At 37.6% G+C, this 144,179-nt stretch overlaps 1 protein-coding gene and 1 long non-coding RNA gene across 2 annotated transcripts; both read left to right on the forward strand.

Moving 5' to 3' along the window:
* The first annotated feature begins 26,239 nt into the window (after window positions 1–26,239).
* Window positions 26,240–32,386, forward strand: LOC148865400 (uncharacterized). The gene is made up of 3 exons (XR_016109751.1): window positions 26,240–26,365; window positions 26,943–27,014; window positions 32,258–32,386. It is a non-coding gene; the product is annotated as an uncharacterized LOC148865400 (long non-coding RNA).
* Window positions 32,387–53,886: 21,500 nt separating this feature from the next.
* On the forward strand, window positions 53,887–102,426 carry LOC148865401 (uncharacterized). Its single transcript, XM_088975390.1, has 11 exons — window positions 53,887–54,340; window positions 70,307–70,362; window positions 77,472–77,596; window positions 78,108–78,202; window positions 86,891–87,096; window positions 88,793–88,981; window positions 89,126–89,326; window positions 93,825–93,978; window positions 94,096–94,159; window positions 102,041–102,106; window positions 102,188–102,426. Exons 1-11 carry the CDS (start codon window positions 54,221–54,223, stop codon window positions 102,262–102,264), a joined length of 1,353 nt encoding a protein of 450 aa, XP_088831516.1. The 5' UTR covers window positions 53,887–54,220; the 3' UTR covers window positions 102,265–102,426.
* The last annotated feature ends 41,753 nt before the right edge of the window (window positions 102,427–144,179 follow it).

A 144,179-nucleotide genomic window follows, 5' to 3' on the forward strand; every position in this document is an offset into this window, starting at 1 on the left:
TGCATGTCACTTCTGCAAGAAGACCGGCCACTGGAAACGGAATCCAAGAAAGGTAATTTCGAAACTTGTGTTATAGAAACCAATTTATTGGTAGCTTCTATGTCCTGGTGTATTGACTCTGGGGCTTCAACTCATGCGTGTAACTCACTGCAAGGGTTCAAGGTAAGCAGAAGGCTGAGTGAAGGAGAAGTCACTCTCTACTTGGGGACTACTGCAACTGTTGCAGTTGCAGCAATAGGAACCATGGAGTTAATTTTTAGAGAATGAAAAAGTGTACTCAAAGATTGTCTTTATGTACAAAACTTAAGAAGAAATTTGATTTCTGTTTCAAAACTGTGTGCAGATGGTTATTCTGTCTTCTTTAGTAATATGATTACTATTAAAAGAAATAATAGATTCATCGCATACGGGGAACTAGAGAATGGTCTCTATGTTCTACATCCTTCTCTAGAAACTAACATAACCAAAACTACGTCAGCTGAAATCCCCAAGAAGAGAGCTCGTGATACAGTTAATCCCATGTGTCTATGGCACTACCGACTTGACCACATCGGTGTTGACCGAATCACAAGGTTGGTAAAGGATGGTCCTTTGGATTTTCTAACTATAGAAGATCTTCCCACCTATGAGCCTTGCCTACAAGGCAAGATGACAAAACAGTCATTTGACGGTAAGCCTGAAAGATGTACAGGCACACTTGACCTAATACATATTGATGTATGTGGTCCCCTAAGTGTTAGGACACGGAATCAACACGTGTATTTCATCACCTTCACAGATGATTTCTCATGATATGGTTACGTGTACCTAATGAGACACAAGTCTGAATCCTTTGAAAAGTTCAAAGAGTTTAGACAAGAGGTCGAGAAACAGTTGGGGAGAGAAATTAAAGCCCTTCGATCTGATCGAGGTGGCGAGTATCTCTCTGACGAGTTCAATGACTACTTAAAGGACAATGGGATAGTATCACAATTAGCTCCTCCTGCTACATCACAACTTAACGGTGTTTCAGAGAGGAGGAATAGTACCTTATTGGATATGGTCCAGTCACTTCTCATACACTCAGAGTTACCCACATCCTTTTGGGATTACGCATTAGAGACTGTGATATACGTGCTGAATCGGGTTCCATCCAAATCGGTTCCGAACACTCTATATGAACTTTGGACCAGAAAGAAATCAAGTGTCAGACACTTGAAGATTTGGGGTTGTCCAGCACAGTTAAAAGAACGAGTGTGGACAAGATGGAATCCAAGACTAGTCATTGCCTATTTGTAGGCTACCCAAAAGGCTCTGTAGGTTACCTTTTCTATGACCCAAGTGAGCAGAAAGTGTTCTACAGTCGAAATGCCCAGTTCTTGGAGACCAATTATATCCTGGACACCCATCGTCAGGAAATTATTCTTGATGAGGAGAGGTCAGGTGCAGTGGGAGATGTCCCACAAGTTCCAGGTAGTGACCAACCTAGAAGATCCACTCGGGTATCCAGGCCACCAGTCCGTTATGGTTATGACCAGGATAGTTACCTGGTGGAAACCTTGACTAGTAAGGAGGATCCCATGACTTACACGGAAGCTATGTTGGACATAGATTCCCAGAAGTGGGTGGAGGCCATGAGAGCAAAGATGGACTCAATGGAGACCAATGGAGTTTGGACTCTAGTAGATCCACCCTCCGGGGTAAAAGCAATTGGTTGCAAATGGATTTACAAGAGGAAGAAGGGCCCCAATGGTAGGGTTGAGACCTTCAAAGCTCGTCTGGTGGCGGCAAGAGGAGGAGATCTCAGCACCATGGGCGAATTCAAGAGTTCTTTCTTTCCCTTTGTTTGCTTTAATTCTTCTATTATGAACTGATTTGTTTTTTGCTAGGGCTATGAAAAGCCTAACCATGTTAATGAATATATTTTTATCTTCTTGATTTATCCAAGATTGTGATTTTCATATAATCTATGAATTATTGTGCTTAATGCAATTAAGAGCTTTGGCACCTCTTACTTGATGTGAGTTATGTGAATAAATTGAGAGGGGAATTCACATAATTGACAGAATAATTCATATTGTGAATTGAATGGTTCATCTGAATTTAATGGTTTTCTGGGACCTAATGCACTTCCATCTTGAGAGCTCTACTCGAGAGATCGAAGGGTTACCTGATGGGCATAGGTTTAGCATATCTCGAGTGAAAATATTAAATAAATTTGGGAAAATCTCAGCTTATAGGAATGATAATTAGTCTTGGATAATCAGACTCATCAATATTCATTACATTGGTTAGGTGGAGCAAAAGTCCTACCGATTTCATCATTTGCATATTCGATTAGTGATCACCCTTGTTTTTATTTTCTTTATTCCAGTTTTATTTTCAGTAGTTCTTGTTCAATCCTAAATTTTGATTGTCCAAATAATTAGGGAAAACTGTGATTCTAATACTTATTTTGTTAAATCCCCATGGGAACGATATTATTATACTACTTGATAACAAGTGCACTTGCTAGGGTTATATATTTATAGCTATCATTAAACATAATCATTTTCCCTATACACCAATAAAGCACACAAATCAATTAAGTAAAAGCCAATTAATTATTTTCTATAGTGACATGGTATTTCTATATGATTGTTCTTCTAGCTCTCACTCTTTATAAGCTAGTGTAATAGCTTATTGCTATATGATAGTGTAATCTAATTTATTTCTCTTGGGATTATTTCTTTACCATTGTGTTAATAAGCTAGAGTGTCAGCCATATGCTACAGGTGTACATGTAAGCAAAGTTTTTAGGAAATATCTGTTAGACAGTGTATGCCCTTATCTTCAATAAGCATGATGTACATTATGACATTTATTATAAATGAATGAAGCACATATTTGATTCATGTTGATTCATGTTATTGTGGTGTGTTTCTATGTAATACCCTTAAATTGGACACTTATGAGACTCGTGTTAGTTTATAATCTTTATAGCCGTTGGATGGATCTGGGAGATTTATCTTGTCAAGGCTAACACTGATGTGCCGCCAAATTGGTTAGGGTGGCTTGTCTCAGCTGCCAGGGTGAAACCTGAGGTACATGTAGTGTGGATTTTCTTAAAACCCTGAACTGGACTAAAATTCACTACAAAAAAAAATTATTTTTAGCGACAGTTTTAAAGCAACCGTGGGGGATTGCCACTAGAAATATATTGTTTTTAGTGGTAGTTGATTAAAACTGTCACTAAAGACTCACCAACTATCACTAGGAAAAAGCAAAAAGGCTTGGGTTTTCCTACCCCACCCACTCTCTCTCTCTCTCTCCCCCCGAGATCTCTATTAGTTGCTCTCTCGCTCGCTCTCTATCTCAATCTCTCTCAGTCCTCTCTCTCGCTCTCTCTTTCTCTCTCGTACTCTCTCTTTCTCACGCTCTCTCTCTATCGCAATCTATTCTCTCTCTCTCTCTCAGTTGTTCTCACGCTCTCCTTGCTCTCTATCTCAGTCACACATTGGCGGCATCTGATTCAGGTAAAAATCCCTTTCTCTGTTTTTTAGGTTTTTTATTTAAAAAAAAATCAATAGTCGAGCAGCTCACCAAAGAGCAGATCTTAGAGTTCAATGAGGCTTTCAGTCTCTTCGATAAGTAAAGTCATTGAACTCTGAGTTCTACTCTTTTGAATTTGAATTCAATTTGATCGTATTTTTTCGGATTCATATATATTTCTATCAGATTTTTGAATTGTATCTGATAAAAAATTAGGTTCTATTTTAAAATCAGAAAGAATTTGATATATATTGATTTTTTAAAATAAAAATGGTTGAAAAAAATGCTTATGTTTTTCTGCATCTTTTTCTTTGTATAAACTGATTTATCTTTTTCTATTAATATTTAGTTAAATTTTATAAATGGCATTTGTATCTGAAGAAGGTTTCTGGGTTTGGCTACACCACAGGACTTGTCTTGCAATAATTTGCGTGGCCTTATTCCCAAGTTTCCTGCACCAACATTCAAGTAAGTTGCTGCTAAGTTTGAGTGGCCTTACAATAAACTGTTTTATTCTCATTATATTCTGATCCCAAAGCTAGCATATATATAGAAAAGCTCTCCTAGAATGCTTTCATGTCTAAACATATATTACACACCTTTTCTTCCATCTTTAACTGTATTTGGTTTCTAAAATGTTATCTCTTTGATTATTATATTACATTGATAAGTTATTGTTTTCTTACTTCTTGTTGCAGAATTAATATAATACACTATTTATTCTCTCCCTCTCTCTCTCTGATATACTCATTTAGTAATCACAAGGATTTTCCAATTAATTATTGTTGTTGACATCAACAAATTGAAATAGAGGTAAGTTTATAACACAAATTTGTAGTGATTGCATAAGGTTAATTTCATCCTGCCATGAATCAAGTGATAACAAATTCGTTTAAAAAACTAGGCAATTAATTCCATCATCAAGGATGCCACTATAGACATGTCCAAATCCACCTTCCCCCAATATTCTTGAATCATCAAAGTTATTAGTAGCTCTCTCTATTTCACCTGCACTGAAAGTTGTAGCAGTTCCTGTATATGTTGCAAAGCTACATCCAAAGCATAGTGATGCAGAACTAGCTCCACTTCCAAACATCATAGATCCAGCAGCCCGTAGATGGTCTTACACTTATCCTCTCAGCCATAATGATTAAACACTGCCCGCCAAGAGAGGACCTCTCCCTTGGCTGCAAGGAACAATGTTGCACCCTCTGCTTATATGGATCCCGGGAATTAAAATATTTTGCAAACATTTCGAAACCATAACATATATATACTTTTATATCTTATATAAAATATATTTTGCAAAAACAAATCTCAACGATTGAAATCGGCTGCCGGCAGTCTTGGTTTCCATCAGTGAGAGTGCATCCCCGATCATTACCTTTGTTCGACAAAGGGGCTGATCCTGTCACTATGATCACCCACTCAGATGAATTCTCAGACTATCTCAACATACCCAGGTGAGCCCCGCTAAGGATCACACTAATTGGTAAATCAAAGACAGCCCAATCTGACACCTAGTGTAGTATCATAGTCGAGTCTAGGGGTCGGGCGCAACTTTCTAGTTTTTCCCATTAATCTTTAAGGTCCAGGGCAATACTGGAAATCTGGTCCGGTTCAATGATTCAATTAATCCTACACTGCATGTGCCTTGGGTCTCACCCTGACGGTTGAGATAGGCCACCCCAACTGACTTGGTGGCACATCAGTGTCAGCCTTATCAAGATAGGTCTCCCCAGATCGACCCACTGGCTGTGAAGATTCTAAACTAACACGAGTCTCATTAAGTGTCCAGTTTAAGGGTATTACACAGAAACACACCAAAAATCCCTCCACACTTAAACCTTGCCCGTCCTCGGGCAAGACAAAATTCAAACAAAAATATAACAAGAACAATCTAACTATCCTACCGATTTTTAAACTCAACTCTCCTTCATCTTTCTCCACAAATATTCTAGGTTAACTATTGCAAACCATTAAATCAACACAGACAAGCGATACACAACTCGTCCTTCAGTCAATCCAATTTTTTTTGCTACTACAATCCAAGTAGTAAATCAAGGGATAACCTCTTTCTCTTCTCTCTCTTTATATATATATATATATATATATTTATTTATTTATTTATTTATTTATTTATTTATTTTCTTTTTCTCTCCACTAAAGAAGTGAGTGCATTTTATGCTCCATCTCACTTTTGGATTACTTGGTCAGTAGGTGCATTTTATGCTCCATCCTATTGTTTGAGTTACTAGCTAGTAGGTGCATTTTATGCTCCGTCCTACTATCAGATGATTTGGCTGGTAGGTGCATTTTATGCTCCACCCTACCATCGGATTACTTGACTGGTAGGTGCATTTTATGCTCCATCCTACCATCAGATTATTGTGTTGGTAGATGCATTTTATGCTCCATCCTACCAATTGTAGCAATGGTAAAGTATTTACCCTACTTACTTAAACCTGAATTTAGGACTAGCTTAACTGGAAATGGCTTCAGATAAGTCATGTACTCCTTGATCATACCTCATTATTAGGTTCACAAAAATTCCCCTAGAACATTGTTTCAATTGATTTCAAAAGAATTGAGGTTATTTTTTTTTCAAATGCAGAAAAAACATGATCTAAATCAAATTTTAAAACGCAGCCTAAATCTCCCTCCCTCACACTTAAAATTTACATTGTCCCCAATGTAAGGTTAAATGCAAAGAAAGGGCAGAAAAAACTAAAGTAGGAATGTAAAAACAAAAAGAAAAAAAGGAAAAACAAACTTCCCTATTTTTAATAATCATGGATTGGATCCTCTAATTCTTGTGGATGCAGCTTTCGGTGTGCTCCCCTTCTATCCATCATGGGTGGGTTCAAATCTGAAATAGGGGCCTTTGTATCCAATTGTGCACTCGATTCTAGCTCCCCATTTATATTTTTTTTTTAATTTCCTGCACAGTTGGATCAATAGTGTCAACCGAATAGATCGAATGGTCTTCAATTGGGTACTTCATAGCTTCAAAAATATTAAATTTAACAGTCTCCCCATCAAATTCGATGGAGAGGGTACCCTCATCCACATCTATTTTGGTCTTAGCTATTTTCATGAATGGCCTGCCTAATAGAAGTGGGGCAGAATTTGTGATCGTGTCCTCCATCTTTAGAGTGTAAAAATCAGCTGGAAAAATTAAATTGTTAACCTACACCAATACATTCTCAACAATCTCTTCTAGGTAGGCATTAGATCGATCAACTAATTGGATAACAACTATAGTTTCCTTTAAAGGACCTAATCTCAAAGCATAGTAAATCGAGTATGGCATGACATTGATAGATGCACCTAAGTCTAGCATGGCATGCTTGATTCACTTATTGCCAATCACACAAGGTAGGATGAACATACTTGGATCAGCATATTTTTCTGGTACGGTCCTCGTGATCACGACTGAAACGTTCTCTCCAACTCTTACCTTAATGGGGCTCTTGTTTGAGTCCTATACCTCCTCTTCTTCCTGTCCTTTATCCGCCTTCCTTGGTGAGGTAGGTTCTACCTGCAGTTCCTTCCCGCTTCTCAGCACCACTACACTTACATTCTCCTTGGGGTTGACTACTGTTTGTGATTGTAGTTTCTCGGAGCTCCGTGCCTCCAACTTGCTAATGGAAGTGGCAAGTTGGCTGATTTGGTTCCCCAAATTCTGAATACTAGCTCTTGTTTCCTGTTCAAATTGTTGAGTGTTAGTAGTAAGAGCCTTAACGATTTTCTCTATTGACATACCTGAACTTGAGGGTTGACTTTGCGCTGTGATAGGTGCTGAATATTGGGGCTGTCGATTGAAATATTGGGGCTGATATCTCTGCTGTCCTACTTTGTTCCCGTAGCTTAGATTTGGATGATCCCTCCACCCCGGACTGTAGTAATTGGAGTAGGGGCCATAATTTCATTGGGGCTGCCCCGGGAATCCTCCTACGGCATTGACTTGCTACATCGAACCATCTTGCAATGATGGGCACATGTTCGTAGGACGCCCGGGAATCGAACAGACACCAAATACCCTAGCTATTTGTAATTGTCCTGCAGCTAGTTGCCTAACCAAGGTAGTTAAGTCAGAAATCTGATTTTCTAAATTTACATGGCTTACCTCATTTGCATGCCTAATGGGACCATCTGTCCTTGCACCGAACTGCTGTGAATTTTCAGCCATGTTGGAAATTAATTCCCTGAGATTTGGATGATCCCTCCACCCCGGACTGTAGTAATTGGAGTAGGGGCCATAATTTCATTGGGGCTGCCCCGGGAATCCTCCTACGGCATTGACTTGCTACATCGAACCATCTTGCAATGATGGGCACATGTTCGTAGGACGCCCGGGAATCGAACAGACACCAAATACCCTAGCTATTTGTAATTGTCCTGCAGCTAGTTGCCTAACCAAGGTAGTTAAGTCAGAAATCTGATTTTCTAAATTTACATGGCTTACCTCATTTGCATGCCTAATGGGACCATCTGTCCTTGCACCGAACTGCTGTGAATTTTCAGCCATGTTGGAAATTAATTCCCTGGCCGCTTCGGGTGTCTTGTTCACTAAAGCTCCTCCACTGGCAGCATCTACCATACTTCTATCCATGGGCTGGAGCCCTTCATAGAAGTATTGGATTAACAGTTGTTTGGGTATTTGGTGGTGTGGACAGCTAGCAACAAGTTGTTTAAACCTTTCCCAATATTCATATAGCATCTCACCACCAAACTGCCGAACTCCACATATTTCTTTTATTATATTTGCAGCCCAGGATGCAGAAAAATATTTATCTTAAAATATCCTATTCATCTCATCCCACGTACGTATTGAACCGGGAGGAATAATATACAACCAATCCTTTGCTTTATCTCTTAAAGCAAATGGAAAGGCTATGAGTTTTACCTGGTCCTCGGTCATACCTTGGGGCTTCATGCTCGAACAGACAACATGGAATTCCTTTAGATGCTTATGAGGGTCCTCACCTGGAAAACCATGAAATATAGGCAATAGTTGAATCAAACCATATTTCAATTCAAAAGCTACCTCTAGAGTAGGATATGTTATACATAAGGGTTGTTGGTTCATAATCGGTGCAACCAACTCCCTCAATGTCCTTTCTCTGTTAGCCATTCTCTCTTCTTCTTCGAAGATGGGTAGATCACAAGTGGGTAAATCGCAATCTGAATTCACCATTTTAGGTGAATGATCCTTCTTTTTCTTTGCCTTCTTCTTTAAACGACGAGTGGTCCTCTCAATTTTAGGGTTGTACTTGAGTTCACCTCATTGAGAAGCACGAGTCATAAAAAAGAAGGTTAACAAAAAGAAGGTAATAGCTAAGAAATTAAAGTTGCTGCCTAGCAATGGCACCAAAATTTTGGCGGGTTGTTGAAACCCTCAAAATTAGTAAGTCCCACGATCAAATAATTGCAGTAAAAAGTGGTACTAGGTCGAATCCCACAGGGAGCAAACAGTAATCTCTTAGCCGAATGGATAAAGTATTTGAGTGGGAAAATAACTAAAATTTAAAAGAATAAGAATGCAATAACAAACTAAACAAACAAGAGAAAATCAGTCTTACCGAATTCTGGTTCAAGGGTTCAGGTTGAATCAATTGGCCATCGATCCTAGGTAAATTTCAGCATTCTTGCCATTCAAGCATTTAACCTTAGATTTATTAGGATAGCCATAATAAACCTTGTGTTTTCCTAATTCAATTGACCAAACCCAGCATTCGATCAACACTTATTACCACTCAACTGAGTATGATAGCGCTCCATGTTAAACAATGATAGCATTAAGATTTGTGAAAACAGTTAAACCAAAATAACAATAATTGAGATAGCTGCAATTACTGAATCTTGTTTTATCGATTCCTTTAAGTTGAACCATGTTAAAACATTGGTCAAAGGCTGTCACAAACAATTGACCCAAAAAGATATCAACCTAATTGCTACTTGTACCATTATTCATGACAATTACGGATCACCGAAATCATGAATAGCAGTAGGAAAATCAACATTAATTCAGTTTGTCAAACTCTAATTAACATCAAAATCCAATAAAAATATGCACAATAATCAATGAATACTTGAATTAAAAAGCAAGAAAATAAATTAACTACAAAACCTCACAATGACACAATTGAACCTCCCCCCTTGAACCAGAAAAAGAAGCTTAGCTGCTCATGGTTTGTGCAATCTCCATGCTTTTCTTCTCCATAGCCGAACTGCTTTCTTGAGCTTCTTGGTCTTCTTGATGATCTCTTGGATTTGGGAGTGAGTGATGCTAGAGCTAGTCCCCCCCTTTATACAGCAAAGGGAGATGACTGTTTTCCAACTCTTTTTAGGATAGTAACTTCAAATTAGAAAGTCCTAATCTGTTTTTGAACTAATCATATTCTATCTCTTATCTAGTGATCTAATCCAATCTTCTTATCTTGATAGGATTACATTCAATACTTTAGATCTGATAAGATTCTCTCTCAAGAGGTTACATTCGAAATTAGGACTCTTGGCTCTTGATTTCGAATTGGTCTGCTTGGTTAACTTGGATTGTTTCAAGGTACTTCTGCGAGTTGGGCTTCAGTTGTGAAATGGGCTTGGCTGCGAACTTGCTCCGACTTTGGGCTCGTTTTTGTACATGATGCGGGCCGAATCTGTCAAAACCCAAAACATAAAAGTTGTGGTCCATCCTTTCTTCTTTCTAATTCTTCTTGAATTGTCCAATTCTAAGTCCGGAATTGAGAGTTATGCCCAGATTACTGACTGTCGCTGAAACTGTACAAAATCACCCGATTTGCCTTGTTTTCTTCCAATTGCCTTCTTTTTTGCCCTGAATCAAAATACAAGAGTAATGAATCCATTTAAGTGCTAAAGTGATGTAAAAAGGTGAATATTAGGGGATAAAAATATGGTTCTTTTTTGTCTCATCACACACCAAAGGAACATGAATCAAATATGTACTTTATTCATTTACAATAAACTCATAATATATATCATTCTGATTTGAGCTAAGGGCATACAACTGTCTAACAGCTCCCACTTGCACTTAGGTCCAATTTGGTACAAACCGGAGTCTCATACTTTCCACATGTTTCTCAAACACTTTCTGCGTCAATGGCTTAGTCAATGGGTCTACCACATTCTCCACTGATGCTACCTCTCAACATCAACCTCCCGTAGGTCCAGTGTTGTCACACAACAGTGGAATGGATGATGTACTGAATTCCAAATTCAGGATTGAACACCTTCATTCATAAGGCAGCCTCACTTATGGCAATGTGTTCAGCTTGGGTTGTGGACTGTTAATTTGCTACTTAGGACCCCTGTTTGCTGACATTCAGGAAACAACACACGATCCTATCGTGAAAACATACCCAGATATAGACTTTCTATCATCTGGATCCAATTGGAAATTGATATCAGTATACCCCTGGATCTGTAGTGAACTACCATCAAATACCAGACAAAACTCTTTTGTCCCTCGCAGGTATTTAAGTATGTTTTTCACAGTAGTCCAGTGCTTCTGTCCTAGGTTGGCCTAAAATCTACTTACCACACTCACTACCTAAGCAATGTCAGGACGAGTGCACAGCATAGCATACATGATGCTCCCAACGGCTGAGGCATAGGGAACGTCCTTCATGCCATCAATCTCCCCAAAAGTTTTGGGAGACATTTTCTTGGAGATAGTGACTCTGTGCTGAAAGGAACATTTCCCTTCTTGGAGTTCTCCATGCTATATTTCTTGACAATTTTGTCAATGTAAATAGATTGGGATAAACCTATTATCTATTTTGATCTATCTACTACCTAGTATATAGGAGGCTTATCCAAGATCTTTCATGGAGAATTGCTGGAAAATCCACACTTTCACCGTATTTAACATTCCTACATCATTCCCAATGAGTAGAATGTCGTCTAGATATAGAACCAAGAATGTAACCTTGTCCCCACTGGTCTTCCTGTAAGCACAGGGCTCATCCGAATTCTGCTTAAAGTCAAACATTTTTGACAATAGAGTCAAATCGGATGTTCCAACTCCTAGAAGCTTGTTTAAGTCCATAAATGGATCTATTAAGTTTACATACCATGTGTTCCTGACCAGCAGCAATGAAGCCTTGCGGCTACTACATATAGATATCTTCAGTAAAATCTCCATTCAGGAATGCAGTTTTGACATCCATTTGCCAAATCTCATAATCATGGTATGCTGCTATAGATAACAGGATCCTAATAGATTTAAGCATGGTCACAGGCGAAAAGGTTTCCTCATAATCGATGCCCTCTTTCTGAGTGTACCCTTTCACTATCAGATGAGCTTTGAAGGTCTCAACCCTACCATCGGGGCTCTTCTTCCTCTTGTAAAATCCATTTGCAATCAATTACTTTTACCCCGAAGGGCGGATCTACTAGAGTCCAAACTCCATTGGTCTCCATTAAGTCCATCTCAGCTCTCATGGCCTCCACCCACTTTTGGGAATCTATGTCCAACATAACTTCTGCATAAGTCATGGGATCCTCCTCACTAGTCAAGGTTTCCACCAGGTAACTATCCTAGTCATAACCATAACGGATTGGTAGCCTGGATACCCGAGTGGATCTTCTAGGTTGGTCACTACTTGGAACTTGTGGGACATCTCCCACTACTCCTGAGCTCTCTTCATCAAGAACTACTTCCTAACGATGGGTGTCCAGGATGTAATCGGATTCCAAGAATTGTGCATTTCAGCTGCAGAACACCTTCTGCTCACTTAGGTCATAGAATAGGTAAACTACAGAGCCTTTTGAGTAGCCTACAAATAAGCAACGACTAGTCTTGGATTCCAACTTGTCTGCACTTGTTCTCTTAACGTGTGTTGGACAACCCCAAATCTTCAAATGTCTAACACTTGGCTTCTTTCCGGTCCAAAGTTCATATAAAATGTTCAGAACCAATTTGGTTGGAACCTGATTCAGCACGTAAATTGCAGTCTCTAATGCGTAACCCCAAAAGGATGTGGGTAACTCTGAGTGTATGAGAAGTGACCGGACCATATCCAATGAGGCCCTATTCCTCCTCTCTGAAACACCATTAAGTTGTAGTGTAGCAGGAGGAATACACTGTTATGGACATTGTATGGCGTGGAACCCAAACATTGATCTATGCATCAGCCACATGGGTTCAGCCCAGCCTTTGTTACAAGGCCTGGCCGAATACACTGTTATGGACAGTGCACCCCCTAAAACCCATCACATGGGCTCTATGGGCCCAATACTTACCCTAAGGGGTCCCTGGGCCAAGTCACCTTGTAACACCTAGGGATTGTGGGGAAATGCAAGATTAGCCCATCAGGTATTACCCTCTATGGTCTTACACTTAACCTCTCAGCCATAATGATTAAACACTGCCCGCCAAGAGAGGACCTCTCCCTTGGCTGCAAGGAACAGTGTTGCACCCTCTGCTTATATGGATCCCGGGAATTAAAACATTTTGCAAACATTTCAAAACCATAACATATATATACTTTTATATCTTATATAAAATATATTTTGCAAAAACAAATCTCAACGATTGAAATCAGCTGCCAGTAGTCTTGGTTTCCATCAGTGAGAGTGCATCCCCGATCATTACATTTGTCCGACAAAGGGGCTGATCCTGTCACTATGATCACCCACTCAGATGAATTCTTAGACTATCTCAACATACCCAGGTTTTGAGCCCCGCTAAGGATCTCACTGATTGGTAAATCAAAGACAACCCAACCCGACACTTAGTGTAGTATCATAATCGAGTGTAGGGGTCGGGCGTAACTTTCTAGTTTTGCCCATTAACCTTTAAGGTCCAGGGCAATACTGGAAATCTGGTCCGGTTCAATGATTCAATTAATCCTACACTGCATGTGCCTTGGGTCTCACCCTGACGGTTGAGACAGGCCACCCCAACTGACTTGGTGGCACATTAGTGTCAGCCTTATCAAGACAGGTCTCCCCAGACTGACCCACTGGCTATGAACATTCTAAACTAACACGAGTCTCATTAAGTGTCCAGTTTAAGGATATTACACAGAAACACACCAAAGGAACATGAATCAAATATGTACTTTATTCATTTACAATAAACTCATAATGTACACCATTCTGATTGGAGCTAAGGGCATACAACTGTCTAACATTATATTCATTTCAATGCTTGATTTATTTATACCCACAAATTTTATTATTTAAAATTTCATTCTCTCTATTTATGTACCATGTAAAGCTGAAATCCTATGTCCGCAGCAAAGCATATCTAGAAGGCTCTATAGCAAAAGGTTGCTTGGCAGATGAATGCCTAACTTTTTCTCATGGTACCTACATAGTATAAAGACCAGGTTTAATAGACCAATAAGAAATAATGATGAGGCAAATAATGGAATGCAAGGATTATCAATGTTTCAGATGCCAGGTTGTCATTTAGGAAATGTTGATTATATCCAATTAGATGACATCTCATGGGCCCAATCATATCGATATGTGTTATTCAATTGTGACAAAGTCATTCCCTATATTGAGTAAGTTTTTGCTTGAATATGACTTTTTAGATTGATACATAAACTATAATCTTAAAAATTTTAAGAATACTAACCTTTGGTTCATGCAACAACATGCTACAATTATCAAGCGTCAACATCGATGTACCCGTCTAAGAGAAAGAGAGATACAACAAATTCACTATACAAAATTTCATGAATGGTTTAAGTCACATTTAAGAAACTTCTTGCAATATGCAACTTCATACACCTTGTTTGTAAACACAAATTCATTTCAAACATTTGTTTTTGTGTGTTCGTTAGGTTGCAAACCTTGAATCAGAAAATAATCATCAAATTTCAGAGATTAGATGGTCGGCTAAAGGTCCATTGCATGAAGTGCGGAGGTTCAAGGGGTTTATTATAAATGGTTTTAGATTTCACACCAAGGATCGTGAACGACGACGAAAGTTCCAAAATAGTGGGGTGGTTATCACGGCAAAGACATCAAGTTTTGTCAGTTCAAGAGATAGAAATCCAATTTTTGGGGATGTCACTTATTATGGAACATTAACCGACATCTTCGAGTTAAATTATTATGAGAATCTTAGGGTTGTATTATTTCGATGTGATTGGGTGATGTAACACAAGGCAGAGGAATAAAACAGGATGAGTATGGCTATACACTAGTTAACCTCTTGCATTTGATGCGTAGTTCACAGTTAGAGGATGAGCCATTCATTTTAGCCTCCCAAGCCCAACAAGTTTTTTATGTAAAAAACCCTAATGAAGATAATTGGAATGTTGTTATGAAGACAATCCCAAGAGATTTATTTGATATGTGGACCGAAGAGGTTGATGGAGATGATGATTTGGAAGTTGAGCCACCTAGAACACATGTAATGGAAGACACTCTTGATGATAACATTGATTGGGTTCGTGAAGATGTTGATGGAACAATTGTTGAGGCAACCATTTCCAATGATGAAGATGATGATGTACATGAACCCACATATGAGGAAGAGTTAGAGGATGATACCCTTTATGACTATATCTGATGTTGATCAATTTGCTTGAATTAAAATGTGGTTCCTTAAACTTATTTGAACTTTTAAGAGAAATCACACATCGTGTCTCTCTTTGTGATGTTGTAACTTTGCTTACATTTTGGTAATAAAGTAAATTTTTCAATATTCAAAAAAAGATGTATGTGATAATAGATATGTTATTCTAATATGCTTGTGCAATTTAAATTATTATGCTTGTATTATTCTTTTATTGGTATACATGCGATCTGAAGTTAATTGAGAATGTTTGTTTTCTTTCTCATAGGAAATTCTGGCTGAAGATACTATTGGTTCAACTGGTATTATTTTATGAATAACTCTTTATTTAGGCCTTATTTTTTATTTTTATCATATTCACTTTGAATATCTTAACTTCTTGTGTACTATGAAATAGATGCCTGATGAGACCAAAACGAACCCTAATTTTATCCCCTAATATTCACTCTTTTACATTTATTTAGCACTTAAATGGATTCATTACTCTTGTATTTCGATTCAGGGCAATAAACAAGGCAATTGGAAGAAAACAGGGCAAATCGGGTGATTTTGCACAGTTTTGGCGACAGTTAGTAATCTGGGATTAACTCTCAATTCCGGACACTGAATTAGACAATTCAAGAAGCATTAGAAAGATGAAAGGAAGGCCCACAACTTTTATGTTTTGGGTTTTGACAGAATTGGCTCGTATCGAGTAAGCCCAAAGTCGGAACAAGTTCACAGTCAGGCCCATTTCACAACTTAAGCCCAACTCGCAGAAGTACCTTGAAGCAGCCCAACTCGAATTCAAGAGTTAAGAGTCCGAATTTCGAATGTAATCTCCAAGGAGAGAGTTTTATCAGATCTAAAGTCTTGAATGTAATCCTAGAGAGATAAGAAGATTGAGATTAGAGCATTAGATAAGAGATAGGATAGGATTAGTTCAAGATAAGATCAAAACTCCCTAAGGATAAGATGATCTCCTAGAAGGAGTTGGAAAACAGCCCTCTCCTTTGGCTATATAAAGAGGGGGGCGAACCAGCTCTAGCAATCACTCAATCATCCAGCAATCAATCATCAAGCAACTTAAGAATATCAGTTCGGCCATGGAGAAGCAAAGCATGGAGATTGCGTAGATCATGAGCAGTTAAGCTTCTTTTTATCTGGTTCAAGGGGGAGATTCGATTGTGTCATTGTGAGGTTCTGTAGTTACTTTATTTTTTTTCTTTTTAATTCAAGTATTCATTGGTTCTTGTGCACATTTTTATTGGATGTTAATGTTAATTAGTCTGACAAACTGAATTAATGTTAATTTTCCTACTGCTATCCATGATTTCGGTGATCCGTAATTGTCACGAATAATGGTACAAATAGCAATTAGGTTGATATCTTTTTTTGTCAATTGTTCGTGACAGCCTTTGACCAATGTTTTAACATGGTTCAACCTAAAAGAATCGATGGAACAAAATTCAGTAATTGCAGCTATCTCAATTATTGTTATTATGGTTTAACTGTTTTCACAAATCTTAATGCTATCATTGTTTAACATGGAACGCTATCGTACCCAGTTGAGTGGTGATAAGTGTTGATCGAATGCTGGGTTTGGTCAACTGAATTAGGAAAACACAAGGTTTATTATGGATATCCTAGTAAATCTAAGGTTAAATGCTTGAATTGCAAGAATGCTGAATTGTACCTAGGATCGATGGCCAATCGATTCAACCCGAACCCTTGAACCAGAATTTGGTAAGACTGATTTTCTCTTGTTTGTTTAGTTTGTTATTCTTTTAATTTTAGTTATTTAATTTTCCCACACAATTACTTTATCCATTTGGCTAAGAAATTACTGATTTGCTCCCTGTGGGATTCGACCTAGAACCACTTTTACTACAAATATTTTATTGTGGGACTAGTACTAATTTTGAGGGCTTCGACAAACCCGTCAAAATTTTGGCGCCATTGCCGGGGAGCAACTTTAATTTCTTAGCTATTACCTTCCTCTTGTTAACCTCTTTTATTTTATGACTCGTGCTTCTCAACGAGGTGAACTCAAGTACAATCCCAAAATTGAGAGGACCACCCGTCGTTTAAGAAAGGAGGCGAAGCAAAGGAAGGATCGTTCACCAAAGAAGGTGAATTCAGATTGTGATCTTCCCATCTTCGAAGAAGTAGAAAGAATGGCTGACAGAGAGAAGACATTAAGGGAGTTGGCTGCACCAATTATGAACCAACAACCTTTATGCATCACGTACCCCACTCTTGAGGTAGCCTTTGAACTCATATCTGGTTTGATTCAATTATTACCTCTGTTTCATGGTTTCCCATGTGAGGACCCTCATAAACATCTAAAGGAATTTCATGTCATCTGTTCAAGCATGAAACCCCACGGTATGACCGAGGACCAGGTAAAACTCATAGGCTTTCCATTTACTTTAAGAGATAAAGCAAAGGATTGGTTGTATATTCTCCCTCCCGGTTCAGTACGCACATGGGATGAAATGAATAGGATATTTTTAGATAAATATTTTCCTACATCCCAGGCTGCAAATATAAGAAAAGAAATATGTGGAGTTCGGCAGTTTGGTGGTGAGACATTATATGAATATTGGGAAAGGTTTAAGCAACTTGTTGCTAGTTGTCCCCACCACCAAATTCCTGAACAATTGTTAATCCAATACTTCTATGAAGGGCTTCAGCCCATGGATAGAAGTATGGTCGATGCAGCCAGTGGAGGAGCTCTAGTGAACAAGACACCTGAAGCGGCCAGGGAATTAATCTCCAATATGGCCAAAAATTCTCAGCAATTTGGTACAAGGACAGAAGGTACCATTCGAAGGGTTAACGAGGTAAGCCATGCAAATTTAGAAAACCAGATTTCTGATTTAACTGCCTTGGTTAAGCAGCTCGCAGCAAGACAGTTACAAACTGCCAGGGTGTGTGGTATCTGTTCGATCCCTAGACATCCTACGGACATGTGTCCATCATTACAAGATGGCCCGATGCAGCAAGTCAATGCCGTGGGAGGATTCCCGGGCCAGCCCCAACGAAAGTATGATCCTTACTCCAATCATTACAATCCAGGGTGGAGAGATCATCCAAACTTAAGCTACGTGACCCAAGGAGGACAGAAGAAATATCAGCCCCAATTTCTCAATCGACAGCCCCAGTTTTTAACACCCATCACAGCGCAAGGCCAACCCCCGAATTCAGGTATGTCTTTGGATGAAATAGTTAAGGCTCTAGCTACTAATACTCAGCAATTTCAGCAGGAAACGAGAGCTAGCATTCAGAATTTGGGGAACCAAATTAGCCAACTTGCCACTTCCATCAGCAAGTTGGAGGCGCAAAACTCTGGGAAACTACCCTCACAAATGGTAGTTAATCCGAAAGAGAATGCAAGTGCGGTGGTGTTGAGAAGCGGAAGAGAGTTGCAGTCCCAACCAAGTTCACCATCGAAGCCAGCCAAGGAAGAGGAAGGACAAGGGTCAAATGATAGCCCCATTGAGGTAAAATCGGACCCCCCTCTCCCTAAGGTTACTAATGTTGTACCACCTTTTCCTAGCAGGTTGGCAAATTCAAAGAAAGAGGAATATGAACAAGAAGTGTTAGAAACCTTCAGGAAGGTGGAGATCAACATTCCCTTGCTAGATGCAATAAAACAAATCCCTAAATATGCAAAATTTTTGAAAGAGTTATGCACTAACAAGAGGAGGCTGCGAATTGATGAAAAGGTAAGAGTAGGAGAGAACGTTTCAGCCGTGATCAAGAGGACCCTGCCAGAAAAGCGTGCTGATCCAGGTATGTTTACCCTACCCTGTGTGATTGGCAATAAACGAATCGAGCGTGCCATGCTGGACTTAGGTGCATCTATTAATGTCATGCCATACTCGATTTACTGTGCATTGAGACTAGGTCCTTTAAAAGAGACTAGAATTGTTATTCAATTGGCTAATCGTTCTAATGCATACCCAGAAGGAATTGTTGAGGATGTATTAGTGCAGGTTAACGATTTGATCTTTCCAGCTGATTTTTACATCCTGAAGATGGAAGAAGACACAGCCACGAGTTCAGCCCCACTTCTATTAGGTCGTCCATTCATGAGAACGGCCAAGACCAAAATAGATGTGGACGAGGGTACCCTCTCCGTCGAGTTTGATGGAGAGATTGTAAAATTTAATATTTTTTATGCAATGAAATATCCTAGTGAGTGTCATTCGATCTGCTCTATTGATACTATCGATTCGATTGTGCAGGAAGTCTTTGGAGAGGAGGACATGGATGATGAGCTAGAATATAAGGCACAATCGGACAGGGAGGAGGAGATCGATGCATCCTATGATACTCTGGAACCTGAACAGGAGGTAAGGATTTCTGATGTTCAATCAAAGGTTTCTCACGCAAGGCTGCTGCCCTCTGTTTTGCAGGCTCCAGAGCTGGAACTAAAGACCCTACCTGATCACCTAAAATATGCCTACTTGGGTGAAAAAGAGACACTGCCTGTGATCATTGCAAAAGGGTTGACTGAGGAGCAAGAGGAGAGGCTCATCAATGTCCTAAAGGGGTCAGCCCCTCGATTTGCATGCATAGGATCCTTTTGGAAGATGATGCTAAACCGGTTAGAGAACCACAAAGAAAACTCAACCCGGTGATGAAAGAGGTAGTAATGAAAGAGGTGCTTAAACTGTTAGATGAAGGGATAATTTATCCAATTTCATATAGCAAATGGGTAAGTCCTATTCATGTTGTGCCTAAGAAAACTGGGATGACTTTAGTAAAAAGTAAAAATAATGAACTAATTCCCATGAGGGTACAAGGTGGCAGGCGAATGGTAATAGATTTTTGAAAACTCAACTTGGCCACTCGAAAGGACCATTTTCCCCTACCCTTCATTGATCAGATGCTAGAGAGACTGGCAGGTAAGGCTTTCTTCTGTTTTCTTGATGGATTCTCCGGGTATTATCAGATTGTTATTGCGCAGGAGGACCAAGAGAAAACGACATTCACTTGTCCATTCGGCACCTTCGCCTACAGACGAATGCCCTTTGGTTTGTGTAACGCTCCGGGCACTTTTCAAAGATGCATGATGAGCATATTTTCTTATTTTATTGAAAAATGCATTAAAGTGTTCATGGATGATTTTACTGTTTATGGTGATTCATTTGATGATTGTTTGAATAGTTTAAGTAAAATTCTGAATAGGTGTGTGGAAACAAATCTTGTCTTAAACTATGAAAAATGTCATTTTATGGTGAAGGAGGGTATTGTGTTGGGACATGTAGTTTCAGCCAGAGGAATAGAAGTCGACAAGGCAATAATTGATTTGATTGTGAGTTTACCTTACCCTACAAATGTTAGGGAGGTTCATTCTTTTCTTGGACATACAGGCTTTTATCGCAGGTTCATCAAAGATTTTTCAAAAATTGCTCTGCCATTGTCCAGCTTGCAGCAAAAAGATGTGTCTTTCGATTTTGATGATGAGTGCAAGGAAGCTTTTAACAAGCTTAAAAATTTATTAACCATTGCACCCATCATTCAACCACCCGATTGGAACTTGCCCTTTGAGATCATGACAGATGCAAGTAATTATGCAGTAGGGGCTGTTCTAGGGCAGCGAATAAATGGGAAGAGCCATGTTATTCACTACGCTTCCAAAATGTTGAATGCCGCACAGAGCAATTACACAACCACTAAAAAAGAGTTATTAGCTATTGTGTTTGCTTTAGACAAATTTAGGTCATATTTGCTTGGCTCTAAAGTGATTGTTTTTTCTGACCATGCAGCTTTGAGATACCTACTAGCAAAGAAGGAGTCAAAACCGAGGCTGATAAGGTGGATGCTCTTGCTCCAAGAGTTCGATCTAGAAATCAAGGATCGAAGGGGAGCTGAAAATTCAGTGGCTGATCACCTAAGTAGGTTGGTGAAAGACGAGGACTCATCTCCCATTTGTGAGTTGTTTCCTGATGAGCAGTTGTTTCACATGAAAGGTATGACTCCATGGTATGCTGACATTGTGAATTACTTGGTCACGGGAATTTTGCCTAATAACCTTAGCTGATCCATAAAGAATAAAATCAAGTATGAGGCGAAATATTATGTATGGGACGAACCCTACCTATGGAAATTTTGTTCTGACCAAATGATTAGGAGATGTGTCCCTGAGGAGGAGCAGATGTCAATTCTAAAGTTTTGTCATAATTATGCTTGTGGGGGCCATTTTGGGCCAAAGAGGACTGCTCGAAAGGTCTTGGATAGTGGGCTGTATTGGGCCACCCTATTTAGAGATGCCTAGTTGTTTTGTAAAAACTATGAAAGATGTCAACAAACAGGTACACTATCTCGCAGGAATGAGATGCCCCAAACCCCCATTCTTATATGTGAAATATTTGATGTTTGGGGCATTGATTTCATGGGACCCTTTCCCCCCTCTTGTGGTTTTTCTTACATACTTTTGGCAGTCGATTATGTCTCAAAATGGGTGGAAGCCAAAGCCACCAAAACTGATGATTCTAAATGTGTTGTAAGGTTTATAAAGTCTAACATTTTCAGTAGGTTTGGCATTCCTCGAGCCATCATAAGCAATCAAGGGACCCATTTTTGCAATAGAACAGTTGAAGCCTTGTTGAGAAGATATGGGGTGCATCACCGAATTGCCACTACTTATCATCCCCAGACTAACGGGCAAGCTGAAATTTCCAATAGAGAGGTAAAGTCCATCTTGGAAAAGATCGTGAATCCAGGAAGGAAGGATTGAAACCTACGTCTAGATGATGCTCTCTGGGCATATCGGACAGCTTACAAGACCCCAATAGGTATGTCCCCTTACAGGTTAATTTTTGGCAAATCTTGCCACTTGCCGGTGGAAATTGAACATAGGGCCTATTGGGCAATCAAGCAATGCAACATGAATATGGAAGAAGCAGGGAAGGAAAGGAAGCTCCAGTTGCAAGAGCTGGAAGACTTGAGGTTAGAGGCATACGAGAATTCAAGAATCTACAAAGAAAAGACCAAATCGTTCCATGACAATGCACTCTTAAAAAAACAATTTAAAATTGGACAAAAAGTCTTATTGTATAATTCTCGACTTCAGCTCATGCCAGGTAAGCTACGTTCCAGGTGGATGGGACTATTTACTATGACTAATGTTTTTCCCTATGGTGCAGTAGAGATCAAAAGTCTCGACACAGGTAAGATCTTCAAGGTGAATGGACATCGATTGAAGATGTTCATGAGGATGCAAATGTCCCCTCTACGGTAGACATCTCGTTGGACATTCCACGGTATTTATTGGATTAAAGGAGAAAAAAAGAGGACGTCGAGCATAACGACGTTAAACAATTGCGCTTGTGGGAGGCAACCCATTGTGTTTAGTTAATTTTGTTATTTTGTTTGGTTTTGATTTTTGTGTTTAGCAGGAATCCAACAAGACAAACAGGGAAGTACCCCCAAATCCTTCTACTTTATGCATAATCACATACATTGGGGACAATGTATAACTTAAGTGTGTGGGGATTAGGAAAATCTGATGGAAATTTGGGATACCTTACCTTCTTCAAATTTCTGCTCCTGAAAAGTTATCCTTGAATGATTTCAACTTATCAGGAATCATATGCTTAGGCTGAATAGATAAGATAGGATGCAAGCATGACTAACTGAATCTTTCTTGGCTGCATATGGTACGTCATGATTTTAATCGATCAATAGGCAAGATGCATAAGGGTTTGATTGATTTTTACATAATTATCTGTCAAACATGATTGATTATTCTAGAACTTGTTGTGTTAGGCATATAGAGACCATGATCAATGAATTCATGGATCAGGCGGTGAAACCCTGTGATTCTTGTGAAAAAAAAAAAAAAAAGAGGGAGTTTGAAACTAAAATCATGACTAATGTGAGATGGAGCATAAAATGCACTCACATCTAGAAACAAAAAAACAAGTGTGAGACGGAGCATAATATGCACTCACATCTAGAAATGAAATCAAGTGTGAGATGGAGCATAAAATGCACTCACATCTTGAAAAGAAGGCAAGGGTGAGATGGAGCATAAAATGCACTCACCCTAGAACCCCAACCCCATTCTCACCTTCAGATCCTAGGAATTCACACTAAGTGGTGAAGATGTGATACATAGCAAGCTTATGGCAATAAGCACACCTTGTTTTGATTCAAAGGAAAGTAATTGCATCTGGCTGAATTGGTTTGTTAAAAGCAATGAGCACCCGTGCAGTCCAAGGAGTTTCAGCCCTGGAAGGCTTGTCTCCTTGACTATCGATTTAACTTGGGATCATGAGGAATGGTGATTTGCGATCACTCTTGGACAAGAAATAGGAGAGAAAGAAATGAAAAGGGAAAGGTTACCAAGTCTGAACTAAATAATGAAATGAACCAGGCCTCATGTAGAGAAAAATAAAGATTGAAAATCAATAGTTAGTCTCTCTTGTGTTACTTGAGTTTTTGCCTTGCCCGAGGACGGGCAAAGTTTAAGTGTGGGAGGATTTGATGAGACCAAAACGAACCCTAATTTTATCCCTAATATTCATTCTTTTACATTTATTTAGCACTTAAATGGATTCATTACTCTTGTATTTCGATTCAAGGCAATAAACAAGGCAATTGGAAGAAAACAGGGCAAATCGGGTGATTTTGCACAGTTTCAGCGACAGTTAGTAATCTGGGCCTAACTCTCAATTCCGGACACCGAATTAGACAATTCAAGAAGCATTAGAAAGATGAAAGGAATGCCTACAACTTTTATGTTTTGGGTTTTGATAGATTCGGCCCGAATCGAGTACGAAAACGAGCCCAAAGTCGGAGCAAGTTCATAGTCAGGCCCATTTCACAACTTAAGCCCAACTCGCAGAAGTACCTTGAAGCAGCCCAACTTGAATTCAAGAGTTAAGAGTCCGAATTTCGAATGTAATCTCCAAGGAGAGAGTTTTATCAGATCTAAAGTCTTGAATGTAATCCTAGAGAGATAAGAAGATTGAGATTAGAGCATTAGATAAAAGATAGGATAGGATTAGTTCAAGATAAGATCAAAACTCCCTAAGGATAAGATGATCTCCTAGAAGGAGTTGAAAAACAGCCATCTCCTTTGACTATATAAAGAGGGGGGCGAACCAGCTATAGCAATCACTCAATCATCCAGCAATCAAGCATCAAGCAACTCAAGAATATCAGTTCGGCCATGGAGAAGCAAAGCATGGAGATTGCGTAGATCATGAGCAGTTAAGCTTCTTTTTTTCTGGTTCAAGGGGGAGATTCGATTGTGTCATTGTGAGGTTCTGTAGTTACTTTATTTTTTTTCTTTTTAATTCAAGTATTCATTGGTTCTTGTGCACATTTTTATTGGATGTTAATGTTAATTAGTCTGATAAACTGAATTAATGTTGATTTTCCTACTGCTATCCATGATTTCGATGATCCGTAATTGTCACGAATAATGGTACAAATAGCAATTAGGTTGATATCTTTTTTGGTCAATTGTTCGTGACAGCCTTTGACCAATGTTTTAACATGGTTCAACCTAAAAGAATCGATGGAACAAAATTCAGTAATTGCAGCTATCTCAATTATTGTTATTATGGTTTAACTGTTTTTACAAATCTTAATGCTATCATTGTTTAACATGGAACGCTATCGTACCCAGTTGAGTGGTGATAAGTGTTGATCGAATGCTGGGTTTGGTCAACTGAATTAGGAAAACACAAAGTTTATTATGGCTATCCTAGTAAATCTAAGGTTAAATGCTTGAATTGCAAGAATGCTGAATTGTACCTAGGATCGATGGCCAATCGATTCAACCTGAACCCTTGAACCAGAATTCGGTAAGACTGATTTTCTCTTGTTTGTTTAGTTTGTTATTCTTTTAATTTTAGTTATTTAATTTTCCCACACAATTACTTTATCCATTCGGCTAAGAAATTACTGATTTGCTCCCTGTGGGATTCGACCTAGAACCACTTTTACTGCAAATATTTTATTGTGGGACTAGTACTAATTTTGAGGGCTTCGACAAACCCGTCAATGCCTCAGTGCAAAGGAGGGGCAGGGGCCCCATAAAGAGCTGTTGACATTTGGAACTTGCCAACAAGAGAAAAAATCCCCATAACATTAAATGAATTAGGCCAAGGAATTGGAGAAAATTCAAAGAAATTAGTTAAGTTTATGGGGACAATTGCAAGGAACAGGGATCTCTGTCCTCTGGGTTTCAAGCATTGGACTTCATTTCCAACTCCACGTAAGGAGGACATTTGGAACCTTGTACTGGTATGATTTTTTTTTAATTTAGGTTTGCTTATTTGTTTGAATTCATACATTAATCGCTAATGCATTGGCTTAAATATGTTCTTTGTAGGGTAAATTTGAGATAGACAATAAAGGTAGAAAGTGGGTATTACAAGTCAGATTTGAAAGCCATGTACTATGATCCAGTTACCCCTGATGAGGCAATGCGGAATTGCCCAAATAGGGTTCCTAGCAATTAATGGCAGATTCTTGTCGCTTTTTGGAACTCTGATGAGGGCAAGGTATTATCTCTTAATTATATTGATTAACCTATATTGTTTGAGTGTCACAATATACATGGCCTTACACTTGTAGTTTCTATAAAATTATAGAAACGGAGTGCTATAGCTAGAGGAAATCGATCCCAACAAAAATATGCACACTCTGGGGGGACCAAGAGTAATGATGATAATGTCTAATGCTTAGTATGGATATAGATGCAGGAAATTGGTGATGGGGCACAACCAAATAAGGGAGTTGTGGGGATTAAAACACATAGAAGGAAAGATGGGGCGCCTGTAGATGCAGAATTAGGAAGGGCAATGGTTGTTTATTGAACTAGTGAACACACACACACACGTATCTAATGTTAATTATATGTTTTAGTATAAAAATCCCATATTAGCCTCACAACAATTATGTTGTCTTTTGTAGGAACAATTAGAGAACCTAGCATCACAATGGGCTACGACTTCTGGTGGGTCCTCAGTCCCTAATGACAATGACTTTGATCAAATATTTGGAATGGAACGACATGGGTACGTGTGAACATATGGATTAGGCGTTACTTCTTCCACTCTGAGCATGAATTGTAAAAATAGAGGATCAGAGTCTACATCAACAAGAGGAGGTTGTGGGCATGAGGACAGAGATGAACGACTTAGGCGAATAGAAGATAACCTTGAAAGGGTAACTAGAGCATGTAGTGATGTACAATACCGGGTGGGAAGGGTAATATCCGTACTTCCTCAAAATCTTCAAGACATGCTAAACAATGATCGGGATTTACTTTTAAGAGGTGTAGAGGTAATGTGTCTCAACGTACAATTCCAAGATTGGCATTCTAGATGTGTTTACTTATATGCTTTCTTGTTTGCTATTATTGTTAGGTTCCTAATTGATCATCAACATGACTGTAGAGATTTCTTCCTCCTCTGTCTCTTCCTCATCTTCTTCATTGATGTTGTCTATGGAATTGGGTCCAACTCATTGATGTTGTCAGACCATTCAACAAAACTGAGCTATAACCTCCTCTGTTAAGTGGATTTCCATGTAGTGCCTGATAATTAGAAATCTCTTATCCGTGTCTTGGAGAACTTCCATTCTACATTGATGCAGTAGAAAAGAATACTGTAGATACTCCTAAAAAGTCTCAGCAAGTTAATTCTATAACTATCTTCTCTAGAAGACCCGCGATCCTTGCAGATGGGACCAACGCAACCTAGAGTGTTGCCTCAAAAATTGCTATCTCTCCTCCTTCCATTGTTTTAGGGTCCAGCGGCTTCTAGTTTCATATTTCAGGGTTCTTTCATGGATTAATTTTGATATATGTATATAAGATTGTGACGTTAGCAAGATAACATCCATTATCTTTTTTTTTCAGGATTTTGGCTCCAACAACACACTCATAGAGCTCTACAACAAAAATGTCTACTTCCTCATGGAGCTCATTCAGGTCTCTCTCTCTCTCTCTCTCTCTCTCTCTCTCTCTCTCTAAAGAATCACTGCAAAAGTTTAAGACCTTGGATTATTTTAATCTTTTTATGTTGGTGCTATATGATTATGATTTGATGATTCTTATTTTTCCATCCTAAAGATTCAATCAAACTCAAACAAGTGGTATAGTGGGTTAATATTCAATCAAACCAAGCATCTAGAAATTTGTTGGGTTCTTAATTTCTTATAAATATTTTTTTCTCTTTCTCTAATCATTTTGCAGAATGCTGAAGACAATGAATACTTGCCGGATGTGGATCCCTCTCTAGAATTTGTAATTACATACAAGGAACTAGGTAAACAAATGGAACATGGAACTAGGTTGCAGGAAGATGTTTTTATTGTCCAATTCCATTCAAATGGCACTCAGAAAGCTTCCTAGAAGAGATGCTCTTATTTCATGGCTGCACCATATTGCAAGAATACAATAAATCACTTTGTTTGATTTTGCTCGACCTATTTTCACTTATCTCTTTGTAAGAAATTTATTACTAAACTGGAGACTTTCAAATTTGTTTGTCCATTCCTATTGTCAATTCATTTGGGGATGTAATAAGGATTAACGAATAGCAAGCAGATCCTTGTCCCAGCACAAGGTAGTAAATGGGTGAACCTTTTGGGCTCGAATCCATGGCCAGGAAGTTATGATGAATTGGGGGAGCAATATGGACAAAGTGCTAACTTTGCTGGTGAACATACATCAATGGAGATGCTTTATGACTTTGTTAAATCATATATCAAAGCTACTGATATTCCTAAATTCCTAGGTGATGCTATTCTGTGATTTGAATTTTTCAACTTGAAAAAGGAATTAGTTTCCTTGCTTTTGGATTGGATCAGATATTTGAGGACTAAATCTGTTGCATTGCCAAAGTTGTTCGATGAAAGCACAAAAGCAAGGAGATGGTTGAAAACTTGCTCAGGCTATAAGTCGCATAGTTAGTGTTTCCTATCCAATGGAGAAGAGAAGTCTATTTTTGTTGGAATGCATGATTTTCACGTGAAGTTTCCTATTCTTGACGAAAGCTTTTATGATAACAGGCTACGTTTATACATGAGTGATCTAAAGTGCATTGGTGTTTGGTCAGGATTAGCAGAAGCATGCCAACTTATCATTGAATACCTTATATCTTTGTCGAATTTACTAGTTTAACTAAGGAAGCTGCAATTCCATTGTTGAAATTTATCAGGTACTTGAATGAGAGGGATGTGCTTTTTGGTGACATCACAGGGAAACTTAAACAAAAAGTAACATTGAAGACTTCCCAAGGTTACAAATCTGCTGATCAATCTATTTTTATGTTACATGTTCCGGCAAGAGATATCCTTGCATTAATGTATGTGAAATACTATGGGCAGGATGTTGTCAGTTACCGCATGGAGCTCATGTTACTCGGAGTGGAAGTGCATTTACAAAAGATATACATATTGCTGGTCAGCAACTTTAATGTACCTCTAGATGCCGAAGTAACCACATTAAGCAGAGATGGGGCTGCTTCATATTCAATTCTTTGGGATTCTGAATGGGAAACTCTCTCAGATTTCTGGTCTTCCTTTAATTGATAATTCTTACTATGGGAAGAGCATATATTCCCTAAAGAATGAATTGAAAGAATGGGTGTTGTGATTGATTTGGATGAGTGGTTTGATTTTGTAACATAAGTTTTTAAAAGTTCCCAAGGGACCTAGGAAGGTAACACCAAATTATGCATTTTTGTTGCTCAAGTATATAAGGAGGATACACACAGTCCAGGACACAGGTGGGTCTGCTTCCAGATTTATAGAAAAGAATTACTTAGCTGACAAGAACCGGTTGAAAGCCAGTCATGGATACAAATCTGCAAAAGGCTCAATTCAATTTGACTCAAAATGGGGTTCACTATCCCAAATTTCTTATCTTCCTCTCATTGATGATGCTTTTTAGTTGCAACTACCACTAAAAAGACTTTTAATGGTAGTCACACCAGTATTAGAGGTAGTTTTACATTTATACCGGCAGATATAAAAACTGACGCTAGAAATTTATAGCAGACACATTTTTTAGTAGCACTTTGCCAACTCCGATAAAGTTTCTAGTGGCAATCAAAACTGTCGCTAAAAGTCATTTTTCTTGTAGTGATTCTAGTGTTGTTCTGGACTTTGGAAATAGATTGGCAAAATTGGAATGTTACACCTGACCCCTAGATTCGATTATGATATTGCACTAGGTGTCGGATTAGGTTGTCTTTGATGTGCCAATCAGTGAGATCCTTAGAGGGGGTCAAAACCTGGGTATGTTGGAATAATCTGAGAATTCATCTGAGTAGTGATCATAGTGACAAAATCAGCCCCTTTGTCGGACAAAGTGAATGATCGAGAAAATGCATTCTCTCTGATGGAAACCTAAACTGTCGGTAGTGGATTTCAAATGTGTTTGAAATTTGGTTTTGCAAAATATATTTATATAAAGATATACTTATATATTATAGTTTCAAATTGTTTGCAAAAAGTTTTAATTCTTGGGATCCATGTGAGCAGAAAGTGCAGCACTATACCTTGCAGTCGAGGGAGAGGTCCTCTCTTGTCGAGCAGTGTTTGATCATTAAGGGTTGAGAGGTTAAGTGTAAGACCATTGAGGGTTATACCTGATGGGGCTAATCTTGCATCTGCCCACAGTCCTTGGGCCTTCATAAGATGACTAGACCCAAGGACCATTTAGCGTAAATCTTGGGCCCATTAAGAGCCCATGGTGATAGACTCAGGGGTTCACTGTATTCAGTAATGAATTTGGTCAAGCCTTGTAACAGAGGCTAAGCTGAACTCATGTGACTGATGTGTAGATCAATGTTAGGGTCTCACTCCATACAAAGAGAACCAAGCTAACCAGCATTAAAAGAAAGTGAGCCTGAAAGCTTAATGGGCTTAAAAGCCCATTTCGAACTGGGTTAATTGAATTAATTAAATACGGGCGGATTTGGGTTTGGACTAGTAGATAAGGATAAGAGAATAAGTCTTATCCACTTAAAGAGTCCAAATCCAAATAAAGATTTGGATCAGAAACTCTTAATTTGATTAGGAATAAGCTGATCTTTAACTGTAGATAAGATAAGGGATTATACTTATCACTTAAAGAGTTCAAATCCAAATAAAGATTTGGATCAGAAGACTCCTAATCAGATTAGAAGGTTGTCTCTTTAAGGTTATAAAATAGAGAGCAGGGCGAACATGAAAAAGACACCAGACACAACACAGAGAGAAGACAACTCAGTTAGACTAATCTTGCCTTCAATTCTTTTTCTTCTTGCTCTTGTTGCCCTACCCTGTTCGATCTCCAGTTCTTGGATCTGATCAAGATTTGATTTTGATATTGTTTCTTGCTAGAAGAAACAATTTGAACCTGTGCTCACTACCGCATTCGATTCTTGCTGAAGAATCACAAGTTGGTGAAGAACTACCTGTTGATCCTATTTCATCCTAAGCTGTGTCATTTTCAGTGGAAGGAGGATTTGGTACACTCTTTGGGCGTAAACACCTACATTGGGGGACTTTTTTGCGTGGATTCCGTATCAGGTATACCCCTCCCTAATCTTGGTTTCAGATTTGATCCGGTTTGGTTACAAGAACAAACCTTGAAAATGCAATTTTTTAAATTGGGAATAGAATTCCCAAATGGGAGTAAAAACATTTTTGAAATTTTACCCAACTTTCTTGCAGATGAAATAAGATTCCCATCCCCTTCAATATCCTACACCTATACCTGTTGTTGATAGGTATTCATTATATAAATCTTTAACTTGGATTATTTACTTTATCTGTAGAGGTGTTCTTTCTTAATCTTATTGGGGTTTTAATTGTGTATTTTCCTTTTGACTTGTAATGTGAATGTCTTTCCTATTCAGGAAAAAAAATGGTATATGCATTGGTTAGGTCTCCCTGGTGTCAGAACTATGAAGTTCCAGTAGAACAGATGGCTGAGAATTGCAATTGCTCTTGTGGTTGCTCTACTGTTCAAGATACATATAATCAGTCTTAATCATTGATGAAATTTGATAAAATATAATATCACAAGCTTTCATTGAAGTCGAATGTTTTGTCATGTAAATATATTTCTTTGTTTCCATTTTCCAAGTTCATGTGATAATACTATAAATTTTCCAAGGTATGATGCATTTTTTAAGATTGGTTGTCGCATTAAAGAAAAGATAAGTCAAATTCTAAGGCACCAATACTATAACTCAAAATACCGAAGCCTTTTTGATGTTTTAGATTAGTTGCTTGTACTGGTTCTCTAGTTTCCTTTAGTTGGGCTCATAGTTGGGAGAAATTTGTTATTCTGATTTCTGAACATTTAAGGAAACTCTCTAGATATTATGATTGATCCAAAAATAAATAATTAAATAAAACATCATGATATCCATCTTATGTGATATATATGTCATTTCTATTATGTACCTACTAATGTTTTATTTTCCTTGTTTAGTAGGTTAAAATATCATTTCAAATGCGTACATTAAATTTTAGCAACAACATTTATTTCATGGAGAATACGATTGTTTTTAATGGCAACTTAAAGGGGAGAAGGGGCAAATTATGGACTTCTATACTTGAACTTAGTTTTGTCGTAAAACATAGAAGCAAAAGTATCATTTCATGTTGTTTTAATATGAAATCAAAAATCTTTGAAATCAGAACTTTTACGAGGTTAATCTTAAGGAGAAATCCATTGCCTCATATTTAAGAATAAAAATATATGATTTATTGGTGGAAAAGAAAAGAGAACTACTAAAAATCTTGAGTTCTCCACCATTAATGTTTGACCTCCCTGAAGATTGATTTTGGGTCCAAAACTTCCTTTAATTGGCCTACCTAACAGCTTGATGATCATGATTCTGTTATAATGGATTCTTTTCTGTATGATCTCTTTATATTTGGAAATTGGAAGTGGACCATATGTAATTGCTGAATTACCTTAATTTTGTAATGATGAGATCAGGAATTTGGTCCATTATTATTGATATTTGGGTTTGTGTCATCCTAAATTATGGTGTAGATGCTATTGTCCTATGGCATTACAAGCTCTAAGTGTTGTTGAATATCCTTCCAAATTAGGATATAGATGTCTTATTCTTCAAATGGAGAAACTTTGAATGAGCTAGTTTCTATGCTCATCAATTTCAACCTCTAGAAGAATTTAATTACTAATTACTATTTTGAATGTTGCAGGTGGAGAAATTCATCTTCAGATAAGTGTAAGGTAAAGGTGAGGAGGAAGCTTAGAGAACCAAGATTTTGTTTTCAAACAAAAAGCGATGTGGATGTATGGATATAAACAGAGGAAGTATGGACAGAAAGTTGTCAAAATGGCCTGCAGCCTAGGTAATCTTCTTATTGTGCTTTCTAAAATAATGAGTAGATATAGATATGTGAAACTACGAAAGATAAAGGCTTTACTGTATAGCTGAATATATATAATCAGTTACCAATTGATTATATAGATAAAGAAGTAGAACATGGATTGTTTTTGTCCCTTAAGACTTGTCTATTTTTCACATACCATAACAACAGCCCCCCTTTGGTAATGGATGGCATCTAGGGTTGACATTGCTTGACCTGACCCACCATCCCAACCAGGTTTCTGAGTTTGGGTTGGTGGGTCCAGTCCTAGTTCAAATGGTTGGATTCAGGTTGTGTTGGTCCACCATCAAACCAAGTCAGACCCATTTTTGATACGATGCAAACTAATTCTACCCAAGTGGGTCACAAACCACTCAACCTGATTCTACCCAAGTTTTTGTCCAGTGACATCACGAGAGGGGGGAGGTCCAAATCTATTTTGAAAAGAGAGGGGAAGTCTTAGTGTTTAATACAAGGGTATAAGACTATACCCTAAGTTTTCATAAATTGACTTAAACATACCCTGAAATGTAAACATACCACATGAACATTTTTTAACAAAAAAAAAAAACAAAAAACTTTCTTTTATAATTCACCAGAACTTGGAATCATTTCATCAACTCTGCATCTCGGGTGGTTGATGGTGGGGATTTTATCCATAATAAGGGTAGCCCAGTGCATGAGGCTCCCACCAATGTGAGGTCTGGAGAGGGACCGATGTATGCAGCCTTACCCCTACACATACAAAGAGGCTGTCTCCAAGATTTGAACCCTAGTCACCTAAGTTGCAATGGAGCAACCTAACTATTGCGCCAAGGCCCACCCTTAGGATTTTATCCATAATAGTGTGCAAATAAAGAAAATAGTTTTGGATGGACCATAGATTTCCATGCCCATTTCCATGCTATTGAAAAGTTGTTTGATTCATTCAAGTTTTTGAAAAAATACCTGAGAATGAGCCAGATTTGGATGCAGTCTGAAAGGATGAGAAATTCATCCCATGGACGCCCAAAGATTGCGGAATAAGGGGCGAATTTCAAAAATTTTTCCTCTCCCTTCAACTGGGAATCACATTCCCTATTTAGAAAATCATATTTTCAAGGATAAATCTTGAACCTTAAACTGAACCAGATCTGAACCAAAAAGAATGGGAGAAAATAATACCTTATACGGAGAAGTTATATCTCCCAACGAAGGTTTTCATGCCCAAGGAAGGATCCAAAGACTGCTCCCACTGAAAATGGCGCAGTGCAAGATGGAGCAGAATCAGCAGTGTTCTTCCCAAGAACTCTGTCTTTCACAAGAATCAGTATGATAGAATGTGAGCACAGCTTCCTTTTCAATCCTTTCTCAAAAAACTAATGTCAAGATCCAATCTTGACTTCTCCCACAGCTGGAGATCGAACTGGCAAACAGGGTGACAAGAGCAGGGAGACGGCAAAAGAGTATTCGCAGGGTGCAGAATTCTCTCTTCTTGATTTCAGCACTAAAGAGGATCTGATGTGTTTCTTGGTCTCTCTTCTTCTCTAGGCTGCCGCCCCCTCCTTCTTTTTGTTAAAATAAAAGATCAGCTCCTAATCCCATTAGGAGGTGCTTATCCAAATCATATTTGGATCAACCTTCTCTTCTAGTGATAAGGATAAACCCTTATCTTATCTGCAGATTAGATTAGATTTATCCTAATCCCATTAGGAGGTTTCTAGATCTGAATCACATTCAGATCTGGACTCTCTGAGTGGATAGGATTAAGACCCTACTAATCCATCTCAGAATTCGCCCCTTTAATTAACTAAATAAATAGCCCAGTTCGAAATGGGCTTTAGACCCATCAAGCTTATGTGCTCACTTAACCTTCCTAACTGTTATACAGTTTGGCTTCCTTGTATGGCGTGGGACCCAAGCATTGATCTACACATCAGCCACATGGGTTCGGCCCAACCTTTGTTACAAGGCTTGGTCGAATACACTGTTAAAGACAGTGCACCCTCTGAAACCCATTGAATGGACTCTATGGGCCCAACACTTACCCTAACTGATCCCTGGGCCAAACCACCTTGTAACACCCAGGGACTGTGGGCAGATGCAAGATTATCCCATCAGGTATTATCCTCAATGGTCTTACATTTAACCTCTCAGCCCATAATGATCATACACTGCCCGACAAGAGAGGACCTCTCCCTCGGCTGCAAAGAACAGTGTTCCACTCTCCACTTATATGGACCCCGGAAATTAAAACATTTTGCAAACATTTTAGAAACCATAATATATATACTTTTGTATCTCATATAAAATATACTTTGCAAAACAAATCTCAATGGTTGAAATCGACTGCCGGCAGTCTTGGTTTCCAACAGTGAGAGCGCATCCCCAATCATTACCTTTGTCTGACAAAGGGGCTGATCCTGTCACTATGATCACCCACTCAGATGAATTCTCGGATTGTCCCAACATACCCAGGTTTTGACCCCCGCTAAGGATCTCACTGATTGGTACATCAAAAACACCCCGATCCGACACCTAGTGCAGTATCATAATCGAGTCTAGGGGTCGGGTGTAACATTCCAGTTTTGCCCATCAATCTCCAAGGTCCAGGGCAATATTGAAAATCTGGTCCAGTTCAAAGATTCAATTAATCCCACACTGTATGTGCCTAGGGTCTCACCCCGGTAGCTGAGACAAGCCACCCCAACCGACTTGGTGGCACCACAGTGTTAGCCTTGTCAGGATAGGTCTCCCCAGACCGACCCACTGGCTGTGAACATTCTAAACTAACACAAGTCTCAATAAGTGTTCAGTTTAAGGGTATTACATAGAAACATACCAAGGGAACATGAATCAAATATGCACTTTTATTCATTTACAATAAACTCATAAAGTACATCAATTTTGATTGAAGCTAAGGGCATACAAAACTGTCTAACAGCTCCCACTTGCACTTAGGTCCAATCAGGTACTAGCCGGAGTCCCATGCTTTCCACGTGTTTCTCAAACACTTTTTGTGATAGTGGCTTTGTCAATGAGTCTGCTACATTTTCCGCTGACGCTACCTTCTGAATCAAGATATCCCCTCTACCAACAATCTCCCGCAGTACGAGGTACTTCCTCTCGATGTGCTTCGACTTCGAGTGGGCTCGTGGCTCCTTACCCTGAGCAATGACTCCATTGTTGTCACACAACAATGGGATGGGTGATGTGTCAGACGGAACTACTCCCAACTCATGAATGAACTTCTTCATCCACACAGCTTCTTTGGCAGCCTCACTTGCAACAATGTACTCGGCCTCGGTCGTGGAGTCTGCAGTGGACCCCTGTTTGCTGCTTTCCAGCAAACAGCACACGATCCTATCGTGAAAACATATCCAAATGTAGACTTTCTATCATCTGGGTCTGATTGGAAATCGGCATCTGTATACCGTTGGATCTGTAGTGAGCTACCGTAGAATACTAGACAAAACTCTTTTGTCCTTCGAAGGTACTTAAGTATGTTTCTCACAGCAGTCCAATGCTCCTGTCCTAGGTTGGCCTGAAATCTGCTTACTACACTCACTGCCTGAGCAATGTCAAGACGAGTGCACAGCATGGCATACATGATGCTCCCCACGGCAGAGGCATAGGGAACGTCTTTCATGCCATCAATCTCCTTAGAAGTCTTGGGAGACATCTTCTTGGAGAGAGTGACTCCGTGCCTGAAAGGAACATTTCCTTTCTTGGAGTTATCCATGTTGTATCTCTTGACTATTTTGTCAATATAAGCAGATTGGGATAATCCTATTATCCGCTTTGATCTATCTCTATAGAGTCGAAGACCCAGTATATAGGAGGCTTCTCCAAAATCTTTCATGGAGAATTGCTGTGACATTCATACTTTCACCGTAGTTAACATACCTACATCATTCCCAATGAGTAGAATGTCATCTACATACAGAACCAAGAAGGTAACCTTATCTCCACTGTACTTCCTGTAAACACAGGGTTCATCCGGATTCAGCTCGAAGTCAAACGATTTGACGATAGAGTCAAAACGGATGTTCCAACTTCTAGAAGCTTGCTTAAGTCCATAAAAGGATCTATTAAGTTTACATACCATGTTTTTCTAACCTGCAGCAATGAAGCCTTGTGGCTGCTGCATATAGATATCTTCAGTAAGATCTCCATTCAGGAATGCAGTTTTGACATCCATTTGCCAAATCTCATAATCATGGTATGCTGCTACAACTAGCAGGATCCTAATGGATTTAAGCATGGCCACAGGCGAAAAGGTTTCCTCATAATCGATGCCCTCTTTCTGAGTGTACCCTTTCACCACCAAACGAGCCTTGAATGTCTCAACCTTACCATCGGGGCCCTTCTTCCTCTTGTAAATCCATTTGCAACCGATTGCTTTTACCCCGGAGGGCGGATCTACTAGAGTCCAGACTCCGTTGGTCTCCATTGAGTCCATCTCAGCTCTCATGGCCTCCACCCACTTCTGGGAATTTATGTCCAACATAGCTTCCGTGTAAGTCACGGGATCCTCCTCACTACTCAAGGTTTCCACCAGGTAACTATCCTGGTCATAACCATAACGGATTGGTGGCCTGGATACCCGAGTGGATCTTCTAGGTTGATCACTACCTGGAACTTGTGGGACATCTCCCACTGCTCCTGAGCTCTCCTCATCAAGAACAACTTCCTGACGATGGGTGTCCAGGATATAGTCGGTTTCCAAGAATTGCGCGTTACGACTGCAGAACACTTTCTGCTCACTTGGGTCATAAAATAGGTAACCTATAGAGCCTTTTGGGTAGCCTACAAATAGACAACGGTTGGTCTTGGATTCCAACTTGTCTGCACTCGTTCTTTTAACGTGTGCTGGACAACCCCAAATCTTCAAATGTTTGACACTTGGTTTCTTTCCGGTCCAAAGTTCATATGGAGTATTCAAGATCAATTTGGTTGGAACCCGATTCAGCACATAAATCGCAGTCTCTAATGCGTAACCCCAAAAGGATGTGGGTAACTTTGAGTGTATGAGAAGCGATCGGACCATATCCAATAAGGTCCTATTCCTCCTCTCCGAAACACCGTTAAGTTGTGGTGTAGCAGGAGGAGCTAATTGTGATATTATCTCATTGTTCTTTAAATAGTCACTGAATTCGTTAGAGAGATACTCGCCACCTCGATCTGATCGAAGGGCCTTAATTTCTCTCCCTAACTGTTTCTCGACCTCTTGTCTAAACTCTTTGAACTTTTCAAAGGATTCAGACTTGTGTCTCATTAGGTACACGTAACCGTATCGTGAAAAATCATCTGTGAAGGTGATGAAATACACGTGTTGATTTCGTGTCCTAACACTTAGGGGACCACATACATCAGTATGTATTAGGTCAAGTGTGCCCATACATCTTTCAGGCTTACCGTTAAATGGTCGTTTTGTCATCTTGCCTTGTAGGCAAGGCTCACAAGTGGGAAGATCTTCTATAGTTAGAAAATCCAAAGGACCATCCTTTACCAACCTTGTGATTCGGTCAACACCGATGTGGCCAAGTCGATAATGCCACAGACATGTGGGATTAACTGTATAACGAGCTCTCTTCTTAGGGATTTTAGCCGACGTAGTTTCGGTTATGTTAGTTTCTAGAGAAGGATGTAGAACATAGAGACCGTTCTCCAGTTTCCCTTATGCAATGAATCTGTTGTTTCTTTTAATAGTAATTGTATTACTAAAGAAGACAGAATAACCATCTGCACACAGTTTTGAGACAGAAATCAAATTTCTCCTTAAATTTTGCACATAAAGACAGTCTTTCAGTACAATTGTTCCTTCTCTAAAAATTAATTCCATGGTTCCTATGGTCGCAGCTGCAACAGTTGCACATAAAGACAGTCTTTCAGTACAATTGTTCCTTCTACTTACCTTGAACCCCTGCAGTGAGTTACAAGCATGAGTTGAAGCCTCGGAGTCAATACACCAGGATGCAGAAGCTACCAACAAATTGGTTTCTATAACACAAGTTTCGAAGTTACTTTTCTTGGATTCCAGGTAGGCAGGACAGTTCCTTTTCCAGTGGTCGGTCTTCTTGCAGAAGTGACAGGCATCCGATGCTTTGTCTTTCTTCTGCTTCTTGCTCTTAGCAGCTTTCTTCTGTGGCTTCTTTGCCTTCCTCTTTCCCTTGCCTGTCTTGCCAGCTTCAACAAGCATGGCTACAGGCTCATCCTTTCTAATCAGTTCTTCAGCTCTTTGCAACATATTGCTGAGCTCTTGTAAGCTGACATTCAGCTTGTTCATTTATAGTTCATGATGAACGGATTAAAGGAAGGAGACAAAGAGTTAAGGATAGCATCTATCTGGGTTGCAAGGTCCAGCCCGGATCCAAGAGCCTCCAGTTCGTTGATGTATCCCATCATCCGAAGACAATGGTCGTGAACTTGTTGACCCTTGGACATTTGTGCGGTCATGAACTGTTTCAAGACCTTTTGTCGAGTAGAACGATTCTGCTCTTCATACGTTGTCCTGAGACTGTCCAATATGTCTTTGGCAAGTTCGATCTGATCGAACTGCCTCTGTATCGGGTTGTCCAAGGAGGCAATGATGTAACACCGGGCAAGGGAGTTTTTCTCCTCCCATTCTTGATAGTCTCTCCGTCGGGCCTCAGAAGCCCTATCACCCGGACGCTTCACGGCAGGATTCTTTGCCACTTTGTCCAGCTTTTCAGAAGCTAGGACCAGCATAAGGTTCCTATACCAGTCAACATAGTTTGGGCCCTTCAACTTCTTGTCATCAAGCAGTTTTGCAAAAGATCTGTTTGCCATTTTCTGATAAAAGAGCAAACATCAGTCCACAACCTAATTTGATTCATGTTCATTTCATAGACATGGATTTTAATCTACAATCCATTTCCATTTATTCGTCTCTGAGATTTCCCTCCTTTCTCAGTGACGGAGACTACGGGTTGTCTCTGGAAATGTGGGAAATCACATAGGGTGCATGGAGCCAACTGTTTCAGCTGCATAACCCCACCACCTTTCTGTGAAGGATCATATCCACTCATCATATGAGTTTTCCCTTTGGCCTCTGTCAGACAAGGTTCAGAGCCGTTTTCAGGTAAACCTTTCTGTCCAGTGAGTGCTTACCCATCATATTCGTGAACTCCAAGGTACCGTGAGAGAGTTCCCATTTTCTGGTGAAGCCCCTCCCACATCGGTCTATGACGCCCCTATCATCTTATGAAACACTTAGACAAACCCAATAGCAAATGGATAGCCCATTTTCTGGTGTGTTTCCTCATTACTGAAGGACCCATCCTCATGCTAATGATGGAAGGCCTTTAGAGAGTTCATCATATGAATCTCCCTGTCACATGCACTCATATTAGTTGGAGGGAACAAAATTATGCCCTAGTTTGATTTAGGTCAAACCAAAGTGACTCCCACTAACTTTCATAAAGTCAGATTTCGGTGGGCCTTGAATCGGCTAGGGTTCCACATGTAACCTCTTGATGAGGTGTGGGGCCCACCACTGAGGGAAGTCATCTAATGACCAAAAGGGACACCATGGCAATGATGTGCATTCAGCCATGGTGTGCGCAAGAGCCACTGTCGAATGAGCATGGGCCAAGTACTTATGGCCATGTACGCAGCACATCACACATCCATACATCACATGCAGGGATAAATTGATCCAAACAATTAATTATCTGTAAGGCCCGTTGGAAGCCCATTAAAAATCCATAATATTAACCATTAACATTATCTAGGTATATGGGCTGAATTAGGGTTACCCAGTTCAGCCCATATAGCTTTATCCTTTAAAATGGGCTTTTGCAGTTTTAACTATTTAAAACTGGGCCTTTACGGGCTGGGCCGAATTAACCATTTAATTAAATATCAATCCTCAGGCCCATTAGTGGGAAATTAGGGCTGACTTTCAGCCTTGATTAAACCCTAGAATTGGTCCAAACAGTTTTGAACCAATCTTAGTTCGAATGGGTCTAGGGTTTGCTTTTTAATTAAATCCTTAATTCAAGAAAATAATCTGAAATTAAATACTGATAAAAGGAAAAACAAGAATCAGTCAATCAAGGCTATTCGCATAATCCTTCCTGCAAAAGAGAGGTTAGATCACAGAATGCAGTTTCACAAACTGCAAATCGCAGATAGCATTTCTCTCATCTGTGAAATCTCCTCTGCGAAATCTCCTTTTCTGCGCCGCCAACTTCGATCCAAAATAAAGTAAATAGAAATCCTATTTCTATTAATAATTACATCAGATCGAATACCTATACATTGAGTCTAGAAAATAAAAAAAAATATTTACAGACCCAAAATAAATCAAGAACTGCAAAATCGCAAGTTCCCTGCGCAAACCAAGAATTCGATCTCCTCTTGTACGAACAACCCATCAATTAAGAAAATTATAAAGAAAAATTCTAAATAATAATCAGATTTATTTAAAATTAATTTTAGATTATTTTCCCATCTATTTTGGGAACAAATTTCCCAAAAACCAAATCTGCGCAAATTGGGTAGAACGCCTTCTCCCTAATTGCGCAGGTTCATATTTGAAATAGAATGGTTCAAGATTTGAACCTAAGGCTCTGATACCACTGCAAGGATGAGAGATCCATCCCATGGACGCCCAAAGATTGCGGAATAAGGGGCGAATTTCAAAAATTTTTCCTCTCCCTTCAACTGGGAATCACATTCCCTATTTAGAAAATCATATTTTCAAGGATAAATCTTGAACCTTAAACTGAACCAGATCTGAACCAAAAGGAATGGGAGAGAATAATACCTTATACGGAGAAGTTATATCTCCCAACGAAGGTTTTCACGCCCAAGGAAGGATCCAAAGACTGCTCCCACTGAAGATGGCGCAGTGCAGGATGGAGCAGAATCAGCAGTGTTCTTCCCCAAGAACTCTGTCCTTCGCAAGAATCAGTAGAATGGTACGTGAGCACATCTTCCTTTTCAATCCTTTCTCAAATAACTGATGTCAAGATCCAATCTTGACTTCTCCCACAACTGGAGATCGAACTGGCAAATAGGGCGACAAGAGCAGGGAGGCGGCAAAAGAATATTCGCAGGGTGCAGAATTCTCTCTTCTTGATTTCAGCACTAAAGAGGATCTGATGTGTTTCTTGGTCTCTCTTCTTCTCTAGGCTGCCACCCCCTCCTTCTTTTTGTTAAAATAAAAGATCAGCTCCTAATCCCATTAGGAGGTGCTTATCCAAATCATATTTGGATCAACCTTCTCTTCTAGTGATAAGGATAAACCCTTATCTTATCTGCAGATTAGATTAGATTTATCATAATCCCATTAGGAGGTTTCTAGATCTGAATCACATTCAGATTTGGACTCTCTGAGTGGATAGGATTAAGACCCTATCCTATCTGCTAATCCATCTCAGAATTTGCCCCTTTAATTAACTAAATAAATAGCCCAGTTCGAAATGGAATTTAGGCCCATCAAGCTTATGTGCTCACTTAACCTTCCTAACTGCTGCCCAGTTGGGCTTCCTTGTATGGCGTGGGACCCAAGCATTGATCTACACATCAGCCACATGGGTTCGGCCCGGCCTTTGTTACAAGGCCTGGTCGAATACACTGTTAAAGACAGTGCACCCCCTGAAACCCATCGAATGGGCTCTATGGGCCCAACACTTACCCTAAGTGATCCCTGGGCCAAGCCACCTTGTAACACCCAAGGACTGTGGGCAGATGCAAGATTAGCCCATCAGGTATTATCCTCAATGGTCTTATACTTAACCTCTCAGCCCATAATGATCATACACTGCCCGACAAGAGAGGACCTCTCCCTTGGCTGCAAGAAACAGTGTTGCACTCTCTACTTATATGGATCCCGGGAATTAAAACCTTTTGCAAGCATTTTAGAAACCATAATATATATACTTTTATATCTCATATAAAATATACTTTGCAAAACAAATCTCAACGGTTGAAATCGGCTGCCGACAGTCTTGGTTTCCAACAGTGAGAGCGCATCCCTGATCATTACCTTTGTCCGACAAAGGGGCTGATCCTATCTCTATGATCACCCACTCAGATGAATTCTCGGATTGTCCCAACATACCCAGGTTTTGACCCCCGCTAAGGATCTCACTGATTGGTACATCAAAGACACCCCTATCCAACACCTAGTGCAGTATCATAATCGAGTCTAGGGGTCGGGTGTAACTTTCTAGTTTTGTCCATCAATCTCCAAGGTCCAAGGCAATACTGGAAATCTGGTCCAGTTCAAAGATTCAATTAATCCCACACTGTATGTGCCTAGGGTCTCACCTCGGTAGCTGAGACAAGCCACCCCAACCAACTTGGTGGCACCACAGTGTCAGCCTTGTCAGGATAGGTCTCCCCAGACCGACCCACTGGCTGTGAACATTCTAAACTAACACAAGTCTCAATAAGTGTCCAGTTTAAGGGTATTACACAGAAACATACAAAGGGAACATGAATCAAATATACATTTTTATTCATTTACAATAAAATCATAAAGTACATCAATTTTGATTGAATCTAAGGGCATACAAAACTGTCTAACACAGTCCATCACACCCGATCCTCAGATCCAAGCTAGACTTTTTTTAGGAAAATGTGTCCTACATTAAACCAAAAAGGGGGAAGGGATGTGCATGTGGAGATGTAAAAACCGATGGAGCAAAAAGACAAACATAACAGCCCTATCAAAAAGATGGAAGGCTATTTTTACTATACAAACACTCCTTGCCCACATCAGATTTTGCCAAAATATCAGTTGTTTGTTTAATTCCCTAGGAATCCATCTGTAGTTGCAAAGTAGGGAAGAAGACAGTTCATAGGATCAAAGCTGTATTTGGATTTGATTAATTTCATCGAACAGAATTAACAACTCATAACCTTCCAGTTCTAAGACTATCTTTGCAAAATTGGGGCCCAAACCACTTCCCCAGCAATAATTTCATAGCAGTTTCAAATTTGGGCTTCCTTGTTTAGGGCCATATTAAAGATGTGGGGATAAGCCTAACAAAGGAGTCTTAATCCACACCCGGTGTCTTTCCAGAATGATATGCGCCTACCATTTCCTGGTTTAAAAGCAATGAACTTAGAGAATTCCTCTTACTTTCCTAGTGGAGTTTTGTTCATAAGACTTGAGGACAATAACTATTTTCCTAATAGAGTTTTGTTCATAAGACAAAGATTTGATGTTGACCCCCCCTTTATTCTTAAATTCAGACTTGAGGACAAGCAATAAAATGGAACTTCTCTTCATCATTGATCCCAAATCCCGTCTTTCTTTCTTTAGATAACTTGTCACCACGGCTAGAAGAGTAACTTGCTTTATATTTCCTTTTAGTCATCCATTTGTGAATCATTTAGTACATGTTTAAGGATAAAAGACTTAAGCATACCCCAAGTTTTCATAATTTGACTTGATCATGTTAACCTTATTGTTTTCATTCAAAGGTAATTTATCTTTTTCTTGATAAAAAAAGCAACATCAAAGAATGGCAATTTAGGGTTTTAAAAATTCTAAATGGGTCAATGATATCACATCTTAACAGTTCTTAATGTTTTATTGATGGAGGGCATGTTTAAATCCAGTGGGGTCAACCTACAAGGTGTGTTTTTCCATAGCCTTTGGACTAAGTACTTGTTCTAATATTTTCTGTGTTTTCTTTGCAGGGTGATATTACATGCCACACAAGGAACAATATTGAGTTGATGGATGACTTTTTTGATTAGTTTTTTATTCTTTTTGTTCTGTATGAATTAGAACAATTCATTCAACATTCATATAGTTTCTTGTGTAAATATGATTTTAAAATATAAATGTATGAATTTTATTTGAAATGCATATATATTTTGAATTTTATTAAAAAAATAATTACAATTTTAATTTTAGTGGAAATGAACAGTACATATAGGTAAATAAAAAAACACATAATTATAATATTGGATTTGATAGTTGAACATGTTGGATTATCTATAGTGGCGTTTAGAAGCATTGTCATAGTTTCAATTAAATAAAGCTATTGCAGCATATATAAATGTCGCTATATATTCAATTTGTTAGCAACTCTTGTGGCGTTTATAAATGATTTTGTTTGGCGTTTATGTAGCATTGTAGTGCCACTATAGGTGTTATATTTATACCTACGTTTATATTTGTGGCAAAATACATGTAAATTAATATTTTTAAACTTATATTGGCTTATCTATATGCTGCTATTGACTAATTAAAAGCCGCTATTTAATTATATGCCGCTAAAGCCTATACCCACGTTGTTTTTAGTGGCGTAAGATGATACGTCGCAAAAACGCCGACATAAATATATAGTGGCAAAAATAAACGCCGCTATAGGTGCTTTTTGTTGTAATAAAGTGGAGATATAATAAAGAAATCATGCCATTATTATGTATTTTCTACAAGAAAAAAAAAAAAACCTAGGCTACTAGAAAGACATAATACTGGAAGAGCTTAATTTGACCGATCAAAACCCCCATCCCCAATGAAGCCGCTAGCTATGAGAACCCTAAGAGGAGATGGAGGATGACAATGGAGTCACCACGTAAGCTTTAGAAGAAGGAGCTTAGGAAAACCTAAAATTTTAAACAAATATTGGTGACTCACCCAATGTTGACCACAAATTTGGGATTAAGGAGTAAAAGTATGTGGTGGGAAGGTGTTAGCATCTGGCACACACAGTTAAATTGACTTTTGCTTTGCTAGATTTTTAATTTAAATTTCTACTAATTTATAGTTGTGAACTATACTAATTACAACAAACATATAATAGAAAATAAAAGCTAAATTATCATAAGCAAAAGACTCTATCAAGCAAATAAAGGAGTGAATTATTAAAACTTTTCTAAACAGAATTTTCAAATTAAAACAAAATAAGAAACTAAATTGAAGATAAATGATCTGAAATAAAGTTAGTTATTGTTAACTACAAGTAATCCAAATCAGCATGCTAAAATCGATTGCAAATAAGGAGAAAACAATAAGGCAACATAAGCTAGAGGTTATAGATTTAGAGAATAAACTAATAAACAAGTGTGAAACAAATTTTCAAAAGAGAAAAACAACAATTAAAGAAAAAGAATAAATGTAAGAAAACTATGAATGGATTCTAATTTTAGTAAACTTTCTGATAAAAAGAGAAGAAACACAATAAATTTTACGGTAAAGATGTGAAAGAAAAAAAAAATGTAATGAAGAGAAAAGGAAAACTATCTAGGGCGATTAAGGAGGTGTTCCGAAAGTTTTTTTGTGTGGTCTTTCGGGCTTTTCAAAGCTTGGAAGACCAAATTTTGGTCTTTCTCTATTTGGCAATAAAAGATAGGAAGTCATAAAGACTTATGCCCTAAAAAGCTCATGGTAACCCAAAATGGCAAAAAAAAAAATTAGAAACTTCAAACAAAGCTTCCTGTCTTTTTACATCTAAAATCTTTTATTTAACAGCTCTGTAGATCATGATAGATTAGGACACTTAAACAGTCTAGATCTTTAATGACAAGACCTCAAAAGCTTAATACATCATTTGGCCATCCAGGTTGTCAGAAGATCTTTTTCTAAAAATACTTGCCAAACAACACTTAAAGTGTTAGTGTAAAATCTTGATGCAAAGTATGCAACCAACCTTTATTGTGATTAAAACATGCATTCCATTTCAATATGCAAAACCTAATGAGGTGAATGAGGTGCAAATTTTGATGGAAAATTAATGAAAAAAAAAATACACTAGCAAAAAGAAGGGAAAATGGAAATTTGTTGGAAATTATTAGAAGGGAAAACTCTCGATTAATACTTTAGTCTTAGTATCACTTTGGCCCTTGACCTTTCAAAATGTGTTAATTGCCGTTAACCAACCATTAAGTGACATGCAAAAAGATATAAATACCCTTAAAATGTCATCTAGTTTTCTTTATCAACCATCCAAATGCCCTAACTTGAGGATGGACAATGATTTCCCTTGAATGTTGAAAATACTAAAATGTAATGAGAGATGAAATAATTTGTTAAATTCTTTCCTACCATTACGATGAATGAACCAAAGACATTTCTCCTACTGTCCCAAGCCAATTGGCGGGCAGCCCATGAGCCAAGCATATTTAGTTCCTTCTTCAAAACCCGTTGTTAAAAATGTAACAAAACCAAACCCACCTCTTCTCTCTCTCTCCCTCTCTCTCTCTCTCTCTCTCTCTCAGTAGCCTTCTCTCTTGTCTCAAGAGACAAACAACTCTCTGTCATCGTCTTCCTCAAGAAAATGATAGCAAGAAATTGGTAAACCTTCTCCCCCTCCCCCAACCCAATGGGGTTGAAGTATAGAAGAAATGAAAAATAAAGAAACAGAAACTAATCCAAATAAAATAGGATGAAAATCGAGTTTACCAAAGTAAGATTTGGCATGGCTTTAGTCGATGTGCCAAAGGGGGTTCAATGGACCTTTCACCTCAAGTTGTTTGCCTTCACACAGAGATGGAATCCACAGATGACGATTTGGAAATTGGTTAGAGTAGAAAAAAAAGCTTCTGGATCGAGTTTCTCTAGTCGATGATGTAACCTCAAATCGTCGCTATAGTAACTTATTCGGTTCGAACAATAGAGTTCATAGGAGGTAGGGGTTCGACTGATGATTAGGATAATAGAGAAGGAAATGAGGAAAAATAAAACAGGATGAGAAAATGGGACCAAAATTGACTGGTTTTTCGCTGGATTTTAGCAGGGATAGGCGTTCAGCCAATGAAACTCCCCTGTTCTCGTCGATAAGGATGATGAACAGTTGGGGAAACCGAAGAAAACAATGGAAAAGAAAGGGGAAGAGAGAGAAATTTGGTCGGAAGGGAGGAGGGTTTACTGCCGCTACTGATTCTTTGGTCATCAAGAGGATGATGAATAGTGATTTCTTCGGTCATCGTCACAAGGCTCCATGATGAACAATATTTCATTTTTTAAGGGTAATTTTGACATTTTCAAAAGTTTGAAGTTATCATACACAATACTTATAGTTCATTAATGGTAGGTATTGGATTGACACATTTTGAAAGTTTGGATACCAAATTGTCATATTTTAAAGTTCAGGGACCAAAGTGACACTAAACCCAAAGTAAAGGGTATTAATTGGGAATTTTTCCTTAATGGAAATACCATGCACGGCCTAAGCATGATAAAAATACTAAAAAGCAATGCTAGTAACATAAATTCTAATAATAATAAGAATTCAATTGCTAAGAAAATAAAGAAAAACATAACAACTAGCTATGATGAGTCTAGGGTGCAATCTAATTGTTATGTATGCAAAACATAGAATACAAAGAAAGAATTATGATTATCCAAGCTAGTGCAAGACCTAACATTGATGTGAAAACTAAAATGTAAATTAAGTTAATAGAATGCAAAGTTCTTCAGGCTACAACCCCACTATTCAGACATGTGGGTTTCTCATTTTTCTAGAAATCTGGAGACATGGCATTTTCTGAGAAGTTGTTATTAAAGTTCACAACCCACTACCACCATTCAAACAAGTGGCCTTCTCATTTTTTGGAAAGCTAGACACGGGACAATTTTTTAAAAAGTTGCTACTAAAGCTAAAAACTCACAACCACCATTCAGACACGTGGCATCCTATTAATTCAAGAAATAGTATTCAAAAAGTGGATAGTTTCACTCCTAAACAATGATGAAAAATTTTCCCATCCCCAATGAGGACCCGACTTCCCTAACCCCATGGGTATTGTTTTGGAAGGGCAGGGACGGGGACGGGAATTAATAGGAATCCCCGATCAGGGTCGGGGTCAAGGATGGGGATTGAGGTCCCCACCCCACTCCGACCCCGACCCCGATTATGTATATATATATATTAAATATGTATTATTATATTATTTATATTATATATATATATATATCAAAATATATTTAAAACATTAATTATAATTTTAAAAGTTTATTTATTTTAAGTAAATATACTTTTCAAAAAAATATTATTTCTAAAAAAAATCGGGGATTCAGGTCCCTGCGGGGAACCCATCCCCGTTGGGGATTGGGGATGGAGGATAAATTTTATCCCCAACGGGGATCAGGGATGGGGATGGGGGTTAATTTTAGAATCGGGGTCAGGGACAGTGAATATGATCCCCACCCCCGTTGCCATTTCTACTCCTAAACATTCTCTATAGATAGTTATTTATTAGCTTAACACATATTTATCCATAGTCTATTAAATACAAATGGTGGGACCCATCCTATTAAAAGATTACCATAAACCCACGTTTGTTTTTAAATGATTTTTTCAAAAAGAAAATACTTTATTAATTACAAACTTGATTTAACTTTTAGGGAGCAACTTAATTTAACTTTTAAAAATAAATAACTCAAAATAGATTTATTAAATAAATAGTAAATACCAAATAAAGTGGGTTATTGTTCACCAATAAGATCTCATTTAATATCTTAATCAAATTAAAAAAACATAAATTAATAGTGGGTTTCAAATAAAATAGGTCAGAATAGATTGTTAATTACAAAGATGCAAGATCCATATTAATTTTTTTTATTCAATTTTTGATAACTAAATAGTAAACTTCAAACTAAATTATTCACACATTTGGTTACCCCATACTTAGTATGGGGATCATTCTCTAGTTATGAATAAAAAAAGAAGAAAATGAAGAAGAAAGAACTAATTAAGAATACAAATAGTAACCCATATATACTAGTAAGGAAAATCGGCATGCATTGAATGGATGGAATCGCTATCTACTCAACCTTTGGTATGTATTATATATATACAATAATTTTGGAGTTGGGCTGGGCCAGTTGGGAGGCTTGCTTGGGCTGGGCCAGTTGGGAGGCTTGCTTGGCCTGGGCCTAGTCCACATTGTGTGTGGACTTGATGCAAGTCCGAGCTTGGTTGGACTTGACCAAAGCTGCAAATATGCTTGTCAATGATACCCTAAAATCCAAGGTTTGATCCGATTATCTTGGATCAAGATGATGCATTTATGTAATTGAATCGAACTTGGATTTTACAATCTACATCAGATTAAAAACCAGATTAGATTCGGATTTGACCCCATCCAATCCGGTTAAAATTTGAAGACAATTATATTATAATATTTATTAGTTTTACCATATAAATTTTATATTATTATATTTAAAATTATACAAAATATATTTTATAAATTATATTATGTATGTATTTATATATATAATAAATTCAATATGTTATACTTACATTAATTTATTATATATATAAAAGTAGTAAAGCAATTAAGTTTTTTTGGGTATTTTTAAAAAATTAAAGCGGAGTTGATTTAAATCCAAATCCATCAGGATTTGAATTCAAATCCGAGGTCTTCAAATCAGATTGGATTCAGATGCAAGCTTTCAGATTTCAGGGCAAAAAAGGTATTATGGCTTGTAAAATTGATATGGAGAAAGCTTATGATAGACTAGAGTGAGATTTTATAGAAAAAGTTTTGAAAAAATTTGGATTCCATGATAAATGGATTTGATGGGTCATGGAATGCATCAAAACTGTGTCCTTTCAAATTCTTATTAATAAAACACCTGCCGGAGAATTTAAACCATCCAAGGGGTATAAGACAAGGTAATCCTAACCCTCTTTCACCTTACAATTTTGTTCTCTGTGCGGAAGCCCTAACAAGAAAACTTGAAAAAGAATCTAAGATGATTGACAACCCAATTGGTTTTAGAGTTGTGAAGAAATGTCCAAAAATTCCAATTCTCCAATTTGGAGATTATTGCATCATTTTTGTAGAATTTACCATAAATACAGGGCTGAAAATCAGATAAATTCTCATAGATTATGCTAAGGCTTTTGGATAGAGTCCAAATTTTGAAAAATCTTCCATCCACTTTTCTAAGACTGTTCCCAATAGGTTTTAAAAGAAATTATTAACTCGAATCCTTAAGATCCCAATGCACTCTAATGTAAATTTCTATTTGTGAGCCCCAATGATTAACTTCAGGGTCACAAAAAACAACGTCCACTTTGTGGCGGAGAGAGTTTCCAAAAAATTGTCTGGATGAAAGAAAAAAGCGCTTTATCTTTAGCTGGGAGACTGACCCTATTAAATTCAGTTACCTCTATGATACTGTAATTTATCATGAGGTCTTTTAAACTCCGAAATAACTTAGTAAGGAAATTAACATAACCTAGAGAAATTTTTAATGGAATAATTCAAGGAATGAGAAACCCATCCACCTCATAAAATGGGAAAAAGTTTGTACCCCCAAAAGTTGGGGAGGTCTTGTCTAAGAAACCTTAATTGGGTAAATGAAGCAAGCCTTGTTAAATTGGGATGGAAAATTCTCTATGAGGGTGATAATTTATGGGCTAAAGTAGTGAAAAGAAAATACCTTAATAAGCAAATTTTTTGGGAGATAAAGAAGAGGAAAGGTATCTCTTAGGCTTGGAGAGGAATTTTGAGTACTAGAGACCTGCTAAAAAGGGGTCTTAAATGGGTGGTTGGCAAAGGAAATACTATTAAGTTTTGGATTGATAAGTGGGTGGGAGAGAACTCTATTGTAGATTGTTTGGCCCCATTGGTGTCCACTAATGATAATGAAATGGTGGGTAACTTCATTGATAAAGATAGAGGAGTTTGGAAGGAGAGCCATATTAAAAATTTAGTTCCCCTGAATATTTGGAATAAAATTAAAACTATTTTTATCCCCATGAGCCCTAGAAAAGATAAGCTGATTTGGGGTTTGAACCCAAAGGGCTCTTTCATAGTGAAACCTGCATATAAACTAAAGTGTGAAGTAGGAAATGTGAGAGAGAACATAGTCAATTGGACTTCTACAATGTGGAGCTCAATAACCCACCAAAGATTAAGGTGTTCTTGTATTTGTTGCTAAACAATTGACTTACAATGAAGGATGTACTAAGAAAAAGAGGTTTTAATATTGATGGGGAGTAGATGTGGCACGGAAGATAATATCAAACATGTTTTCCTTGATTGCATTACCTCAAAACAAATTTGGAATATCTTAAATCTAAATATTAAAGTCTAAATGGGAATAACTTTGTTCTTGGTGAATGACTGAATGGTGGAATGAAATTCATAAGAAGGATTCAATTGAAAAGGGTCATTTGAAAGAGAAGTGTGCCTTTGTTCTACGGTATATATAGAAGAACAAAATTCAAAAGACTTTCAATAATAAAGAGGACCCTCCTCAAACTGTTCTAGGTAGAGCTTTACAAGCTTTAAAAAACCAAGTAACATCAAAGATGTAAAGAAGTGGAAAGCCATCTATTGGATCCCCACCCCCGAATCCTAGAGTAATTAAGATTAATTTCGATCATCATCGAAAGGGCACCTCCTTGATTAATGCTGCTGAGGCCTGGGCAGCATGGGAAATACCATAACTTGGCGGCAAATTTTTGCAACCACCCAATTATCATCGAAGGGGACTCAAACCTTCACATTCATTGCCTCAAAGGTATGACCTCTCCTCCATGGAACCTTTGAAATATTATTTCGGACTGCTTGCAGTTGAAGGAAAAGCTGGATTACAGAGTCAGCTATGGGTATGTGTCTAAGGAGGTGAATCAAGTGGCCGATTGGATTGCAAGAATAGCTTTTGATTTTTCTCTTTTGAACATTGCAATCTTCCCAAATATCTTAGGGCTCATTTGGCACATCTTTTGGGAAGATCTTCTTATAGTTTTGACAGTCAAAAGATGCATTGATTTTTTGCATGAAGATCTGAGCAACCTGGAGCATGTTTGGCAGATATATGTCTTTTTATTTCTTTCTACGTGAGGATAAAATGTGAAAGATGTGAAAATCTTTATTTTGAGCTTCCCAAAATCAGTCCAAAATGGGATTTTTGCATTTTTAATGCACTTTGGCTTTTAGCGGTTAGATTTTCCATGAGCCAAATGGAAATAGATCAAAATTTGGTCTGCCTAAACAGCTGAAAAACTGCACAAAAGATGCCAAACGGGCCCTTAATTATATTTGTTTGAGTAATGTTTGTGTGGGCACCAATTGTTTTCTATAAAAAAAGGGGTTATATCAGATAAGGGCAACTTTTTGCCCTAAAAAGTAATATTTTTATAAAATAATTAAAATAAAGTAATTTTTTAGAAAAATATAAAAAAGGGTAATAATACTGTTCATCGTCTTCTTCTTGCTGCTCTCTCCAAAACCAACTAGGAAATCCAAGTTCCTCAGTCTTGAGAGTGAACTTTTACCGGAATAATCACCAGAATCATGCGAAATGAGCCATCCTCAATTCAACCTTTTTCCATTACACCCAGAAAATCTTTTACAAGAGAAAGACGCTCCTGATCAAGACAATGTGAATTATTTCTTCCACGACGACGGCGGAGGCGGAGCAACCTTGAATCTTCTCCTTGGCGGGTGTGCTGGGGATGGGAGTAGCGTGGTGTTGTCCTCTGATGAGGACTCCTTGTCCCCATCCTCCCTAACCTACACCTGTAGTCATGGGACACATAATAGTGATGAGGGAGTGAGTTCGCTTGCTCGCACGGCGTTGAGGCATCATCAGGGTAGGAATGCTAGCGGGGAGAGGTGGTGGAGATTAAGGACGAAGAAGTTAGTAGTTATGCCGCCGCTGCTGACCTACAACCATGGGCGTATCACCATTAGAATCAGCCGCTGCAAGGCCGCCTGTCGTTGAAGCTTGATTATTAACAGATCTTGAACGCTTGGTCTAACAAAGGTCCACTTTACATTGACGGAGAGTGTCCACAGACTGTTCCCGACGTCACTGACAACGTGAGATTTTCTATTACCTCCTGTTTCTCAAATTTACTTTTTTTTTATGCCGTTGTGCTCGTAAAAAATTTTTCGAATCTCAACACAGTCGGATTCGTCGTCTTCTTTAATTAGACATGAATAAATCCAACGTGTTGGATTCCCCACTGCAAATCTGTAGTTAGTAAAGTAGTAAAAGCTCCATATAAGCAGGACTCAGGAGTCAGGAGGAAATGCTATTGATTAGGTGTGTGGTAGTCTAATACCCATGACGTCCGGAGAAATTGCACTTTTAGCGTAGTTACAACAACCATGTAATCGGAATATGAATCAGCCGCTGTTCCATCAGCGACAGACATGAAAATTTTCTTTTTTGGTTACAACCAGAACTCTGCAACTAAAAGGAAATCCATCCATCCGGTCTTGCTCTCCTCTTGCAGAGGCGAATAGAGTCGTTCCATCCATCACTTATTCACTCATAGTCATGATCTCATGGATAATGTAATGGGTTTCTAGGAGATAAGGGCAACCTTTTGCCCTTATTTAGGGCAAAAATATCATTCCATCATCTTCCTCTTGACGAGGAAGACGATGAACAGTATTATTGTCCTTTTTTAATATTAAAAAAATTATCTTATTTTAATTATTTTATAAAAATATTACTTTTTATTGATATTCAGGGCAAAAAGTTGTCCTATATAACCCTTAACAAAAAATAGAGTATTGGGCCTAACCGTAGACTTAAAAATTTATGGGCCAGATTTAGAACCAAGCCGGGGCTTAGGTTTTATTTGGCCTGATACAAAACCTAAGCCCAAGACCAAAAATTTTCGGACCGTACTTCCTAGCCGAGCTATAAAATAAAGGGAGAATGACTGATCAGTTTGGGGTTATTTTCGACACAATTGACGCTCTCAAACTCAAACACCTGACCTGCTCACTGAGTGGCTTTATTTTCTTGATACCTTTGCACGGGCGAGTTTTACGATCCTCGTTCTTTTCCCATTCTCTTCCTTTTTCCCCAACTCATCGTGCTTCTCCCAAACTGCACTAGCAAAAATGAGGAACGCCGTCCTGAAGCATTTAGTGGAGGGTGCATTCAGCTCGTCATCGAGATCGAGATCCGTCGTTGCAGCTGCTACCAATTCATCTCTTCCATTCTCCCTTTTTTCGAGACGCGTGAGTTCTCACTTCTATTTTTCCTTAATTTTTGCTTCATTCCCTGATCCTAACGTTATCTTCTACTCTTGATTCTTATTTCATTTCTTCTATTCTGAAAATTTTTTCTTTAATTCAAGTTCTATCCGGAAACTGTCCGGTGATATCAGATTATTAGGTTTGGGATAATTGTTTGTTTTCTGTTAGTAAAGTTTCCGAATCTTCCATTTAAAATCAATTAAGGTTCTCAATATGTGATTTTGATTTTAAGGTATGAACTGCTTAGACATGTCAAATCCGTTGTTCTTGGGAAATCTGGGAGTTATCTCATCTTTATGTTCCAGTTGTTTAGCTAATCTAACTCAGCCAGGACAGAGGATGCTTCATTTGAATGTGACATATTATTGGTGCTGCAGACTTGGTTGAGTTGGAACCAAGTTTTACTGTTTTTTGTGTTGATTGACTGGATGCCCAGAAGTATACTCCAAGGAATTCCTAGAGCCTGAGGCGCGAGACACAAATTGAGAAGTGCAGCTGAAAGAAATGAGGTGTTACGTATGCAAACAAAATTAAAAGAAAAACTTAGCGTATAAAAATACAAATTTGAACTTTGACAGAAATGATATATTGTTAGTTCAATTGGTTAGAGCGTTGTGATATTAACACGAAAGTTGTAGTCTTGTAGGTTGAATGGGTTCTTTGGGCAAAAAAAGTGAAGAGTCAGTCTTTCATTAATTAGTTATTTTAAAGCATCAAGTGAAAGTTTCATAGCCAGGTACCATAACATTGTAGTTCTAATTCCTTTACTTTAATATGTACTAGAATGCAAACCAAGTAAAAATTGGTGGACATAATCAAAAGTGGAAAACTCAAAATGGATGCCATTTATTATCTATTGGAAAATTTGAAGGGAGAGATACATAAGATTTTTTGAAGGTAAGAAAGGCCTTCTGTGCATCTTTGCTTTGATGACACTAGTTACCTCAAGCAATGGAGCAATGATATTTTTCTATTCCCTGACTTCAATCGGAGGGATTTTGTATGTAAATGCAAGGCTCAAAATTTTGATATGATATGCCCCATGTCGGGCGTATCATATCATATTGGCAGGACTAAGATATGCCTATTTTTTTTTTCAGAAACTTTTTTGAAATGTTAAATAGCATTAAAATGGCCCCCCTCCCGTGAAAATATGAAAGTGAAAAAAATGAAAAAAAGGTTTTGATTCACCCGAAACACCCAGTATGCATGTTTATGTGTATTAGGTGTATTGATACTTTGAACCTTGTGTAAACGTCAATCCATTTTGGGTGTGGAGGGTGAACACCATAAATAATTTTTGGGCTTGTAGTCCTTTTTGTACACCTCTATACCTGTATATTAATCGACAAAGCCTGTTCTGAGTCTTCTGACTATATGGAGGTGGCTGCATGAATCCTTTTCTGCCATTTTGCTTTGTTTAGTACCACACTCATTGTTAAATTATGGGCTCTTCGACTACTTCAAACCATGTCCTGTTTGTCTTGACCCTAACTCTTCTAGATCCTTCAACTTGCAGTAGGTCATATCTTCTTCTTCTTCCTCTACTTCTTCTTCTTCTTCTTTGATAGAAAAATAAAAACTTAATTAAAATAAAAAGAGTATACAACAAAAGGTAACAAGAAATTTCCAAAAGAAGAACGCCACAGAAAACCAATACAAACACCCAGCAGACAACAAATTTCTAAAACATACCATCCTGCATCAAGCTATGAATCTCAAACAGCAAATGACCAAGTAACTCTTATCTGATTCAAAAAAACACTGTCCAATCTCCTTATCCTCCAGAGACTACTAAAAAGGCTCCTCATCAAAAAGTCATTCCTTTGATCTTCTACAACCATCTTCATTGGATACACTGAAAGAAGTTTTTTCTTTTTGAAGTATAGGATAACGTGAATCTCATTAATTAAAAGAGGAGAGAATAGAGATTGACAACACTTGGCATCCCAAGGTTGAAAGAAAAAACCGTCCTTCAATTGAGAGAAAACCTTGGTTAAATGAACCAAATGGAGATTGTTTGATCCGTTTTGTCTCTTTGACACAATAGTAGTTTTGTCTCTTCTCCTAGAATATTCATTGTCTTTGTCAATGCTATTTGCATTTAATTGTAAACCTGTAATGCCTGATTGACTCAATCTCATTCCAACTTCTAATCTGAAATCTACTTTCTTCTTCTTTACTTCCTCTTCCACCAAACAAGGTTGATGTTGTGACAACCTTTTTCCTTTTGCATTTTTACCCTCTTTAACCCTTACAAAAGATACATCCTCCTTTGTATCTCTGCATGCAGGGTCATAATTTGAAACAGAAGTTCCTTTTCTAATGCTTGAACCTATATCTTTTCCTCCGCCAACTATATGATCCACCTCACGAGACTCTTCTCTCTCTGCTTCAATCAGCCTTTCATCCGCCAGATTTTCACCACCTTCTTCTACTTCACTAGAAAGTCTGGTGTCCACCTCTTTCTCCCTTGCTTCCTCTTCCATTGACAAATCTTGAGTTTCAGATATTAATTCTTCTTCTTTTACAACACCCTTTTGAGCCACTTCTACCTCTGATTCTTTCTGCTACCACACTTCCACCGATTGGGCTAGAACTTCTTACCTTATCAGGCTCATGCAGCTTCATTTGTCTTCTCTTCCATTGCTCAGTGATTATTAATTTATAATAGAGGGATTCTCTTGCTCTTGCTACACTCCTACCATAGTACTATTATGTGAGAATCCTGAAGGCTTTGGTCTTCACTCTTCACCTTGTCTTTGTCTCAACTCCTCCTCCCTGCTCTCTTGATGATACAACTCATTCTTTGAATTTGGAAGTTCACTTGTGAACCCTCTTCTCTATAGACACTGCTTTTGCCTCCCCCTTATTTTGTATTTCTGATCTTATTATTGGTCTTACGTGTGCAATTAAGGTTGGTCATGGGAAGTTGAAGATGGAAGGCGGTTACAGAGGAGACTTTGTGAACGTGACTAAGTGGAGATGGGAGCTACAGATCGAAGCGAAAAGTTTCATCTTTGGAGACTATAGAAGCCAGGGTCAATGCTCGTTGAAGATTAGGGAGGAGAGAAGGGCTACAGTTTTCTTGGCCAGAGAAGCTATAAAATGGTTGTAGAGATTTGTAGATGGAGCAGTTTTTTCTTTAAGGAACCAAGGGTGTAAGAGTTCATTGTGTGTTTCAAATCGAAGGTATGGGGCAATGTTGTGATGAAAAAGGAAGGGTTGGTTTGTAATGGTCACAAAAGAATTCAAAGAAGGCCAAAAACAAATAATTTGGTTGTTGGAAGGGAAGGAGAGCAGTGGATGGAAGATGGTTATGGAGAGAATTCAACTCTACCTGGTTCATATCAGAAAAGGTTATGTGGAGAAGGAGATGAAGAAAGTCTTAGTAGAAGGTATGAGGCAATGTTGCGATGGAATAGGAAGGGTTGGTTTGTAATGGTCACAAAAGAATTCGAAGAAGGCAAAAAACAAATGATTTGTTTGTTGGAAGGGAAGGAGAGTGCTGGATAGAAGATGGTTATCATATTGGAAAAGGTTATGTGGAGAAGGAGATAGAGAAAGTCTTAGTAGAAGGCGGTGGATTTTAGGGAAGGGACAAGAACCAAGGCCCCATTAGAGATGAGTCTGGTTCCAGTGATGGAGACGAAACAGAAAAGGAGGCAGTGCTAGTTACTAGTTCACAGACAACAAAATGTTGATGGAGGTAGAGAAAGGGAACCGGGACAAAAGATATGTAATTACAGCAAAAGGAAAGGTGAAGGGTTGGTGGTCAGTACTAGACTAGGTGTTAAAAGAGCTCTAAATTAGAAACACAACAATGTTACTCCCCTTTTGCAAGAACAGAGCTGCTGTAGATATCAGAGGCAAAGAGGTAGAAATGTCAATGGTGAAAACAGGGGAAGGCCAGATGTTGTTTGAGAGATGGAACATGTCGTGCAATGAATTAAAGATAGATAATTTGAGCATAGTTGTGAAGGTGATGGGTTTGTCATTCAATTTCTAGAAGGAAGATATATTAGAAAATATTGTAGCAGTGTTGGGGGGAACCATAGATGATTATAGTTTTGAAGATATGTTTGCTATGAAGATTAAGATGCATCAGGTTAAACCAGAGTTGATCCCTTGCTCTTGTCATTTGTTGGTAGAAGGACGATGGGGGAAATTCTGGCTTGCGATGGGAGTCGAAGTGTTGCTTTGGTAGGGCTGTTGAAAGCTTGAAGATGATGATGAACTGGAGAATTGGTTCCCACGTGGTGGTAGGAGAATGAGGGAAGAGGAGGTGAGGAAAAAAAAAGTAGAATTGGAAGGGTACCCGGTTGGACCCAGGGTATGGACCACATGATCATTTGATGACCCAACCAGTGGTCAAATTCAAACCAGGTCTGGGCTGGGCAAGGAAAGGCCGATTCAGTTAAGTTAAAAATATCCGGTTCATGTGACTCATGAAACAATCACATGGGATGTAGGTGTAGTTTTTCGATTGGGGATGATACTTTGGGTCTATCGTCGTCCTCAATACAAGCCAACAGAACTTCTGAAGCCAAATCTGGTTTGAGAAACTCCATGCAATGGATTGCAAGGCAAAGAGAGGAAGAACAGGGCCACGGTAGATCACAGGAGGATTGCCCTAACCCAAGATACACCAGAACTAGTTTAGTGGAGAAAGAAATCGTGGATGGAGGTTGGGTTGATTACAATTTGCCAGATGAGGAAGGGTTTGAGTTTGATACAACTTCACTAATCGGTAGTGTGGGAACAAACAAAGGGATGAAAATAATCGAATGTGACTACCATATCAACGAGTTGTTTGTTGGCAAATTAAAGGAAGTGGGAACAACCCTTGTTCGAAGTGTAGCGCTAGTTGGAAGTAAGTCGAACGAGGTTGAGGACGGTTTGGATGTTGGGCAAGGAAACCTTAGGCATAACATTGAAGAACCATTCACAGATTAAAGTTATTTGTAGGGTGTTTGTAAGGAGGCTATCAAGGATTACCGGTGGTGTTACGAGAAGATGCCAGAAAGGGATAAGCCATAGAGCTCTGGAAGACAATCACAAGAAGATTCTTTATCAGGGAATAGGCCACAACAGAACCAACCTAGAAAAGACTGTTACCCCTCTTCTCTAGCCTAAGAAAAAGTAGTAGAGCATTACCCTATGTTACTTCTAGGTATGGTTATGAATTTGGTTTTGGGTACTGACTTGGGTCTTCTGTCTATAGCTTTTTCTCTACGTACCTAGCTTGCAAACGCGCCACTAGATATGGATGCTAAAAAGGATGAGTGGGGAAAAGAGGATAGATCCTTAGAAGAAGAGGAATTGTGGAGAAATATTCAGTGTTTTAAAAGTGCAAGGGCCAATTTGCGCTTGAGGCGAGGCACATGCCTTTTTGAAGAAAGGCGCAAAATTACAAAAAAAAAGCTAAACAATAAAAAAAGTAAGAAAATTCAAAAAATGCAAAAAATTCAAAAAATATTAAACATAATGTTAATAATAAGTATAAACTTAAATTTTAAAATAAATGTTTTGAAAAACCTATTATCTAAAATTAAAATACATAAACATAACATGTAAAGCGTATTCAAATTAAAATTTAAAAATAAAAGCAAACATATAAAGCATTTTCAAGCATGCAAAACCCACAATCTCTTCTTCCCTCAACTGCATTGCTTCAAGTGGCTACAGAGAGGTACATACTTGGGTACAGAAAGGGGTCTTTGTGTTGATACAGCAACAGGGATTTCCCTCCCCCGTATCTGGGAGACAGAGTGCTCTATTTTCTCAAAAAAGAAAGTGCCTACCTCTCCTTTGCCTTTGCTCTCTCCTCACTTCTCTACCTTAGGTAAATCCCTCAACTCTGTCAATTCAGTTTTGGATACTGATGAGCGCTCTGTATCTCTTGTACCAAATTCTCTTCCCAACCAAGAGTCGGAAGCCCTTGGTTTGAAAGCCACAATGAGTCTACAAGGGGGGGAAGTGGGTGAGGAAACTTGCAGAGAGACAATAATTTGGGAAATCTTAGAAAGCCTCTTGGGTGAAGTGGAAAGAAAGGACTTGCAAAGAGGGAGCCTGGAGGGGACAGACAGGGCTGTGGTTGGAGGTAATGTGAGAAGGAACAAGAAGCTTTCTAGGAGTGAGGAGAGTGCTTCTTTAGAAAAAGAGGAAACTTTTGGGGAAGAGTTAGTTGCAGAGTTTGTGAAAAAGTTGAGGTGCAAGCTGAAGAACCCGAATGATCTAAAAGCCTATATGCAAAATAAAGAGGACAGTAAGATGAAGTTTAGAAGGCTGAGTGAAGTGGAGAGATTAAAAAAAGATATTGAGGGGGACAAGAAGTTTGAAGTGAAAGGGATTAGAAGAAAATGGTCTAAATAGTTCTTGGAGGAGTTAGGGTTAAAGCTTATAGTTTTCAATGAGAATCCTAAGTTGGAATATGAGGGGGTTGGGCAGCATTAGGAAGAGAGCAACAATCAAAGAGGTAATTAAGAAGTTTAATCCGGATGTGGTTATGCTTCAAGAGTCCAAAAGAATGGATTTTGATTGCAGCTGGGCAAGGAGTGTGTGGAGTTCTAGAGGTATTAAGCGGGTGGCTGCAACTTCGTGGGGTTCCTCGGGAGGGATTGTGACCCTGTGGAAAGAAGAGATACTCTTAGGTGTGGAGGAGCTAATTGGAGATCACTCTGTCTCCTTGAAGTTCAAACAGGTGGCCGATGGGTATGAATGGGTACTAACAAATGTGTATGGCCCCAATGACTATAGGCAAAGGGAGAAATTATGGGAAGAATTGAGTGACATTAGAGGCCTTTGGGATGGACCCTGGTGTGTGGGAGGAAACCAACAACCCCAGACAGAGAGTGACAACAAGTATGAGGAAGTTCAGCCAATTTGTGGACTCTTTTAATCTCAAAGAACTTCCTTTCGTAAATAATAACTTCACTTGGTCCAACCTTCAATCTCGGTCAATTTGCTCTAAGTTGGACAGATTTTTGTTCTCAACAGATTGGGAGGAACATTGGGGCAATATTACTTCTAGTGCTCTCCCTAGACTTACTTCAGACCACTGGCCAATAGTTTTGGTCAAGGAGGAATTAAGAGGAGTAGGGCCTACCCCTTTCAAGTTTGAAAATATGTGGTTGTCTCATCCGGGTTTCACTGAGAAAATCAGAGAGTGGTGGGAGCAAGCTAATCCGGTAATTGATTGGGAGGGAATGAGGTTCTACAAGAAACTCCAATACCTAAAATCTCAATTAAAGGAGCGGAGTAGGCTGGAGTTTGGAAGATTAGAAGAGAGAAAGCAAGTTCTGGTGGAGCAAATCGAGGATTTGGACTTGAAGGAAGAGAGAGGCCCCTTTGGAGAGGAAGAAAGGAAGTTGAGATGGTTTTAAGGAGGCAAATGGAGGACATCCTGATCAAGGAGGAAATCAGTTGGAGGCAAAAATCTAGGTGTAAGTGGCTAAAGGAGGGAGACAGAAACACAAGGTTTTTCCATTCAATGACAAATGGAAGGAGAAAGAAGAATTACATCTCTAACTTGGAAGTTGATGGATCGGTATTGTCTCACCCGGCTGAAATCGCAGAGGCCCTAGTAAACCACTTCAAATCTATTTTTAGAAGGCCTATGAATGAGAGAGTATGGTTGGAGGGTTTGGATTGGCTGAATCTAAGTGCAAAGAAGAGAGAGTGGCTAGAAAAAAGGTTCGATATGGAGGAGGTAAAGGAAGAAGTATTCTCTATGGATAAGACAAAAGCTTCGGGTCTAGATGGGTTCATAATGGCCTTTTACCAGGATTGCTAGGATATTTTAGAGAATGATCTTGCTTCGGTTTTTGAGGAGTTCCACAGGAGGGGTGTAATAAACCTAGGCTTGAACTCAACTTTCATTGCCTTAGTCCCAAAGAAGAAAGATGCTTCTCAACCAAAAGATTTTAGACCTATTAGTCTGGTGACTAGCTTGTACAAAATCATTGCAAAGGTGCTATCTCTCAGGATAAAGAAGGTGCTCCCCTCTATTATTGCACCCAACCAAAGTGCTTTTTTGAAGGGAAGATAGATCACCGATCAGATCCTCATTGCAAATGAGAGCTTTGAGAGCTTTATAAAGTCAAAGAAGAAGGGAGTGGTTTGCAAATTGGATTTGGAGAAGGCTTTTGACTTGGTTGATTGGTCTTTCTTGATGGAGGTGTTGAGGAGTTTTGGTTTTGGTGGCAGGTGGTGCAAGTGGATCTGGGGCTGTGTTAGGACCTGCCATTATTCTATCTTGGTGAACGGGACTGTGGTTGACTTCTTTCCGGCGTTGAGAGGTCTAAGACGAGGAGATCCTCTTTCCCCTTTTCTTTTCACCCTTATTGTTGACGTGTTTGGGCGATTAATCCATAGAGCAAACTCGAGGAATCTGATAAGAGGGTGGAGAGTAGGAAGGGAGGAGGTTCCCTTGACTCTTCTACAATTTGCAGATGATACTATCCTTTTCTGTGAAGGAGGGAACCTCAGTTGGATCCAGAATCTAAAGTTGACAATACAACTTTTTGAGCAGATATCTAACCTAAAGGTAAACTTTGACAAGAGTTGTGTGGCGGGAGTGAATGTGAACGAAAGAGATCTAAGGGAATCTGCAGACGAGCTAGGTTGTGCTATTACGGTTTGGTCCCTGACTTATTTGGGCCTTCCTTTAGGAGATAATCCTAAGAGTGTTAGCTTTTGGGCTCTGGTAGTGGAGAGGTTTGAGAAGAGGCTAGCGGCCTGGAAGAGGAGCTATCTTTCTTTAGGTGGAAGAGTCTCTCTCATTAGATCTACCCTAGCCAACCTTCCTGTTTTCAAATCTTTTGGAAAAATTAATAAGGAACTTTCTCTGGGAGCTTGGAGAGGAGAAGAGAGATCATAGGGTGAGTTGGGAGGTGGTCTCTAGGTGTAAAACACAAGGAGGTCCTGGGATTGGTAATTTCAAGAAAAGGAACATGGCTCTTCTAGGGAAGTGGTTGTGGAGGTTCTCTTTGGAAAGGGATAAATTGTGGACTAAGATTGTGGCTAGCATTCATGGGCTGGAAGACAATGGCTGGGATCCTGGAATCTTGGCAAGGGCTTCAGCTGCTTCTCCTTGGAAATCCATCCACAATCTGCTTCCAGTTTTCTCCCTTTGGATCAGGTATGGTCTAAACTCTGGTAACCGAATAAATTTCTGGGAACATCTTTGGGTCGGGGATTCTCCTCTGAAAGACAAGTTTCCTTCCTTGTATGCTCTTTCAGACTTGAAAAATGAACCCATTTCTTCCTTCTTAGTCCCTTCAGTTTTCACTTCGGGCTTTGGTTGGAACCTTGGCCTGCGTAGGGCAATTAGGGATATGGACTTGGATAGCCTAGTAGCTCTGCTAGCCTCCGTTGAGGGTGTCTTCCTAAACCCTGCAAAGGAAGACGCCAGATTTTGGACCCTTTCTAGCTCTGGTACCTTTTCTTGTGCTTTTTTCTTTGAAACCTTAACTCAGCCTCCTACCCCCCTGGGGTTGTCATTTCCAGTTAAGGAAATTTGGAGCAGACCTATTCCTCCTCGGGTGGGGTTTTTTTTGTTGGGAAATTTTCCTGGAAAGAATCAACACTTTAGACTTACTCCAAAGAAAGAGACCCAACTATTGTCTACTTCCTAATAGATGTGCTCTTTGTAAAGCTGATGGGGAATCTGGCTACCATCTCATGGTCTCTTGTAAGGTTGCTAAATCTGTTTGGGAGTGGGTTTTCTCCCGTTTTGGGCGTTCTTGGTATCCTCCGGAGACTGTCCAAGGTTTGTTTTCTCCTTCTTTTTTCAGTTGGCCTAAGAAGCGAGGGAAGACTATGTGGAGGTGTATTAGGGCAGCGGTTTGCTGGTCTTTGTGGGAAGAAAGAAAATCACGCATATTTTCTGACAAGGAAAAAACTTTGGAAGATTTGTTAGATCGAATCCTCATAAGAGCGGTCCACTGGCTAAAATCTTTGGAGTTGTTTTCAGATTGTCCTATGGATGACTTACTAAGAAACTAAAAAGAGATTGCTTTCACTGCTAGATGCAAGAGGACTCTTTGTCCGTCCTGGTCCCCTCCCCCCTCGGGCTTTATAAAGCTGAATTTTGATGGCAGCAGTGTAAGGAATCCAGGGCCCTTTGGGATTGGAGGAAGGGATTGTTACTGCTTTATTCTCTTGCCCTATTGGAGAAGGTGACCCTCTTAGGGCTGAGATCCTTGCAGCGCTTGAAGGAATTCGAAGAGCAAAAGATCTAAATATTAGCCGTTTGATTCTGGAAGGTGACTCGAAGGTAGTGGTTAATTGGTTGAAGACAGAGGACAGTGGTTTGTGGAACTTTAACAATGAGAAAAAACAATTCTTATGGCTGGGTAGGGACATTGAGATTCAGTACAGTTGGGTGAAGAGGAGTGCCAACTCATTTGTGGATGGGTTGGCCAAGCAAGGAGTGAATAGGGAGGCTGTTTTTTGGGCTAGTTTTTAATTTTCTTTGCATTCCCTGTGTTTTCTGTTTTTGGGGAGCTAAGTTATTTTATCTCCTTTTGTATTCTTTTCCCTCTATTCTCTTAATTTAATGAAGTTGATGTTATCGATAAAAAAAGTGGCTAATGTGATGTAAAATATATTGCATTCTTGTGTCTATGAGTCGCTTTTGTACCACACCCTTCGAGGCAAGCTCGAACAAGTCCATGTTAGGGTCTTTAATTCTCATTTCTCACAAAAAATAATGATTTTATAACTTTAATTGCTTTTTAAGAAGATATTTTATTGGAACGAATGAATGAACAACATTAGCAAATAGGGGGTTACCACACCCCTCCTAAGCATAGAATTTTAAAATGGCGCATGCCTAGGTTGAGGCACAAGGTGCAACAGGCGCACGCCTAGGTGCAACAGGCATGCACCTTTTGAAAGGGGGTGCGCCTAGGACCTGGGTGAGGCACATACCCTAAAATGCACCTCGTCTGTGCGCCTAGGCACGCCTGCCTTGTAAATCACTGGAAAGATTTGGGACCTAATTGAAGAGTCATTGGAAGAGTTGAGAGGAGGGAGGTGAAAAGAGATAAAATGACTGATCATGAGGGTAGTAAGGAGAAAATTAGCTGTAACCTAAAGATGATAGTATGAGCAAAGGGGTAGAAAGAGAGTGAAAAAAGGGAAGAGAACTTGGTGGCAATGTTTGTGGAGAAAATTAGCTGTAAGCTAAAGGATCTAAATGAATTGAAAACTTACACAATGACTACGAAAACTGAAGGGAAGGTGAGGAAAAAGGAAGCTGAGTGAGGCTAGGAGATTGAAACTAGATGTGGAGGGCGATGGGGAATTCAGTAAGAGGTAGGGTAGAAGAAGAGGGGCAAAATAAATTGGTTTGTCGAGTGAAGGGGATACAAAAAATTGCAGTTTAGAAATGAAGTTGATCAATTTGAGTGTTCAAGGGTTAGGGAGTGCAAGGAAGAGAGCATTAATAAAGGATTTACTTAGATTATCATTATTTGTGGCAGATGGGCTAGAAGAATTTAAAAGGCTAGGGGTATAAGTTGGGCAGTTTGTTCGCCATGGGGATCTTTGGGAGGACTGGTGGTCCTATGCACGAAGGATGTGGTGCAAGGAGTGGAGGAACTGGTGGGGAAATTCACAGTGTCAGTCAAGTTCCGACAAGTGGACAATGAATTTGAATGGGTTTTAACAAACATTTATGGGTCTAATGGATATATAGAGAGAAATGAGTTGTGGGAAGAATTAGAAGATATACGAGGCTTATGGGATGTACCGTGGTGTATTGGAGGGGATTTTAATGTAATAAGATTTGTTGAGGCATTCAATAAGGTGAGGGGATTACCATCAAAACTTGATAGATTCTTATTTACAGTAGATTGGAGGAACATTGGGGAGGTTGGTTTTGAGGGATTTACCAAGGTTAACTTTTGATCATTGGCCAATTTCTTTGTTCAGGGATGATTTAAGGGGGAGGGGTCCGACTCCTTTCTGGTTTGAGAATATGTGGCCCTATCACCTAGGGTTCAAATAAAAAGTTAAGGAGTGGTGGATAGAGAGTAACCCAAGGTTTCATTGGTAGGGCATGAAGTTCCATCATAAGCTAAAAGAGCTGAGAGCAAAAAATTAAGGATTGGAACATACATCATTTTGGGAAACCAGAGGAAAAAAAGCAAGAGGTAATTGATCAAATTGAGATGTTGGAAATAAAGAAGTTGAGGGAACCTTTGGAGGAAGGGAAAAACAGGGGAGAGGGACCTTAAGGAAGATACCAGAAGACATCTTGTTCAAAGAAGAAATTAGTTGGAGATAGAAGTCTAGACAAAATTGGATAAAGGGGATTGAAGTACAAAGTTCTTCCTTTCTCTAGCAAATGATAGGAGGAAAAACTTCATCTCTAAGTTAGAGATTGAAGGTGAAACAATCGATCAACAAAGTGAAATTGCTGGAGCCTTTGTGAACCATTTTAAATCGATATTTAGAAAGTCCCTTACTAAGTGGTTAAGTCTGGATGGGTTGGATTGGCCTTATTTGTCAGGAGATCACAAGATTTGGTTAGAAAGGAGGTTTGAACTAGAGTAAATAAAGGAAGTGATTTTCTCGATGGATAGAGCTAAAAGATAAGGTCCAGATGGGTTTAAAATGGCCTTTTATCAAGACTGTTGGGACATCCTCAAAGAGGATATTCTAAGGGTATTCAATGAGTTCTTTAGTAGAGGGTAATAAATCCAGGGCTGAACTCAATGTTCATTGCTTTGATTCTGAAAAAAGTTAGGGCAGTTTATCCTAAGGAATTTAGACCCATCAGCTTGGTTAATAGCTTGTATAAAATCATCATTGAGGTGCTGTTTTGGAGAATTAAATCAGTGCTTCCTTCTATTATCTCCCCAAATCAAGGAGGTTTTGTTTTGAATAGGCAGATCATTGATTGAATTCTAATTGCTAACAAGAGTGTGGAGGAGGTGAAAAGAACTTGAAAAAAAAGGCTTAGTTTGTAAGCTTGGTTTGGAGAAAGCATATGCTTTAGTGGACTCAAACTTTCTATTGGAGGTAATGAGAAACTGTGGGTTTGGAGATAAGTAGTGTAAGTGGGTTCATGGTTGCATAAGTACCTGTCACCATTCAATTTTGCTAAATGGTACAGTTGTGGACCACTTTCCTGCTATCGGAGGAATTAGACAAGGGGGATCCCCTAGCCCCTTTCTTATTGACCTTGGTAGCTGATGTGCTAGGTATTCTAATCTAGAGAACAGATTTGAGGGGTCTGGTGAGAGGCTAGATAGTGGGAAGGGAAAGAGTGCCCATTACTTATCTGTAATTTTCCGATGACACCATATTATTTTGTGAGTGAGAATCTTGAGATAATAAGATTTGGGTGAGAAACTTGAAAGTGGTGTTCCAAGTGTCTGAGAAGATGTCAAATCTGAAAATTAACTTCAATAAGAGCTGTGTGGTGGGGATCAATATGGATGTAAGAGAGGTGTTAGAGTGTGCAACTATTTTGGGCTGTGAAGTATCTCAGTGGGCAATGAATTACTCGGGATTACCCTTGGGAGGAAACCCAAGAAATATAAGTTTCTGGAACCGGATGGTGGATAGGTTTACAAAAAAGATTTGCCTCTTGGAAGAGGAATTGTCTGTCCTTGGGTGGAAGAATTACATTGATCAGATCACCTTTCTTCCATCATTGTTCAAAATTGTTGTGGAGGTTACTAATAGACAAGGGTAAATGTGGACAAAAGTGATCTTAGGCATCCATGGGTTGGCAGCTGATGGTTGGGATGTGGAAGTTTTGGCATGAGCAACTAGTGTGGCACCTTGGAAAGCTATTCATGCCATCCTTAAGTATTTCATACCCTTTGTTAGGTACAACCTATGTTCTGGGCATTTGGTAAGATTTTGGGAACATCTGTGGGTGGGGGATTCACCACTTAAAAATCAATTCCCATCTTTATTCTCCCTTTCCAGGTACAAAAATGAACATGTTTCCACCTTTTTATCCTCTCCTGGTATTGGGGCTTGAGCTTGACTGAGACTTGAGGTTTAGAGGGGTTTCAAAGAATCAGATGTGGATAGTGTCTTGGCTTTGATTCAAATTCTCCAAAAGGTTCTCTTGGATCCCTCTAAATTGGACTCTCAAATTTGGACTGTTTCCTCCTCTGGTTCATTTACTTGTGCTTCATTCTCAAATTTTGACCATTTTCTCCTTTCCTGTTAAAGAAGCATGGGGAAATCAGTCCTGCCAATGGTTGGGGCACTTTGTTGGGATACATTTTTGGAAAGAATACACTTGTGATCTACTTCAAAGAAAGAAGCCTTTTTGGTGCTTGTCTCTTTAACTGGTGTATGTGCTCTTTGTAAAGCCAATGGTGAGCCTTGCTACCACTTATTAATCTCTTGCACTTTTGTTTCTTCTATTTGGGATTGGTTTCTTTCTCTGTTTGGTTGCAAGTGGATTCCCCTACCAAGTCTACAAAGCTTCTTTGACTCTTCTGCTAGTAGCTGGACAAAGAAGAAGGGAAGAATATTGTGGAGATGCACAAGAGCGGTGGTTTGTTGGATAATCTGGGAGGAAAGAAATCAAAGAATTTTTGCTGAAAAAAGAGAGAAGCAAAGAGGCAACCCTAGAAGTGAAAAATAGTGGAGATATTTAATGACATTCACACAGAGACTCTACTGAATAACTGGAAGGAAGTAGTAATTGCCGGCTCTCAGCTCCAAGTAGAAGTGTTACTCAACCACCATGGACTCTGCCTTGTGCAGGTTTTGTCAAGTTAAACTTTGATGGAAGCAGTGAAGGTAACCTTGGGCCATTAGGGATGAGTGGATTTTTTAGGTTGGAGGAAGGTTCAGTCATAGCTTTATTTTCAGGCCCAATTGATGTTGGGGATTCACTGCAAGAAAAAATTATGGCTTTGGTGGAGGGTGTGAAAAGGGCTAAGGAGCTAAATGTTAACAGACTGATCATTGAAGGAGACTAAAGTGTTAATAGGTTGGTTAGTGAAGGAAGATGATGGCATGTGGACTTAAATGAATGAACATCCAGTGGCCGACTCAGGGTATGGAGGTGAGATTGCAGTTGGTAAAAAGAAGTGCCAATTCATTTGCAGATACACTTGCCAAACAAGGGGTGGGAAGGAATCAGTTGCTTTGGGCTACTTTGTAATGTTGTATCTCTTTGGGGGATAGTTAAGATGGTTTACCTCTCCCCTCCCTTGTACTTGATTCATATCTTTTAATGAAGAATTTCTGTTATTGATAAAAAATTAAGGTTTGTTGTGGCATCTATTAAACTGTTCCTCTTTGCCACAAATTGTTAAAACTTGGTAACAATGCAAATCCATTCCTCTTTCTCTTTTCTTTTCCCCTGTCTTCCTCTTTTCTTGACATTCCTATATAATATGTCTTAATCTCTTCTGTTGTGCTTTGGGATTTTTTCCAATTCTGCCCCTTTACTTTTAATGCCCTCTTCTGTTCAACATATTTGACTTGTTTTATTTTAACTTAAAAAGTGGGTCCCATATATAATCTCTTCATTTGACTCACGAGGATGACACACCACAATATCTTCTTTTAGGTGCTGTAGATAGTTTTATTTTTATGCGACTAAACCATCTTAATCTACTTTCCCTCATTTTATCACCTAATGGGGCTATTTATAGATTCCTATGAAATGTTCATTTCTGATTTCATATTTTCTGGTTTTCCCACCCATTCATTCAAAATTTACATCTTTTCAGGCGCCTTCTAGTATAAATGTAGAAAAATAAGCAGGACTATGGTCAGATGAGAATCCAGTGGAATTACTGTAATGCTTAAGCTACTTTTTGATGCATCCAATGCATTTTATATTTGTTTTTATGATTATGTTCCTCGTAGGTCGTGTTTACTTCTAAATGCTCTTTTTTTTTCCTCTAAAAAAGTACAAGTGATCTGATCATGTTTACCATGTTGCGAATCCTACAGCATGCAGTTTCTGCATCATTGGCTGATGAGGAAGGGGAAACAGTTGTTTTTCCTAGGTAATTTCCTCATTTCAATTGAGATTCTTAATTGCTATATAATTTGCATTACCTTTGAGTCTTTTCTGTTTCAGTTAAATGTGAAATCAAACATATGTGACAGAGTATATTGTACAACTGAAAACTTACCACTATGTAAATGTTGCTATCTACCTATAAAAAAATGTTATCCATCTTAGGTTCCTTATGGTTCTCTGTGGTAATAATCTATGTTTCCTGAATTATGTTTATCATTACTTTTATTGATCGATGACTTAAAAACTGATGGTGAAGTAATATATAAGGAGGTAATTTAACATAAGTTACAAACTTCAAAGCCTTTGACAACATTTTACAGCATACCACACACCTTAGCCCCTTTATTCTGGCATTGCAGAATACAAGTACATACCATCCCTCTGAACTCCAGACAATACCGAAGAATCTGCTGGGTTATATACCTCTGACTCTGAGATTAAACTAATATTGAAAATATTACTTCAGTCTGTAAATGGGTTGATGTATGTCTTCAGAATGAATCTTCTTCTGCCAGAGGTGTTGATGTATGCCTCCAAACTGTCCTGTGGCATATGCTGGAGGTATTGATGCCTCTGAGATGTATGCCTAATGCACGCCTCATACTGAAGAATCTGCTGGATTGTATACCTCTGACTCTGAGATTAAACTAATATTAAAACTAATACTGCAGCCGGTAAATTGGTTGATGTATGTCTTCAGAATGAATCTTCTTCTTCTGCCAGAGGTGTTGATGTATGCCTCCAAAACTGCTCTGTGGTGTATGCCAGAAGTATGCCCCTGAGATGTATGCCTCATGCATGCCTCATACAAAAAGACAGAAAGAAAAAAAGGAAAGAAAGGAAAAGAGAGGGAAGGGAAAGAAAAAGAAAGAAAGATAAGAGAAGAGAACAAAGAGAGAAAAGGAAAGGGAAAGGAAGAAAAGAGAAGGGAAAGAATGCATCTTCATTCTTCTTAATATAAGATATCTTTCATTTAGAAAAAAAGACAAGGTAAGTTCGTCTTTCCCACTTCTTCTTCTTCCTCCTCATCCCCCTCCTCTCAAGAGGGATGAATAGAGTGAGGAAAAGGGATCAACAGTCCCATCATCAAATTCTATAAAATGTTTACAATCTGAATTTTAATAAAACACATATTTACTGATAAAAAAAAAAGGATGCTTATGCCTCTTATATTCTGAACACTGCCTCATGCCTCCAGGTAGTGGAATGCCTCACATCACGCCTACACATTTTAAAACATTGCCTTATGTTGCTCCCAGCTTTCTATGGTCTTTTTAGGGGCGGGCTGGATATGAACCTAAACTTCGGCACTTTTTTTGCGCAAAGTGAACTCTCTTAGACTCATCCAAGTTCTCATGCTCGTCAGTCTGAGATTTTACCATTGCCCCTTCATAATTAAATGACAATGAGTGAGAATATAATTTAGGGGGTGGTTTTCCTTGTCTTGCTTCTGGTTACATGGTGATCTTCCACATTTTTCAATTAAAAAAGTATATACACAATTTTTTTCATAATGCTAAATGTGAAATTGTATGAGAGTAACAATCATAAAAAAAAAGAAAATACATGAGTAACAAATAAACGATATAAAAATTATTCTGAAAGGAAAAAAATCTGATTGGATGTCTAGCTGTCTGGGCAATACTGTCATGATAGTTCATGTTATTATTCAAAATTGAAAGAAAGGTGGAAGTTAGTCAATCAATAACCTTCCTTTTCATAAAGAAGTACTAGATCCTTGCTTCCAGAAAGTTTGTCTATGGGCAGCTTTCTATACTTTACAATTACCATGATGTTCACATATTACAGTCTGATAATTTTCTGTCATAGCATTCAGAATAGAGGTTCGTGGAAAAAATATTATTTTAAACACCCTATGGTTCCTTGTATTTCAATTGGACCATCTCATTTCATTCTGTCACGGTGTTTCAAACTGTCATTGACCCAGTTGGTTGAACCATTTGAATCGTAACCTGGTCAAGATTTTGGGTCCAGTTTGCATCATAGTTGTCAAGGTGCTTAGGTGAGCCTAGGTGACGCCCAGGCGCCTAGGCACCTAGGTGATGCCTACTGCCTAGGAAGTCAAATTTGAAAATATAGAATCTATAGATCCCTACCCCTCCTAAGCTGGTTTATTAGTTTTGTATACCAATCAACAAATCTGTACATTAATCATCAGCAACAAAATTTTTCAAGTATAAATTTCATGTAAAAATATAAACTGTCATTATATATTAATCATTTAAATATATTAATTTCAATATTTATCTAACCATTCAATAAAGAAAATAAGAAGCAACTAATTACTAGCCAAAGCAGAGGAGATGGATGGGGTGCAGCCCCTATTTAAGAAGAAGAAATAAGGGGGTGGAGCCCTTGTTTCATTCCTAAAAAACAGACGACTTGGAGATCCCTTGATGATTTGGACTGGAACAATGGAGACTTCCCAGTCTTCTCTTTTTTAATTGGTTCAGACTTCAGAGCTCAAACCCTAGGAAAAAACTAGAAACTTTTGTAGTTCGTAGTTTTATTTTATATTATAATTCTCATAATAAAAAATTATAACATGTAATAGGGTGTATTCTAATAAGATAAAGTAACCAATAAAAAATGATATAATACGTGCGGGCCAACAATTTCAATAGCAATCTTGCAGGTAGGTGCCCGCCTAGTTGCATAGGTGTGTGCCTAATTATTTGTGCAAGTGCCTAATAGGAAAATCATCTGGCGTTTGGGCAAGGTGACTCATTATCATAGTTTTCAAGGCACCAAGGTGAGGCTGGTCAATAGGGAGGCGCCTTGTCGCCTAGGTGATGGATTTTTTTTTTTTTTTTTATGTAGAAAACAAAGATCCTAGGGTAGTTCCCTAGGTACCATAACCATATTTCCTTAATAATTATTCATAATTTTCATAAGAAAAGTATAGAGTTCATGTTAAAGTACAGAAAATCAACATATTCATCAGAAGAAAAAGAAGAAAGAAAAGAAAATTCAAAAAGTATAGGGGCCGAACCCTTATTTTTGTTATAGGAAAAGGGGAAAAGTAGTAGTAGTTGTGCTTGGCGATAATAATAAAAAGAAATGTGTTGGTTAGACAAAATTTTAAGTTCTTCTTTATTTATTGGTTGATGTTTTAAAGTCTTTGAAGGTTCAATACAACATTTACAATGTTCGTATTGATTAAACCCTAAAAAATAAGAAAATAATAAAAAGAAATTAGTATATAAATACACAAAATTCATATTTTAGTTTAATAGTGCTTATTTTATAATTATATTGTCAAAAAATAAAGAATAAAAAAGTATTTTATAATACAAGTACAAAATTGCTTGGCGATTAGGCGAGGCGAGGCTCAAAGGGCGCCTTGTCGCCTAGGCGTCACCTTGACAACTATGGTTTGCATGAAACCCACCACTTGGTCAAAAGTCGTTCAACCTGGGCGGTTGAACTGTTGACCCGTTTGACCTGGTCATTGGGTTAGGGATTGCACACTTGATGTATGTGCAAACTTCTGGAGGCCATAACTTTGACTCGCATGTCTGGTTGGGGTGATTTATTTTTTGGTTTTGGTTAACCTTTCAAGATCTATGTGTCCTGAAGGTGCCTTGCCTTGCTATTTTTGCCAAAAAACCCTTTTTTGGCCTTAAATTGCATTTTTAGCATTTTTTTACAAATAAAAAATTTAGAACTGAATTAAAAAATATAAATTAAATATAAAATGATATTTATATATGCATATATTACATCTAAAAAATAATTATGCTTTTTTAATAATAAAATACATGTTTATACATACCTATACACACACATATATACATATATAATGTACATGTATATGTATATATGCACCAAGGTTTGAAATATCGATCGATATTGATCATACCTGATGTGAGATATGTTACAAATAAATGTGTATCCTGTTAGTTGTTTGTTTTGGGCCGATCCAATACAGGTGCATATTGGTCCGTATTGCATTGTATTGGCCAATACACACTGTTATGGATCGATATGCCGTGCCCTCCTACTAAAAAACATGAAAGTAGAGAGATTTGAACCCAGGTCGTTTGCCTAATGTAGGGAAGAACTTAAGTTTTTATGTTAATAAGTAATATGAAATAACTTTTATTAAATTTAGTATTTATATGTAATCCAAATATATAATACATATTTATGTTTAACAATTGCAACTAAAAATTAAAAAGAGTGATATTCGAAATTAATATTTTATAAACTAATGGAATAAATGTTCTATCAAATCCACATTAAAATCAAAATATGATTTTAATCTCAAGAAATTATACAAATAAAATATTAATAATAGAATAATTATTTTAGTACTTAAAATTAATATATAAATATATATATTTACATTATTAATTAATATTTTAATTTACATTACATTAAATAACAACATATTAACTATTTACAAAATATTTGATAATATGATATTCACCAAAATCCATCAAATCTAATAATCAACATTTATATAAAAAATGGTTTCTAATTTTATAAAATTTATTGAAACAAAAGTATTAATAATGGAATAATTATTTTACTAATTGAAAATTAAAAATTTGCTTATGATATGTATCTTAGAAAATTTGACAGATTTGATATTTTTTAAATTGAGATTATATATTTTTATAAATTATTATTTGATATTTTAATTTATAATTGAGAATTTAATGTTTGGTTGAATTTTTTTGTTAATGTAAAAAGGTAAAATAGTAAAATAGAAAATAGTTGATATAATAATTAAAATATAATATGTTCATATGTTATATTGTCTTGGGCTCTTGATTGTTGCATTGTCAATAAAATTGTATGATATCTATGCATCCCGCTATATTAATTATAATATGTTTTTTCATATACACTATTAAAATATTCATTTCCTACATATTTACACATTATTTGTGGCTATTTGATTTTAAATTTAGTGTTATTAATGTATTTATGGAATTTGTATGTGTTTTCCTAGCATATCCATGCGTTTCCAAAGTGTATCTGTATCCGTATCCAAGTTGTTTGATATAGTACCCAATACTGATACTTTAATCCTTGATATACACATATATGTATATATACGTATGCTGATGTGGCATGGTCTAATCCTTTCGACCCGGACGGTTGAATCGTTGGGGCCTGGAATCTAGAGGCAAAAACGGTTTGGCTTTTGGGTCAGCTTTTAAAACATTTTTTTTGATAAATGAGCTTTGAAACATTGTTCTGTTGTACTCGATTTTCTGCCAGCAATTTGTTGTTTTGCATGCTTCTTTCCACATTGAGAGTAGATTGAGAGAGGGCTTCTCAGAACTGCGAGGAAAGAAATAGTAATGATAATTATGATGAAGGAGTAGTTTCAAGTCATGTCCAAACATTGTGGTAGCTGGATAAGAACCTTTGTGATGAGGGTTCAATCCATATAAGACAAACCGTGAGCTAGTTTGAGGTGATTCATTTGCCAGTATTGATCCTCTTAACATGTAACATATTTTGGGTTGACACAAGAATATGCAAAACTAAAGATTAGTTTTCCTATCAGTTTCTCCGAAAGTCAAGTGTAAGTTGTCATTTAATTATTTAGCGGTTTAGTTAAATTAATACATTATAGTTAACATGTAATTGTATGATGGTGAAAATGTAGTAGAATCTAAATGTGGTTGGTGCAAAATTTCCAGTGGAAAAATACCTAGTTGGAACTTTGTTTCTGGGCAAATGAACATTTCCTTTTGTTTTCTTTTCCTTTTTCTGCATAAAACGATCTATGTGCCGCCCATTTGCTGCTTTCGGGATGTGGTTTCATCCATTCCAAGCTGGGCCCCACATGGGAACACCAGAAACTGTGTTTGGTGAAAATCCGGAAAACGTGTGCATTACATTCCGGATGCGAGAAATGTGATTGTAATATGAAGGTACTCTAGGTAGCTTTTCTGGAACACAGGTGCTCAACCACCACGGTTCAATCATTGCAACATACCTCCAAGGCAGAAGCCGTACCAAATGGGCTCTATGGCTGATCTTTCACCCTTCCGTGGTAGTGGAGAGACTGGTCAACCCTTTATCTAGCTGTTTGAAATGAAACATGGCAGTGGTTTTGGAAGAAGGCCCCATTCTTCCAACCTTTCTCTCACATAACTGACAGAAGAAGAGTCAAATCTTGGAGTGCTATAGCTATATCCTTGCCTTCCTCCCCTGTGGTACAAGAATGTTGGGTACCACCGTCTCAGTTCAGGGTGAAGCTAAACTTTGATGGAAGCTCCTTGGGTAATCCAGGTCAGTCGGTAGTTGGGGATGTGTACAGAAACGAGGAAGGAAAAGTTTTGGCCCTTTACTCGGGCCCAATTGGGGTTGGAGGTTCGTTAAGGGCAGAAGTAATGGTCTTACTTCAAGGTTTGAAACTGGTGAAACAATGGGGAATGCAGCGATTAGAAGTGGAAGGAGACTCCAAGCTGGTAATAGGGTGGATGCAAGCTGGAAACCTGGGAGTGTGGTCTCTTAGACAGCCTCTAAGAGAGATTATTAGCTTAGCAAGGGAGATAGGGGTGCAAGGAGTTACTAGGGAGGCTTTGTTTTTGTATGTTTTTGGTTTTCTTTTTCCATCCATTTTGTGGGTGGTAAGCTTGTAATCTTTTCAATTCTCTAATGAAAGTTACTGTTTCCTATAAAAAAAAAGAAGGGTCAAATGTTTCAAGGATGGCTTTTTTTTTTAGGCCAAAAAATAAAAACCCCATATTTACAAAGGCATTATGCTATCACCATAAAAAAATCCTTATCCACCCCAGCTTTGGCAAGTCTATCAGCCACACAATTGAGATCTCTAGGGATCCATCTGAAGTAGCAGTACAAGGAAATGTAATTTCTTTTTTCTCATTGAGATAACTGTTAGGGATGCCATGGTTTCCATTCATTAGACACTATAGTGACTTGATATCTTGGTTTTATGCATACAACCTGTTCCAATATGAGCAATACCGAGTAGTTATCTTTTTCTTTATGGCTTTAGATAGCCAAAAATCGGAGGTTTACAACTTTTTCATAGGACTGGATTAGGTTTTTCTCTGGATTTGTTGCTAATACATTTTTACACAGGGAGGGTACATGGGTTTCTTATGGTCTTAACTGGGCTCTTGCTGGAAGAGGGGTGATTGTAAAGGACAAAGCTTTTTACAACTTAAAGTCTTCTGAGCTACAACAGAAAGGTGCAGCCTCTGCAGGTATTTTGATCTTTAACCTTGATTTCTAGCATAGGAAATGGACTAGATCAAATTGGATATACCTAGATCCAAATTTGATCTGTTAATATTTGGATTCTAATTGAATTTTTGTCTGACAGATTTGGATCAGACTTGCATATTGTGAACATATATGCCAATAGCTTCTGCTATATTTGCACTTTTGCCTCTTTAGTAAACATACAAAAGTCAAACTGACCTTGCTAATTGATGCATGTTAATATTATGTAGAATGTAGCATAGATATTTAAACATTAGTGGATTAGATTGAATCAAAGTGGATTGGGGTGGATCCATATTTGATCCAATTATAAACAAGAGTGAATTCAGATTACCTTAATCAGATTGTATTTGAATTCAAGTTCAAATTCTGAAAAATTAATTCCATTTGCAGACCTATTTTTTTTGTCATTCAAGTACTACTCTTTGCAGCTTAACACATGCATGGCAGCTTCATTTGTAAGTTGTAACTTTATTTTTGGATTTCCTGTAGAGTCACTTTCTGGTCTTCCAATTCACATCAGGGGGAATGCCACTGGAGGGGCTTCCGAATTTTCTAAAGCACAATTTAGTAAACTTTTGAAACAGGTATATTTTTGTTCAAGGCTTGGATGTTTTTTCTTTTGACTTTATAAACCACATCAATGAACATGAAGACAGAGGCGTAATAACTTTGATTTCATCTTTGTCTAAACTGGCTGTATATTATAGATACCCTTTAGTTTCAAAAACTATTTATACCTTTTTAGATGGGCCTACATAACCTAAACAGGCCCTCCATCAATGAAAAGTTTAGGGCCATTTATAGCTGATATTAAAATTTTTCATTATCTCAAGTTTATCGTTCCACTTTGAAAACACTGTTGATCTTCTTCTTCAAATTTCTCAACTGAAACCCTAGACTGATCTCTTCCATTCTTTTCTATGATATTTTCCAAGCACAATAGCTGTGGAATGTCCATGGATTAAGAGAGACCAAAGAACTTACCTGATTTAAATGCTTGAAAAACGGAGACAATGACACTGTAGCTGTTGAAGTTGGGGAAAATTAAAAAGTAAAGGCACAATGGATTTAAGATGTAAGTCTGATGTTGAATATGCATTAAAGGTGAATCTTCTGATTAGGCCCCATGGATGACATGTCAAATTGACAAAGTATACCAACACTTTGTAGAGATGGAGGAGACTTACTGTATCTGAATTTTTTTAGTAATACAGACGGAAATTTCATTCATTCAATCCCCTTAGTGTTCCTGTTTACATGGACGACTTTAATACATCTAAGGCCAACGTGTCCTATCAGATTGGCCATAGTTCTGGCCATAGTTCACTTGGCATAAGGAGCCCTGTGATTGAAGCACCAGCTATATCCGGATTTACGATTAAATGAATCTTCTTTTTACCTAGAAAACTTTTATTTAGGGAAATCAGGGCAGCTTCTTGCTACCCAGTACTAGTGTGCAGTGGGTCATCACTTGCCATGACTGGTTATTTTTTTTTGTGTTGGAACTGGAAGAACGAGGACATGTTTTGAAGATTTAATGAACAGTTAAGGACACTTTTGTCCTTTATGTTTTTATCTTTTAGACTTAACCTTTGAAAAGCCAACAAAAACTATTGGCACCTTAGAGGTCGATGGAGAAGTTCGTGCAAGCAGGTTCACATCTCTTCAAGAAGAGATGTGAACCAAGGGGAAGCCAAGTCTGAAGGTCAGGGAAGCAAAGAAGGAAAGGGTACAATATTGCTGGAAGGATTAGAAGTGGTTGAATTGTTTAGGGACTTCATAAATGGAGCTTGTTCAAAAGGTAAGCAGATGAAAACAGCTTAATGAGTTAAGGGACTTCATAAATGGAGCTTGTTCGAATGTAAGAGACATATTAAGGGTTTTTTCATAGCTTTGGCTGAACATTTTGGTAGGGGAAGAAAACAGCTAATATGTTTCCCAGCAGGAAAACAGAGCCATGGATGGGGGGAAGTTAACATATTGCTTAATGAGTTTTTGGGTCAAATGGTGTCAACTGAAAAGGAAATCTTCACAAGGGAGGAGGTAGACCAGAGCAATAGCAGGGTAGAAATCATGGAACAGGAGCCTGTGGTCATGGTAAATACCAAAGGTCAGTGCAAAATGGTTCTGTACTTCAAAAAGAGAAGATTGGGACAGTAAATTTGTAATTTGAGCTAACAAACAGGTTAGTGATCGGAGGAAGGTTGTTGATTTGCTGAGCATAAGATTGAAGTTGAAAAGAATATTGATAGTAACCCCCTTTGATAAATGCAAAGCCCTCTTAGACCTGGTAGAAAATGAAGTGGAAATATTAGCTCTCAATATTCAGTCTGAGATTGGGTCCTTCACAGTTTTCAAATGGAGTCCAATGTCTAACTCCAAGGATTTCTTTGTTGAAGATGGAGTTGTGGTGCATTTAATAGGATTGCCATTCCATCTGTGGAAGCAAGAAGTGGCAGATTCTATAGCTTTGATGTGTGGAGGGTGCTTAGACGGAGCTCTCTGGGGTGATCTCCACTCTGCGGCAGTTTTGCCAAGTGGAGTAAAGCTTGAAGATATCCCACGAAAGATAGAGCTAAGATCTGAGGGGTGTTTTCTGTCTGTTTGGCTGGCCTTCGACAAGACCCCCCCTTTCAACTAATGTAATGCATCTTTATTCTTCTTAATATAAAAGATTTTTATTAAAAATAAAGAAAAAAATGATTTCCCCCCTTTCTCTTCATCCTCTCCTAACCCCCTTCTCTTAAGGAGGCTTACACCTCCTTGTGTTCGGGAGGCTTACGCCTCTTGCGATCTGAACTACACCTCACGCCTCTAGGTAGTGGAATGCCTTGCATCACGCCTCCGCGTTTTAAAACATTGACACATACATACATACATACATGCCTAAAAAAATATATACTATATATTATAAAAATATCATATATATTATATTTTATTATAAAGAATATTATAAAATATATTTTATATTCTATATATAAAAAATATATTTTTATGTTCTATATAATATAAGAACATACTATATATTATAAAAAATATGATATATAAAATATACAGATATATTTATTTTTTATCTTTTGAGCCGAACTCGAGTTCATTGAATATTTAATTGAATTGAGCTTGAGTCAGAAAATATAGTTCAAGTTGAACTCAAATCTAGTAGTATTTTAGTTGAGTTGAGCCAAGACATTCCAAAGTTCGGATTGGCTTGATTGCTTCCTTCGCAAACTCCTCCCCTCCTAAGAAGAACAAGCCCAAAATCCCACTGACTTCTATTTCCCTATTTACCACTTCTTCAAAGTCACAAGTCTTCCCTACCTTATGAACCTCATCTATCATCGGTTCATCCTCACTTTCCTCCCCTGAGTCCACTTTCATCCCCCCCTCTCTGTTTTCTTCTAAGGGAAAAGTTCTATATCTTTTCCTTTTGTATGTTCTAACCCCACCTTGACTCTTACTTCCTACATCCTCACTTCCCCCTCCCTCAATCCCTTATCCTTTTCCCCTTCTTTCTCCTCTACTAAACCATTATTCCCTTCTCCTTTGTTCCCTACTATCTCTTCCACATCTCTTGTTTCCTTTGCCCCTTCAACCCCATTCACCTCATCTCTTTTACTGCACTCTCCCTCTTCTTTGACTCTAATTTCATCTCTTCCCAGAAAAGTCATAATCATCTCTCCACTATTCTCTTCTTCAACCACCACTCTTTTCTGTCCTCAATCCTCTCCCTCAGTTCTTTCCAAAGCTCCTCTCTTACCATTAGAGGCATCCAGAATGTCTTCCCCATCCTCCCCTTTTTTCTGTTGAAGAAAACTGTCTTTAAATCCACCTGAACCTCTTCCTTCTCTTCAACACATCTCTTATCTTCCTTGTCAGATTTCTCTGTATTTGATAAATTCCTTCGAAGGAAAAACGTTCCGTTCTCCAGATGAAGCATTTGGCATTGTGAACCATCTCTTTTGTGACCTCCTCTATCGGCACCTCTTCAAGTGCTGCACCACATGCTTGATAACAATGTTCTTAGCATCTAACATTGTCCCTTGTCTCACAATTGAACTACCCAACTTGGTTGTTTTGTATCCTTGTCAGAATCTTACAATTTACGATACGATTCATGATTTGAATCATGAATCCCAAGGGTTTCGATTCGAATCTTATGTCTGAATCATTTTCTGCAAAAATCTTATGATTTTTGTTTGAATCCTACGATTTGATTCATAAATCTTATGATTTATACTATTTTTACAATTCACTATGATTCAAATAAATTCAATTAAGAATTAGTTCTCCACTTTGTTATGTTTTTGTATATATCTAGTTTTGTCAAGGGAGATTTTTTTTTTAAAGCCCTTACTTGAAAATGATTTATTTACATTATTTAAGACTAGAAATTGAGTTTATTTTCCTTTATATGTAGGATAAAGAGCCATTATATGTGGATTTGTTCGACTTTCAAGTCAAACTTGATTCTATCATCTCAGGCTTCTATTGTATAAGTGGTAAATTCTTTTATTTTAGGTACATATATTGTATATATAGATTAAAAATATGGGAAAGTCACTTTCTTATATATATTTGACCTTTTATTATATCTATATTTAATTTTTTGGCAAGTTTATAAAAAATAGAAATAATCTTACGATTTATGATACGATTCACGATTCGATTCGATTCAACTTTCTCTATGATTTATGATACGATTACGATTTTCAAAACATTCCATCAATCAACTCAACCCAAAAAGGCCTATTTAAATCTTGGACCACTGACCACTCTGCCATTATCAATGGGCCCGCTCTTCAGCCCAATACTAATTGACTCAAGTTTCCTGGGCCCACCATTATAATCCTGTCCAAAATTTATTTGTTTCTGGCCGAGGCTATCACCCTCTTTTTTGCTCACGTGCTCCCCAAGAAAATCACGTGTTGGGCAAATAAAAGCAGTCCCAACCAGTTGTAAATGTCCCTCTCTCCTGAAATGCCTGTTCACCTTCTTTTTCTCGCTTTCCAATCTCCCCTTTCTCGAGATCAGCATTATTTATTTATTTTTGATCAATAACAATAAATTCATTAATTAGACTGTAAATATAGTACAAGCAGGGAGATAAAATTTCTTAACTCCCCCTACTTGGGCCAAAGCTCCATACAAAGTCTGAAATTACTAGGCCCAAAATAAAGCTTCCCTACCCACCCCAATCTTTGCTAACTCATCAACAAATGGGTTATCAGATCTCTTCACCCGACTGAACTTCACTTCCATGTCCTTGACCAGCCACTTAAATTTTTTCTTTTCTTGTCGAGATCAGTGTTATTAAAATCATTTTTTGAAAATAGAGCAAACAATTTATTCAGCATCGAACTTTTTAACACCCAAAACTACTTCAGGCTCTCCCTCTTCTCTCATTGCTTCCAATTTGTTTGTGCCACGTGGATTCCACCAAATCCACTTGGCATCATCTTCAACCTCTTTCCCCCCAGACCACCAAGATGTTTCAGCTTCCAACACCACCCAGGGCTTCCCCCGTCTCTCTTCAGCAAAGGTATCAATCAAATGAGGAATCCTATCCGATTTGTCACCAGCAATTTTCATCTTCACTGCATGGAGATCAACAGTGTAAACATCTTCAAGAACTCCACACAGAGCTGCTATTTGGTCGAAGACGTGATCCGGCCTCAAATTGAAAGGAAGTCCAAAGATCTTCAAGGACACACTTCCCTCAGGGACTGAGATTTCATTGCAACGTGTCCACAGTTACCGTACCTTCCAGCAATTCAACATTCATGACCTCTGCCTTAAACTTCCCCAAGTCCAGCAAAGCTTTATTGTCATCAATAGGGATGGGCATAGCTAGTTCCCCAGTTGGAATTTATTCATAACATCAATAAGGATCCTTTTCCAATCATTTACTTTCTTCTTCACTGACACAATCATCTTTTTACTCCAGTCCCCCTTGTGTTCTCCCAACACAAGCCTAGGAGCACATCCAGCTCCTCACACCCATCACATCCTGCTTTTCCTTTTGACCCTCTGAACCTTGAAAATTGAAACTTCTTCTCTACCCCCAGCCCCTTCAGATTTTCCTTTTTCATCCAACATCTTTCTTCAAACTCCTGCAACACCTCAGCAACTGCAGCCCAATCTTGTCTATTTCTCCCTTCTGGCAAACAAATAGCATGTCTCCTACCATCTCCCATCACTTCATCCTGCCTTAAAAACATCCTTTACTATTTAACTTTCTTCTCAATTGAAAAGAACTTCCTGTCTCTTCTCAGCTCACTCCATCCAGGTCTTTTCACTGCATGGATTACTCCCTCAACAAATCCTTTAATCCAACCTGCAATAACTTGAGACAGGAAAACTATGGATTTCCCTTCCTCTTCAAACTTCAAAACTTCTCTACATTCCTCGAACAGAAGACTTTTTTCTCTACCATAAGTATCTTCTTCTAGGCCATTATGTATTAGCCTATTCTTCAAAGGCCTAGCAGAGAGGCATTAGGTGGGGATAAGTGACAGATTCCTAGGAGCTTCTATACATCTTTTACCCATATAAGGTGTGTGCTGAAATTGACTCTCTTTTTTTAAGTCCATGTCTCAATCTTCTATTCAACAGGTTTTTCCCTCAAAGGAAATTTGGTGCAGGTCGATTCCCCAAAGATTATGGCTTTTTTCTGGGAAGTGTACCATGGGAAAGTAAACGCTTTAGATAACTTACGAGAGAGAAGACCCTTCCTTTGTATTTTTCGCAACTGGTGTACCCTTTGTAGAGCTCATGGGGAGGATTGTTACCATCTACTCATATCTTGTCCATTCTTTGCAGAACCATGGGCTTGGCTACTCTCTTTGTTTGGGTGTAGTTGGAGCTTGCCAGCAGAGGTACGCTTGGTCTTTGACCATTCTACTTTCGGTTAGCCTACAAAAGAGGAAGATTAATGTGGAGATGTGCTCAAGCAGCCTTGATTTGGACATTATGGGAAGAAAGGAATACTGGAATTTTTCAAGAGAAGGAGAGAAGGAAATGAGCAGCTAGGAATTGAAGGATTGTGTGTTGAATAGGGCAATACATTGGTTTAAGACATTGGAAATTTTCCTTCAGTTCTCTTTTAATGACTTTTGGAGAAATTGGTTAGTAGTAGTGAGGTTCTCTTCCATCAAGAATAGGGTAGTTACAAGGTGGTTTCCCCCATCTGAAGGCTCACTGAAGCTGAACTTTGATGGGAGCAGTTTGGGCAATCTAGGGCCATCAGGAAGGGGGGGGTGTCGTTCAGAGATTCTGTTAGACCAGAATTACTAGCTGCTGTACAAGGGGTGCAATTTGCAAACCAATTTGCCAAGGTGGTGGCAGGCTGGTTGAAGAACCCTGAGGATGCTGTTTGGTGCTACAAGAACAAAATTAAGAAGATTAATTGGCTGTAAAGGATGTTGGTTTCTATTCAATGGCTGGGGAGTTCAGCAAATGCTTTGGTTGATGTGTTAGTCAAGGAAGGGGCAAATAGGGAAGAATTGTTCTGGTCTCAGCTGTGATTTCTGTACTCTTTTCCTAGTTTCTTTGCAGTCTGTTAGGAGATGCTGCAGCTTGCACCTCTCCAAGGGCTGTTGTATGAGATTATAAGTCTGAATCAGTTTCTGAATTAATAAAATTTCATTATTACTCATCAAAAAAACATTTGAAAGGCCAACAAGGTAGATTTGAGAAGCTGAGTGGTACATTGCCAAGGTAATCTTTGAATATCCCACCTATACCAGATCAGTGTTGTAAAAGTGAGGTGCAAGAAAAAGTGCATGTGCCTTCTAGTGCCCAAGGCACACACCTGAATGAAGTAGATTTAGACATTTTTTAAAATAAATAAATACTTTAATACAAAAAATAAGGAAACCTGAATATCTATAAAAAAAAATGGAAACCTGAATTTTAAAAGAAATTGATTGAATCTTTTAAAAAGCTTGTTAGATCAAATCAGAATATGTAATCATAACATGTAAAACAAATTCAAGGTGAAAGTGAAGCAAACAAGTGTGGATTGTACTGAAGCGCTTCAAGCGAGCAACAATTCAGGCATGTGAAACTCTCAACAGGTTTGTCCATCTCTTAGTTCCTCGCTTCAAGTAGCTGGTGTGATTTTATACATTTTGCATTCCTATCTTAGTAGGCTGGAGCCTTTATGGGGACCCTTTTGGCTAGTCCAAACAAGCCTGGGGGGATTCAGAGATAGTGCCACTAGGGGTTCTACTTGGGTTGGAGTAGTTAAAAAATTCAAATTGCTCTGGCCCAAAGTCTGATGCAGTGTAAACTCTTCAAACCAGAGATCAATTGTGTTGTAAAATTCTTCTTTTGTTTGAAACTATTTCTTAAGGTATTCAAAAGGTCATGTTTCTTATTTCTTTTAAAAATTTTCTAGTGCACAAGCACTAAACAAAGGTAATTTAGAAGATGATAGGCCATGTAAAGGTGCAAGCAATATAAGAATGTATAAAAACGTAACCAGAAATGCAGATTTATAAAAAGGCACTTTGGCTGAGGTGTATCACAAATGCACACCTAGGAGCACCAGGCATACACCTTTTAAAAGGGGGTTGAAGCAAGGTGCATGCCTTAATATGCACCTTATCTTACCGTGCACATAGGCATGCCTGAGTACCAGATGGGCCTGGATTACCAAGACAGCTTGTCTAAACTGACTGTTTCATATTATCTTATTCTTGCTATCCTTCTTGTATAAACTGATTCTGTAATTTGATCTGGTTTACTCCTCCCTCCTTTTTGTTTTTCTTCCCTTCTCTTGAAGGAAGAGATGCCTATGACCTTGTTTTTATTGTCTTTCAGTTATGATGGAGTCAACATGAAGGTAGAGTCTAGAAGCCTAGAACTATGGAAGGATAAAACATAAGCAGTAAAAATAAATCAAACCAAGAATTGTCAAACTAAACAAATAAGTGTATGAAATGCAAGTTTTGATGACATTGGTACAAGTGAGATGTTTAAATGAAAACGAAGAGTAACACTAAGCAGCCATTTCCGGTTTTTGTTTTCATTTTGGATCTAATAGTGTTTTAATGTATTGTTGGTTGTTCTGTTTGATTTTTACTTGGCAATGCATTAACAAATCTTAGATATTATTTTTGAGGCTAGATACTTTTCATGGATTTTACTGGCTTGTTGTATGCAAATTCTAACTTTGCATTTAATGTTTCTGTACTAGCCTGTCAAACGTTGTTGCCTATATAATTGTTACTTCTAGTTCATACCTAACAGCATTCATCTTTGATCTGTAGGTTACATCCCACTTATCTTCTATCTCAAATGTCTTTGTACATGATGGGGCTGTTTCTTCTTCTCCAAAATGTGATGCAAAAGTCCGTATTGTAAGTGACAGTCCCTCCGCTGTGTTGTCACTTTCAAATATTCTTTGGAGGACTCCTACTCGTGCAGTGTCCCATGATTCTTGCCCTGTGACTCTTTATGCTGCTACCTCTATAAGGTGATCAATGGTTCTTTTTATAATTGAATAGTTTGAAAACTTGACTGGTCCACTGGATTGATGATTTGACTGTGAACTGTTGGCTCATCGAACCACTAAAACTGGACAATAAGCATAACTTATTATGTCTCTTTTGATTTCAATAAAATGCTACACTATTTTAAAACGCCTGTTCTAAATATGCTCCTGTTTGTTCTTATTTATCACCCCTTAGCATCTGTTATCTCTGATGATCAAGTGCATATTAATTCTTTTAGACAAATACAGTAACTTGGAAAGGCTTTGTGCTGATGTAGGAAGAATGATAGTGAACTGTGTGATGGTCCACACAGAATTTCTGGGTGTTAATAGACCAGGGTTTGGGATTATTTTTTGGTAAACTATTGATTGGGTGAATTCTGTATCTTAACTCTCTCTCTCTCTCTCTCTCATTTTTTTTTTCTTCATTGGACAAAAACTAAACGCTACAAAACAAACTGACTACTACATGGACACCACTGAAACATCTCTCTCTCTCATTTTGGTTGTTAATAAATTATCCTTTTTCAGGCGTATGTTCCTGTCTCTTTTCAATGAAAAATTCCTTTACCATAAAAAAGTGCATATTTATTCTATTTTACCTGGCTAACATTTAACTAATTTAGTTTGATGTTATTAATCTTTTTCTATTCAATATAGTTATCCAGCATTAGTTTGGTAGCAAAGCTCTAGGTTTTGCTTTACCATACAGTAGTAGTGTAAACTCACCATGACAAGTGTTGCATTAAATTGGACTATAAGGCATTCATTTGGAAAAGGTGGCTATGTTTGGATTTTTTCAGAATTGCAGGTGTTGTTGGCTTCTGATAAGTGAAGAATAATAATATTTGAAATCTTTTGAATCTTTAACCTAGTTGAATAGGAAGACAAAGTGCGTTTCTTATTGTCGATGACAAAGTTAATTCCGGGTCTGATTATATAATATTGAAATTATGTTAGATAAACAACAAGATTATTGTAAATTAAGGGAAATCTAAAATATCCATAGATAGTTGTTTTATCAGCATCATGATCATGGTGCACTAGGTAGCGGTCTGGTTGATTCTGTTATGTCTGTTATATATGGGTTATGTGGCTTGTCTATGTAGACAAGTTGCATACGATTGGCCATCTTAAACACAAGTTATTGTGGATTATGTGCGACTTGGTGGATCATTTCTTTGTCATTCTTTTTGATCAAAAGGGAAAGCCATGTTTTTTTTTTTTGTTGCCTTGAATTATTGCTTTATGGGGTTTTCCCCTCTTCCCCTTTTGATTCTTTTTCTTTTTTAATGCTATTTTTATTCAGTCCATTCAACTCTTATCTTTAGGCTTTCTCTTCCGGTGGTGTGCAGTGGTACCATCCTTTAATGATATGGATCTTGTGTATGGCTTGTTCATATACTTGGAAGGAATGAAGTTGTAGTACTTTTTGACACACCTTGCATCCCTCTTGTGCATCTCTTACATTTATATATTAATGAAATACTTTTTGCTTGCTTATCCAGAAAATGGGAAATTGTCTTTCTTTTCTTTCATTTAAAAAGAAAGAAGTTGTATGAATTCTTTACTAGGCTGAAATTGTAGTATTTTTTGTGGTACTATACTACTATCCTTGCTTCCTTTTTCTTCACTTGACTCTCCTAATTCTGTTCCATTGTTACATATGCTATCACAGTCAAAATACTGCAGAGGTTATTGGTCTTGGTTCACAAGCGAATACTGGATTTCTAGCTGCTGATGTTGAACAATCATCGCTCATCCTTTGTGGTAAAGCATTTTCTGATATCCATGGTATAAAAGATGCATTGGCTGCTGTGGCTGCACCAATTATATCTGCAAGGGAAGGCATTCCTCTATCTGCTAGGTGAAAAACGACATTTTTTTTAAAGAACTATCCATTTGTTAGCTGTGTGGATTGTCATTATTTGTGATTTTCCAGAGATGGTGAGTTTTTTTTTTTCAATTGTCTAGAGGTGGTAATTCACCTTTTGGTGCTGTGTCTTTATAGGCTCTTCTTGTCTGGCGACTCTGTAATTCTTCTGTTTACTCCAGAGGATACTGTTCAGAGCCTCTCGGATCTGTTGGTGTCTACAGATGCTGGTGTGGTTCTGTCCTCGCAGGGTGTTGCACCACTGTTTCAAACTGGGGCTTCTGGAGCACCAAATCTTTACAAATTGCCAGCTGCTATGCTTCTTGTGACTTCAGATAGGTAAACAAGAAATCACATGGTGTTCACTCAGGTCCTTTTTTGATAAAAAAACATAGTTTAGAGAAGTACTTAGAAATCACCGAGGTTGCACTAAGATTTCTGGTAATGGTAACCATATTGTAAACTAACAAATATGAAGCAAACCAAATTATGAATTATATTGTAAATTGTAAGATTGTTTCTCCCTTTTTTTTTTTGAAATTTGTCAAAACAGAAGAGTGATTTTAACTAGGAGTGATCATGGGCCAGGCTGGGCCGTGTTTCGCACCAATGATAAGGGCTTTAACCTAGGCCTGGGCTCAGCCCGGGACCAGATTTCAAGCCCAGACTTGGCCCTACATGGGGCCGGGTTGGGCTTAAGGGCTTTCTTGGCCTAATGAATAATAACTTTGGTCTAGGACATCAAATAATAAAAGTTTAATTATTTAAAATTTTCAAGTTAAATAAATTGTAATACATACAAAATAAATATTGCACAAGTGCAAGTTAAATTGGGCTTGGCTAGGCTTTAGTCCTATGGCACAAAAAATAAGGCATGGGCCTCATTTAATTGCTAGGTTTGATTTGGGTTGGTTACCTTTCCTTTTATAGACGAAGGCAAGGCCGTCATTCCCATTATTGAACAATGTGGGACTTAGAACAACAAAAAATAGTGCAAACATTGAGTGTTTTCTCAAGCATAGTTGTCAAGGCGACGCCTAAGCAGTTGCATACTGTGTAATAAAATACTTTTATATTGTTATTTTTTTTTGAGATTATATTTATAAAATAGACAAAAAAGAAAAATATTCATTTTTTTGTATTTGTAAACTAATTTCTTTTTTATTATTTTCTTATTTGTTAGGGTTTAATCAACACAAACATTACTAACTACTGTATTAAACCCTCAATGACTTCAAATTCTGAACCAATAAGTAAGGGAAAAACTTAAAATTTTGTCTAATCAACACATTTCTTCTTCCACATCTTCTTCTTCTTCTTCTTCTTCCACAATTTCTTTTCTTCTTTTCCTATAACTTAAATAGGGGTTCAACCCCTTTATTTTTTGAATTTTCTTTCCTTTCTTCTTTTTCTTCTCATAAATATGTTGATTTTCTAGACTTAAACATGAGGTTTATAATTTTCTTATGAAAATTATGGATAGTTATTAAAGAAAGTTGGTTATGAAACCTAGGGAACTACCCTAGGATATGTGGTTTTTACTTTAAAAAATCCATTGCCTAGGCGACTAGGTGACGAGGCACCCCCCTATCGCCTAGCCTTGCCTTGTCGCCTTGAAAACTATGTCCTCAAGTGTCACATTGCTTAGAGAATGAGAATGAAAGCCTTCCCTTCATCTATATAAGGCCTTGCCTAGGTGGACAATTTTCATACTTGGATTGACTCAAGTGTCGACATGTGTCAACTCATAAATATTTATTTATATGTTAAAACAAAACTTAAAACTTTTATATATTAAATGATAAACATCTAATATAAAATATACTTGTGTTTATATAACATATAAAATATAATACATATACTATAATATAAAAATGTATATTATATATTTTAAAAAATGTATATTATCTTATATTGCTGGCTGGACTAGGCCCTGGCTGGGCTTGAAGTGTTGGGCCCAAGCTCGGGCCGGAATTTTTGAGCTTGATGTGGGCTCAGGCCTGGGCTGGGATTGCACACAAAAGCCTGGGCCCAGGCTTGGAAATTTGTGGGTGTGTTAGGTCGTGTTTTCAGGTGAGGACAAGAATGATCACTCCTAATTTTAACCCCATTTTTAATCCATATCTTCCATTTGTATACTTAAAATTAAGTTTAATACTTGTTGATTAGAATCGTAATATTATATGATCAGGTTTAGTGTTTTAAAAGTGCAAGGGCCAATTTGCGCCTGAGGCACAAGGCACAAGGCGAGGCACGCGCCTTTACAAAGCAAGGCGCAAAGTTACAAAAAAATGCTAAAAAATAAAAAAAAAGTTAGAAAATTCAACAAAATGCCAAAAATATTTAAAAAAATGCAAAAAATATTAAACATAATCTTAATAATAAATATAAACTTAAATTTTAAAATAAATGTTTTAAAAAACCTATTGTCTAAAATTAAAATACATAAATAAAATTTAAATAAGGCGCTTCTATGCACACCAGGTGCATACCTTTTGAAAGGGGTGTATCTAGGACCTGGGTGAGGCACATACCCTAAAATGTGCCTTACCTATGCGCCTAGGTGCGCCTTTTAAATCACTGATCAGGTTTGACTTGAAAGATAATTAACCAACAAATAATGGCTTTTAGCCTACTTATGATGGAAAGCGAACTTGATTATATTTCTGACTAGGTTTTAAGTAGCCCATATTAAGGTTCAAAATATCGATAAGTATCGTATCGGTGGCCTCTCGATATGCCCTACAGTGGGTGTTTCGGGGTCTGAACTGGTTCAGGGGGTAGATGGGCCTTAAACTGACCCCTCTGAACCAGTTTGAAAAAAAAACTAAGAAAACATATATGTGAAACTCAATACAGGCCGATATGCCCCAACTGGCATATCAGCCTGCGTCGATATTTTGAACATTGGCCCATATAAGGTTTATTTTGGTAGGATTTTAAAAGAACAACCCCTTGACAAAATTAAAAAGAACTGAAGAAATGGCAAACTAAAGAACCAAATCCTAGTCAAATTGATTTGAACCATGTGAATATTCATAATATTCACAAGTCATGTTTGTAGCAAATTAAAGAGATGACTAACATACTCTTTTATTTGCTACATAGTCAGCCTATGTGCTGTTTTACTTTATAACCCTTATCTCCTGTTCTGCATCCATAAATTGGGGCAAATTCTGTTTGTGCTTTTACTATTTTTTCATATAATGCATAGGCATTGTTATAGATAACTAAGAAAAAATAAAGCAGATGGTCTGGATTTAGGATAGTGTAGGTTCTCAAGCAATGTGAGGGTGGGCCTTGGTGCAGTGGTTGGATTGCTCCATTGCGACCTGGGTGACCAGGGTTCAAATCTTGGAAATTGCCTTTCTGTATGTGCAGGTCTAAGGCTGTACATCTGTCCCTCCCCAAACTCTGCATTGACGGGAGCCTTGTGCACTGGGCTGCCCTTCTAATGTTCTCAAGCATTGTGAACTTTGGTTTGTGATATATTGAATGGTTGAACTGGCATATGTATTAGAAAAAGGGTTGAATTGGTATTTGATTTCTCTCAACTGATGGCCAAATCTACCAAATAGGAAATACTAGGAATGACAATAGGCTGAATTGACGTGGCTTTTTGTTAACTTTAGTGTTGAAAACAATGTTTTAAAACGTGGAGACGTGATGCGAGGCGTTCCACTACCTAGAGGCTTGAGGCATAGTTCAGAATGCAAGAGGCGTAAGCCTCCCGAACACAAGGAGGCGTAAGCCTCCTTAAGAGGAGGGGGGTTAGGTGGAGGATGAAGAGGAAGGGAGGATCTCATTATTTTCTTTATTTTTAATAAAAATCTTTTATATTAAGAAGAATAAAGATGCATAACATTAGTTCAAGGGGGGGCAAGGGGCAAACCACTTTCTTTCCCCTTATATTTTCTTCCCTTCCCTTTCCTTTCCTTTTTTCTTTTTTTCTTCTCTTTCTTTTTCTTTCCCTTCCCTTTCTTTTCCTTTCCTTTTTTTTTCTGTCTTTTTATATCAGATGTGCATGAGGTGCATGAGGCGTACGCCTCTAGCATGCCTCATGAAAAAAGCGCAAGAGATGCACCTCTTGCACCTGAGGCGTGCGCCTCAGAGGTGTCAGTGCCTCTGTCATATGCCTCAGGGCGTTTTGTGAGCGCCTCGCATGGAGGCGCGCCTCTAGGTGTACGCCTCCCACGCCTTTTAAAACACTGGTTGAAAATGCACAGAGGCCTGGTTCACCCCATATTGGCCAAGTACTAATGGGGACTATTAATGGAGTCTATGTCTATAGTTATATATGTTCACCCTGGTTTGGTCTGAGCTAACTTTAGCAAGGGCTAGTTTTGCTTGCTTGATCCTTAACTTGGCCTAGCAATTTTTTTTTTGATCGGCGTTGGCCTAGCAATTATTAGTAGGGACCATTCATAGAATCTGCATACTCAAGGTCAGTTCAGATTGGGGATTGGAGAAGGCCAATTTAAACTCATTAAACCTCATTCTTTTCTTTATTTCCTTATTTTTTCTTTCTTTTACTTTTGTTTTGTTGGGGGGAGGGGGTTGGGGTTTGGTGTGGTTGTGCTGGTAGTAGGCTACAAAAGGAAGCCCCTCAATTCTCTGTACTGGATGGTTTGGATGGAAGTGGGGTAAGCAGAATTGTGCCTTAATCGTACCAGATTAGCTAGCCTCAACTCCCTCCCCATATTTTGTGTGGTATATGAGGAGGTTATTTCAATATAGTCTATGGATATTGGATGATGCCACAAACTTCCCTGTAAGTTACCACCTGAAGTAAGCTCATACATAAAAAATGTAACTTGTATGCTTTGTCTTGATGCAGTTCTGGCACTCTTCCTTCTGTGTGTAAGATCTCTTCAGGTCAGGCAGCATACCACTTCCTGGCTGGCTATCAGAATGGTAATTTTGTTCCTGCATACGGCAAGGGTCCCTCACCCGTTGACCCTTTGGAGCTAGCAAAATCTCTTCTTTTAAAGGTCTGATAAGAACTTGTTTATTGTCATGCATCACTAACGTTCTGTATTCATATATTTTATGGTTTGACCAATAATTGTTATTGTCATGTGCTTCTTTTCCCTCTACATCTTTTGCAGTTAAAAGAAAACCAGATTCCATCCTTCCTGGTTAATATTAGTGAAGGAGACAAACGGAAAACAGGTAAGCTGGAAATAAACATTGGCTGTGAATATGAAAATTCTGCCTGGTTGGGTGTGTGGTTATGATGCAAGAGCTGAAGTGGCAAAATAGGGATTTTCTGAAATTTTACGTATTTCTGTATTTTTTTTTTGATAGTACGGGTATTTTCATCATTTTGACTGTCTTATGTGGGCCTGGCTCATGATATCTTGTTCTTCTAGTTTAAGAGGGTTTATCTTTAAATTTTCAGTTTGATTGCATTAGTAGGTGTTAATGTGTTTCTTGATGCATAAGACAGGGTGTGGCATTTTAGTAATTATGATGAAACAGTATTTTAGGCCACACAAGTTACTCTCTAGAAATAGATGTATTCTCTTCCTTTTGAAGCTAGTGAAGAGTTCTTTAGAGCTCTCTTGCAAGTTTCCTGTATGGAGTGTGATTCCTACAAACCCTAGAGTGATTCTATTTCCCTTGGAGAAAGGATTAAAATATTGACACGAATATGCTGATATGGGTCATATTGTATCCGTATCCAAAGGTGTGTAGGTACATGGAACGGGTGGAAAACCATACAACTTATGCCGATGGTCATGACTGGTGCTAAAGGTTATAGTGGTTGTCATGACTACTGTACTGCCATAGCTCCCTGACTGCTGTCATAGGTCCAAAAATGCTGATTCTTCCAAATTTTTTTGAGAAGTTCTATAGGCTTTCTCAACAACCTATAGAAAATTATAAATGATTTTATATATGTTTTAAATGATTTTAATTGCATGAAAGAACTATAAGATGGATGCATCAATGATCTATCAAACTCATTAATCCAACAACAATTTAAATATTTAATGTATCTTGTACTGAACTTTTAGTAGATTGGAAGTATGTTAATGGGCTGGGCTTCAGGCTTGGCCCATTAACATTTTACACTGTCGGACTTGGGCTTCAGCCTGGCCCATGAATAGGTCTTATTGGATGCTCAAACATTGTTTGAAGTATTATTAATAAAATTATTGTATGATATGTTTATGTTCAAGATTCCTGGTGTTGTTGATTGTAATGTATCTATGTAAGTATGCATTGATTATGTGTTAATACCTTATTCATAGTTATTTCTATTTCTATTTATTATTATTGATGTATTTGTGGGATTTGTAAGAGTTTCTTGAATGTATCCAAGGCTCCAAGCATATTTATTTCTTTCCACTGTATCCATGCATATCCGAAGCGTATTATGCTATGTATCCCTATCCAAGCTTTATTAATACAATGTATGATACCTATACGTTAAACCTCTCTTTCTATCTTGTGTTAATTTCTTATAGACTTGTTGCACAACTTTTGGTATCAGAGAATGGTTACTCAATATTGTTGAGGTTTTAGTAGCTTTTGTTTTATTTTTAAATTAGTGTTATTGGGCTCAAGGTCCAACAGCTTTCATGTTTGTTTTTTATGTTATTAACAGCAGCTGCCCTATGAAGGACATATTGGACATTATACTTCTTTTTATTTAATGAGTATATAAGCTATTGAGTGGGGCAGCTAGATTGATCATTGGTTTATCCCATCTCTTCTTTTCATTCTTCTCTTCTCTTCTCTTCAAGAAACCTTTCTCGTTCTTTCTTTTTTATATCTGTTATAAATCAGATTTTTTTTTCTTGAGTTTTCTACTTGGTATTAGAGCACTTTCTAAGGATTCTTGGGTTTCTACCATGCAGTCCTAGATCAATCAACTGCATGGTGAGTTAGAGAGCTGATCGAAGACTTCAAAAGGGCCCAGTTCTTGGATTTTTTGATGGATCTAGAACCTTCTGTCTGATCTTGGGTTGAAAATCTATAGAAGGAAGAATCCTGATTGCCATAGGACTTTATTTTTGACCTAGGAAGAGGTGCTCGAGTTCTTTTACATTCCTTGATGTTTTTTGAAGGGCTTCTAGAGGGAGCAAAACCTCTTATCTTGGACCTACTAGCTCCTAGGAAGACATGAATCTCTCCGGGTGAAGTTTTTTTTTTTTTTTTTGTTTTCAGAAGTTTTGTTGAGGTTGCCAAAGGGGATTGATTTGTGTCTAGAGGATTTTTCTTGTCTACAGTTGAAGTTTTGATCTGTTTTGGGAACTATGGAGGGTAGTGGAGTAGAACACAAATCTACAATTAAGTTAGATGGTGCAAATTATTTGGAGTAGTCACAATCAACCAAGATGAGAATTTGCGCTCATGGAAAATTGAGGTATGTAACTGGTGAAGAGAAAAAAACCTAACACAACTCTTCCTAGTGGGTGCAGGTGAATTACATGGTGATGACTTGGCTTTGTAATTCTATGTTACCTCATATACGCAAGAATTTTCTATGGTTAACAACACAGGTAAGGAAATTTGGGATGGAGTTGTAGAGACCTACTTACAGAGTGATAATGTTGCTAGGACTTACGAGTTGAGGATTAGGTGATTAGCACAAGGCAGGGCAATAAACCTATTGCAGTTTACTTTTTAGCTCTTAAAACCTTGCGGCGAAAGATTGGCCACTTAGAGACTATGGTTTGGAGAGAGCCTCACTAACATTCTTTGGTATAGACACATAATCAAGAGAGGATAGTAAGGCACGGTAGGAGGAAGATAAGCCACTATAGGATAGATAATGTAAAATACAATGGGCTATACACTTTCTCTTCCCCTTCCAAGGTGTGATAGGAAGGTCTAGGTCATCTATAATAAGGTTAGGTAGAGGTGTAATATCAACAAGAACTGAAACATCAGTGGAAGCAAAAGGCATACCTGATCTATGCCAACCAAACTTGGAATCTCAAATGAGCCGATGGTAAGTGGTGCGGGTTCCTATGTTGTGGAATCAACCCCCTATTTTGCCGTATGCGTTGACATGTAAAAACTTACAAGTAGGACATAACGAGGTAGGCAAAGTAGGTGGAACTAGGTTAGATATTGGTGCGGGTAAAGGAGTTGGAATAGGAAGTGTGTGGCTTTCTCATTGTCTCTTGCAAACATGAGATCTTCATTTCCCAAAGAAAGTATGTGTTGGATCTGGTAAAGGAGATTGGAAAACTTGGTGTCGAACCAATTGATACACCTATTGCCTAGAACCATAAAATTAATGCATCAGATGGTGAGTTAGTCAAGTATGTTGGGAGGTATTAGAGATTGGTGGGCCGGTTGCTATACTTGTGCATGACATGTCTAGATATCTCCTATGCAGTTAGTGTGGTGAGGTAGTACATGCCTGCTCCATGAGCTCAACACTATGAAGCCATTGACATGATACTTGCCTATTTGAAAAGGCACCCAAGTAGAGGGATATTGTTTGCTGATCATGGACACATGAAGTTGGAAGCTTATATAGATGCAGATTGGGTAGGGTACCTATATGACAGGAGATCTACATCAGGAGTTTGCACTTTTGTTGGAGGTAATGGGTATCATGGAAGACAAACGCATCCAGGTCAAGTGCAAAAGCAGAATATAGAGCTATGGAACATGGTGTTTCAGAGCTTCTATGGGTTTTATCCTTACTAAGAGAGCTTGGAATTGATGCAAAGGAACCTATGATGTTGTACTGTGATTATCAAGCAACAATTAGTGTTATTGGGGAATAGACATGCATTTTATAAGAGAAAGAGTGACATCTTGGGAAGTTTGTTTGCCATATGTTTCATTTGACTTGCAACTTGCTGATGTACTCACCAAGGGGGTTGCAAAAAACAAGTTGGGAATGTGTGACATCTACTCCCAACTTGGGGGGAGTGTTGAGGTTTTAGTAGCTTTTATTTATTTTTAAATTAGTGTTATTGGGCCCAAAGCCCAACAACTTTTATGTTTTTTTATATGTTATTGACAGCATCCGCCCTTTTAAGGGCATATTAGATGTTATGGACACATTCCTCGAGAAGACGTACCGTCGCCACTGACAGCAACAGGCACCTGACCCATCGCCAGTAGCAGCAGTGATTCAATGATTCTCATCCTACCCAGTTCGGCAACATCAGCCTTATCTAGATTATATTAGATCATCTTACTTGTTCTTTTCTTATTGTTTTTATCTTATTCTATTGCTCTTATCTGATCTTGTTAGTAGCTTATCAGATTAGGATTAGCTTATCTTATCCTTAGCAAGATAGAACTGGAAGTCTCCCTATTTAGCAAGGAGACTCCCTTTGATTAGGACTCTTGTAATCTCCTATTTAAGGAGACCCCATTATTGAATGAGGATATCAAATTTCCAGTCAAGAAAGAGAGTAAAAGGAGAGTTCGGTGATCTCTCGGACAAATCACCCTTTGGGATGCCAAGCTCCTATTTTCCTGATTGGTCAAGGTTCTCTTTTCAAGTAACCTTCTTTGGCCCTCCTCTTCCTCATCAGGCGCATCATCCTCCAACTTATTCATTTCTGTATTTGTAGAAACACCATTGTCCTTAATTGCTTGCTGGTGGGCAAAGGCTTGAGCATCCTTCATGCTTCCTATAATTTCCAATTCAATACTCTCCCCAAATGCCTGCTTCTGAGCCAGCAATTGTGAGTAAATCACATAGAGTGGAGGTGGCAGTAATTCTGCTAAATTATGCTACTTTAATTTCTTTGTATGCAGAACCCCTAGTTGGTGTTGGATAGGCAAGGATGCTTTCTTCAGAGATTTCGGGAGACTTGAAAGGAACTTCTTTCGGTGTGCAATGGTCTCCACAAGACTGAAGTTTGTAGAGTTCTTTTTGCCGGAAAAGCTAAAAAATTAAGCCGCCTTAGCATTAGGTCATGCACTGTCTTTTGATAGTACAAATCCTTTAATATCTTGAGGGGCTGAACTGAAAAACTCTTCCTCAGGTACAAGTTCAATATCCGGATACTTTAACTTGAAATCTTTGCGCACCTTTATGGCTTTCACAAAAAGAATTTTCTCATACAGCAAATTGTGGAGCTGCAATGTAGTGAAATCTATTGGTGCCTTAGCACGTTCTGTTTCTGCTTTAACACTATCCTCTTCTAGCAATATAGAACGATTTACCTTATCCTGGTCATCTGTTCGTTGATTCCAAAAAAACTGCTCGCAGCGATACAGCCAGCCTAATGGGTCTCTGTTGCCGTTGTATGACGGAGATTCCAGCCTGCTGTACTTGGGGAGGACTGCGGCTACTGGGGCGATGACCTGCTGTTCGCCGGACGACTCCGTCAAGTCTGGTCGGCGGCTGTTTGTGGTTACAGCCCCTTTTGGATTCCTCTCCTTGTTAGAGAAATACGATTCCAGCAAGCGTCACAGCTCCTGGACATTGTCTTTGACCTCACGAACCTCCACGTTGGTTTCTACGAGCCTATGCTCCAGTTCCTGGACCCTGGATGATAGCTGCTCCAGATCTCCCATGACGGTTGGCTCTGATACCAAGTTGTTATGGGTCCGGGTGTAGGATCTCGTCATGGGTCGGTCCACGGGGAAAAGCTCCTGTTTTCCCTTGTTCCTCCCCTTCCTAGCTAAACCTATCTTGGCGTCCTAGAGGGTGATTTGTCCAAGAGATCACCAAACTCTCCTTTTACTCTCTTTCTTGACTGGAAATTTGATATCCTCATTCAATAATGAGGTCTCCTTAAATAGGAGATTACAAGAGTCCTAATCAAAGGGAGTCTCCTTGCTGAATAGGGAGACTTCGAGTTCTATCTTGCTAAGGATAAGATAAGCTAATCCTAATCTGATAAGCTATTAACAAGATAAGATAAGAGCAATAGAATAAGATAAGAACAAGCAAGATGATCTAATCTAATCTAGATAAGGCTGCCGTTACCAAACTGGGTAGGATGAGAATCATTGAATCACTGCTGCTGCTGCTGGTGGGTTAGGTGCCTGTTGCTTCCGGTGGCGACGGTACATCTTCCTGAGGATTTCGTCCATAACATTAGACATTATACTTCTTTTTATTTATGAGTATATAATCTATTGAGTTTGGCGGCCAGATTGATCATTGGCTTCTCCTGTCTCTTCTCATTCTTCTCTTCTCTCTAGGAAATCTTTCTCTTTCTTCCTTTTTATTTCTCTTATAAATCAGATTATTTTTTCTGAGTTTTCTACTACTATCTTCTGACAAAGTGACCTCTTCTGTAGGTCTAAGGTATCTTCTAAACAATCTCATGGATCTAGAATCAATGATGATTGGGTCATTGGACCATAGGAGTATGGTTTTCAACAATGTTAGAAGATAAAGGGAAATTGGGTTGCTGAACTAGAAGAATATTTTAATTGTTATGATGTCTGACAAAAGATTAGATTTGCATGCCTGAAGCTCAGGGGTCACGGTAAAGTATGGTGGACTCTTGACTAACAACTAGAAAACAAAGGTGATGATCCTATTACTATGTGGGCAGATACAAATAGGTATTTGCAAGAAAAGCACTTTCCACTAGACTTCCATGGTGATCTATATTGAGTTAGCTCTCAATATAGTTACAACAAAGAATTTGAAGCCAATAATAAGGTACAAAGTTTAAGATAAAGCAGATGGTTCCTTGTATGTTGAAACCTAACTTAGAGCTAAACTTAGAGAATGAAGATAAAGAATCAGTATTTCAACCTATAGAAGTTGTAGATATTGAAGAAAAGATTGGATCAAGGGATGTGGGCCAATGAAGTTAAAGGATCAAGGGATGTGTGCCAATGAAGTTAAAGAATCAGAATTTCACCCCCAGTCCCTTATCTATGCATCTCCATTCTTCTTAATATAAAATATTTTTATTAAGAATAAAGAAAAATGAGATGCTCCTTCCTCCTCTTTGTCCTCTTAAGTAGGCTTACTGTAATGCACTGCTCAACTTTGTCCCTGACTAAGGGCCTTTCTAGGAATTTTTAGACGCTTCTGGAGGATTCCAGACATGCCTAGAATTTCCTAAGCCACTTTTTATAGAAATATCTAGAGTTTCCTTGCAAATATCTTGTGTATTTTAGACAGAAATGTTCTTAGAAGATGACTAGAAGTTTCCACCAAAGGAGGTGGAGTGTTTGGTCCAATTAAAAAGAGGTGGAAAGATGCGGTTGTGAGGAGATGATATCCAACGGTCCACATAAATAAGGAGGTGATAAATGAAGGGGCTAAGATTGCACCCCCAAAGGTGCTATCCAACGGTCCATCTTATAAATAAGAGTTGGTTCCCCCATTTGTAACTCTGGAATGCAATAAAGCTTTCACCTTCCCTAAGAGCTTTCTTTGCCTTTGTTCACTTGCCTCTAACCTTTCTTACCTTTGTTTCCCTAATTCCCTTGTCCTTCCTTTGCCATCTTGGTGCCCTAGTCACTTAGCTTGGGAAGTTAAATCTGTGGATAGTTAGGCTTACTCTTGCTAGTAGCTAAGAGTGCCACATGATTTAAGCTTTGAATAGTTCGGTCTTGACATTACGCCTCGTGTTTGGGAGTCTTATGCCTGTTACGTTCTGAACTATGCCTGGTGCCTCATTCCTCCAAGTAGTGGAGCACCTCGCGTCACACCTCCGTGTTTTAAAACATTGCTTCAAATCAAGGAAAGGAAGCTAGAAATGAGTAACAATATCCCAATCAATCTGTAGGAATACCTTTTAAGTTTGCAATTAATGACATTTGGTGGAATCATTTGACGTTGGGATGATCCAAGCATCAAGTAGCAATGCTTGTTTTTATGACTTAGTCGAAGAATTACATCTGTACACTCATGATGATTCTTTTTATTGAACCACTTCTTGGACAATTAGACATAGACTAATTGATCCAATGGTGTAGACTGTAGACAATGTAACCAGTGTTAATTTGTGAGCCATAAAATAAATTGAGCCATACTTCTCTCATGGACTTCGAATATTTTACATTAGTTACTATAGACGTTTTTAGAATTCTATATATTTGTTCTTTAAGATCAGCCAAGAAGTAACTTCTTAAAACTTTATGGCTATTCAGGCAAGGAGCTAGTTAAGTTGGTTCAATCAATTCTATCCAGCAGTATACCACCTTTTGAACCTAAAGGTAACCTTTTTCCAATACATTTCTTGATCATAAAGAAAAGAACTTTACCTTTTAAGATGTTGTATTTTTGTTTTTTCGCAGCTGGAGATCTTCAAGCGAAGTACAATAGCTTTGTATCTGGTAGGTTCCAAGAACTGCCCGAGGAATTCTCGTTCTGAAACCCGTTGAATGTTAGCATCTCTTGCAGCCTACTGAAGATATGAATGTGCACATTTCATTTATTAGATTGACCAGAGATCATGTGAGAAATTTTAGGCTCACAACATTTCTTGGAGTACAAAAATTTGTGGAATAAAATAACTTTTTATTTGCTTTTTTTTTTCAAAGTTTATTTTCTTTTTTATCCTTTTCCGTCATGAAAACTAATAAGCACTTCTTCAGGTCAGAAAAGATAATTTGAGGAATTCAAGGACGCATGCATACATTATTGTAGGCTTCACATCATAGAATTTAATAGAAGTGGCCCTTATATAATTTAGGTGTTAAGAGAAATAAAATGATTTGTTGGGGCGCTTGTAACCCAGAAAGTTAGGGTCACAAAAAAGGTGGGACTCTTTCATGGTTGATATAGACCAAGTGTTCATGTGTGTGATTTGTATGTGACAATTTTTTTACGACAATGATAGGAAATAATATGTTCCAAAATTATTTTACAACTTTTTTTTTCTATTTGTATGGTTAATAAAATTATTTTTATTTGTCATACTTATTTTTATTTAATACGGTGATGTGCATGCATTTAAGTGTTATTTTACAATTTTTTTTTTGTATTTTATAATCGTGTGTTTTCATCTTTTTTAATTAGTAATTTTATTTAATTAAGACATCAAGAGTACACATTTGACCCAAAATGTTGAATTGCTGACTTGCCACCAAACAAGAAAACAACTCCATTTTGGTTTGGTTTTAAATTTGTATTTTATTTTTATCATCAATAAAATCAATTATTCTTTGTCACTTATTTTTCTTTAGGATATATTGTTAAAATCTTCCTTGAAATTTCTAACCATTGTTGAAACCTCCTTTGAAGTTTAATAGTTGCAATCAACTCTCCTGAACTTTTTGATATAGTTGCAAGTAGACCCCCTCTGGTAGAATCTTCTATAAAAAGGCATGAAAATATCCAAATTACCCTTGTAATTACTATTTGATGCTGGTTTCTATAGGAAAAAAGCAATACAAACTTTATAAATAACAAAACAAAGCGAGTTTAAAGTTGCAACTTTACATTTGAGTGATTGATATGAAGGGCATATTTAGAAAATAAATTAATTTTAAAAATGATATTGAAAGGGTTTGGGATAGTGATTCAGATGAAAAGTAATTCAGAAAATAAACATTTTTGTTAAATTTCATGGATACTTTGGACATTTTCATGCTTCTTTTTAGAAGATTCTACTAGAGGGGGTCTACTTGCAATTATGTCAGAAAGTTTGGGGGAGGAGATTGTAACTATCAAACTTGAGGGGAGGTTTTAGCAATTTATCCTTTAATTTAATATGTTTAATTAATATAGGGGAGGTGATTGCAATTACCAAACTTCAGGTGAAGTTTTAGCAATTTACCTTTTAATTTATTATGTTTAATAAATATAGGAGTAAATAAAAGAAGGGAAATTGTCTAAAACTCACAATGACTTTTCAACATTTTTCTTAAACTCATTATAATTTTCTAAAATGTCCAAGGAACCTTATGTCAGTAAGTTAACCTTAAATAGACTAGCAGGTGTTGGTGGATTACCATTTTACCCTTTGTTCTGTTGTAAATGGAAAGTAAAGCAAAAATTTGATAAAAACAACAAAAATATATCTCAAATATTTTAGTCATTTTTTTTTGTCCATTTTACATATTTAAGTAAAAAGGGAGCTTCAAATAAAAAAAGAGAAAAAGAACAATTTTTTATTCAAATCAAACTCATCTGATGCTCCATATTTACTTGCACAGAACAACTGTCACTTTATCCCTTTTAATTTCAAATGCAACAAGAACTTAGATCAATAAAAGACCCATGGTCAAGAAGAGCACATGTGGCTATGTAGGACCCAATGCCCACTTCCATTAGATGTTAGTTAGAACAAAGGTGTATTGAATAGAAATTAAGTTCAGATAAAAATATGTTTAATAAGGCTGACATGCCATTTGGGGGTAGTTTGGTAAAAAAATTGCATTTATGGTAATGTAAACAAAATTTGTCAATTGTCAATGAACATAATGGTGCTCTATGGTGATTTTGGAAAAATAAAATGTCACTAACATGGGGTTCTTTGGATATTTTGAAAAGTTGTGGTGAGTTTAAGAGATGCTGAAAAGTCATGTAAAGTTTAGACAACTTCCCATAAAAGAATGACAGTAATGAGAAGGAACTATGACATTTTGTACCAAATTAAAAAATAAGGGTATTTTAATCAAGAATAGGATTCATTGAATGTTAATGGCAACTAATATTAGAAATATAAGACATAATGTGAAGCATTTGAATGAAGATAAAAAGGATTGTTCAAATTATTTTTTTTATAATTAAAAAGTGACAATTTAAAAATTGGTACATTTTATTTAAATACAAATTTACACTTTTAATAGATAGAGATTTAGTGCATAAGATTCTCAGAGTGCATTTGTCAGGTGTTGGGTTATTGGTGTGTCATTGTTGATGTTCTGGGTTTGACCTGATTGATATCTTAGAGTATCTTTCCGTTTTGTCCTCAGCATGGTTTTTAAAACTGAACCAGACAACGAATCGGTTAGGGGTCCAGTTCTCGGGTTGAATGGCCCAATTGTTCAAACTGAACGGATGGCCCGTTCTGATAAAAAAAAATGATCAAAATTATTGGACGGTTCAAATGGTTTGAACGACTCAACTGTCCGGATTAACAGTTTACTGATCGAATCAATGATTTTTGGCAAAATAACAATTCTAAGGTAAAATGGCTGGCTAGTTTCCGGTTTTCCGGTCCAACTGTCCGGTCTGGTTTTGAAAACCATGATCCTCAGAGCGGTTCACTGGTTGTCAAGAGTCCAGCGGGGGTTTTCCTGATTGTCATGAGCTATAAGCATTGAATTATAGTCGGGAAAAGAAATTATTATTATCATTGGATGTTAGAGGTTGCTTTGTAGATCATTAAACTGATTGTCAGCTTTACAGTTGTGGAATTGCGAAGGGGACACTATGACTAGTGCCCCATCATCAGTCCATCAAGTGAACTTCTCTGGCTGCGAATTTACCCGATCAAGGTGATATATTGATCCATATTTTATCATGTTTTTTTCTTTCGCTGCGTCATCATCTTTGATTCTAACCATGGCCCATGGGGTAGCTCTGATTTTTATTTTATTTTTGATAATGCAACTCTTATTTGCTTATTGAGTAAAAGTTAGTGTTGTCTGTGTCCCATTGCACATTGTGTATTTGTTTGTGCTGGCTAGAGACAGTCTAGTTTTTCTTCATCCTGAGAACAAAATGCTTTTTGTTTATACCCGAAGGATGCATAGAGAAAAGTCTGACTTTGCTCTTTAAGCCCGATCCATTTAATGAAACTTGGCTATGTTTGGTAATCACTGTTTGAAGAATGAGTTTTCAGCAAAAATATTATTAATTTTTTAAGCTAAACTTTGAACCCAAAAGAGTCTTAGAATCATATAAATTTTCATCATTAATTGACATCCGTGAAATCCTGCCAAAATGTGCCTTTAATTTCGAAATCCAAATTATAAGCATTTGTATTATAAATTTATAAGGGAAAATCTATGACTACTGAAAGACATGATATTGGAAGCGCTTTGACCAATCAAACTATCAAAGCACCCCGTGACTTTTGATTAATACCACCTAATTGGTCATCTCTTTTATGATACCGGTTGATTGGCTGTCAGTTTTTCTGATGTCATATCTTTCTGGTATCATAGTTGAACCCAAATAATGTATTAATAGATGGAGATAGACTTGCTGTAGACTCTCCCTCTCATTAAGGGTGGATACTAGCTGAGCCAATTATTAGATTATTCGAGCTTAACTTGGCAGAAAAGCATAAGACTTGAATTTGGGCTCAAACTTGATTGAGTTACAAATATTAGCTTGAATTTGACTTGACTCAAAAGCTTATATGTTTGAACTCAGCTCAGATTGAATTTGAAAATGAGCCAAGTTTTAAATAATAAATAAAAAATTATATATAAATTTAAAAATATTATATATATGAGCCAAGTTACAAATATATACCATTTGAACCCTTACGAATAATATGTATTATATGCATCATTTTATATTCATATTATAAGTATAATATAAAACATAAATACATACATATATATAATATGTGTTTGTGTGTGTATGTATGTATATGTATTAAGTATCTTATACTTTACATGTCAATATATTTGGGGGCTCGGATAGACTTGAGTTCGGTGGGCCAGGCCTGAAGTATTAGGCCTTGGCTTGGCCCTAAAGCTTTTGGGCTAGGCAGGGTGGGGCTAGAAATGATCACACCCATTTTCTGTTGAGCAAAGTTGGTCCAAGTCCATAATTGAAGCATTACCCTAGTGAGAGTGGCCAAATTCTGAATTATTTTTTATTGTTTTAAATGGATTTTAGTTACACTTCAAATTAATAAAAATTAACTTTATTGTTAATACGTATATTAATTATTGATTTAGTTTTTATTATTTTTATTAATTTATAATTAAAATTAATTCTAAAACTTTATTAATGTAATTATTTTAAAAGGAATACAAATTAATAAATTAAATTTAAAATCAATAATTTTTATTAGTAAATTTTACTAGCTATTACTATTTCTATTATTTTAATTATTTTTAAATAAAATTTAAATTACTAAAAAGTAATTATAAAGAAAATATTAGTTGTTTTTTTTGGGAATGTGAGAATGTTTTGAAGAAAGGCTTAAAAAATAAGTGTTTTAGAAGGAAACATTAGATGGAGAGAGAGAGAGAGAGGAGTAAAAAGGTTAGATGGTGTTAAGAAATGTTTAGGAGATGGTGAGAGATAATTTAGGAGATGTTTTAGCAGAAAGGTTTAGATAATTGGAAAGGTGATCCAAGTATCCAACTGCTGCTCAAGACCTTAGGGCCAATATTCCCTTTACTCATGAGCCCAAGTGTGGACCATAGCAAGATGTTCAACATTGATGCTGGTCAAGGCGATCAACTTCTCACTGGACAAACTCTAAAGCTAGCTATTAAGGCTGTCAATTCTAGGTATCCTAAATTAGGTCAAAACAGAAGCAGTCTAGGACTGGCTGAAAGCAATGCTGAAGTGGAAATTATGCTCAACTCTTCCAACCTGAATCTCGCCCATTTTCTTCAAGTTTCATGTTGTCTAGTCTTAAGCCCATGTAAAATCTGGTCAAGTTTGGGCTACACCTTTCTCATATCGAACTGAAGGCAAAAGTTTAGTAGAAGAATCTAGCTAATAACCTATCTCACTATCTGCAAATCCACCTCTCTCTAGGTTGCAAGTTCAACCTGTATTGGGCTGAGCTCAAACTGAATAGACACAACTTCATCTTAGGTCAGGTTGTTTGACTACCAACTTGGCCTAATTGGTCTGAAAAATCCCAATCTACCCATTGGATTAGACTTGGATTGCTCTTTCATATACCCATCGACTCAAGCTGGTAGGGAGCTTCCTAATTGGGTCAAGGAGGGAGCTTCTCGGCACAGACCCACCTACCTATTTCTGCCACCTAGAGGGATTCTGTGACCTTTGATGGATAGGGTTCCCACTGCATTGGCCAACTATTCACTTTTGCAGTCCACATGAGCCCTTTATCATCAATTTGAAAAATTAAACCTCATCTGGCTTGGACTCAGGCTCAGGCCCACTGAAAATTCAATAAAAGCCCAACAAAAGCCAACCCAATTATTCTAGTCACTACTCTTTTCTTTTTTTTCCTTCTAATTTTAAAGACGCCCATGAATAATTGAATAAATTCTTTTCCCAATCAGTCGCAAAATTTATTGCACAAATACAAATTCTTTTTATGTCTCAAAGGAACTTGCCAAAGTTTCTTTTGTCATTTATGAGATACATCCATTAGCTTAGTGGCCAGGATATTGGATAATTATTAAGAGAGGCAAAGTCTACTTGAACAAAGGGCCCCCTAAATCTCAGCTTCAGATGAAAATAAATTCCAAGCAATTTGAAGTTTGAACCAACAAGATTCTATTGTAATTGAAATGATTCTCTAATACAAAATCAAAATTGCCCTATTGATAGTTATTTGGAATTGTTTTATCTAGTTTTGATTTGTTTCAAAATTGGTTCTTAAAACAAAACACACAAGATATGTTTTACCATGCTGTCCAAAAGGTAGCATTTGAGCATAGCTACTTGCATGAGCTATAGGAGACAACTAGGGTGGTGGCTCATTACGATGGATTCATTCACCTGCTCTACATCATCAACTTTCCACGTGGAAAGCCTAACATCTATTTGAAAATATGAAAAAAAGAAAACAGTACATATATAGGTCGTTATTGACTGAAACAGAGTTGAGCATAGTGGGGTATGAGACTGACCTAGACAAAGGCATCCTTTAAGGCTTCCTTTTCATCCTAGTTTGTTTGAAAAGATTCATTCAAGACAATTGCAGGGCTATCATTCACAAGAAAAAAGTCCGAAGCACTGATGTTTGTACCACCAAGTACTGAGCAATACAGGGGCATTATTCATGCATGTTGGACTCCTTGCTTTCTTAAGACCTAAATTGTCCCTTCTGATATAGTAGATGGTCTGGATTTTCCATTAAAGAACTCCCTCCTCAGCTCGTACAGACAAAGATGAATGCATTGCTCAACTTTTTAGAGTAAATCAAGTAAACAAAAGAAATAGAAAAAAAGTTTATTAGTGTGTATTGTTTAGTGCCAAGTTTTGTTTATTTGTTTGATTAAGTAGGGGATCCACTAAATTGGCTACATGTTTAATCCCACAGTCCATCTCAGCCATACACAGAATTTATTGGTTACAACTATTTCCTGTGTTGAAATTTTTTACTGTAATAAATAGAATTACTCATGCAAGTGTTTCGTTGGCTAGCAATTTCAACGGAACTCAGATTCAGTCCTCACAAAACGGTGCTTACACCGTTCTCACAGCAACTGCCTATTGGGAATATCTTCGTACTTACATATTTTTTTATTGATGTGGAAATATTTGCAATACACAGCTGCAAGTGTCTGGTGTTAACATCGTTTTGTAAGGATTGAATCCAATCCAATTTCCGATGTATGACTGCAATATCTTGTGGGTAGATGGATAAGGTTCTTGTAGGTAAGTGATTCTAAGTCATCCTAAGACAAATTATTCTCATCAGTAAAGGGTGGGGAAAGGGATCTGAAAACTGCTTTTGATCTTCTAACTAATGGCTCACTTGTGGTCCATGTCAGTGCTTTCAAATCACTGTTGACCTAGCTGGTCGAACTGTTTGAACTGTCATCTGGCTAAGATTCTGGGTCCAGTTCAGTCAAGACTTGCCAGACAGTCAAAAACTGTTGATTTGGTCAAGAACCGTTTAACCTGTCTGGTTCGACTGTTGATCCGTTCGACTTGATGACTGAGTCGTGGGTTATACGTTTAATACATGTAAACTTTCAGAAGCCATAACTTCGCAATCTGATATCCAATTGTGGTGACTTATTTTTTTTTTTAGATTTTGGGTAATTTATTAAGATCTATGCATCGCAAGGGGCCATAGGCACCTTGCCCCATTATTTTTTGTAAAGAAAACCCTTTTTGGCCTCGAATTGCAAATTTTAATATATTTTATAAATAAAAAATAAAAAACTGAATTAGAAAACATAAATTAAATATAAAATAATACATATAGTATATCTAAAACATATTTATACATTATTCATTTTTAAAATATATATATATATACGGCACGGCCTGAATATGCTATAATTCTTACCAAGGATTTAAATCCAACTGCTTTTGATAAAATAAGATAGAAAAGATTATTGGGTAGAAAGTAAGAAAATAGTATTGGCGCACTTCTACCTAAAAAAGAACAAGAAAATTAAAAGAGAAAAAATTGATTTATTTATATTATGCAATGCCAACTTTTGCTTATTTATATATGGTTGTGGTCAAAGACAGTTCTTTCTTTTTCTTTGCAAGACTTAGCAATTATTGTCTTTTTGTTGAGCAATCCATGAGAAGATTAAGTTGTCTTCAAAGATTCCTGCACATGAGAACACAGTTTCCAACAACTCCATACAAAGATTGAACAACCCATCTCAAATTTATCTCTTTCTATAGAAAAATAACAATAGTCTATTTATATAGAGAATTTTATAAATATAAGCTCTTCAGTGTTGCCCAAAATTTAAGAAACTAAAAATAATAATAAAGCAAAGAGCATACTCAACACTCAAGAAACAGCTCTTTTCAGTCAGACAAGTGGCTTTTTTCTTCTTCTTCCTCTTTTCTTCTTCTTATAGGTGGAGTAAGAACCAAGACTCGTTTCACAATTGAAGAGAATGAATGATTCCCATATGCAGAAAGCCATGAATCATGGCCCTTTCATTAAGTTTTAGCTACTTGCATTTCATGCTTAGAAAGTATTGGGTAGACTTGTTTCTAACCATTGCACATGCATTACATGGGACTCACCATTAAAAACTCACCAACAGTCAGAGATCTCTTTTACAAAACTTGACATGGATAGTCTTCCTACACCATTCATTTATTAAGGAGAGTGAAATCACTGACCCGACCCACCAACCAACCCGTCTTTTTTGACGTAAATAATAAATCAACTCATTAATAATTGGGTGGAATCAGGGTTCAACTAACACGATTTCAATTGTTTTGTCCTTATCTACCCATTGCCACCCTTTGCATCCACCATGTTAGGCCATCTAAACCTTTGATGGGCATTTGTTTGGTAAGGCTGGCCTAGATTATTTAATGATTTTAATTAATAAAATAAGTATATAACGAAAAAGTTTAGGTCTTATTTGGTTCGTAGGAATAGGGGTTTGGAATTGAAATTGAAATGGACTGTTCTGATTCTAACTGTTAGGTTGGGTGAAATTGGAACCCATTCCTATTTCTGGTGGAATAGCATTTCTCTATTTGAGGAAATGGCTATTCTCTGCCCCTCCCAATAGAATGAAATTCCATTCCTGTTGATTTTAATTCCTATTCCCATTCCTATTTGAACCAAATAATCTATGGGAATGGACCATTCCGATTCTGATTCCCCTGCAAATCAAACGGATCCTTAGTATAGTAAAATAGCTAGTCATCCAAACATGGCATTCAGCAGTTAAGTAGCTTACCTTGAATTGAATTACTTATTAAAAAATAGATAATTTGGTGCAATTAACCAAATCTGTGACCCGTTCATGGGTTTGGTCCATCTGGGTGAGAGCGATTTCCTGGGACGGAGACCCAATTTGAGGTCCTACACTCTACACGGAGCCTATTAATTGCAATCCTCCAGGTGCCCATTTGGGAGGGAGTAGGGCTTTCATTCGGTGGCTTCTGGTTTTGTTAGGTGGGTTCTACAAGTACAGCCTAGAAGTTATGTTTGGTGAAAAATTTGAAAAATTTAAATTTATTTTCGTTCAACCAAAAAGTTTGTTTTATTTTCATTCAAATTATTTTAAAGTAATGTTTTAAAAAATAATTTAGAGTCGGAATCACTTTAGCCATTGTCAGTGGTTCAACTGTCCAGTCCAAACGGATCGCCCCTTGCAATTTATAAAATAAAAACATAATTAAAACAAAAAAAAACGATCAATAACCTCTGTCACTAGGTTGAATGAATTGACGATTCAACTGTTCATGTCAGCAGATCACTGACCAAGTTAGTGGATTTTGGAAAAAGACCAGATCAGGAGTGAAATTAAACCAATTGCTAGATGATTCCCATGCCAAATGGTTCGACCATCCAAATCAATAACTATTTAAAAACCATACTTCAAAGCAACTCGGTGAAAGCAAGTCAAGCAAAACTGATGCCCTCTCAAAGGGGCCTTAAAAAAATATAAGTATGCGTTTGGTTCCATTTATGTTTATTAAATAAAGAACTTTATTTGCTGGTAAAATCGAGAAACACAATAATTACAACTGTTTATGACAAATAGGTGCCACTAGGCGTCATGAAGCTTCACATTAGCATAATAGTGAATCATTTATGAAAGCTTTAAAAAATAACTTTTATAAATGACTGACATGCATATAAACGGTTTTAATTATGAAACCAAACACCCTCTAAATCGCCCCTTAATCCACCCTACACCCAATAGCCATTCTACATGGTTTCAGTTTTAGAATCATTTTTGACTTGGTAAAGAAGAAGCCCACCACTGGAGATCTTGGACATGATCCAATGGTTTCCACCAATTCCTCAATGCCCACTAAAAAGGAACCAAACCGCCACCTAGACCCTATTAAAAAAAGGTTTTCTTCTTCCACTTCATCATCCTCTAAGTGAAATTATCATTATCCCCCATTATAACAAGATAAGATAGGTTGAAACCCCATTATACTCTTTTGATTTATTTAAACTTTAAAGTGTTTAAGTGGACTACCAAAAAACAAAAACAAGGGTTTAAATGGGGACAAACACAACTAGATGTTGGAATTTGACGAGTGTTCAGGCCACTCTAAGGCCCCACACTCTTATTTATTTATTTTTCTATTTTTCTAGTTTTGCTATTTATGTTGTGATTCACCGACACTGTAGAGAGTGGCGTTTTGGAAAGGTGATTAGGGACCGTGAAAGGGAAACCAGGACCAGGAGGAACTGAGAAAGACGCGAGTCACGTGAAGGGTGTTCAGGTGGGACCATCTGTACGTACGGATTACAATCTGAGATGGCATCTCCACCGTTGATTTAGTGAGGTCCATTTCCATGTCAGAAAGTAGTGTGGTCAATCACGTGATAGCGGCGAAGGCTAAGGATGTAATGTGTTGGCCAGGAATGTGGCGTCACGGGAGGTTGTTTCTCCATGTTGCTTGTCGTATTCGGATTTTGTTCCCACCGATCCGTCGTCACAACGTGCTCACACAAGCATTTATCGAATTTACCTTTCCTTTCATCTGTTCACACTCCAATATTTGGACCCTAGTATAGGGAATTGGTTAAGGAAGCTTGGGAATGCGAAGCCAATGGATCTAAAGCCATGCAATTCATTAAGAAAATGAAACAATCTACGTTACAGGTTCAAAGAGTGGAATGCTGAGCATTTTGATAATATTCATAATGTTTGAAAGGTTAGAAATTAGGTTTGAGATGGACGAATTAGGTTTAACGAATTTATAAAGATATTCTAACTTAATTCAGAAACCAATTTTCCTGTGACTTTGAAATCTGATATTTTGAGATCGATCTTGCATAGAACTAGATCAGATTTGAAAGCCAGATTAAAATTGATCATATTTCATATGAAGACCATAAAATATAGTTATCAAAGTGGTAGTCCATGCCCAATATCAATCTCAAAATCTCCATCTAACTGAAAATGACGTAATGTGTATGTGAAACCGATTTAGCAACGCCATTTCAGCAAAAACCAGTCTCCAACTTGTTTGGATCGAAGTTGGCATGTGAATTTGATATGCTTTAACGTTTTTCTTACAAAAACACGATAAGCGATTGATAAAAATCAGCCTCTATCAAAGCTATGTTGAATTAGGGTTTATAGGAGGCAAGGGAGGAGACAAGAGAACAAGAGAGTGGAGAGAATTAGTTGAATTGGACTCTCTCCTAATTGGGAGCTAATCCAAATCAAATTTGGATAATGAATTTATCTTTAATTGATAAACATTATTTTTTTAAGAGGATAGGTGCTCCATACCTAAATCCATGCTCATTTTCAACCCAGGTCACATGACAACTTAAGTTGTCATGAGATCACTTAACTAATCATGTTAGTAATGGGCCTTAGGCCCATTTTCTCTAATGATTCATGTCACAAGGTGTTGCATGGCCACTTTGGGCATAAATATTGTATGACGTGGGGCCCAAAATGGTCTCACACAAGTTTATAAGGGTTCCACCCTATTGGATAGTTTTTGTATTCCCTTAGATTCAATCAGTTTTGATGCACTTTTGATATTTAATGTAAATAAATAAAGTACACGTTTGATTCATGTTGTGTGGTATGCTTCTGTGTAAAACCCTAAAATTGGACACTTAATGAGACTTGTGTTAGTTTTAAATGTTCACAACCGTTGGATAAGTCTGGAGAGATTTATCCTGCCAAGGTTGACATTGGTGTGCTGTCAACTGTTAGGGTGGCTTGTCTCAGTCTCCAAGGTGAGACCCAAGGCACACGCAGTGTAGGATTACTTGAACCCTTGAACCGGACCAGATTTCTAGTATTTCCCTGGACCTTGGAGATTGATGGGCAAAACTGAAAAGTTACACCTGACCTTACACCCGATTATGATGCAACACTAGGTGTCGGATCGGACTGTCTTTGATATGCCAATCAGTGAGATCCTTAGCGGGGGTCAAAACCTGGGTATGCTGGGACAGTTTGAGAATTAATCTGAGTGGGTGATCACAATGACGGGATCAACCCCTTTGTCGGACAAAGGTAATGATTGGGGATGCACTCTCTCTGATGCAAACCAAAATGCCGGCAATTGATTTCAATAGTTGGAATTTGTTTTGCAAAAAATTTATATATATGATATATAGATATGTATGGTTTCAAAATGTTTGCAAATGGTTTTAATTCCCGGGATCCATGTGAGTAGAGAGTGTAGCACTGTTCTTTGCAGCCGAGGGAGAGGTCCTCTCTTGTCGGACAGTACTTGATCATTATGGGCTGAGAGGTTGAGTGTAAGGTCATTTAGGATAATATCTAAAGGGCTAATCTTGGATCTGCCCATAGTCCCTGGGTTTTTATAAGATGGCTTGGCCCAAGGACCACTTAGTGTAAGCGTTGGGCTCATGGGGTCCATGTGAAGGGCTCAAGGGATTCACTGGGCTTTCCAATGAATTCGGCTAGGCCTTGTAACAGAGGCTAGGCCAAATCCATGTGGTTAGTGTGTAGATCAATGCTTGGGTCCCACGCCATACAAAGAAGCCCAACTGGGCAGTAGTTTGGAAGACTGTTGAACACTTAATACATATTGGACCTAAAGCCCATTTTGATCTAGGCTGATTTGATCAGTCACTTAAGGGGGCAGATTTGAGATTAGGTAAGCCCAAAAGTTGATCTAATCTACAGATAAGATTAAGAAGAGTCCTAATCCAAATACAGATTTGTATAAGGGCAACTCCTGATATGATTAGGAGGTCTTCTTAATCATTAAGAAAGAGGAGGAAAACCCTAATTTGGCTTACTTGAATTCGAACCCTAGGAGTTTTAGCAGACAACTCAGCGTTCTTGAGATAGGATCTCAGATAACCCTAGAGAAGAAAATAATAGTTCACCATCTTCTTCTCTAGCATTCTCCTCCAGTAACCGTCGCCACACTTTTCTGCCAGTTCAAGTTCTCAGTTAGAGAAGATCAAGAAAGGTTCTTGATTGTTGGTGTGGTGCTCATAGTCTTCCATCGAGTTCTTCAGAAGAGCCTGGTTCGTGGGACGAACACTGCTGGTTCGGCTCCATCATCACTGTGTCATCTTCAGTGGGAGTTGATATTGGGATCTTCTTTGGGCGTGAACACCAATTTTGGGAGATACTACTTCTCTGGATCAGATATAATCCCACCGTTATCTTTTGGTTCAAATTTGGTTTGGTTTGGTTCAAGTAGGATCCTTGAATTTTGATTCTAAAATCAGGGAATGCGATTCCTAGTTGGAAGGAAGGTAGTAAATTTTTGAAATTGGCCCACCCATTCCGCAATAGTTTTTGCGTCCATGCGATGGATCCTACCAGTACATCGGTAGTATTAGAGCCACAGGTTCAAATCTTGAACCAAGAAATTAGATCTAAACTTGTGCAATTCGACAAAAGCTGTTCTGTCCGGGTATTGTGCAGATTGTTTTTTTATTTCAAGAAACTGTTTCTTGTTGAGGGTGATTGATTTGGAATTAGTTTTTTTGTTAAATCTGAAATTTATTTAGAATTGTTCTTATTTTATTTCTTGATTTAATTGACTGTTCATACCTGGAGATTGAAGTGCAGAATTGGCACAAATTGTCTACGCATTCTTTCTTTGTAGTTTCTATTCAATTCGGTCTGTAAAATATATTTTTTATATTTCTAGACTGAATGTATAGGATTCAATCAAGGATGTAATTAATTAATAGAAATAGGATTTCCGTTTTTTTATTTTATTTTCTTGATTGAAGAAGGTGGCGGCGCTGGAGATTTGCAGATGGAGGGATCACATTTTGCGTTTTGCAGTTTATGAAACTGCAACCCTAGTGACTAACCTCTGTTTTGCAGGTGGTGCAAATAGTCCATGTCTGATTTATGAGTGTCTAAAATCAGAAATATTAATTTTAGATCTTTCTTGAATTAATTCTTGAATTGAAAATCGGTTTCAGACCATCTCGGACCAAATTGGAAGAAATCTGTTTGGACCGAATCTAGGGTTCAAAAGGGGACTGTTTTCAGTTCAGTTTTCTCACACTTTCAAGCTCAAATTTGATGTTCAATTGTAGGGATTAATTCGACCCAACCTGTAAAGCCCAATTTTAAAGAGTTAAAACTAAGATTGTGGACATTTCGCCATCCCTGTTACTAAGATAGGAAGAAAATCTCAGAGATGAACAATTGGAAATGGAACATAGATTAAAAGTCATATCTATGTAGGTAACATGAATTAAACTAAAGTTGTGGACTAACATTTTGTTGTTTTACCAGAAAATGGCAAACGAACAATTTGCTAAGTTGCTTGACGACAACAAGCTTAAGGGACCCAATTATGTTGACTGGTACAGAAACCTTATGCTGGTCCTGGCTTCAGAAAAACTAGATAAGGTGGCTAAAAACTCCCTAGCCTGCTGTTATATCATAGCCTCTTTGCACAATTCGATACAAAGGCAGTTCAATCAGATCGAACTCGCTAAAGACATATTGGATAGTCTGAAAACTATGTACGAAGAGTAGAATCATTCTACTTGACAGAAGGTCCTGAAACAGTTCATGACCGCACAAATGACTAAGGGGCAGCAAGTGCATGACCATTGTCTTCGGATGATGGGATACATAAACGAGCTGGAGGCCCTTGGTTCCGGGCTAGATTTGGTCACATAGATCGATGCTATTTTCAACTCTCTGCCTCCGTCCTTCAACCCGTTCATTATGAATTATAATATGAACAAGCTGAATGTCAGCGTCCAAGAGCTCAACAATATGTTGCAAAGAGCTGAGGAATTAATAAGGAAGGATGAGCCGATAGCCATGGTTGTTGAAGCTGGAAAATCCGACAAGAAGAGGAAGGCAAAGAGAAAGCTCTAGAAGAAGGCCACTAAGTCTAAGAAACAAAAGAAAGACAAAGCATCCGATGCCTGTCACTTCTGTAAGCAGGCCGACCACTAGAAGAGGAACTGTCTTGTCTACCTGGAATCTAAGAAAGGTACTTTCAAAACTTGTGTCATGGAAACTAATTTATTAGTGACTTCTGTGTCCTGGTGTGTTGACTCCGGGGCTTCAACTCATGCGTGTAACTCACTTTAGGGGTTCAAAGTAAGCAGATGGCTGAGTGAAGGAGAGATGACACTTTACTTGGGGACTTCTGCAAGTGTTGCAACTACGGCGATAGGAACCATAGAATTAAGTTTTAGAGAAGGGATTATTGTACTGAAAGACTGTATTTATGTACAAAACCTAAGAAGAAATTTGATTTCTATTTCTAAACTGTGTGTGGGATGGATATACTGTCTCTTTTAGTAATGTGATTACTATCAAAAGGAACAACAAATTCATCACATGCGGGGAACTGGAGAATGGTCTCTATGTTCTACATCCTTCTCTAGAAACTAACTTAATTGAAACTACATTGGTTGAAATTCCCAAGAAAATGACTCGTGACATAGTTAGTCCCACGTGCCTGTGGCATTACCAACTTGGCCATATCGGTATTGACCGAATCACAAGACTGGTAAAGGATGGTCATTTGAGTTTTCTTACCGTAGAAAACCTTCCCACTTGTGAGCCTTTCCTTAGAGGTAAGATGACAAAGCAACCATTTAACGGTAAACCCGAAAGATGTACAGGCACTATTGACCTTATAAATAGTGATGTATGTGGTCCCCTGAGTGTTAGGACCCACAACCAACACATGTATCTCATCACCTTTACCGATGATTTCTCACGATATGATTACGTGTACCTAATGAGACATAAATCTGAATCCTTTGAAAAGTTCAAAGAGTTTAGACAAAAAGTCGAGAAATAGTTAGGGAGAGAAATTAAGGCTCTTCGATCAGATCGAGGTGGCGAGTATCTCTCTAACGAATTCAGGGACTACTTAAAGGCCAATGGGATTATCTCACAATTAGCTCCTCCTGCAACACCCCAACAGAAACGGTGTTTTAGAGAGGAGGAATAGGACATTGTTAAACATGGTCCGGTCACTTCTCACACGCTCATAATTACCCACATCCTTTTGGGGATATGCGTTAGAGACCGCAATTTATGTGCTGAATCGGGTTCCAACCAAATCGGTTCTAAAAACTCCATACGAACTATGGACCAAGAAAGAAACCAAGTGTCAAACACTTGAAGATTTGGGGTTGTCCTGCGCACGTTAAGAGAACGAGTGCGGACAAGTTGGAATCCAAGACCAGTCGTTGCCTATTTGTAGGCTACCCAAAGGATTCAATGGGTTATTTTTTCAATGACCCAAGTGAGAAGAAAGTGTTTTGTAGTCAAAATGCCTAGCTCTTAGAAACTGATTACATCTTGGACACTTATTGTCAGGAAATAGTTTTTGATGAGGAGAGCTCAAGAGAAGTGGGAGATATCCCGCAAGTTCCAAGTAGTGACCAACCTAGAAGATCCACTCGGGTATCCAGGCCACCAGTCTGTTATGGTTATGACCAGGGTAGTTACCTGGTGGAAGCCTTGACTAGTGAAGAAGATCCCATGATTTATGCGGAAGCTACGTTGGACATAGATTCCCAGAAGCGGGTGGAGGCCATGAGAGTTGAGATTGACTCAATGGAGGCTGATGAAGTCTAGATTCTAGTAGATCCACCCTCCGAGGCAAAAGCAATTGGTTGCAAATGGATCTATAAGGGGAAGAAGGGCCCCGATGGCAAGATTGAGACATACAAAGCTCGTTTGGTGGCGAAAGGGTATACTCAGAAAGAAGGCATTGACTATGAGGAAACCTTTTCACCCGCGGCCATGCTGAAATCCATTAGGATCCTGCTAGCTGTAGCAACATACCATGACTACGAGATTTGGCAAATGGATGTCAAAACCGTGTTCTTGAATGGAGATCTTAGTGAAGATGTCAACATGTAGCAGCCGCAAGGCTTCATTGCTGCTGGTCAGGAACACATGGTATGTAAACTTAATAGATCCATATATGGACTTAAGCAAACTTCTAGGAGTTGGAACATCCATTTTGACTCTGCCGTCAAATCATTTGACATTGAGCAAAATCCGAATGAGCCCTATGTATACAGGAAGTCTAGTGGGGTGGCTTGTCTCAGCAGTTGGATAAGTTTGGGGAGATTTATCCTACCAATGCTAACACTGGTGTGTTGCCAACTATTGGGGTGGCTTGTCTCAGCCGCCAGGGTGTGACCCAAGGCACACGCAGTGTAGGATTACTTGAACCCTTGAACCAGACTAGATTTCCACTGGACCTTGGAGATTGATGGGCAAAACTGAAAAGTTACACCTGGCCTTTAGACCCGATTATGGTGCTACACTAGGTGTCAGATCGAGCTGTTTTTGATATGCCAATTAGTGAGATCCTTAGTGGGGGTCAAAACTTGGGTATGTTGGGACAGTCTGAGAATTCATCTGAGTGGGTGATCATAGTGACGGGATCAGCCCCTTTGTCGGACAAAGGTAATTATCAGGGATGCACTCTCTTTGATGGAAACTAACTGCCGGCAGTTGATTTCAATCGTTGGAATTTGTTTTGCAAAAAAATTATATATATGATATATAGATATGTATGGTTTCAAAATGTTTGCAAATGGTTTCAATTCCCAGGATCCATGTGAGTAGAGAGTGCAACACTGTTCTTTGCAGCCGAGGGAGAGGTCCTCTCTTGTCGGGCAGTGCTTGATCATTCTGGGCTGAGAAGTTGAGTGTAAGGCCATTTAGGATAATACCTGATGGGGTTATCTTGCATCTGCCCACAATCCCTGGGTTTTTATAAGATGGCTTGGCCCAGGGACCACTTAGTGTAAGTGTTGGGCAAGGGGTTCACTGGGTTTTCTAGTGAATTCAGCTAGGCTTTGTAATAGAGGCTGGGCCGAATCCATGTTTCTAGTATGTAGATCAATGCTTGGGTCCCACGCCATACAAAGAAGCCCAACTAGGCTGCAGTTTGGAAGACTGTTGAACACTTAATACATATTGGGCCTAAAGCCCATTTCGATCTGGGTTGATTTGATCAGTCACTTAAGGGGGTGGATCTGAGATTAGGTTAAGCCCAAAAGCTGATCTAATTTGTAGATAAGATTAAGAAGAGTCCTAATCCAAATACATATTTGGATAAGGGCAACTCCTGATATGATTAGGAGGTTTTCTTAATCATTAAGAAAGAGGAGGAAAACCCTAATTCGACTTACTTGAATTTGAACCCTAGGAGTTTTGGCAAACAACTCTGCATTCTTGAGATAGGATCTCAAATAACCCTAGAGAAGAACATAACAGTTCGACATCTTCTTCTCTAGCATTCTCCTCCAGCAACCACCACTACCCTTTTTTGCCAGTTCGAGTTCTCAGTTAGAGAAGATCAAGAAAGGTTCTTGATTGTTGGTGTGGTGCTCACAATCTTCCATCGTGTTCTTCAGAAGAGCCTAGTTCGTGGGATGAACACTGATGGTTTGGCTCCATCATCATTGTGTCATTTTCAGTGGGAGTTGATTTTGGGATCTTCTTTAGGCGTGAATAACAACTTTGGGAGATACTATTTCTTTGGATCAGGTATAATCCCTTCGTTGTCTTTTGGTTCAAATCTGGTTTGGTTTGGTTCAAGTAGGATCATTGAATTTTGATTCTAAAATCAGGGAATGCGATTCCCAGTTGGAAGGAAGGTAGGAAATTTTTGAAATTCACCCACCCATTCCACAATAGTTTTTGCGTCCATACGATGGATCCTAGAATTCCTTTCAAACCCTACCTCTGGTAGAGTTTAGGTCGAATTCACTACTTAGGGGTAGTGAACCCCTGACCCAATCATCTTGAGCTCAGTTTGGGCCCAACATTTACACATAAATAATCCTTAGACTCAGCCACCTTATAAAGATCCAAGGATAATGGACTTGTGTAAGATAAAGCCCCTCAGGTAATCAACCCTATAATGGTCTCTTACACCTAACATCTCAGCCCATTATCATTAGAACGTTGCCTAGTTGGAAGGATCTCTTCCCTAACTACATAATGCAATGTCAAACTCTTTGTTCGGATGGATCCCGGGATAAAAATTTTTTGCAATCATTTTTCATAAAATAGTAATATAACATATAAATATATTTTGCAAATCATATTTCAAATACAATTAAAATCGACTATCGACAATTTAGGTTTCCATTAGAGAGAGTGTAAAGCCTGATATTCACTTTGTTTGACAAAGGGTCTATCCTATCACTATGATCATCCACTTAAGTAATTTCCCAAAGTGCCCTAACATGCCTAGGTATTTGACCCTTAATAGATCTCACTAGTTGTAGCATCAAAGACAGCTCAGTCTAATACTTGGTGTAGTATTATAATCAAGTCTGGGGTTGAGTGCAACTTTCTAGTTTTGCCCATCTATTTCTAAGGTCCAAGGCATAATTGAAAATTGGTCTGAGTTTAGTATTTCTTCTAAACACCCACTAGTTGTGCTTGGGATATAACCCTAACAGCTGATATAAGTTACTCTACTAGATTGTCAGCACACTAGTGGTAGCGTTGTCAGGATATACTCCCCAAGTCTACCTAATGGCTGAAAACATTCTAAACTAAAACAAGTCTCATAAATGTCCAGTTTACGGAGTAATTCACAAAAAAATATCGATTAGAAGATGAAATAATAATGTACTTTATCCATTTACTGGTAATTGTTTATGCACATCAATCTAATTAGAACTAAGGGAATACACTACCTAACACATAAAAGGAAAGTGGATATTTTGAAACGTATTAAAGACACTCAGGGGAACCTTTACGATGACCCCAATAACTGAAGCCTTCTTAACCTTGAGAGAGATTTGCAGAAACAACTAGATAACATCCTCCAGAGGGAGGATATTTTTTTGGAGCAAAATTCAAGAATTGAATGGTTAAAATGGGGGTGATAAAAATAACATGTTTTTTTTTCATACAAGTATGCTTATAGCAAGGAAAATTAATAGAATCATAAAGATCAAGAATAATATGGGGGAATGGGTCCAAAAAAAAGAAAATACAACCATCTCCACTCAGAATTTGAAGGTTCAAATTCGATGACACCAATGGGATTGAGAAGTTCATTAATGAAATTCCTTAATGTATATTTGAGAGAATCAATCAGGATATCATTAGAGATGTCACAGATAATGAGATTTGGGAGGTGATCAACTCTATGCAGGACCTTAAGGCTCCTAGGCCAGATGGGCTAAATGTTTTATTTTTTAAGAAATTATGGAATATTGTTGGTGAATCGGTTTGCAAAACTATGAAATCTTTTTTTTTTTTTTGGAAAATAAACAAAATCTTGAATAAAACATTTAACACTCTCATTCCTAAAACAAAAAAATCCTGAGATGGTTAATAATTTCAGACCTATTAATCTCTGCAATGTAGTGTACAAAATCATCACCAAAATTCTTGTTAAAAGAATCAAGTCATATCTCAATGAAGTTGTCTCATCTTTTCATAGTGCTTTCATAGATTACGGTAATATCCTTACTACCTAGAAATGTACAACACAATGAAAGAGAAGTAAAAAGGAAGGAGGGGAATCTTAGCTTGTAAAGTTGATACGGAGAAAACCTATTATAGAATTGAATGGACATTTATAAGTTTTGTCAAAGTTTGGGTTCCATCATAAATGGGTTGCATGGGGCATGTAATGTATTAAATTTGTCTCCTTCCAAATTCTCACCAATGGCTTTCCTTCTTGGGAGATCATCCCTTCCAGAGGTATCAGATAGGGAGATCCTCTCTCCCCTTATATATTTGTTTTGTGTGCTGAAGCTCTGGCTAGAAAGTTTGATAAGGAGGCCTCTAATATCGGAAACAAAGTTTCAAGAAATGGACCAATTATTCCTATTCTGCAATTTGCAGATGATTGCAATATTTTTGCAAATGCTTTAATTTATGCTTGTCTCAAAATTAAGAATATTTTGGATAGCTATGCTTAGCTTTCAGACAATGTCCAAATTTCTCAAAATCATCTTTATTCTTTAAAAAAAAAAAAATGTTCTTGCAAGATTGTAGAAAATAGTGTCCAAAATTCTAAGAATTCCCCTTGACAACAAAAAAGATTCATATGTCAGGGTTCCAACCATAGTTGGGAGAGCGACAAACAAAACCTTTTAGGTACTCAGAGACAAAATTAGTAATAAGCTGACATGTTGGAAAGAAAGCTCCCTGTCCGTTATAGGTAGATTAACAACAAATATGATGCCTCAATTTATTATGAGGTCCTTTAGACTACCAAACAATACCCTTTCTGATATTAAAAAAATTCAAAGGGATTTCATTTGGTTAAAATAAAATAGTAGGAACCCTATCCATCTTGTCAACTGGAAAAGAGTGTGTCCCACCAAAATTTTTGGTAGGCTGGGGGTAAAGAATCTTAGGTGGGCCAACTTGGCCAGTCTTGCTAAACTTGGGTGGAGAATTTTAACAAATGGTAATAATCTTTGGGCTTAGGTGATTTCAAGCAAATAGGTAATTCTTGGGCTTGACGAGGCATCCTTCAATCCTGGTGGATGATTAAGAAAGGATTGGGCTGGATCATTGGTAATGGTCATAGAATTAAGTTAGTATGGTATCTGGGTTGGAGATGAGCCTCTTTGCAAAGATGTCAATATGGAACAGATAGAAAATAAGGAGCTTATGGTCAAGGACATCATTGATGTTGGGAGAAAAGATTGGAGGGTTATTGTTATTTAAACTGGACACTTATGAGACTCGTGTTAGTTTAGAATCTTCATAGTTGTTGGATAGACTTAGAGAGGTTTATTCTGCTAAGGCTGACACTAATGTATTGCCAAGTCGGCTGGGGCATCTTCTCTCAGCTACCAAGGTGAGACATGAAGCACATGTAGTATGGGTTTGCTTGAAACCATGAACCAGACAATTTTCCAGTTATGCCTTGGACCTTGGAGATAGATGGGTAAAACTGGAAAGTTATACTTAACCCCTAAACTCGATTATGGTACTACACTAGGTGTTGGATTTGACCATCTTTAATATGCCAATCAGTGAGATCATTAGCGGGGTCAAAACTTGGGTATGTTGGGGCAGTCCGAGAATTCACCTGAGTGAGTGATCATAGTGACAGAATCAGCCCCTTTGTCGGACAAAGTGAATGATTGGGAATGCACTCTCTCTAATGAAAATCTAAACAGCGGGTAGTTAATTTCAAACTTGTTGAGATTTGTTTTGCAAAATATATTTATATAGATATATACATATATATTATGGTTTCACAAATGTTTGCAAAATGTTTTAATTCCCGAGATCCATGTGAGCAAAGAGTGCAATACTTTACCTTGTAGCCGAGGGAGAGGTCCTCTCTTGTCGGGCAGTGTTTAATCATTATGGGCTAAGAGGTTAAGTGTAAGACCATTTAGGGCTTTTACCTGATGAGCTAATATCACTTAAGTCCATAGTCCTTAGGACCTCATATGGTGGTTGGACCCAATGACCATTTAGTGTAAATGTTGGACTTGCTAAGAGCCCATATTGATGGGATCAGGGGTTCAGTATCTTCAGTAATGAATTCGATTAAGCCTTGTAACAGAGGCTAGATTGGACCTATATGGATTTTGTGGAGATCAATGTTAGGGTCCCACGCCATACAAAGAGCCAAGCTAGCCAGCAAATTAAAGGGGAAGTGAGCCTGATGACTTAATGGGACTAAAGCCTAATTCGAATTGGGCTAATAAGATTAATTAATTATGGGTGGATTTGAAATCAGATCTACTTCTAGATCAACAAGAGGATAAGATATGTCTTATCCACATAAGAGTTCTGATCCAAATAAAGATTTGGACCAAAGAACCCTTTCCTGATAGGATTAGGAATCTAATCCAGAGAGGCTATAAATACAAGGAGAAATCCTTCTATTAAACACTTTTGCATATCTAGTTGTTCTCTCTGTTCTTACCGCCCTACCCAGATCGATCTCCATATTCTTGGACTGATCAAGAAAGGTTCTTGATTCTAATTCTTTCTAGAAGAATGAGATCTAAAGTTGTGCTCACATCCCCCTGTGTGATCCTTGTTGAAGAATTGCAATTCTTACTGAAGAATTGCTTTGTTGATCCTACCTCATCCTAAGCTGTGTCATCTTCAGTGGAGGTGGGATTTGGTGACCTCTTTGGGTGTGAACACCTACGTTGGGAGCTATTTGCATGGATTCCGTATCAAGTATATCTCTCCCTTAATCTTGATTTCAGATTTGGTCCGATTTGTTTCAAGAACGAATCTTGAAAAATGTAGTTTTTCTAAACCAGGGAATAAAATTCCTAGAAGGGAGAAATAAATTTTTAAAATTTTGCCCAGCCACCTGCATGGTTCGGCCATCCATATGATGGATCTCCCTTCCCTTTACTAGGGATCATGTTGTTGGCTTTGTTATATAATCTAAAGGAAATTCCATTTCCCTTGTTCGATGGGAATGCCTCCAGTGGGGGGATATTAAGTTAAAATTCGATATTGCTTGTGATCCTAATAAGCTATGTACTATTGCTTGTATTGCAAGAAATCACTTTGGACAAGGCTTGGACTTAAATGCTTATATTTTGGGATTCATTTTGATTAACCTTGCTAAAGTGAGGTTGCTTGGAAAACCCACATCCTATCTTTAAACTTTAGAAGCTTTTTAGTGATCATCGAGGGAGATTTAAAGCTGGTCATTGTCTGTCTTAGGAACCAAGTTTGATTACCATGGAGATTGAAGATATTGTGGTTGATGAATTTCAAAACATTGGGGAGCACTTGGACCATGGGATCTACTATGAGAATGTTTATCACAACTTAAAAAAAAAAAAAAAAATCAAGCTGCTGATTGGTTATCTCACACTCCCTTTTCTGGTGATGTTCCTTCTCATTTGAAGCTGCCTAGAGATCTATTTGTAATTTGTTTTTTTTTTTATACTTGGGGATGTGCTACCACCCTCCATGGCTGAGGGTGAGGCAAAGGTCATCGGTGTGACATGAGTTCGGCATTAGGTGAAGGAAGTAGCCAATGATCTGTTGAATGGACCCCACTGCTCTAGTATAAGGTTTAATGTGCTTTGTTTGTTGTAGATGGAAATTTATCTGTTGATGAAGGTGATGATTTGGAATCGTTAGGTTCAAAGAACAAAGGATCAGGTCTATCTTTTTCTCCCTCCCTCGATCTTTGATAATGGATTGAAGAGATTTGGTTTAGCGAACAACTCTCTACAATGGTTCCTAATGGAGAAATCTACTAATTTCTCACTATAAAAAGGAACCCCAAGTGTGAGTGACATAGGTCTATGAAGTCTCCTATTTAGGATATCTCGATAGAGGATGATTCTAAAAGTGACTCTGATACTAACAACCAAATAAGTATTGGAAGTACAGATTTAGTTGGGACCAAGGATCTAGTAGAGGAGGAGAGTTTAAACACTAATATGTTGTTTCTGGAAGAGGATGTTATGACTCTTAATAGTGGGAAAGTCACTAAAAAGCAAAATGGTTAGGGGGAAAAAAGTTTGGGAACAATGGAGCTCGGCATGAAGATTTTTCATCTCCCTTGCGTGCATCATAGATAGACAAGGGTGTGACAAAGACTCCAAACAGGACGGTTGATGCATAGAGTTCTCTTCCTACATATAAGGACCTTCCCTTGGCACAATTGGTTCAATAGATTAGTTTTGAAGGGAGATCTCCACTATGACATTATGCATAGAAATTCCATAAAGGGGACAATCCCCTAAGGCTGATTTGGTTGTTAATTTTGAAAAAAACATTGGCTCAACCTGGTATAATCGAATTTCCAAACTCAGTGACCCCTCTCCTTGGCTCTTCTCCTTTTGTTCCCTCTGATCTAGGCACACTTGTCCATTAAATTTTGGGTACTAATTTGGGTTCTTTTCCTAAAATAGGTACTTCGACATCCTAGGAGGAAAGAACAACCATTAGAAGGAGGGGTAAAGAAGGGGAGAGTGTGTTAAACCTTAAGAGAAAAAAGGAAGAAGAATGAAAAGGATTTGGAACTAGATCTGTGCCCTCTTGGAGAGAAGGAAAGCACCTAAATAGTGATTTGAGGAGTCATTGGGGTGGGTTTATCCTTATCTTTTAAACAATGAAAGTTATCAACTAGAATGTAAGGGGGCTTGGGAGTTCTTGGAAAACAAAAAATATAAATGACCTATTAAGAAGAGAAAAGTTTGATGTTGTGATACTACAGAAAACTAACTGCTAGGGCTAGACAGAAGATGGGCAAGGAGCATGTGGAAATCAATGTGTGTTAGATTTCAGCTCCCTCTTGGAGTGCTTAATGGGGAATAGTAACCTTTTGGAAAGGAGATGTGGAAGTTTTGGAGGTATTGATAGGCAATTTTTTGGTCTCTGAAATTTAGAAACTTGGATGGTTGAGCGGTGTGGGTTTTAATTAATGTTTATGGGTCAAATAAGTATAGAGAGAGAATGAGCTTTATGCAATTTAGGGTTTGTGGGAGGGGTTGTGGTGTTTGTGTGGGGATTATAATGTAATTAGATTTACAAGGGATGTTCAATGACTTTATCAATAGTTTCCACTTAAAGGATTTTCCCTTCCTACAAACTTTGTTTACATGGTTTAATTTTTAAGGAAACCCAATCTGCTCTAAATTGGACAAATTTATTTTCAATGAAGGTAGGAGAATCTATGGAGGGGTCTAGTGTCAAAAGTCCCACCTAGAGTTTACCTTTGATCATTTCCCTATTATTCTAGGTCAAGAACTTTTAGGTGGTGAACCAAGACTTTTTAGATTTTAGAATATGTGGTTAACACACCCAAGATTTGTTCTTTAAGTCGCAAAAGGAGTTGAGGGGTGTGAAATGGAAAGGTGTATGGTTTCACAAGGAATTAAAAATGTTGAGGACCAAAATAAAAGTGTAGAACATAGATCACTTTGGAAAATTAGAGGAGAAAAAATCCACCTTACTTTCCTGCATCAAGGCATTAGATGAGAAGGAACCCCAAAGAACCACAAATTAACAAGAGAGAGAGAGAGAGAGAGTTGAGGGGGAAGTTGAAAAAGGAGATGAAAGAAGTCCTCTATAGAGAGAAAATTTCTTAGGGGAAAAAGTCTATGTATAAGTGGCTTAAGCAAGGTGATGGAAATATCAAATATTTTCGTTTAGTAGCTAAAGGAAGGAGGAAAAATTTTGTAGCTAATTTAGAGATAGATAGGGAAGTTATTCACTGCTAAGAAGAGATAGCAAGGCTTTTTTGTGGACCATTTCAATTCAATTTTGATAAGACTTCTTCTGTTTTGAGAGAGATTAGAAGGTTTATATTGACTTAGGTTGGTGGAGAATATCTTGAGATGGCTGAAAAAAGATTTTGAGGAAAAGAAAATAAAACAAGTTGTCTTTTCCATGGATAGATCAAAATCCCTAAGATCAGATGGCTTTCTATTATGATTGTTGGAGAATAGTTAAGGAGGACTTGTTTGTAGTATTCAAAGAATTTGGAGGGAGACATATAATCAGCCCTGGAGTTAGTGCCACTTTCTTAGCCCTTATTTCTAAAAAGATAGAAGCCAAGAAACCTAATGACTATAAGCCCATTAGTTTGGTGACTAGTATTTACAAAATTTTGGCAAAGTTGCTTTCTTTGAGGATAAAATCAAAAGTTTTTTATCCTCCCTCATAAGCCTTTCTCAAGGAGCATTTGTACAATGTAGGCAAATTAGCGATAAAATCCTAATAGCAAATGAGTGTGTAGAAAACATGAGGAGAACTAGAAGATGTGGTTTTGCTTTTTAAATTAGACCATGAGAAGGCATATGATTTAGTGGACTAGATCATTCTATGCTAGTAAATGATTTTGGGGAAAGATGGTGTAATTGGTTCTCTTCATGTCTCACTTTGGCTCATCATTCTATGCTAGTAAATGAAATAGTAAAAGACTTTTTTCTAGCCTGTAGGGGTTTAAGACAAGGTGATCCACTCTCTCCTTTCCTTTTATACTTTGATGGAATACATGCTTAGTAGATGGATTTCTAAAATAGATAGGAAGGAGGTAATAAGTGGGTGGAAAATTAGTAGAAATAATGTTTCAATGACCCACCTTTAATTTAACTCTTTAGTTGTTTAAATTTGGTTTTGTTTATTCAAATAAAAATATGCATGTAGAACTCTTATTTGAATGTTATAATGTAGATTCAATGATTTTGTTTTCTCTTTTTTTATGTTAATTCGAATTGAATTTCTTTACTTTTTTTGTATGTTTTGCTTCCTTGTTTTCTTTTAATTTTATGTTAGGAATTTCTTTAGAGGGGTTACTCATGGGGGATTGAATCCTTAGTTATTTATCCTCTTTTATTCTCTTAGTAGGAGTGCGAGGAACTTTGGATAAAGAGGGAGGATGGCATGTACTTTCCAACTCCTTTTCTCCTCTAAGGGTTTCTCACACCCAAGTTGGGAATGAGGGGGCTGAATCACTTAACAAACAAGCCCACAATAACATCCTCTTTGGTAGGCGGACCCCTAACATTCTTGTAGGTTTAATTCCTTTTAGTTTCTTTTTTTTCTTATTTTATTTCACTTAACACCTTTCCTTTCTCCCCCTAAAAGTACTGAGAACTTTATCTTGGGGCACATGAGTCATATTTTGTTTTTTAAACTTGTGAGGCCCATTATTCCCATGTTCCTTGCATTGATGGGTGATGGCTCCATACCATTTCAACCATGAAGTGAACCCCAAACCAATTGGGATGTTCACAAGTGGTGGATAGCATTCATGATTGTTTTGATTCAAGCTGGGATGCCAGAGTATCTCGTCAAGATACCCTACAACATGCTTGCATGGGTAATCTTGTTAATTTTTCGGAAGACACTTGGGTGGGTAACTTGTCTTTCAAAGACCTTTTTCTCTCTCTTTATTCTCTTTCCCTTTATAAAAAAAAAGAACATATTTCCTCACTCCTTTCCCCTCTAGTCCTCCCTCTTTCTTTGAACTGTGACTTCAGATTTTGTAGAGGTTTGCAAGATGATGAACTTCCTTGTGTTACTAAGTTGCTTTCTTCTCTTGGTAATGTTCTTTTGGACCCTTCTTCTTCTAATAAGAGAGTGTAGGCCCCTGTTTTCCAATATTTTGCTTGGGTCTTTCCCTATATTAGAACTTCAAACCAAGCCTATTCCCCTTAAAATAGTTGTCTTTTGCTGGAAAGTGTACCATGGTAAGATTAATACTTTGGAAAACTTACAAAAGAAAAGGCCTCTTTTGTGTTTATCCCCAAACTAGTGTATTTTGTACAAAACCCATAGTAAAGACTACTACCACTTACTGATTTCCTAACCCTTTGCTGCATCTCTATGGGATTGGATTTTTGATTTGTTTGGTTGTAGGTGGATTCGGCCATCAAAAGTAAAATTGTTGTTCAACTCATTCTTTGTCTAGCCAACAAGAAAAAGGGAAATGAATGTAGAGATGCCTTAGAGTAGCTACATTAAGGATTATTGGAGAAGGAATTCTAGAGCCTTTCTTGACAAGGAGAGAACCCTTCCAACAGTGAAGGAGTGTATATTAACTAGATATATGCATGGTTGAGAACCCTAGAATCCTTTACTCCTTTTTCCTTTGATGGCTTTTGGAGAAGCTCGGTTATAATAGCTAATATGTTCTCGCAGAAAAATAAATATGCAACAGTTTGGGTACCTCTTTTGAAAGTGTTCATTAAACTGAATTTTGATGGGAGCAGCCAAGGCAATCCATGTTTGTCAACGCTTAGAGGGGTCTTGAGAACTAAGGAAAGCAATATCTTATCTTTGCTTTCAGGCTTGGTGGGAGTACGTTGTGGGTTGGTTGCAGAACCTTCATTCAGTTACATGGAGCTATAGGGATCTCATGAAAAAATTTAAATGGTTAACAGGACACATGACAATTAGAGTCCAATGAGTGGGTAGGTCAGAAAATGCTTTCACTAACTCTCTTGCCAAAAAAGGGTATATAGGGAAGAACAATTTTGGGCAAGTTTGTAATTTTTCTGGTTTGTTCTTGTTTCATCGTAATGTCTAGGATAGGCTACACCTCACAACTTTCCAAGAGATGGTTGTAACATCTCATATTCTTTGATCAATGAAATTATATTTCAATTATAAAAAATGATGACAAAACAGAAAAAGAAACAAATAAACAAATAAAAATGAAAATAAATAAATAAACAAATAAAATAAATAAAAAAACTTAGGGGGGCTTCCTTTTTGGGATTTTGGGAGGGGGGAAAGTTGGTCAATGGGATTTTGGTTCCATTGACCAAGAACCCCATGTTCTTTTTTCATATTTATGTGGGGACCAAGGAAAGTTTAATTTCCTAGCTATCACTTACCCTTGGTGGGTAAATAAATTTTCCACCTAGGGGGAAGGTTGCCAACACTTGAACGAGACAAAAATGCCCCTTTTAATAATAGATTTTTATGGCTACAATGGTCATTGCCTTGTTTACCCAGGAAATAAAAGAATATGGGTAAATGCACTTACATGGATAAGTATTTCCCAAGAAAAACTTATGCAGGTAATTGCATTTACCCGAGTAAGTAACTTACCGAAAAGCGAATGGAGCCTTATAGAAATTGATAGGGTATAGATTCTCCAATGTGTTGCTTTGTTTTAGTTCTGATTTTTTTGTTATCAATATGCCTTTAATTGATTATATACCTAAGATTGTGCATCTTCAGAATCCCATGTAAGCCCCACCTATTGGACCCGGGAGAGGGGTGCCTAACCCCTTCCCTCTCCCAACTGAGTCTTACCTAGGCTAATTCAACTAATGCCTTGGGGTTTGGAGTCACTATTCAACAAAAAATGATTTTTACGAAATTCCCAGAGGTTCCATCAGCCTAAGTGAGTCATTTTCTGATGTTCATAGAACTGACATTTTGATCACTATAGTTTCACTTGCCTCCCCTAGTTGTAAGCCATTTTCCTTTGAGTGATAGAATGATTTTATTGACCCCTATTTACAAATATATTTAAACAACAATTGGTAGTTAATTTGTTTATTTGATAAAAAAAGTCATTTCAACCTTTAGAATATACTCATTAGATTACAAATTAGACTAGGAGCATATTCTAAAGATGAAATAATCCTTTATTTTCCAAAGGATTAAACTAGGGAGTAATAGAACAATCACTTTTTTATTAATAACTAGAGGGTGTTGTCCCACATTAACAAAAGCAACCACGTTTTTTTTTCTCTCTTCCTTCTTGTAAATTAAAACTACAAAAAGACTAACATTAGATCCTCAATATCTTTCTTGGTACACACACTAAGGTGATGTTCTGCACCATTAAAGTTTTTTATTTCATTTGTTTTCAAAATAGTGATGATGTTATCGAAGATGGCCAAGGGTCTCACTTGTGTGCCCAAAAAGACGTCAAAGACCCAGGGTGTGGTCCTAGGGGCGAGGTGAGAGTAAGAGCAATAATAGGAATATTAAAATGTGTAAGAACGATACATGCAGCTTCTTGTTCTAATTTATAGGCAAGGCCCCATTAATGGTGGCATTGTGGGCACCTTGTAATAGCATTGCACGCCAGACCATAGGGATGGTGGACTTCATTCAAGTCGGGACCATGTGGCCAAGCATTATACTGGAATTTAGTAAGCCTGAGAGCTCGATCATGGTCGTAACCATGGTTTTTAAAATTGATCCAGAGATTGAATCGATCAGAGGTCCGTTTATCGGGTCAAAAGTCCAACCGTTTGAATTGAATTGTTGGCCCATTCTAGCAAAAAAGTGAAAAAAAATTAGAAAAGTAAAAAACAGTCAAAATTGTTCGAACGATTAACCACCTAATTTAGTGGTTTACTGACCAAAATCAACGATTTTTGAGGAAAATCCAATTTTGGGGAAAAACGGAACCAATCACCTGACCAGTTTATGATGGTTTAAAATCATCTAGCCTAGGACACATATCATTGGTTTGGGAATCAATACATTTGACAAGCTCCTCATCTATCCTTCAAAGTCCTCATCTTTCCCCATCTTCAATAAGTCCTCATTGCTCAATATGGCTTTCAGAGTAAGATCGAGAGGGGTATGGCCAAACTAGTACTACCCAGTCCTCTTCCAATGAGTCAGGTTCAAAGACTAAAAGTTTGGATTGTACCTCCGAGGTGGAGGTTCCTGGGAGTAGAGTTAGGTTACCCTAGGCTAAATGGGATGAGGCGACTACCTCAGCTTTCATGGAGAGGGGATTGAGTAAAGAATTGGCAGTTTCTATGACAGCCCCACCTGTTGCACTGATAGAGGGCAAGTCGGAGCTAGAGTGTATTCTCAAGCCCATAGACTTGGGTAAGATATGCTAGCAATACTATATTTTGGACCAATTTGTAGTTAGACTCCCCAAGGCCAATGAAAAACCATGGACAAGCAGCAAAGGAAAGATCTGCATGTTTGAACATTAGCTCCAAGTTGGTCTCCCATTGCCTTTTCACCCATTAATCCCTGAGGTCTTGAATTACGATAGCAGCCTGATCAATTAAGTGGCCTTAAACACCATTAAGCTTATGATCTGGGTCATTTCTACAGTCCACCGTAGTGAGTTGTTGTAGCATTGAACTTCATGAGTAGCTCCAAAGTCCTTGAATTGATGTTGTAGCTTTTCTATCCTTGAAATTTTGTAGAGCATCTTCATTGGACAAATTGGAGATTGTATTAGAGATGTGAAGCTTATGCATCTAAATCAAGTAATGCTTCTACTTCTTCATCTTCATTAACAAGTTTGCTTTAACATAATTATGTCTTTGAAAAGCTTACTTAAGTTAGTTGCATACTTAGCACACTATTAATAATCTCAATGAATTTGTTATCATCGAAACACATAGGGTCAATAGTTTAATGGTGTGTTGCTCTCATATGAAGGTGGCACCTACTTGCATGACTTGTCCTTATTATGTGAGCTGCCAAACCTCGATTCATATATTTTCTTCATTTTCCTATCATCATGGCACTACAAGAAAATTGACCTTTGGCAACAGTCAAAAATTGTTCCCAATATAGGAAAAACTGTTACGTAATATTTTAATTACAACTGAACAAATTGCGGCTAGCAAAGCCGTTGTTGAAAGTTTTTAGCAACAATTAACTGTTGCAAAATATACTATTCACAACAGTTGGACCAGCTGTTGGCAGTAATAGTGTTTTGCTACAATCAGTTGATTTTCATTTTAGCAACAATTAATAAAAATCGTTGCCCATATAATTTTTTTAGCAATAGTTGCTTAATTGTTGCTCAATCCTACCTCCGGTGACAATCATACTAGCTGATGGTAATTTTAAATTTGCAACAATTAAAAATTTGTCTCTAATTAGCATCTTAGGCAACAACCCTTTTGTTGAATAGGCAATAATCAAGCAATTGTTGCCCCAAAGTTTCATATACAACATTCATGTTAATTGTTGTTAGCAACAAATGGACAATTGCTTCTTATGCTCATTTATGGCATTGGTTTTCCCAAACTATTGTTTAAGTAGCAACAATCAAGCAATTTTTACCTTTAACTGTTCTCAATTATCATTTTAATTGTTGTTATTTAATTTAATAAATTGTTGCAAATATTATATTAATTATTGTCAATCATCTAAATAAAATACACATGTAAAATGTCAATATGTGAGCCCATTGATATTATAAAAGATAAAAATTGCATTCCAAATATAATTCATATGCAACTATGTTAAAAATATATTACAATTTCCAAATCCATATCATATAAATAATACAATTAACAAGAACTTTGATCTAATGTATAATATAATTAACACAAAGATTGATCCAATGCCTCCATCCACATATTTGGAGTTGTGCCTTCCGCTACATAACCATAACAGCTAGTTCGTTGAAAATAATAAATAGCTCATGAAAGGTTGATTTTACATCCCGAAGAGCTCTAACTTTTCTCTACATTTGGCAAGTGTTTGCAAACTTAACATTGGCATATGTGCAATGGTCACAAGACCAGTGACCTGAACCATCCAGTTTGACTAGGAGCTTGGGAGGTTGTTCCTTTGCCTCTTCCACCTCTGGATTTGTTTCCTCTCAAATTCTTAGAGCTTGTTGTTCTGCTATAAGCACCAAGGGAGTCCACATCTGACAAGCTGTTCTCCAATGCTTGTACCAAATTCTCAAAGTAGTTTCGAGTCACACTATCATTAAAAGTAAACAGGTTATTAAATTTTAAAAGTTCAGATTTCTATTGTAAGTCACTGTTGAAATTGGAGAATAACAAGCAAGATAGGATTGATGAAGGTGTTTCTCCCTTTCTTATTCCATTAAGGCTTTCTTTCCAGGCTTATATTAAAAAGGTGCTTCTCCCTCAAATGATGATTAATATTTGAAGAAGCAAATCATGTCCCACACCTTAATACCAAATATCCCCACAATGTTCAATTCCAATAGTATATATGTGTTCTAGTAGTTACCTAGTCAGCCCAGCAAGCTTTGTCTAGAACACATTGAAGTCTTCTGATAGGCCCTTAGCATTTAGATAAGCTTGTAATTCATTCTCAACACATTGACGAAGCCGTTCTAACCCAGACTCAGCCTCACCTATAGAACAATTATCTTACCAACTCTGAAAAGAAGATAGCAAACATAGATGATAAAAACATGTTCAATGCAAATACAAATACAAATATGTATAGTACAAATATATACAAAATAATACAAAATACATAGCTTTGCACTCTATATATTTGCACTTGTACTCCTTCCAAATTGAGCCTATAGAGTTAACAATTAGACTATTGACCAACTTCTTGGTTTCATTAAGCCGAACTTGAGAGTTGCTCTTTGGGGAATCTAGGCTTCTCCAGAGAAAAAAATAGTGAGTGACTTTAAAGGACATTATCTAACTCTCCCCTTGACTTATTGGTCATTCTAATTCAAAGAAGATCCTACAATATCATGACTAAAGGGAATTCTAGCAATACTTGTTAGCTAAGCAACTAATGGCATAGGGGCTGTGGAGTATTACCAACAAGATACACACTATACAGATGGTAAGAGTAAAGATGTTTAATTTTTTTCTTTTTCTCCTAGGGACTGAAACAGGTATATGTTAGTCAAAGAACTGGTTGAGGAGTGAATAGGGTGGCATGGCATCTAGCTATAGACTTTTCTTTTGTTGCCTTTGCTAAGAATGTGTTTGATTATGGAAATGAACTAAATTTGAATTATTCCACCTCAATGCTGTAGAAATTAAATAATTGTCATGAGTCTGGTTTATTTATTTAATATAAATAAATCAGTTTTATTGTTGAATAAAAAATCTTCTTTCCCAATTTCTTGGTTGAGCTTTGGGATTTATATGAGGGTTATTCTTAATCTAAAGATCTATATGCCCAATGGTTGAGTCAAGCTAAAGCTTAAATATGTTTTATTGATATAGAGACAAAGCCCAACCCAACCTGGCCCAGCCCAGCTCATGAGCACATCTAGTGGGGTGGGGTGGGGTGGGGGGTCAGTTCAACCGCCTGAATCAAATCAATAAAAAAAGGCATTTTTGAAAAACAATAGTGGGACAAGGCGCCTTTGGGGCCCTTGGTAATTAATGCATATCCAACCATTGAGATAAAAGTTAAAAAAAATATATATGAATAACAAAGAACCAGTTTTATGAAATCAAAACCAGTTCCCCATTTCTTGAAATGCTCAATTATGGCAGATTTTTCTAATCACCTAGTGTCTGGAGCCTAAATAAAAATTGGTTAATGGACTAGCTTACAATTTTTTTTGGATCAAACCAATAGACTGTTCATGGGCTGGGCTGGGTTTTCACTCTTTATTAACATATTTTTTTAAGGCCTGACCCGACCATCGGGCCTACAACTTGTACCCAAGCCCGAAGTCTAAAGCTCAACTTGTTGCTGCTGCTATTGTTCAAGCGGTTGAACAGAGAGAGAGAGAGAGAGAGAGAGTGAGGGAGAGAGAGAGAGAAATTATAAAGAAAAAATAAAAAAATGTATATATTAAATTATTAATATATATATATATATTATAATAAATATTGTATATTTTATACTATATAAATTAGTTGGGCTGGGCCTAGCTCGGGCCGAGATTTTTTGACAAATCCCAAGCCCGGCCCGAAACACAATTGGGCTTGGTGTTTTGGGCCCGAGGTCAGGTCCGCGGGTCTAACTGCTTGTCCAAGCCCGACCAAGGTGTGGGCTGGGCCAGGCCGGGCCGTCAGGCTACATAACCCATGAACAGGTCTACAAACCAGTTAATCGTTACAATTCTCGAAACAATGTATTATTGATATTTCAACATTGAAATATTTTTATATTTGAGATTAATTGAGTAAAGGTACCGTGTATCAATGTTTTCAAACCATTGCTTGGTGCAAACGGTTGAACCATCCAATCCAAAAGTTGTCACAATTTTTATTCCAATTACACTATAGCATAATGTTATAGGAAAAAAATATTGAAATGACAAATAACAGTAAAATAAGGAAAAAACGATGTTGGAAAGACATGGTGTAGGACTTTGACCAATCAAAACCCCTCTATCATTTGATACATAGCCTACTAATTTGTTACCATTTTATTATATGATACTGATTGATTTTGGTTAAAAGTTGTTTCCTTATCATGTCTTTCTATTATTATAATAAAAAATAAAAAAAAAGAAATTAGAAATTATATTAATGTCATAAAAGTTTGAAAATTTTTCTTTTTTTTTTTTGTTTTTGCATTTTTCTGTATTTTAACCAAATTTATACTAAACTTGACCCATTGAAATCACATCTCTCATTTAAGCTACCCCAATAAAAATATAAAATAAGTTAAGATGAACCTTTTTCTTTTTGTGGCTTCCATATTAATCATTCTTTAATCCAGTTGTTGAATGTTTTAAATCACTATAATTACAATTTTTTATTGCTACATGTTGAAAGAAATTAGCAACGGTTGGTCTATAATTAGCAACTATTGGATAAGGCCTGTTGTGAATACATTGGTTTAACAGCAATGGTAATCAATTATTGTTAAAAAAGGTGCTATTAGCAATAGTTGGATATGGTTGGATACGTCACTAGCGCCAATCCATGGTTTTAGCAACAGTACTAATCAAATGTGGCTAAAATGAGGCTTTTGGCAACAACAATTTCTAACTGTAGTCAAATGACTGTTGCCAATGGTCGATTTTCTTGTAGTGTGGTCATCTTCCATTAGGTGCTTGCTGGCTTGGGCGTCTTCATTTCTCGGCCCATGATAAGAGATCACCATGGACTGAGGTGGTTTCTTGAAGAGAGAAGCTGAAGGATGATAGTTTTATGTGGTTAATGACTACTATGACAACGGCTTAGTTGACGCCCTTAATCTCGAGGGCCTCGGCATTTAAGTGTTGAATGTAATCTTGGAGTGGTTTGTCTAGCTTCTATCTCATTACCATTCAGCTGGCTGAGGTCTTCTAGCAACATTTATTGCTTACAAGGTGGGAAAGGAAGAAGTCTACAAATTGGTCCTATGATTTGATAGATCAGGGGGAAGATGTGAAAAGCATCGTTGAGCTGCCTTCTTTACTATGGCTTGAAGGCTCAACAAATCACGGTGTCGAAAAACTCATGAAGTAGCATGAGTTCCCTAAAGTTTTCGATGTAGTCCTCTAAGCCGATGATGTCCTCATAAGTTTCTAAGTTGGGAGTCTTGAAGTTTGGGAGACATCCATCCTACCCTCCTTGACTTCCTTGATTTTGGCTTGAATAACACAAAGCTAAGTAGCCAGTTCATCAAACCATCTATTGCAGGTCATTTTGGGAGTATCCTGATGTTGTAGGTGCACCCCCGTCTGAGCATAACAAGTATTTAGGTGCTAACAAATGTTAGATATTGGAACCAATGGGATGGATTAGCGTCTTGCGCTCCACCCTATTAGTTGTTGGCAGGGTGCGATGGATAGTACGATAGCTAATGTTCACTCGTATACGAGTGTTGGTGGCTTCTGAGGTGACTATTACTTTTGGCCTCAAAATGTTGAAGTTATTGTTGGTGCGGCTCTTGTTGAGGCCTTGACTTATGAATGGTGGATTGACGACTCTTCTTCTAGGTCATCGTTGGTGTCAAAGGGTCGATCATTTTGATGTTGTCCTCCCACTAATTTTTATAGATGGTGCATAATTATTTAACTTAGAAGCATTATCAGCACATATGCATCTTATCTATTGGCCATAGTGACTCAGTTGTTTGTTATTCTTATAGACAATGTCAATTGATTAATGTTATGAAGGTGAAAATAAGGGTATTCTGAAAATTTTTAAGGTGATTTAACCAACAGTCCCTCCTACGTGGACAAAAAGTCATCAAAAGCTGTAAAAGAGATACCTATAACCTATGGCTTCTCGTCCCAATTTACTAGTGATACCCCACCCCACACCTTGTAATGTCTCTACACATCGAATCACAATGATCGAAGGCTTCATTAAAGCTGCGACTACGTGGTAAAATGTTACTCTAACATTTAATGAGCCCAAGAGATCAACAATAGTTGTAACGTCCCCACGGAGGGCTCGCTACCATAAATGCAGGCATGTAAAAAGATGAGGTTTCCCTCCAAGGTCCGAGGTGGCCATGACTTGATCGTTGATTGGCACAAACAACTTTGGCCATATCAAGTCACATCGGCCAAAAAAAAACCTGAAAAATGTTGTTGAACTATATTTTTCTTTTCTTTTTTTTTGTTTCAAGAATCCAAAACAAATTGGTTTTGTTTTAAAATATATGTTCATGTGTTTGAAACCATCAAAATAATGTTTTTTAAAATGAAAAAATAGATAGTAAATATTTTATGTTTACAAAACATGATAATTAAGAGATCAAGAACATGTTTTCAAACCAAAAATTCAAGAATATATTTTTTATTTGAACCATGGAAACAAAAATGCATATGCAACCAACAATATGCTTTCTGTATTTTTGTTTCAAGAACCAATATATTTTCAAACCAAATATCTATATATAACCAATTTGATTTGGCAATGGGCCAACTCACAAGAAAAACAATTCACGAGTTTCTGCAGCACCCTCTATTATATTCATGGGGAGTTTTAATCTATACCCCCTCCCACTTGGCAAAATAAAATTAAACTTTATTAAGAAAAGCTCAAATACATGGTTCACTATGGAGTGCTTGTAGATTAAATTAAGTGTTTGATCTGGATTATTGACACATCATCCTCTCCATGTGACTGAAATAAGGAGATGGGGAAAAACCAAATTAAATAAACAAATGAAACCAAATGGTTCAATGATATCGAAATGATCCAAAATATGGCATGTCATCATCAAGATCCTTTTTCTTAACCTTCACCAATTGATATTAGCTGTCAAAAATTAAGCTTTATTATTGTTATTAATTTGAAAATATGGTGATTTACTTTGAAGATATAGTATAAATTGTAAACTTATTTACTTAATCAACCTTTTATTAGGAATCTACAGATATATCTTTTCACGTTTTACACTCGTTTTAAGAGGTCATGTGACCATTTTCTTACGAAAACACAAACAGTTCCTAATGGATGGTCAATTAAGTAAAGTGGCTCACAATATATAAGGAATGATTAAATAACATACAAACTAGAAAGTGGGTTTAATAAATAAATGAAATCATATTTCATATGGGCTGTCTACGTAAATGACCCTTAGAAAATATATAAAAAGAAATCTTAATTGGCTATAAGGAAAGAGCAGTTGGGTTGGGTTGAAAGCTCTAATTGAAAGAGAAGGTGGATAATATATAGAATTTAATGCTAACCCTCCTCTGTAAGCAACTCTTGAAGCAGACAGAATATTTTTTAAAGCCGCACAGAGTGCTAAAGTTGAAGAGACTTTGGTAGCTATTCAAAAACAAGGGGCCATGCATCTTGATACTTCAATTTATGTTTTTCTTTTGAAAACTATTACACAACGTCCAATAAAAACTTTCCTGGTCGGAGGAAATTCATATTCCAAGTGTATATATTTGAACAAAACATGGCTTACTTATCTAATGGCTAAGTCACTAGAAGTAATAACTCTTTAAATAATCATCTTAGGTCTAATTTATACCTTTTTAATTGAATGCTGTGTGGGACCAACTATGCAAATTAAGTATTAAAAAGCCTGAAAGATTGCACTTCATTATCTCTCTATAGTCCAAATCAGTCTCATTCCTTATCATGTTTAGGAATTTGAATGGGGTGAGATATGTCTGGAAACCCATGTAGATTAGGACGTCTGAGGAGGAGAATTGATAAGTTAAGAAGGATTAGATGGTCGCACACGAAAGATCTTTGGTCCACCAGCTCACCTAACTCATCTTTACTGCATACTGCCAATTCTTGGGTTTCAAGAAACCTCACCAAAAAAGATGAACAACGTAAAAGCTATTCTTTACTCTTTTGATCCTAATCCTTCACCCACCCAGACCCAGTGAATAAAAAATGGAGAGAAAAAAAAAAAAAAAAAAAAAGGTTTATACAGAGAGTGAATTACCACTTCCTTTGTCTCTCTCTCAATTAACCAATATCCTTGCCTCAAATGCATAAACAGAAGAAGAGGAAGAAGGAAGAAAGAAGAATAATTTCCAGATGTTTCTTTTTCACATTTGTAAAAACTACAAAGTGGGTCGTTCCCCTCTAGGTTGGCACGACACGAGTCATTCCGGGCTTGAGTTTTGAGGCCCACAGGTCAACATGGCATAGTAAGATAATGTGGGTTGTACTGGCATGACACGTGACTAGGCACGGTATGGCTCACATAGTGGTTCAGCACAGCACGACATGAAACCACGTCAATCCGCCAAATAATTAATATTGTCATTGGGGTTCTCAATGGATATTTTACACTTGTTTGGGGTGTTTTATAAAAATATCATAAACACTTATAAATGGCTAATTTGGGGGTATTTGTGTAATTTGGTTTTAGAGTAAAAAATGATTTAAATGCCCTCTTAACATAACAACTGCTTTTCGAGTATCTTAGTAAAATTATAATTAATTGTATGAAAGACCAAAATATGGTTGATTTTATGTATTTTGATAATAAATTCAGTAAAAGTATTAATAGTGCGGTACCGGAAAAGTACCGATAAATCTAATATAGTAAATAAAAAGAAAATGAAAATGAAAATGTAAGGAGTCCGACCACATGAAACACCCTACAAGTCAAATTCTTGAAAATAGAAGCAAGATTATTAGGCAGAACATTATCAACACTTCTAATATAGTAAATAGAAAGAAAATGAAAATGAAAATGTGAGGCAACAACCAATGAATGCATCGACCACTAACAACTGATTGAGAAAAGACATTAGCTAGCCCTGAAGCTGAAGGATGGCCCAAGCCTCTGCATATTCAACATCCACAAGGAGACACGTGGCAATACCAGCTACAACCAGCCATCTGGACCAAAAGAAAGGCAAGGAAATGGGACTCGTAATGTATAAGTAGAAGGGAGAATGATGCTAATTTATGGGCGGGCATTGGTGTATAAAGTGGGAATAATTGACATTTTGAAATGTTGTAAGTGAGCAGCGAAATTTTTATGTAATTATTATTATCCCATAAAAAGCTGCCTGAAATTTTTCTCAATCTCATCACAAATCAACCTGTTGGACAAGAGAGAACCTTGTCCCACAAAATCTACATTGTCCTACATACGTTTTCACCATGTCAAATTGGAGGGCAAACACTCTTTGTTTACCCTTCGTTTTCTTGATATAATGGACAACCTCATGTGCAATTAGAATGTTGTCAACAATTTGCTTTTATAAAACAAAAGCAGTTTGCCAGGGAGAGATAATTTTATGTAAGAGGGGCCTAAGCTGATTAATTAGCAAATAATTTAGAAAATATTTTATAAATTACACTGCACAAGCTGATTGGGCGTTACTATGGTACTAATTCAAGATGGCTATATAACTTTGGGGATAAGAATTAAATTAGTTTTAACAAATTCATGATCAATAGTACCACCACTAAATAAGGATTGTAGTTGTACCTACATGGTTATATCATTAGAAATAATGGAAGATAACATACCATCCGCACTGGGGGCCTTTAGTGGTCCCAGTTGACGACAACACCCTCAATTAGACCTGGCAATTGGGTTGGGTGGTTCGGGTTCAGGTTCGGGTTCGGGTTGGGTTGGGTTGTTAAATGCTTGACCCTAACCCTAAATGTTTGGGTTAGGTTTGACCCATGGGTCAATTTGGGTCATCCCAAAAAATAATTAAAATTAAAAAAAAAATAAAGAAAAATTATATGAAAAATGTCAAAATTAAAAGAATTAACCTTAAAATTCCTAATATAAAATAAAAAGCTTGAACATTTAACAATTTAAAGAGTAAACAATAAAAGTAAAGATTAAATAGAAAAAATTAAAGAGTGGAAACTTCTAACAATGCATAAATAATCCCAATTAGACTTGATAATCGGGTCAGCAGGTTGACCCATGACCCAACCCAACCCAACCCAATTTTTTCGGGTTGGGTCGGGTCGAGTCATTTTCACATTCGGGTAGCTAAATATAAGACCCTAACCCTATTTTTTCAGGTTGGGTTAGATCGGGTTCATGGGTT

This window comes from Nelumbo lutea, chromosome 3 (assembly GCF_056320005.1).
Source record: "Nelumbo lutea isolate HS-2025 chromosome 3, American lotus-T2T, whole genome shotgun sequence".
NCBI lineage: Eukaryota > Viridiplantae > Streptophyta > Magnoliopsida > Proteales > Nelumbonaceae > Nelumbo > Nelumbo lutea.

Coding starts and splice junctions, on each gene's coding strand:
- LOC148865401 (XM_088975390.1), top strand. CDS start 54,221: ATGAGGAACGCCGTCCTGAAGCATTTAGTGGAGGGTGCATTCAGCTCG. Junction 70,363..77,471: donor GAAACAGTTGTTTTTCCTAG/GTAATTTCCTCA, acceptor ATTTTTACACAG/GGAGGGTACATGGGTTTCTT. Junction 93,979..94,095: donor CAAAATCTCTTCTTTTAAAG/GTCTGATAAGAA, acceptor CATCTTTTGCAG/TTAAAAGAAAACCAGATTCC.